The 141,782-nt window shown below is 45.1% G+C and overlaps 6 protein-coding genes across 7 annotated transcripts; 3 read left to right on the top strand and 3 right to left on the bottom strand.

The window, feature by feature from the left end:
* The first annotated feature begins 7,705 nt into the window (after positions 1-7,705).
* KIF18B (kinesin family member 18B) lies at positions 7,706-31,932 on the top strand. Its single transcript, XM_066628814.1, has 16 exons — positions 7,706-7,738; positions 10,720-11,056; positions 13,548-13,702; positions 15,081-15,185; positions 16,600-16,710; positions 18,592-18,789; positions 20,272-20,448; positions 22,225-22,299; positions 23,227-23,339; positions 24,410-24,533; positions 25,466-25,575; positions 26,732-26,958; positions 27,080-27,635; positions 28,754-28,852; positions 29,518-29,609; positions 31,718-31,932. The coding sequence occupies exons 2-16, from the start codon at positions 10,732-10,734 to the stop codon at positions 31,753-31,755; spliced, it is 2,505 nt and encodes an 834-aa protein (XP_066484911.1). The 5' UTR covers positions 7,706-7,738; positions 10,720-10,731; the 3' UTR covers positions 31,756-31,932.
* Positions 31,933-52,691: 20,759 nt separating this feature from the next.
* On the top strand, positions 52,692-74,462 carry GFAP (glial fibrillary acidic protein). Its single transcript, XM_066629241.1, has 9 exons — positions 52,692-53,194; positions 57,907-57,967; positions 60,961-61,056; positions 64,435-64,596; positions 66,205-66,330; positions 67,558-67,778; positions 69,282-69,325; positions 71,302-71,387; positions 74,421-74,462. Exons 1-9 carry the CDS (start codon positions 52,692-52,694, stop codon positions 74,460-74,462), a joined length of 1,341 nt encoding a protein of 446 aa, XP_066485338.1.
* An 8,610-nt stretch (positions 74,463-83,072) lies between these two features.
* On the bottom strand, positions 83,073-84,314 carry FAM187A (family with sequence similarity 187 member A). The gene has a single exon (XM_066626941.1). The coding sequence runs from the start codon at positions 84,312-84,314 to the stop codon at positions 83,073-83,075; it is 1,242 nt and encodes a 413-aa protein (XP_066483038.1).
* A 2,458-nt stretch (positions 84,315-86,772) lies between these two features.
* CCDC103 (coiled-coil domain containing 103) lies at positions 86,773-90,856 on the bottom strand. The gene is made up of 3 exons (XM_066629240.1): positions 90,720-90,856; positions 88,968-89,100; positions 86,773-87,237 (listed from the first exon to the last, which is right to left on the bottom strand). The coding sequence occupies exons 1-3, from the start codon at positions 90,854-90,856 to the stop codon at positions 86,773-86,775; spliced, it is 735 nt and encodes a 244-aa protein (XP_066485337.1).
* A 1,384-nt stretch (positions 90,857-92,240) lies between these two features.
* EFTUD2 (elongation factor Tu GTP binding domain containing 2) lies at positions 92,241-125,357 on the top strand. 2 transcript variants are annotated; one of them, XM_066626949.1, is made up of 28 exons: positions 92,241-92,302; positions 94,169-94,282; positions 94,767-94,932; positions 95,744-95,822; positions 96,626-96,701; positions 96,815-96,880; positions 97,752-97,787; positions 98,981-99,071; positions 102,630-102,712; positions 104,352-104,518; positions 105,086-105,210; positions 108,043-108,106; positions 109,955-110,045; positions 111,063-111,198; positions 112,438-112,565; positions 112,878-113,071; positions 113,481-113,592; positions 114,770-114,910; positions 115,949-116,050; positions 116,236-116,318; positions 117,147-117,233; positions 118,247-118,373; positions 119,024-119,111; positions 119,962-120,080; positions 120,373-120,467; positions 121,558-121,711; positions 124,264-124,371; positions 124,522-125,357. In XM_066626949.1, the coding sequence occupies exons 2-28, from the start codon at positions 94,178-94,180 to the stop codon at positions 124,615-124,617; spliced, it is 2,919 nt and encodes a 972-aa protein (XP_066483046.1). In that variant the 5' UTR covers positions 92,241-92,302; positions 94,169-94,177; the 3' UTR covers positions 124,618-125,357. The 2 variants fall into 2 exon arrangements, with proteins under 2 accessions (XP_066483046.1, XP_066483047.1); XM_066626950.1 differs by having other exon boundaries at positions 92,242-92,306.
* A 1,589-nt stretch (positions 125,358-126,946) lies between these two features.
* HIGD1B (HIG1 hypoxia inducible domain family member 1B) lies at positions 126,947-132,524 on the bottom strand. Its single transcript, XM_066628796.1, has 4 exons — positions 132,475-132,524; positions 131,446-131,548; positions 129,214-129,348; positions 126,947-127,564 (listed from the first exon to the last, which is right to left on the bottom strand). Exons 2-4 carry the CDS (start codon positions 131,540-131,542, stop codon positions 127,500-127,502), a joined length of 297 nt encoding a protein of 98 aa, XP_066484893.1. The 5' UTR covers positions 131,543-131,548; positions 132,475-132,524; the 3' UTR covers positions 126,947-127,499.
* Between the last annotated feature and the right edge of the window lie 9,258 nt (positions 132,525-141,782).

Here is a 141,782-nt window from a genome sequence, read left to right as displayed (position 1 = left end):
GTCATCTGGAAGGGAAGCCTGAGAGCTGCATGCCTTTGGGCTTGCCTACCTACCGGACTCTTCCCCGCTTTCTTTGGTGTTTTCCCTCCAAGGCCCCTTCCTCTCAGACTGCAGGAAAAGATAGCCTCAGAGATCTCTACAATACCCTCCCCTTTTGTGCTTCAGTGCTTCTTTTGACTGCTCACTACCTGTGTGTGGGTGGGGGGGGGGGGTCCTTTAGCTTAGAAAGAGGAGGGTCCTTTAGCTTAGGGAGAGGAGACACTCCCTGGTTAAAGTGCATGGATGGAAGGAGCACTGGCCAGAAAAGAAGGCTCCCAGCCACCACCAGGCTAAAGATATCTGTATTTTCCCCCATCAGAACAAACAGTAACTTTGGGACAACTTCGACTGGGAAAATGGTATACAAGCAAGGGGTAACACTTCTCCCTCAATAAGCCCCTTAAGGCAATTTAAATCCCAAACCTCAAGCCCAATCCTAAACTGTCACTGGCACAGTGGTCCCTGGGCCGGCAGAGGGTGTCGCAACAGATCATAAGGCACATCATGAAACCCAGAGAGTAAGATGGGAAGTCCTATGCCACTCCAGCAATGCTGCATCCAGTCTACCAGTCACCGGCGTAATTAAGGTTTAAGTGGGCTGTGGAGGGGTGTGGGGATGGTGGTGGGGAGGCAGGAAGTGGTGTTTCAGGATGGGGAGTTAGGAATAGGAGGCAGATCAGGCCCGGGAGGGGGTGGGATTGGCAAAGCAGGCCTCCTCCGTACTCTAACCTCCCTCCCGGGCCAGCAGACATTATACCAGACTTCCACCAGTTAAATAGCCCAAGTAGCTGTGTGGGCAGGTTGGAGAGTTACTCGGGGAAAGGAGAAAAGTATCTCCTTACTCTGAGGGGTCCTCCAGCCTGCTACAAAGCTGTTGGATGCAGCAGAAGCCATGCAGCCCTACTGCTCCAGCACAGTTTAGGAGTGGGCAGTCAGTTAACACTGACAACAGTGAGTGATCCAATGTCTTCCTTGCCACTTGTAGTTTGGTCCTCAAGCACCTTGTCTGTGGGCTGCCCTGTCCCTAAGCTTCCCTACCACCAGGCCCTTTCTCAGTCCTCAGCCAGTTCCTGTGAGGTTTTAATCCCATCCAGACTGACAAGTTTTCCTTTACTGCTAGAAGCTGGCCTGCAAGTATTCGCTGACATTTTGTTCCCTGAGCAGATGGAATGTTCAGCCAATCAGCACCGGAAGTTTTAGGGTGCAATCCTAACTGCGCCTTGGGCCGGCCTGGGAGGGTCGCAAACATGCCATAAGGCACGTTTGCACCTCCTCTGGAGGAAACCAGGCCGGCGCTCCCAGAAGCGCCGGCCTGCGGAGGCAGATGAAAGCCTCCATGCCGGCTTCCTCCCATCTCCTTGCGTCGGCTCAGATGAGCCGACACAAGGAGCAAAAGTAGGCCTGGGGGAGGTGGGGAGGAGGAGGGAGGGAGGCATTCCTGGGTGGGAGGAGGGCTGGCGATGGGCAACCCTGGGGGCAGGTGGGTGGGTAGGGAGAGGGACGTGGGGCTGGGATCCGGCAGTTATGCCAGATTCCAACCCCCATTCCCGGGGAGAACAGAGTGGCTTCAAGCAGCTCCGCTCTCCTCGGACTTGCGCCACCTCCAGAGGTGGCACAAGTCCAAGGAGACCCATTTGGGCCAGCAGCTGTTACCCAGGAGTAAGGGGGAAAGTTTCCCCTTGCATCTGGCTAAGCAGCTTATGGCCACAATCCTGTGCTGGATACAGCTCAAGCCTCCTGGCTTGCCTGTTCCAGCGCAGGATAGGAGTGCGCCCTTAATGTCACAAACACAATACAGTATTAGATTGTTGCTGTAGTCTATTTTTTTACTCCTAAACTCTATGGATGTATATTGTATTTTACTTTCCAACACCAGTTAACTTTCCACATGCATGCACGCACTATACGTAGGACACCATTATGCTGGATGTTCAGCTCAATGCAATTATGTTTTCATTGCTGATGGAAAGGTATGTCACAGTGCTCCTATAACCAAAGGTGTGGTGTTTCAGTGAGAGGTGTCACCTCCCCCCGCTATGCACATGCAGACACGATAGTGCAACTGAGGTGTTAGGAACACTTGGGATAAAATGCTTAAGAAAGCACTGCCATCATGAATAAGCCATCATGTACAGAGAGATACAACAAAGAACATTGGACAAAATTGCCTACTCCTCCGCAAAAATATGACTTATCTAAGTAGGATCTGCTATCAGCCTTGTTCCATTCTCACCTTTGTCCTTCTGCCATGCTGGATGCTACCCTCCCTATGTCTGGAAGAACTTGACTCAGATCTGATTAGTTTATAAACTATTCACACATCCTGCGCAACTGTGGGCTCAACTCTATCCAACTCTGATGCAGTCATTCCAGTTGGGTGTGCGCTGCATCCTGCAGCGGGGAGGAGAGTCATGAAGATCTCCTCAAAGTAAGGAAATGTTTGTTACCTTACCTCAGGGCAGCATTGCAACTACACCAGTGCTGGAAAGTTGGATAGAATTGGGCTCTGTGTGTCCAGAGCTTAATTTTTAAAACAAATGGTGGTGGAGTTCAAGCCTGCCTCAAAGTCCTGTCCTTTCATCTAGAAACCACCTCAGATCCCACAGATTGTGTGTGTGTGTGTGTGTGTGTGTGTGATATATCAATGATCATTCAGTACTAAGAAATGCATTATATTATTTATAAACTTTCACATTCCATCAGGTGTTTAGACGGACATTTTTTGGACTCTCACTAGTTCATTCTAGCCAAGAATTTAGGAGCTAGTGAGGTATTGTCACAATAAGTGGCATGTTCCCAGTAGTGTGGTTTTGCAGGTTTTGTCTGGTTGTTATCCTGTCTAAGGCAGCATTGCCTAGATGTTTCTTCAGGGTCCTCAGAACTGCGCCAAGTGCTTCAATCACTACTGAGATTGTTGTCACTTTCTTTCTCCCCGGACACTGAACTTCCAAATCTAAATCTTTGTATTTTGTAATCTTTTTGAGCTCTTTTTCTTCTGCTATCTCCAAGGATTACCACATCAATGAATTTTACCTTTCTTTTTCTAACCACAGTTATTATTGCTATTATAAGCTTAGGTTTTGCACTTGAGCCCTGATAAATCCTGGTTGAAATTATCCAGTGTATGAATTAAATTATTAATCAATGCATCCATTTGTACCCTAGATCTCCAGTAACACTGCCAGGGTAAACAGCATCTATGTCACTGGGGGAGGGGGGAATACTACCTTAAAGGAAAAGAGGCCTGTTAAAATGAGGCAGTGTGGACAAGTAAGTAGAGGATAATATTGCTCCACGGGAGAAATCCCAGCAGCGCCACTGGGTGGCTTTCTCTAGTAGAAGTGCATGTTCTGCCAGCTCTAATTTGAGGAATTGAGAGAGTTCATCCTGGTATGCAATTGAAGTGATGGAGAGAGCTTCCCCTACTTAATGTCTGCTTGTCCGTCACCTCTTAACAAACACCCAGCTGGAAAAGGTGGCAATTATACTATATCCATGTGTCTCTGTATACAGGGAGGTCACAAAGTCCCTGTGCAGAAGATTGTGTGGATTTGGGACTGAAGCCATTTCAGTCTGCATAGGGACTTTGTGGGCACTCTGTGGGTTGGTTCACCCGTGATGACTGCAACATTCAGTGATGACTGACATTGGTAAATGAATGGGCCCGTTCCAGAATGAAGCAGTTCACAAAAGATGAAGCAGTTAAATAACAGTTACAATAATGGTGTACAATAATGGTGTACAAATTACAATAATGGTGTGATTAACTAATAAACAAAGTTTTGTTGGCAGCCTAAAAAACTGGAACAAGAATGGGGGGCTGAGGTAAGTAGCAACAAGACCTTCGATGTGCCCAGCTCTGCCCCCCCCCGACAGTAGAAGTACCCATTGTACTTCCAACCATAGACTAATTAAAAAAACCCTAGTCTAATTCCAACGTATGAGACAAATTTTCTAGCTTTTTTGATTACTTTTTTTCTCTCTCTCCAAGGAATGGAAGTGGCAGTTGCCGATGAGAAAAAAGGAGATCTTATTTCTTGTGGGAAAAATCTGATTTTTAAAGAAGTGTTTAAACAATTTTTTTAAATGTTCTGCTAATTAAAACATAAATACAGTACAGTTCATTATTATTATCTCCAGGGCCTACAGTGACCCTGCAATCTATTTCAGTGCTCATTTGCAAGTGGTGCTGACTCGAGTATACAATGACCTTGTAGTGTAGGCCAGTGTTATTATCTAGTCTCCCAGCATTTTGTGCTTTTGTTTTATGGGAAAATGCAGGAGTAGGGGTGGGGAGTTGCAAAAATGACATTAAGGGTCCAGAACAGTTATTTCAATCTTTCATTGTGAGTTGCTTTTGTGATAAAATTCCCCTCCCCCCACATACTCATAGAGTTTGTTTGAGCTTTGGCATTCTTAAAGTGTGCTTTAATGGTATAATGCAGTAGGGAGCTCCCACAGTTTGCAAGCATAGGTAAATATAGGGATATAAATGTTTGAGGGTCATTTTTCAGGTTAATATTTATTTATAAGTGATAATATTTCTTTCTATATCTCCTTTTTCAAAGGTCTGGTAAACCTAGGTGGGTCCCGATAAGAATGTCATTTTTAAAAGTGGGTCTTAGTGGCAAAAAATTTGGGAACTACTGTTGTAATGGAAGTTATGATACCTTCTCAACATCAGTTACTTTATTCATTAAAAAAAAATACATTTCTCCTTTTTTGGAAGATTGAAGACAACTCACTACATGACAACTCACTACATGAATGTAAAAATATATTAAAATACCTGAACATAAAAATAACAGAAAACAATACAGCATATAATTAAAAACATCAACATCCTTAAGAGATAGATAAAAGAGAAAACCACAACAATTGAAAAAAAATAATTGGAGAAGGCCTGCTGAGACAAATGTCCTTTCAGCCTCCTCCCACAAAGTTTTGAATCTTTTGCTGAAGTGGGTTGCCAATTGTGACTGAAGCTATTCCATGTTTTTCCAACATGACATCATCTTGGACGTTCCTGGAGCCCCTGTGAAAATCTACTTTCGGTGGTCACTGGGAGATACATGCTGATTCCTGGGAACTCCAGGTCAATCCTGCAGGCGTAGTATCCTCCGTGGTATAGCTAGAGGGGGTGTAAAGCACTAAGTTTTGCAGGAAGCCTCACAGTGGCTTGCTAGCGGACCCTCCCCTTTTGAGCCATTCCTGGCAGTGGGTGCAAAATGGAGGCATACACACAGTTTGGAATGTTGGGCTTCATGGCTGCTTCATACATCTGAATGGGGGGGGGAGGGAGAGTAAGTTTTCAAAAAGGAGCCTGGAATATATATTTGTACTCTTGGAATGCACAAGCTGAATTTAAATGTTTATAATAACTTGACAGTTACAGATGGCTGAGTTAGATTCAAAGCAATGCACACTTTCTTGAGAGTTAGCCCCATTGAACACAATGGAACCAATTTCCGAATAGACAGGCACAATGTGCCTATTCAAAACTGTTTAACAGGGTTGGGAACTTGAGTCAGTGAAATCGGAGTCGCAAAAATGTGTGATTTTGGGTGACTCAGCACATGGAAGACTGAAAAAGACTTGAGTCAGGACCCCTGACGCGGCACTCATCCCCACGCATGCACGCGTCAAGTGCATCTGGGTAGCATCAAGTCTAATATATTGAAACCTTATGGGGCCAGCATTCTGACCGGGCCAGCAGCAGGGAGGTTCCAGGGAGGCAGGAAAGGTTTAATGTTGCAGTGAATGGGGGAGGGGGGACAGGTTCTCTTTACCTGTCTCTGATCATTGGAAGCAGAATGGTCAGTCTGGCATTTTTATTGGCTGAAGGAGAGCAGGAGGAGGAGCCAAAGGGGATTCTTGCCTTACAGTTGGCTGGAGGAGGATGGTGGGGAAGTGGGGGGAGGCAGTTCATAACGACCATGCTTTCTACCATGGTTGGTGGGGTGGGGGAAGCCTCACTGAAAGTCCAGCTAAAGTGGGACTACTTCTGAGTAGGGCTGCAAAGGATCAGGTTGTTATGGTAAGCCTCCCAGCTATTCACGTGACCTTCCTCCCTCTTGCCGCTTCTGTCCTGCTCTCTTGCTGTCCCACCCACCCTTCCCACCCTGTTTACAGATGGGTTGGGACAGCAGGGGAGTGAGTAAAGAGAACTCCAACACACACACACACACTCCTTAGCAACAGCCCCGTTTTTTCCACTGTGGGCTTTTCAAAGGGGTGGTGGTGGCTCGCATCGTGTCTTTTAGAGTCACAAGAGTGACTGGGTGACTTGGAAAGTGCCCCTGTTATGATTCATTTTCGAGTCGAATCACGGGGGGTGGTGACTCGACGTCTCAACTCGAGTCAAGCCGCGCTGGACTTGCCCATCCCTGCTATTTAATAATCTCACCTTTATGTTGTCAACAATTTTTTGGTCCTCAGAGAGCGCTGGATTCATTCCAACAACGATGTCTTCAAACCCACCATTGTTGAGCTTGATCGAAGTCCCTGACACCTCATGTAGCAATTGTAACACCACGAAGAGAAACCATCTATTGAACTTCATCGGTGCTTGTGCCTCTTACACCAGTCTCACTTGGGGGGAAAAATTGGTACACAAGGGTTATCTATACAGACATATTACATCCACATTCACGCACAAAACCCCTGTATATTTTCTGACAGAAGAACATGGTTCTATTAAGAACATGCAGTTGTTTGTTAGTGAGCTTCATAGTACTGTATGTTCAGAACTGTATGTATACATAGTACAGGTATCCACAGATTTGGTATCCATGGTTTCAGTTAGCCACAGATACCATGGATACCAGGGACACCTCTTAAAAAGTTAGGGGAACATTTTTTAAACTTTCCCCTATCTTTTTTAAGGTGTCCCCAGTATCCACGGTTTCAGGTATCCATGGGGGAGTCCGGAACAGAACCCCAGTGGATATCGGGGCACACCTTTACTGTGTACATAGTACTGTATATTCATATGAACTAAATGGGAACTTCTGACTGACTGTTAAGGATTCCACCCCTGAGACCCTCTATGATCCCTCTCCGAAGGGGAGGGTCCGCTTGCACGCTGTGGTAAGACTCCCTGCAAAACGTAGTGCTTTGCACCCCTCTAACTACACCACTGAGCAGCCTTATGTCGGAGGGAATTCTTCAAGGAGGGGGCCACCACTGAAAAGGCCCTCTTGCAAGTCCCCACAGGCGGTGAGGCCTATGCATAATGTCTGTGGCTGGTCTGTCTTTTGGGGGCGAACGCCATGAAAAGTCACCCCTCAATTTGCCTCACAGGTCACCCTGGTTAAGCCATTTCTGCCCACCGTACGCAACAGGGAACCAATGCGTACACCTGTGGACTGGGCAGAAATGGGTCAAACTGCCCCTCAGACAGGCAATCCCAGTGGAAATCCAGTCACAATCCAGCACTTTGCTCCATAAAGGCACCCCACACAAAGGCACACCCGACACTGCTTGTGAGTCTGCACTGAATAGATCTATGTTCCGAAAATAACGGACACTTGGAAGAGTCTCCTCACGCAGGAACTACAACTCCCAGCATGCGCGGTGAGGCGCCATCTTCCTTTCCTCTCTTGGATCCAAGAGACATAGACTGACTGGCCAATAGGAAGCGGGCGCATGAGATTTGAATTGAAACGTGGGAGACAGGAGAACTGCAGACTGGAGCACGGTAAGGGCATAGGGGTGGGCAGGGTTAGGCTCCTGACCCCCCCCCCCCGCAAGTGGGCAGAAGTGCCTCTGGGGTGTCCCCACTTTATTAGGTTGCTTAGCAGGCCAGGAAAATTTAACCCTAAATTGGTCTGCTGTTGTGCCTTGCTTGGACTGCCTGTGTGAAGCTTTCTCTGTCTGGACTTAGTTCTGATAGCCAGCCAGTGCATTAAAGGCTCTGCAGCAGGTATGGATCAGTGTCTCAACCAGTGGTACAGGTGCCACCAGTGGTACTTGATGAGGTGGTGTCCGGTGGAACTCCTGGCCACTTGCTGCCCAGCAGCGAGACCCAGAATGTGACACAACAAACAGCAGTAGGAGGCTCAGCTTAGTGGGCAGAGCTCTAAAGCATGCTTTTCCATGCTCAGAAAACCATCCCACCCACCCTGAGCCTCTCACTGGTGTTTGTCGCACTGGTGTTTCTTTGTTGGGAGGCATCTGGCCTCCCAACCCAGAAGTAACTGGTGACGATGCAATTGCCAGTTACTTCCAGTGGTAATACAAATAGGTGGACATGTGAAGTGGTACGGTGGACAACAGACTTTGAGAAACACTGGTATAAATAAAAGTTCTGATGGAGAAGAGCATGTTTGTGTCCCTGCAGCATCAGAGGTTGGGGTGGATGTGAGAAAGACTGTCTCTGTGTAGGTACCCAACATCCTTGCCCCTTCCACTATTATTATTATACTACTTCATCACAGCCTATGCTGGGCTGATTATGGTCTGCAATTCAGGATGTAGCCCAAATCCTGGGAATCCCAGAGATATCTGCATAGGATTCTCGCTGTACCTAGCAACTTTGTTTTCTGGAGCTGAGCTGGTGTGATTTGCTGAAGCCCTTGAATGTCGAGGTGTTTCTTCAGACTTCTAGGCACTACTTCAAGGGCTCCATTGACAATTGGCACAATATTTACCTTCTCCAAGAGATGCCTAAGTTCTGTTTGCAGGTCTTCGTATCTTGTCATCTTTTCATGCTTTTTGTCTTCAATTCTACTGTCACATGGGATTGCAATATCATTGAGCCAAACTTGATTTTCCTCCTTGTCAACTACTACTAAATCCGGTGTATTGTGTTCTAGATGTTTTTCAGTCTGCAATCTGAAACCTTTACCCCAAAATGTGCATTGGCTCTTGGCTGGATCTCTCAATTTCCATTTCAACCCCTGAGTCTGTCTTGCCCAAATATGCACTTGTTAGCCAAAATGCTGCTTTTTTTTCCTGACTGCTGGAGAGGGTGGAAAGATACGCCTTTTTCCTTCCCATCAGGTTGAATTCCTTAGACCCTCCTAGGGAGGATTTCCATCAAGAAAATATCCTTTGGTTCGTTTGCAGCTCTGTCTGTGACTTCCTGTCTGCTAGCCAGCCCTTTAATGTGAGAGAGCAACCAGTCAGAGATCAGCCAGACAGCCCATATTCATGGTCTTAACAAATCAGTTCATTAGCTAAGTTTCTATAATGGTAAATCCATCCTCTAATTTCATTATATATTAAATAATAATATAGCTTTCTGCAGAGGAACAAGAAAATGTCACAAGTCTTTAGATAACTAAAGGTGAAAGTTTCCTGCTTTCTTTATTCCTGTGCCCTACACCAGCTTTGTAAACAGCAACTTACCTGTTGTGAGTAAAGGAAATGCCACTAGGCAGGACATTTTGTATAAGAGAAAAAGGTCCCTTTTTCTTTCAAATAGAAATGTATTAGGGCAGGCGGATTTCTATACTGGGCAGGGGGGCTGCTACTACGTATTTAAAACACTTGCGTCTTGCTGGTCAGCTGAAGTGGCTACCAAAGTGGTTTACATAGAATCAAACTATAGGAAATCATAACAGAAAATGATTGTATGGGAAGGGGGCATATATGCCATCCCTTCTTTTTTGTCCTCTCAAAGGGGAGTTGGTGTTTCTGTGGCCATTATAGTTGGGGTGCAGTCAAGATTAAATAGTAGTTTTGGTGGACTTATACTGCTCTGTCCCCAATATTCTCTAGATTCTCCTCTAATGGCCCTCTCCATTCCTATCATTTATGTTATAATTTTCATATTTCACCACTCCCAGTTCTGGAAGCAAATGGATTGTGATATTTAAAAACCTGAAATGCAAAGATGAAATTTGGCAGATACAATTTAAAAGCGGGGATGCAAAGACTTTAGATTTATCTTTCCTTTGGGAAAGAATGTCCAATTTTGGTTGCCCAGCATTCAAAATTGCTGAATTCTCAATTTGTACAACATTTTCTTCCTACCAAATGTCGACCCATTAGAAATTTACCATTTCGCTTGACTTTAAGTCTCCTGATCTGTCCCTTAAGACATAGATTGGGGGGAAAATAATGTGTAATGGGACCCTTAGGACAGAGTCTTATGCACATGGTCTGAATCTTAACGTCAATGTGACTAGGCTACCTTACTACAAAGCCATCAGAAGTGATTGCTCTTTTCAGAGAGGACAGCTGTTATTAAAACCCACATTTATAATCTTGCAACAAATGAATGCATTGATTAGCCAGTACAATCAATCAATGAATGCCTTTGGCCCTTAATCCCTGGTGGTTGAACAGAGCTGTAAATTTGTTGCCTTCACAGCATTAAACGAAGACAAATTTATTGTCCTGCATTCAGTTCCAGGCTATGATCTTCAGGAAGGTTGTTGAGACATTGGAAAGGCTTTGGAGAACTATGTGGCTGGTTAACACAAAAGTGCTATTTGGTACTTCCACCAGGGTTACATTGCTCTTTGACAAGTAGATTGCTTATGAAAGGAGGGTTGCATTATCTCAGGATCAGCATTTTGTACTGATATATGTTGATTCTCACTTGCCATTCTGTTGGCTAGTATGCAATTTGGAGAGATGTTTCAAGAGCTCTTCACAGTCTGCTGGGGAACAAGGAGAATGCAGGTCTGGTGTGGCACATGTTGATGTTCTTCTGTCCTCTCTTTGACACAGTACTCTGGAACGATGGTACCTGGGCCACCTGTTGAAGAGGGCAGTGTGACAGTAGTGGTACGGGTGCGACCACAGACCCCAAGGGAGCAGGAAGGGAACCGACAAAATGTGGTGCAGGTAGTGGGTGAATGCATGCTGGTATTCGACCCAGAGGAGCCCAGCCTGCCAGGAATCTTTGCAGGCTTCCAAGCACCTGACCTTGCCCCAAAGCGGAAGGGCAAGGACCTGAAGTTTGTGTTTGATCGAGTGTTTGGTGAGAGTGCTACCCAAGCAGAGGTGTTTGAGAATACAACCAAACATATCCTTGACGGCGTGCTGAATGGCTACAACTGTTCCGGTAAGCAGGACAAGTAGTTGCTATATAGTGTTGTTCTGTTAAGGTGACATAGAGTTAAGAAAAAAGACTAGAGTAGCACACTACTTGGCACTTCCAGTACTGAATCTGAAGCTACTGTTGATTGTCTGGATGCCAATAGGATACCTACCATAGAGAAGGGGTACCGTAGATACTTGGGGTAGTGCAACATTCCTATTTGACTGGCATTGGCATTAGAATGGCATCTTCATTTGATTCCAGTTTGAATGGCATTGGCATCTTCAATGGAATACTGGAAGTACCAATCAAGACTATTGGAACTAGCACCATTTATGGAGCAATTTCAGAGTGTTTGTTGCAAACAAGGCATCACACTTGCTTTCCTTCTCTTCTCTCCACTGTCATGGTTTTGCCTATTTGATTTTGGGCAGAAGATGTTCATAGTCCAAAGGTTTCATTAACATGGGGTCTTCCCACTGAATCTCCCACTGGCTGCATACTTAGCATTGCCTTTGCAGTGATCCTCCAGGGCAGTGCTGAGAGGGACCATGTTCTTCTCCAGGAAATGTGGTGCTTCTTCACAACCTGAGATTACATCAGAACTATGCATATAGGCACGCCTCAGCCATACATGTGAAGTAGATGCCATCTGCCTCAAGCAGTGTGGGGTCAGGATTATGTTACCACTCCTTCAGCCAGAGGTCTGTCTGCCAACTGAAAGTCCTCATACTTAGTTACCAGAGGAGGGAGATCTTGACTGACTTCCTTGCTCCACTTCTCTCCCTCTCTCATACGTACATCCCCATAAACCATGTGCATGCACACTCAAGGCTGAGCAAGGTGTCAGAAATAGGAGTCCAGTTGCTTTTTGAGTTAAAGCACTAGGCAAGTTGGTTTTAATTAAAACAAAGAGGAAGATTTATTGGGAATATAAATGGAACAATACAAAAAAAATCAACTTCTGTACTGGAGAACAAGAGGCAAAGTTCAAGACAAAGTAAAAACAAATTCAAACTAAGATTTCCATGTCTTAACGAATGTACTTACAATTCGGCATCCTCCTGGCACTGGAGGAAAAGATTCTCCTAGAGTTAACTCTGTCCTTGTTGGAGAGTATCATGGTTTACACTTTGGCTGAGCTGGCATCTTGCTCTCTCAACCCAGCAGGGCATCCTCCTTTTATTTCATTTTTGGAAGCCTAGCATCCACAAGCACTGATAGGCTGGTTTGAAATTAACAGATACAGTGAGCCCTTGGTACCTGCAGGGGATCCATTCCAGGACAACCACCACCATGCCCAGGACCAATCTCCATGAATAATTAAATTCGCGACTAGAGGGCCTCAGAGGACCTTCCAAATGTGACCAAAAGTGACTTCCAGTTGCATCCTCAAGGCCTTCTGAGGCCCTCCAGCTGTGTGCACAGCATCCACAAATGCTAAAATCTGCAGATGCAGCACCTGTAGCTGAGGAGGGCCCACTGTATGAAAATTTCTCACTCCTAAACCAGCTAAGCGACTGGACCAATGATCAGGTATAAACTAGATTTCAGTTAAGGCTATTGTTCAAATGTGACAGGCTGCCTCTTAAGTCTCTGTATGCAAAGAGCCATCCTTTAGAGTCAAACAAAAAAGTTTTCTCAAGAGAAGTGCTTGCGCATGGCACTGTCCAATAGACCAGCCACAAGGTGGCAGCTTAGCTATTAAGATGGAGAGGCTGATTGGTTCAAGTAATGGAGCAGCTATTTAGGTAGTTATAAGCTTGCCTTAGTGCTCTCTCCAACTGCATAAATTGTATGCAGGCTGATGTAAGAAATGTAGAGAGGCTGGATTTCTAAGCCTGCCTTTCCCAGTTCTCTTCAGCAGCAGAATTAAATACTCATAATGGCAAAGACAAGGGAACCATCTGCATTATAGCAAACTCAAGTCAGACCTCTGGACAACCTTCAAACCATCTAGCCCAGAGGTTCCCAAACTGGGGCATCGTGATGCCCCATCCAGGGAAGCCCTGTCTCTGCCTTCTTAAGGGGCAGGGAAGAGCAAAGGCAGCAACACAATCACTGCAATTGCACTGCTGCTGGGGGTTAAAGAGGTTTTTCTTCCCTTACCTGAGACAGTGCTGACCTCCTGGGGGGACTGCCTTTGTGTTGCTGCCTTTGCCCCTCCCCTGCAGGAACTTACAGCAGTTTCCAAACTCCCAGAGAATTTGGGAATTCTAGCCGAAGGCCTTCACAAAACCCATGGTTTCTTGCATAAGTGTCTAAAACTCAGAGAGAAGAACAGAATGAAGTTATTCCACAACATAGGAGCAGAGCCTTTGCTGAGGTGGTTTCTAGCAGGTGTTGATTTCCCAAATTGAGGGAACCTGGACTAGAGCTCTCAAAGGTGGCCTCAATGGGCAAGTAGGTGAATACAGGGTGAAAAGGGCTTCAAATCTTTCTTGAGAAGGCACCCTTAATGGCTCATGTATATTAGGGCACTACAAAACATAGTTCTGTTCCTTCTCTTCCACAGTGTTTGCCTATGGTGCAACGGGTGCTGGAAAAACGCACACTATGCTGGGATCGAAGGAGGATCCAGGCATCATGTACCTCACCATGGAGGAGCTCTATAAGAAAATAGAGGCCAAGGAGGAGAAGCATTGCGAGGTGCTCATTTCCTATCAGGAGGTACTGGACTGTCCTGGCTCATTTCGTACCGCTTTCCCCCCCCCCAAAGCTTTGGGTGAAGACATCTTCACCCCCAGCATGAATTCTGCTTTGCAGTTTGCCTGAGAAGTCAAATATGCCAGCCAAACATTGGATCAGCTCCCAGTCGTGCTGTTCCACCTGTGCTTCAAATTGGCTGTCTGCCTTTTTTTTTTTTAATGTGGCATATCTGCATTTATGCATTTAACTTTCATCTCAAAACACCACCACCCACAAAGATTTTTAAAACAGTTGCAAAATTGCTGCAGGGATTGGGAGTGGGAGAGGAAGTGAAGTATGTTAGTGTAGTCACAGCTGCTAGCCAATTTACTTTCTCTGCCCATCCTGGAACCATGCAGAACCCATTTTTGTTCAAAGCTTGCTCCTGGAGAGGAGAACATGCATATATTTTTCCAGGTGGTGATGGGTTACCTCTCTTGTAGCATGGGTACCTATGCCACCTCAGCCACAGTCAAAATGTTACATCTTTTAAAAATTATTATTCTACATGGCATTCTAATGCAACTCAGATTTATTTATAGCTTGTTGGCAGAGCTTGCATTGTGAACACTCTTTATTTATAGAGATGCCTGTAGTACCATACTGTGAAGGCTACACCCTGAGTTCACCAATATAATTTTTTAAGAATCTCGAAAACTGCCCAGTTGGCTGTTGAGTTTGTTTGTCTGTACATTTATCGTGTTGCCTTTTGATTCAAAATAGTCAAGCAGACTTACAAACTATGAAAAGTGAGGAAAGAACCATTAAAACTCTAAATAGTAAAATGCCACTTGCGAAACCCTAGAACAGCAATAAGATAGCAGTACAACACTCCAGTTAAAACTGATTAGTGCCCCTTGCCTGCATAAGGGTGAAATTATTAAATAATGTCTTTAACTGCAAGGCTGCCCTGTTCAGAGTAGGGGCAGGGCAAGTCTCCCTGTGAAGGAAATCCCATGTTGGCAGCTGCAAAAGCCATGCATCTTAAGAGATTCATCAAACAGAGATTCATCAAAGTCTGAACGCTTACTGGAGGTGATGCGACCTTTTTATCTTTCCTAAAGAGCCAACCTCGGATCTTCAGGTGCCATAGCACCTGAATAGACATTTAAATGTTTTGGGTTCTCATGTCAAATCTCTCAGTGCCCCAAACACTGGTTACCCGGTACTTGACTTTTTCTGAGTTTAAGAAGCATGGTTAGCTATCCTTGCAATATAAGCAGATAAAACTTCATCACTCTTTGGAGCCAAAAGTGGAGGGCTGTGTTCTTCACCTTCAGACATAGCAGGCACTAGAGCAGTGATGGCTCCAGGAGGCCAATCTAATTAAGCTTCATTGGTGCTCGACTCTTGTTTCTAGGTTTACAATGAGCAGATCCATGATCTCTTGGAACCAAAGGGCCCACTGGCCATCCGAGAAGACCCAGAGAAAGGAGTCGTGGTGCACGGCCTCTCCTTTCATCAGGTGGGTACGAGGACTGCCTTTGCAAGGTGGTCAACACTGGGCAGGTTTCAAAAATGACTTAAGCTGGAACTGTACTCACTTATTTGAAAGTAAGTTCCATTAAATTCAATGGGGCTGACTTTTAAGTAGGCATGCTTAGGATTGTGCTGCTAGAGACTTGCCAGAACAAAATAACCCCTGTCCCAGGACTCCTCGGCATAGTCAGGTTACTGCTACTTAATATTTATGTAGACCCAGACATTTGCAACATACTGTACAGGACAGTTTCATGTTTTGTTGTAACCCACCCAGCAGTCCCTTTAATGGGACCAAATGAATCTTTTTAATAATAATGTTATTATTATTACATTTGTTAACATTTATATCCTGTCTGCCATCATGCAGCTTGGGGTGGCATATGTGGGGTTCACTGGCAGGCATCCATTCAGGCACTGGCTAGACCTAGTGCAGCTTAGTTACAACAAAGTGGCTGTATCATATGCCCACCAGCCATGCTTTGGGCTTCAATCTAGGATTGGGGTTGGGCAAGAGAGGGAAGTGAAGAAGGGAGGTTAGGGGATGTGAGAATAGGGTAGGGCAGGAGTTCCCAAGCTTGCTGTGGTGCTCCTCACACTCACAGACACACTGCACAGCCTCTTCTTGGTTCATCATGCCAAGATTGCACAAAATCTTGCACAGTCTTGGCTCAGCAAGTCAGGGGGAAGAAGCCATGCAGTGCCCCTGTGAGCGTGCGTGGCCAGGGTGACCAGCTACAATGGAGGCCACAGTGCCGATACCTTTAACCATTGTATAGAAGAAGGAATTTGGGCAGGTGCTGCTTTTTCCATGTTGAGCTGCACCTGCCAAAATTTGCTCTTCTATACAATGGTTAAAGGTATGGACACTGTGCTCTTCATTGTATCTGGTCCCCTGGCCACGGTGTCCAGTTTGAGAACCACTGGGGTAGGAGATGGAGAAAGAGAAGCTAATGAAGTGGATTGGGGACAGGGTGTGTAAAGTCGGGAAACATTTGAAATGGGTCATGATGGAGGTGAGGGGAACAGCTGGAGGAGAGCATGGGGCAATTCCTTGTATAAGGGGCACATAGGGGAAAACACAGTGATGGGCAGGCTATGTGCATATTGAGATTTCTCATTGCACCATGCACACATGGAATTTGGAGCTGGAGCTGGAATTCACCGTTCCATTTTCAATCTCCCTCCCCCCTCCCATTTCTTTAGCTATTAAGGTCTTCCCATCAGCAGGGCTGGGATGCTTCTGCTTACGCCCTATGACTATTTGTGGCAATGTATGAGGAACCCATTGTACAATAGATTTCCCCTGTGCCAGGGATGCTAACGGGGTAGCCATTCCCGATGGCTGTGCCTACAGAGCGTGTCTTATGGAATGACTCTTGATGCAATTCTCTTTTTAGCCCAAATCTGCAGAGCAACTTTTAGAGATGCTGGCACAAGGAAACAAGAACCGTACGCAACACCCCACTGACATTAATGCTACCTCTTCGCGCTCCCATGCGGTCTTCCAGGTAAGTGTAACAGGATTGTTTAGAAGCCGTTATCAGCCTGTTTGGAGGCCCTGCGGTTATTTATTTTTTCACATTTTTATACCGTCCTTGCTCCAAGGTGGTGTACTTGGCTCCTTTCTTCCTTGTGTCCTCACAGCAACCCTGTGAGGTAGGTGAGGCTGAGAGAGAGAGACTGGCCCAAAATCACCCAGGAAGCTTTGTGGCTGAGTGGACATTTGAATCTGGATCTTCCAGGGCTAAGTCCAACTTCAGAACCACTAACCTATCCTGGCTCTTAGGTTCTTTCTTCCCTCTTGCAACTCACCTTTAAATCAGCCACATTCCCTCCCCTGCAAGGGTTTCATAATCATTAGGTCTTGCTGCCTTCATTCTCTGCTTATGGAGCTTCCTGGAGGTAGCTGGCTAGCTGCTGATGGAAACAGGAGGCTGGACTAGACAGATCCTTGATCTGGTGCAGCATGGTTGTTCTTTATAGTCTGATGGGAGACCCAAATTCTGCATTTATGCACAGTATTCATTTATTTTGCTGAGCAGGGCACAGGGCCATCCATGAGGCCAACTGAGGCAGTTGCCTCAGCCAGCAGGTTGGTGGGTACTGCCACCTCCATCCACCCGCTTGCCTCCATTGTTTCTTTCCCCTTCCACTCTCTGGATTGGAAAAGGAAGAGGGGGACAGAGCAGAAATTGGGAGTGGTGGGATACAACATTCGTGACCTCTTCGTTTTGCAGTGTAGGGAGTGGGGTGGGGCAGTTGCTAGTACATTACCAAGTAAGGAGGGCAGCATTTGGCAGGCTGACTCGGACACAGGGAAGTCTTGCGTAGTCCCTGTGTTAGGCTCAGTGTTTAGCCTGCCAGATCTCTACTTGACAAGGCACAAAGCATATCTGCCTTTCCCCTTGACTGAATCTGACAAGATCAGTTTTGTTGATTAATGGCACTTAGACTATGGAGCAGCTCCTTGCTTTCTGTATAGAGACTTTTGTTCTGTATAGAGACTTTTGGCTTCCATTGAGGTAGGGGTGGGTGTGTGTGTGTGTGTGTGTGTGTGTGTGTGTGTGTGTGTGTGTGTGTGTGTGAGACCTTTCCCAGTCCCAGAGTGGTTTGAAACTCAAAACTGAGATTTCCTCTAAGCATCAATCTTTAAGAAGTGACTTGATGTTGCAGGGACTCCTTCCTCTCCCTGGCCTGTTCCGGGTAGGAAGGGCCTTGCATTGTGTTGGATGCTGTAGCAGCAGTCCTGGGCTAGTGCTTAACTGGTGTTCCCCAAATGTCTGATAGTCAAAGCCCAGTTTTTCCAAATTCAACTTGAAGTTGTATGTCGCTCTTACCCCACAAAAGGTTGGTCATTAAATTGTGTAAGCGTAAGAAACACCTGCCTTTGCAGGAGGCTCTCCATGCCATGGGTTGCTGACCTGAATGTGCCCCCTGACTGGAAGGATGAACTCTCAGAACAGTGACTCTAGGAGAAATGCAACAGTCAACCCCCTTTCAGGGCATTTCATTCTCTTGTATCTGCACCAGGAGTGAGTGCATGACAGAATCACACCTGATGTGACAAAGCAGCAGAATTAGCCACTCTCCACAGAGGTTGCCTGGAAGGGGCATTAGCTCTGTGGTAAGCACCTGCTTTGCCATGAGGAGGTCTCCATTTCAATCCGGGACTTCTTTAGTAAGGTTGGAAAGTCCTCTCTTGGAATACCTGGAGATCTGCTGCCAACTAGTGTACATGATCCTGATCTAGATTGACCCATGATCTTTGCTTTGGTATAAGGCAGCTTTGTTGTAGAGTATATCTTCTGCTATTTGCACAGCCCAAATATGCAATTTGGATAGCTCTGCTGTCCGCATCAATGGACTAATAAAGCCTTTTCCCCTTGCAGATTTATGTGAAGCAGCGGGATCGCGTGATGGGCATTTCTCAGGATGTGCGAGTGGCCAAGATGAGTTTGATAGATTTGGCAGGCTCAGAACGGGCTTCTGCTACAAACACCAAAGGAGAGAGGCTCCGTGAGGGTGCCAACATCAATCGCTCCTTGCTGGCCCTCATCAATGTCATCAATGCCCTGGCTGATGCCAAGGTAATGCCCTTGTTACCTCCCTCTGCCCCAAACACCTTGGGTTGGTGTGGCCTGCCCAGGATTTGATGTCCAGGGACATTTAGATAAGTGATGGAATTGTCACTTAATGGCATGATTATTTTTAATGTTTAAACATGCTGTCCTGTTCGTAAATGCTCCAGCCGGTTGAGAAAATACAAGAGTATAAAATATATGAATTTATATAGAGTATAAAGTAGAAGTATAAAATAATATAGTATTTTATTTACTAGTATATAAAATATACTATGAAGTATAAAATAATGTATAAAATAAAGTATACAATGAGTATAAAATAATGAATATTATGAATGATGAATGTATAAAATAATGAATAATGAGTATAAAATAATGAGTATTATTATTATTTTCATACAATTATGAGTATAAGTATAATAATGAGTATAAAATAATGAATAAATGCAACAGACAATAAATGTTCAAAATGAATCATGAATGAATCAAATCATGATTTGAATCATGATTCATGATCAAATCATGAACAAATCAAACATGATCAAATCATGATCATGAATGAATCAGAATGAATCATGAATATGAGTATTATAAGTATTATAAATATTATGAGTATAATAATGAGTATAAAATAATGAATAAATGCAACAGACAATAAATGTTCAAAATGAAGTGATAAAAATAGATAAAGATTAAAACACAACCTTGCAACCAAACAAGAAAGTTTTGTATCACTTCTGGACAATTTCAAAATGGGCCCAGGTCTGCCTGGAGGAAAGGAACCAACACAGACGAAAAAGTTTGCACCAGTTAGGGGGTGGATAGATGTTGAGAGAGGCGCTTGGCCATTGGGGTGGAACAATGCAGTGTGATGATATCACATCAGGCATTGTGCGTACCTAGACATGACAAGAAGAGGGAGTAGATACAGAGGCAGTGATGACATCTCTGTATGTGTCACTCTCATAGCATCTGGTTAAGCTCTTAACTTACCAGCTGATAGAATCTAAGATCTCATCAAGCAGTGCTGAGTAACACTGACTCAGCAACAATCCCTTCCTTGGATACATTTCATGTAAGAAAACATTGGTTGAAAGGTTTTTCCAGAACTTATCCCATGGCATTCTGAATTTTCCTACCTGTTCTGGTCAAATATGGATTTGAGAGAGCTAAATTCTCACATCACTTTGGGGGCACTGATACTATGAATGTTTATGTAAAAACATTGCCAGGATTTAACATGCCCAAAAATCTTCCACTTATCAATGACTCCCTAAGCATGGAAACCGAATGAGAGCCACAGAAAATGGAATGCCTGAAAACTAGCTTTGCAGTTGTAACACAGTTTTGTCACAATGGGGTGCATTTATAAGAATCGCCACTGAAGAATTACAGGAAAATATCCCTTCATTGTGACATTTCTCTGGTTTTTGTAGGAACTAGTTTTGTAAATGAACTCTCTCTCTCTCTATCTCTCTCTGCTTACAGAGCAAAAAACCTCACATTCCATACCGGGACAGCAAGCTCACACGCCTTCTGAAGGACTCTATTGGCGGAAACTGCCGGACTATCATGATTGCAGCCATTAGTCCCTCCGCACTATCGTATGAGGACACATACAACACCCTCAAATATGCCAACCGGGCCAAAGAAATCAAACTCTTAGTGGGTACCAAAGAGAGAATTTGGTGTTTGGTTGACCATTGGTCTGACCAAACATGGCAGTTCTTATTTTTATCTTAAGCCTGAACCTGGTGCCTGTCTTAACTTGTCCTTTGCTAGAACTATGTGTGCTCTGAATTTTAAAAAACAACCAAAATTCTGCATCAAGAAAAGCTGAATTCTGCAGTTTGCATAAATCATGGAACTGAGCAAACTTAATCAAAATAAGAAAATTGATAATTTTCCTATAGACAAAAAGCTACATGTGTCACTAAAACCCTATCTGTCTGGTTACTGGACATCTGGCTGAGGTTTCTACCCCTCTGATTTCAGACATTCTACTAGGCATTGCCCGTATACCTTTGCACTCTTCCTCACTCTCATGAGGGCTAGAAACTTGCTTGTTGGAAAATATGGAATCCGGGTTCTCAGAATCCTGACTATTTCAAGCATTTGCAGAATACCCACACCGAGTGGTTTCCAAAGAAAGATAGTCATGATCAGGCAGCATTCCTGTACAAACTTTCCAGCTAGTAAGCTCCACTGAACACAAAGGGACTTTTGAATAAATATGCATTGTTTTGCACAGTAAGTCCCATTGAAATTAATGGGGCTTTAGTTAAGTTAGTCACTAACTTATCTCACTGAATGGAGTTTGTCATTAATAATTTCCTTTGGATACAATCTGCCATTTTCTCTTAACGTCCCCTTTCTGTCTCATAAGAACAGACCTGCTTGATCAGTCCCATCTACTCCCACATTCTATTTTCACTATTGACCACCCTGATGGGCAGGGTGGTGTATTTTCTGTAATCACAGAAACTGGAAGTCACTCTAGACCAGGGGTGTCCAAAGTTTTTGGCAGGAGGGCCACATCATCTCTCTCACACTGTGAGGGGCTGGGGGGAAAAATTAATTTACATTTCAAATTTGAATAAATTTACATATGAATATATTAGCGATGGAACTTATATTAATGAATGAAGGTCTTGCAATAGCTCAAGTCCTATAAAAGGCCTTGAACAAAGCAAGGTCAGCCTTTCCTTTGCTGCTGCTGCATCACAGATGTGAAACAGCAAGCAGTGGATGGAGCCCTCGTCCCACAGCTCACATGAGAGGTCAAACAGTTGGCTGTTACGCTGAGAGCAGTTGCATCAGGCCAGTGTGGGCTCTAGCAAGTCTCCGGAGGGCCAGAGGCTCATTGGAGACTGGGGGCTCCCTGAGGGCCGGATTGGGAGGCCTCGAGGGCCACAAGTGGCCCCAGGGCCGTGGTTTGGGCACCCCTGCTCTAGACCAATGTCAGTGTATTGAAAAGCTCGGCATTCTTTTTTAAGAAAGCAAGTTTCTAGTCCCTATGATTGTGCCTTCCCTTTCCTCAACCAAAAAATGAGATGGAAGTTATTTTCCACCTACTGTGTAACTGAACTTTATTCCATTTTCCTTCATGTGCATCACACAACCTGCAGCATCTGTGGGAGCCTAGGAGATGGGGGGGGGGCTTCTCAGCAAGGGAGTTGCAGTGGATGATAGGGCTTATCTCTGTTCCCTGAAATTTGCTACATGAGCTGCTGTTGAATGTAGGCAGGAACAGACAAGAGCTGGATTGGTGATTTGGGCCTCTGGTCCACATTATAGACATATTCCCCCCCCCCCCCCGGATCACACCACAACTTTTTGAACCTTGGTGACACTTTAGGATGGAATTGCAACTTGTGCAAGATGGTTAAATCCTTTCTTCCTCTTCCTAAATGACTTTCTGTGTCCAATCCTAACCTTCAGATGAAAAGTAACGTGCTAAGCTTGGACTGCCACATCAGCCAATATGCAGCCGTTTGCGAGCAGCTGAAAGCCGAGGTGAGGAGTCCTAATATTGGTCTCTTGAAGGGATAGTGTTCCAGGGGCGGGGGTAGTCCTTGGGTCAAACCACAGGATGTTTCCTTTACATATGAGCCTGGCGATGGGTGGGCATTGCCCCACAACAAAGACCTTGCCTTCCTGTCTCTACCGTTTCTCACCCTGTCCTTATGTGAACAGGCACAGGCCTCTGCTCAGCCTTCTGGTTACACCAGCAAGAGTACATACAGCCACCTGCAGTTCTGGGCTGCATTGCTCATTCTATCTTCTTCTTGGAGGCACTTCTGGTTTTCAAGTTCAGAACCCACACGGAGTCAAATCTGCAGGTTCTGAACCCACAGATAGAAAGGGCCCAACTGTATTGTCCTTCAGTCTTGTTAGAGTTCTGTGACAGTGCCCTGCAGTCAAGGATACAATAGCTGCTTTTGCTATTTTGTCCCCCTCTCCCAAGTGCTTCAGAACTGCTTTCTTCCTCCTGCTCCCTTGGTGGTGTTTGCATTGGATATGCAAACCACCCTGCCCCAGTCTCCACCAAGAGAACTATAGGGAACTGGGAATGTTGCTATTTCAATCCTTCCATAGATCATGCCCAATCCCAGCATTTCATCTGAAGGCACCATGACAGCAAAACCTTTTGGTTTTTATTTTCCACATATTTACACTGCCCTTCCTCCAAGGAAGCTCAGTGTGGTGTACCTCGTTCCTTCACAACAACCCTCTGAGGCTGGTGAGGCTGAGAGATAGTCCAAAGTCAACCAGGAAGCTTCATGGCTGAGTGGGGATTTGAACCTGGATCTTCAAGGTCTGAGTCCACACTATATCATCCTGGCTCTCCAAATTTTTACAATCTGGAGTGTAGACAGTGCCCTTTGACCTTAGGATTTTCACCTATACCTGAAATCAATTATTGTTTTTTCTCCCTTTCAGGTGGCAGACCTAAGAGGGAGGCTCCGAGTTTATGAGGAAAATGCCCTGATGGTTAACTCCCATATGCCAGCACTTCTGGTTCATTCTAGCCTTGAGCAGGATGAGATTCTCAGGTAAGGCTGCTGGTTCTAAGGAAAGACAGGGAGAGGGGCAGTGGATATTGAAAGGCTGCATCCTGTTCTGTGCGAATGACTTGATGCCTTTTTAGTATGTGCTGATCTGTAAAAAGTCACCTATTTGAAATAAGGGCTTCTGAACTGAGCCAAAAAAAGGACCCTGAATTTGAAGGAGCTGTTTAGGCACTGGCCTCTGCAGCCATTTTTGCCCAGCCCACAGGTGAACACATTTGGTCCCTGTTGCATATATGCAATGTTGGGCAGAAAGGTTTAAACTGGAAACCAAGTCTTCTATTGTTTTGTAAGAAGCTTGGTTGACATGGTCCTTTTTTTCTGTCATAATCATGAGCGTTAGAAACTTGCTTTTCTTCAGAAAATAATACTCTTGGTAATTCCCAGTGTTGGGGAGTCCACTGTGAGAAGGATGTTGTCCAGACAATCCAGTGTTTGCTGATTGTACCCTCCAGTAAGAAGAAGGGTAGAGACAATCAGGTGCCTGCCCAGGGTGGGAGAAGTATGGGGCAGAGAATGAGAGCTAGTGTAGTGTCCAGGACTGAACTATGAAACTGGAATTTCTCAGTTTGGGTATCACCCCTGCCATGAATTGTGTAGGTGGCCTTTGGCAAGTCAGTCTCTCTCTCTCTCTCTCTCTCTCTCTCTCTCTCTCTCTCTCTCTCAGCACCCCCATCTGCAGCATGGGGATTATACCAGCTACATTACTAGGTTGTTGTAAAGTTTACAATAAGATGGTGCAAAGTGCTCTGAATACTCTAAACTGGTATATAAGTGCTAAGTATTACACTGATGATATGAGAGTCCAGGAGTAAATGTGAGGCCCAAATAGTGAGTAGAGTCATAAATGGAAGCAAGTCTCCTCGCACCATGTTATAGGTTGGACCCACGTGTCTCATCCTTCCCTGTTCAGTGAAAATTTCTAAGAAAGGCTCAAATGAAGTGTGGACCCAGTGATTCCTCTGCACAGAGGGTGGGCGGGGCCACCAACTTGGTATGAACAGTTGATTACTGGTAATCCTCTCAATTTACCTGTCCCCTTGTGCCTGCTACAGGTTAAAGGAGGCTGGTTTGGGCTGTGACATCCCAAATGTGAGTGATGCTGAGACAATGACACCCTTGCAGCTGTTGAAACCAAATTGCAGCCCTTCTCGCTCAAGAAAAAGCAAAATAGAACAGGTAAGGGCGTGTGGGGTTGTGTGGCGTGTCTTAAGTCAAGACGAGGTGTGTTGGTGGTCAGCTACTAGGCCTTCTTTTAGCCTTCCTAGTCCTTTTCTCCTTGAGTCTCTGTTTCCTCTGACTGTCCTTACTTTGAGCCCCATCCAAATACTTCCCCTGTCCTTTTCCATAGGTTACTGTGTTTCCTGTCTCCTAGCCTCCCCACCTCTTGGGCTCTCTCATTTATGTCCCCTTTCTCTGTCCTTTCTTCCTTCCAGTCTAACCAATCTCCTCCTGTAAGCTTTCCACTTGTGCAAATTTTGCTCTTAGTCAAAGCAGCCTATTTCCCTCACAGAACTATGTGTCAACATGAAGGTTCCCCAAACTCTGCTTACCACCAGGCAAACACTTCTCCCCATCCAAGTCCATTGGCATGTGCAGAGAAGCTTGAGGGGGAAAGGCAGGGATTTCTCTCATTTTGTGCTGGGCCACAGAGAAGATAAGAATTGGCTCTTTCTTCAAACCTCAGTGGAAATGAAAAGATGCACCCTGCCTCTCTCCCAAGCCTCCTGCATTTGCCAGAATCCTCAAAGGAGAGGTGAAGTTTCTTCCATTTGCATGGTGTTTTGGAGAAAATAAGAAATAGCACAAAGAGACTCTTGCTGTTCCTTACCTTCCCCACTCCACAGTGTCTCCGGATGTGTGCTGCTGGATACTCTTCTTGTCAGAGGGTGACTGGTGCATGGATTATGGATGCTTGGTTAACATGCATAGGGTGTCTCTTCCTCTCCAGAATGTCAGGGGAATGTTGAGTGTTCATGACATCACAGCAACTCAACCAATTGCTGGGTGGGAGCTCATGAGAAATGGGCATATTTTAGACTCTGCTAAGTAGTATAAATCCTACAGTTGCATACCCCCCTCTGCCTTTTGCTTGCACTGGATGAATTCAGGAATCGGAAAAGCAACCTGGATGTTCAAGCATAGAGTCTTCAAATCCGGCAAAAGAAGAGGAGAAGCTGAGAGCTTGGTTGCAGGAAATGGACAAACAGCAACTGGAGAGGTGAGGCAACATCTTCCCACCCCTTCTGTTCCGGGCAGAGAGTAAGCAAAGCCTGCAGCCTTGCGTACCACAATGAATGCGTTGCATCAGAAGATCCCTGCTGGGTCAGACGAGAGGACCCTCAGGCCCAGCATTTTGTCCTCCACAGCAGCCAACCAGATGACTCTGGAAAGCCTGCAACCAGGGCATGAAAGTGAATAGTTCACACCTCCCCACAGGAGCCATTACAGCAATACCTTCACTTTGCTTTTTTAGTCACTTACAATCAACCACATTTCAAATTTCATCCATGTGCTTTCCTCTTTTGTCCAGTTTCATCCAACCTCCCATGACGTTTGTCAATGTTATGTTTTAGTTTTGTTTCTGTTTGTTTCACACACATTCACATGTGTTATATAGTTGTTTACATTTTTCACCTGCCAAGATAAATTAACACGCTAAATAAGGCTATGCTTTGACATTCCTCCATTTTTTAACTTTCATCCAAGTTCTGGTCCCTAACCAGATGAAAGTGCAAGATATTGCTGTACTTGGAAGCATACCATCCTTGAACATGGGTAATGTCTCCCTAGCTATTGCCCTTGGCAGCTGCTGATGTGTCCGTATGTGGGAAAAGTTATTTTCCAGCCCTGTACGCTAGTGGCCATTGCCACATCATGTGACAACAAATTCCATTCATTAGTGATGGAGTCTTTGGGTAACAGCATTAAAAAGAGGAAGGATCACTAGAGAGCTGCCTGAGGCCGAACCATCGCATTGTGGTTAACATGTGCGTGGCCTTGGCATCCTTGCTTCTTATTCCCTAATTAGTTAGGGGTGGGCAGCATGATGAGACTAGGACTTTGAAGGGAGAAAGGGTTAAAATCCCTGTCACTCACACCACAGGCCTGATCTAGATGTCTCCTCCTTCAGCTGGTGCTTATGGAATGAAAAGAAGAGACCAGGGCAAGGCACATAGTGGTAGTTTGACCCTTAGAGGCAGTCACCTGGTGTGAAAGGACTGAGTATTCTCCTGAGCTGGAAACACAGGAACTTTCTTGATGGGGAAAGGGATGCGGAGGAGTCAATAGCCCACCCCCCAGTTTCTTTTTACTGCATGTACCACTGCCCAGGTATTCTCCAGTTGTGATTCTGTGGTCTTTTTGTTTAATTCCAGGCTAGCGGCCACCATCTTACGCGTGGCGCAAAGGCAGTATGCTCTACTGAAAGCCGCCAACCTCCTCACCTCAGATACGATAGCAGAGTTTGAAGAGGTGAACTGCTTGGTTCAGAGGGATTCTGGTGAGAGCTCCAAGGCTTCTCCTGCAGAGGGACAAGTTGAGAAGCTGGGCGTGGGGACCCAAGTTGACCTGGGTCCTGAAGTGCAAAATCTGGTGGATAATGGTGAGCAGCAGGGAGGCTGAGCATTGAATCAACAGGAATGGGGCTTTCTGATGGCAGGGTTTAGGCCATGTGCATGTGTGAGCACAGCAACTTTTTCTTGCTTTCTTTATCTCCACTGCAGCAATGCTCCCGGCTCCCCATCCCACATCAGAGTGTGCCAATCTGGTGTGCAGTTCTGGAACTCTGCTTGCTCCTCCAGAGGCCATGCACGTCCAAAGCACAGTCTTCAAGACCCCTCGCCTCCCAACAAAGAAGAGGAGGAAGTCGACAGAGAGCACAACACCGTCTCAAAGGAGTCCCCCTTCTGCCCAAAAGGGGCGGGCAAAGCGCAGGAGGAAAGCCTGCCCATCTCCCCAGGAACTGGCCCCCCTGAAGGAATGGGCAGCCTTTGCACACGTGGATTGCACCAGCACTCCTGTTAAAGTGAAATCTCCCAGTCCAACCAACCTCCATACCCCACAGGTCTGCCCACAGACTGTCACTAAGTGCCGGGTACCCCTGGCCACGTCAGAGGCCCAGAATTGCTCAACACCAGCTCCTCCCCGAGGCCTGAACACCACCTTTGACCTCGGTGAAGATCCCTGTCCTCCCCAGTCGAAGCTCTGTGCTCCTGAATTTCCCGCTTGGGAGAATGTCCAGCACTTCTCTAACCACCAAGGGGCACCTCTCATACCCAGGTGGGTGCCACTGAGCTATTTATAACCATACACTGGGTCCCTGACTTATGGACATCCCAGTGTACAATGGCTGCACCTACATTTTCGCACAGGCCCAGTCTTGTGTTCTTGTGCAAGTGCAGTAGTGCTGTTCCAACTCATGTCCACTCCGACTTCCATACAAACCACTGGAAAGGAACCAAGGTGCAAGTTGGGCAGGTCTCCAATTCAATCCCTGGGATCTCCAAAGAAAGACCCCTATGAAAGCCTGGAAAGCTGAAACCAGTCAGTGTTAACCTCACTGAGCTGGATGAACTAGTGGTCTGACTTGCCATAAGGTAACTTCCTAGGTGCTAAAAAGACATTTAACAAAATTAGGCATGACGGCTTGTCGAGTTTTAGTTCTATGGCATGACCCTGTTAGCAGGCTGAATGTTGAAAGTTAGAGCACATGCTTTGTAGTATACAGGTTAGGTTATGACTGGGGAAACCTAGGTTCAAATCTCCACTAAGCTATGGAGCTTATTGGATGATTGGGGCCAGTCACCTTGCAGGGTGGCTGTTGGGATAAAATGGAGGGAGAATTATGTATGTTGCCCTAAAATCCTTGGAGGAAAACCCAGATAAAAATATCATAGCAGCTTTTTATATGGCCCTAGATTTGATCCTTGACATCTCCAGATTAGGGAACTAGGACCACAAAATCAACAAATCTGGTTTTTGTTGGTAAATCCTTCAAATTCAGTACGCTTCACCATTGGCTAGTGATCAGATGCAAAAATGTCATCCTGAAAAAAGTACAGTAATACTTTAAGAATGATAATAAAATCTACCACTCTTTTGGAAGACCATTTTTCATATTTCTCCTTAAATTTGGGAACAGCTTCAACATTGATAGGCCAAACAGAGCCAAAGTGGCCTCAGAAAAGCTGTGTGACTCAGCTTTCACATTGTGTGACAGGTTCAGGTCGTCAAGATTTGTTGACCTTGATTTTTTGACAAAATCCTGCCTTTGTTCTGCACCTCCTTGAGTGCCACTGATAACCAGAGCTTTCTCTCATGGTGGGGGGGGGGAACACAACATCCAGATTCAGTTAATGTGTGGTCTTGCATTATTTGTCCAATCTGATTTGTTTCAGAGCTTCCATGCCAGTGTTCAGCATGAAGGGCTCCTCCATCCCGCGTTCATCATCCTTGGCCTCCAAAGCCTCAATGCAGAAGAGGAGGCGCGCCACAAGGTATGTCATTCCCAGCTTTGAGCTAAGTTTCAATGGGGCCACATATGCAAGGGAGAAAGGGAGGAATTCTGAAACAAAGACTAGGCTTCAGACTACAGCCAGGGATACCACTCTTGATTGCTTCCCTGCGTGAAAAAAGAATGCCCTGCAAGCAGAAAACTAACACAGCAAGAGCCTTTTTTCCCCTGATGTGCTAATTGTTTTACCTGCAGGGAATTTACATGGTGGAGCATTCAAAAAATTACCAGTATGTAATAAATTCTGTCTCCTGAGATCCTAGTCACCCCATTCTCCATCATGTATCCTCTAGACCATTTGTTCCCTACAGTGGAGGCCCGGGAGGCTACTGCCTGGTTTATAAATGCCCAGGGGTGTGGCTATAATGGTGATTGGGCAGCAGTGTTTCCCCCCCCCCCAGCAGCTTGTTTAACCCTTGATGCGCACAGTCTAATCTGCCCTGTCAGTCTTGCAAATCAACCAAAATTGGATCGACCTACTGGTGGGTCCCAGACTCGCTGTTTGAGAACGACTGCTCTAGCCTCTGTTTTTAGTTTAGGGGGTTTTCAGAGAATTTACACAGTACTGTCCCTGCCCCCAGTCTTCACTTTCTGTACTACATCTATAACTAGACATGGTTCCATGCCTCTCCTTTTGCCTCTTTCCAGTTCGGCCTCTCACTCGCTAGGCGCCCCACGCAGCCGCATCGCCAGGCTACAAGGCAGCTCGGTGAAGCCTTCGCAGTCCGGGAGTGTGCCAGGTAATCTGGGTCTGGAAAGTAACGGGCAAGACCTCTGTGATAACATGACCAGAGACACAATGTCAGTGACAGCACACATTTTGCAGGCAGAAGTTCTTGGGTTTAATCTCCAGTATCTCTAGGTAGGGCAGAGAAAGTTTCCTGCCTGGAACTTTCAGCAGCCAGCATCAACAAACCTGATCTCGATGCACCCACAGGCTGACTCAGTATAAAGTAGCTTCCAATGTTCCAAGCAATTAAGTCCAGTTGAAGCTCAACCTAAGAGTACTTAAACTCCTCTTTTTCCAAGGGAAGACTTAAGGCAGGGATGTCATTTCATCCACAGGTCCAAGAGTGTTCATGGCATTTGCTGGGGGCCAGAAGTGACCAGAAATAAGCACTTTTTTCTCATTTTGGAACTCATTAGCTCCAAATGACTGAAGAGAAGATACTCAAATCCTGATCATATCTTCAAGATACGAGAGAGCCCAATTATCACACAGGCCACCCTTTTCAGCATTGCCACTTCTGCCAAGACATCACTTCGCAGCTCAGCAGCTGTTGTGGTGCTGGGAGAGCCCAATTATCACACAGGCTAGATAAAGAGCTTCCACTGGCCATATTCAATCTTATTATTGGCATCTCTGACTTAAGGTGATACTCAGTCAGGAGGTCAGACCCCTTTTTAAAACACTGCACAACCCTACCCATGAGTAGGTTTTCTCCTGCTGGCTCTGCCTACTGCAGAGTCAATAAATGCTTCCTCTCTACAAGGCAAGGCTATTGTCCCATTTTGTTTGTAGTGCTGCTATGGTACTAGTTGCTACCCAGAACAGTAGAAGCAACAAGGTCCTTGCCCCAGAGAGCTTGCGTACCACATTTGACAAAGCTGGATAAGGAGCTCTGTGATTGGCAAGCAAACTGTGTGTAGCAGTTGCTTCCAGCCACTTCAGTGGTGGCATACCTGAGGGGAAACAGGTGCCCTGGATGCCAGGCTAGGAGGGGCAGTGCTGCGCCACTGTCCACCCCCCAAGGCCTTGTAAAGTCCTCAGAGGGCCAAAAACATGGGACCTTGGATGGGACCTTCTAAGCGCATTAAAACATCACTTCCAGTTTCCTCCGATGTCTTTACAAGGCCTTCAGAGGGTTGGGAAGGGTGTGTGCTGCCACCCCACCTCCAGAACGGAGGTGGGGCGGCAACTCTGCTAGTGGGGGGGTGGCAGCCTTCGGTCTTGGGCAGTGCTGGGGCCAGGATTGCCACTGTGTGGAAGGAATTCTGGGGAAGAAACAACCAGGTGGAATTCTGGGGGAACTCAAAAGTGCCTTCACAGAATTTGGCTGTCCTTCTGGGAATGTTTTGTCTTGGTTTACAAAAACATATCCATAACATGGGCAAACAACTGGGCAGTTTCAGTGGTGCCCCAGCATCTTCTATCCTGTCCTATCCTTTTTTTCATGTGGTTGGAGGGAAGGGACTGAACCAAAAGTCACAAAATTTAGAATCAAGGACTTAATATGTAAAGAGCAGTTATAGCAGGTTCTCCATCCATGGTGTGAGCCCAACTTTGCACAACAGGCATAAATACCAGCTAACTGAAAGCTGCTTAGCTGTCAGAACTCCCCCAGCCCTGATGCTTCAGGCAGGCTAATCACCAACTTTATGTTAAAGGAGCAATTAGATTTAAGATTCCTTTATTTCCCCCCCTCCAAAAAAAAAAAGCACACCATTTAATACTTGTAGCAAAACTGCTCCAGGTTCTGGAAGGATGTGTGACATCACAGACACTGGTCAATTGGTGCTTTCCCATCCTGCAACCTGGCAGAACCATTTTGTCAGAACACAGGAATGGAGTGAAAAAGGTATGCCTATGTTGAACGTGGTAAGGGCACTTCAATCTGGCCCTACTACTTTCCAACTGGTACAACTTCACCCCTAAGTCTTGCTTGCAGCAGCTTGGCTCCTTGAAACTATGTGTGCTATCAGGTGCTAGGCAGGCACTCCCAAATCAGCACATTCTGATTTTATTGGCTAGAACTGAGTTGGAGACCATCAGAGATGTTTCCATGTGTCCTTGGATAGGTCACTATTGGTAGACTTGCCCTCCTTCTACGCTTTGTTTTCTCTGCAGGAGCTGCCTCTTACAACCTCATGTGGAAATGGCGTTAGAAAGATTCTGTCGTCCTGGAGGCTCCGCACCATCTTCAGCTGTGTCTTGCTCCATGATGGTTCTGTACTAATGCTGCCTTGAAAATTATCACTCAAAACTCTCCCTCTCTATCCTATCATCTCTGTCTGTCATACGAATAACTGACAAACTGTCTCTGTGCCTTCTGACTTTAGCTTTCGTGTAAACCTGGCTTGCATAGCTACTATTAATTAATGGAGGCCAAAGAAACAATATATATTTTTAAATAAACTGTTAGGGAACAACAAGAATCAAGGATGTTCTTTGTCCTACGAGGTCCTAGATCTTGTGTTGACTGCACCCTGCTACTGATTCTGGGTCTGGCAAGTGAGGGAGGCACTGGAGCAGAAATTTTCAACCATTGTGCCACAGCACAGTGGGGTACCATGAATGATCCAAAGGTGTACCATGGGAGTTTGGGCGAGGATCATATATAGAGATGTCTGAAAATGGAGTTTTTACCTTACTCAGAAGTAAGCCCATTGTGTTCAGTAAGCCTTAGGCCAGTGGTTCCAAAACCTTTTTGACTGGTGGCTCCCTTGACCTACTGGGCTATTGGCTGTGGCTTCCCATTGGGGCTACAATCCGAAACATTGTATAGGATGGTGGGTTTTGTTTTTTGTTTTTTTTGCAAGGATTCTGCAGCTCTCCTGACTGGTTTCCATGGCTCCCCAGGGAGCCCCAGCTCGGGAACCACTGACTTAAGCTGTAATCCTATCTTACTTACCAGAAATAAACACTTCTAGTCATATATTAAGGTGACCATTGGAGGATGTGAGTCCCTAACTAGCAGCACGGTGTACCTTGTCAGTTGTCAAAATATTGGTGGTGTGTCTTATCGCTGCACTGACAATTTTAGCACCTTGTCACTGCACTGGAGCTTTGGGACTTGCAAATGTTGCATCAAATTGGATGCCACCTAGCACTGTATCTCTCCCCCCATTTTTTTAAATGAAAAGCAGCCTTGAAAGTCTGAGGTTGTGGGGGGGGGGCTGCTTGACAAGTCCTCCTTTTGCTCCTTGCCCACTAAAAATGTATCTGTGCCAACCTGTTTTCCTGTTTCCAGATGAAGAAATATACAGGCCTTATACTTCTTCCCTCCTAGGGGACTATTTTGTAACAGACAAATGGCATGGCAGGGAAGGGTCAAGAAGTTCCCTCCCCCCAAATCACAGCTTTCCAAAGCATCTTTTTATTTAAAAAAATTCCAGGGAAAAGAGAATGTTTGGTCTTCACAGACATGATGGCAACATGGTTCTGTTCTGGGTTCTTGTGAGAAAATTGTACATCACTTCTCTTTAGAACAGAGCAAAGGAGGGATGTGCAAGGTGCTGTCTCTCATTGTTGCCAAAATAAAAGAGCTATGTAGGTACCTGATAAAGCCAGAGCCATTTATGCAGCCTTGAAACCACATGTGCCTCGGTTCTGTATTCAAATTGGTAGTAGTAGTAGTAACTTTATTGTCATTGTGCTACAGCACAACAAAATTTATGCACCTTTGAGATACAAGCATAAATATATACTACAATTCCAACAATCACATTCTACACACTCACCCACACATTCTATACAACATGCATCATAATATAAAAAAAGTATAACAGACCATAATGCCCAGGAGCATGGTAACAACTATATCACCTTATTCAACGTAATTATGGCTGTGGGATAAAAACTGTTCAGGAATGGTGTGGTGCTTGCTCTAATAGTTCTGTATCGTCTACCCGAAGGCAACAGTTCAAAAAACTTATGAGCCGGATGGAAGGGGTCTCAGAATACTATGTGACTTCTGCAGACAGAAAGATATATAGATGTCCTCCAAAGCTGGTAGATGAAGGTTGATGATGTGCTGCACAATCTTCTCTGCAGAGCTTTTTTTGTCCCCTGTAGAGCAATTTCCGTACCACATCAAGATATCATAGATTAGGACACTCTCAATGGTGCAACAATAGTAAGACACAAGCAGCTGCTGTGACAAATTTAACCTCCCAAGCTTCCTCAGAAAGTATAACCGCTTTTGTGCCTTTTTTATCAACATACTGGTGTTAATAGTCCATGAGAGGGCCTCTGTGATGTAAATTATGATCCAAAGGCATGTTTTTACAGTCCAAACTTGCAATGGTTTTTTTACGCTCACCACTCCTTTTCCAGGGATCTCTAACAGAATTGTCAGCATGCTGGCAAACTAGAATTCCTTGACTGCTTTGTGAGAAAGCTGAACATGACTGTGGTTGTAGTGTAGATGTGATGGATGAGTGAGAGAAAGGTGCAAGGCAAAGCACGGGGATGGAATTAGCAAGTGAGCTGGTATAACAACCTGGAACCAGTTTAAATGGCCTGATTTAAATGGCCATTCTACCACCCAGATAAATAGCAAACTTTCCTTCTCTGCTTCTCCAACATCACAGCAGTTTGGGAAATATTTTTCCCTCTCTCCTTTGGGAGTGAAACACCCACCATTCCTTGTGGCGGCAAACAACCCAAAAATAACCTTGATGCGTGCTTGATATAATGGCAATGGTTGTGAAGAAAGCTTCATTCATTGATTTGTGACAGTTGCACTGTTGGAATACCCAGCAACCAAGAATAAATACAAAGTATCAACAATAAAGAACAGAAAACCTTGCTTGAAACTGCAACAGGATGGGACCAGAGGCCTTGCCAAATTCAGCCTAGGGAAGAAGGCTTATATGAGCCCTGTACTTCTGAGCCGAGTCCTAGGGCAGTGTCTTGCTGTGCATTCCAATAGACCAGGGGGTCTCCAAACCCCAGTCCAGGGGTCAGATGCGGCCCATGGTGAGCCTCTATCTGGCCCGTGGCAAACCTCTGATCCCCTGCAAGCCTCTGGTCTATTGGAAGTCATGTCTGGAGAGTGTTGTGAGGGCTGGGGAGGCCATACACCTACCCTCAGAATGCCTTCTAAAGGTCTAGCATCACTTCCTGGTTTTCCTGAAAAACCTGATTTTGGGGGCTATTTGAAAGCCTTAGGCTTTCTAATGTATATGCTTAAATTTTATATTCAAAATGTTTTTATTTTTCCAATCCTCAACACTATGCCAGATATTTGATGTAGCCCTCTGGCCAAAAAGTTCAGAGACCCCTGCAACAGACATTATAGGACAAGGGAGAAAAAAAGGTGTGCTTGAGCACCTCACAGGGCAGTGGCACCTTTCAAAGGAGTTCAGTGGGGAGGCTCTGCCTCACCTGCCTCCCTACCCATCACATGTCCCTGGTGTGTGGAGGTGGAAAGGAACATTCCTCTCCCCCCCCCCCAGAAGTCTCCAGTTATCAATCAGAGCAAACCTCAGCCACCCTCCCTCCAATTTGTCCTTTCTTTGTGTAAATGGGAGCCTGTTTATGCCATCTTTTCTGAGCAGGCCAAATCTGCTGCTGGCAGGTGTATTAAAAAAGAAGGGATACAGTGGAAGGGGGGAGGAAAGGAGGGCAGCCTATTAAACTCGCATGCTGTCCTAAGTGCATTAAGCAGTCTCATTTCCTTGGGTCCTGGTTGGTGGTGATGGAACTTCTTCTGACAGCCAGTCCTTGGTGAGCTCCGGGGATCAGTCAGTCTGTCTCTGGGGAGATGTCTCCCCCCATAGAAGTGTGTGTGTGAGAGAGAGAACTCTCCCTCCCCACCCACCCCCTGCTTCCCGACCTAGTTTCTTGGAGGGCTTGCCTTGTGGCCGCAGATGGGCCCAGATTTGCATTGTTCCAGGCAGAGGAGATGGTAATTAGAACTTCCACCTCCCTCCCAGGCTGGAACGCTCATTAGAAGGGGGGGGGAAGAGGAGGACACTTCGATCGGGTCTCTGCCCTGACCAGGAGTGACTGGCATGTTGGGGGGGGCACGTGGGGGGTTCTCCTTGCTCCGTCCCCCTGGGAGATCACAAGCCCGCCTCGGTGCAGCCCTCTCTCCTCCATCTGGGAAGAGGAAGAGGAAGAAGGGAGGCAATTAAGCAGCTGCACCTGACAGGGCAGAGAGAGATGCTCTGGAATCGGAATGACTGGCTTGCAGAAGGTGGACAGGATCCAGCCAGGTCCTGTTGAGCTGCAGTTCGGTTCAATGCTTCATTCCACCCCTGAAACAGAATGAATAGGATCAACAGAATGGAGAGAGAATCAATAGGATCAAGAGAGAGAGAGAGAGCTTGCACAACAGCAGCCAGTATGGCCAGTGGATCCAAGTTTATCTTTCCACTTGGATTCACCTTCCTCCAAGGAGATCGGAACGGTGGATATAGTTAACCCTCTCCTTTTGTCCTCACAACAACCCTGTGAGGTAGGCGAGGCTGAAATAGTGACTGGCTCAGCGTCACCCAGGAAGCTTCATGGCTGAGAAGAGGCTTGGATCTGGATCTTTCAGGTCTAAGTTCAACTCCTGAACCACTGCACTACACCATACAGGCTCCATCTCTCCCAACCAGGCCTGAGGAGAGAGGAGGCGGTGGTGGCGGCCAGGGTGGGGGTGGGAGAGGGAATCCCCATGACAGAACAAACTATACAGTACAAATCGAATTTCTTACAAAATAAACGTGGGGACATCCATCTCAGTCTACAGCCATGCTAACTTAAAATGATTGCACTTGTTTTAAAAATATTGTTACATCTGGTTTATAGGAAAATTTAGGAAGGGGGCCCCAGTCAGGCATCTTGACTTGCTGGGATCGAGTGTTCTTGTCACATGACTGAGGATAAAATGGGATTTATAAGTCTCATCCAGATGCAGTATGCTGAGCCACTTGGATGACAGATGAGATGGGTGATGAAGATGAGTTTATCTTGGCTGGATCATGCCTGATGGGTTTGAGGCAATAGCTCCAAACTGACTGAACTGGAAGACAACAGCCAAAATCCAAGCCTCAGCCATGTCAAGATATCCGTTCCCCATCCAAACAGGGCCAAGAGTTTCCAAGTGACATCCAAGAATACACTTGTGAATGTGGCCTTGCTCACAGATGTTCTAATTGCCTCTGAGTTACAGAGGGCTACTTTTCAGCCCTTACAGTTGCTGTAGGACTAATGAATTACCTTCCCCTTAACTGTGATGATAACACCTTGATAATAACAACACCTTGACCGTGTTAGAGAAACACAGTTCTTCAGATCAGAGGTTCTTGACCTTCACTGAATTGAGAACTGCTATTTTCCTGGCATGCTTATTCTTTGTGCACTACCCCAAAAGAGAAGGCCTCTGCATCAATACATAACTACAGTGTTTATGTTTTTGTGGCAGCCTGGCTGGGAGAGGACCAAGGCCAGCCCATCCATGAAGCCAACCTAGGCAGTCATCTCAAGCAGCAGAGTGGGTGGGGGTACCCACCTCCATCAGCTCACTCTCCTCCACTGCTTCTCCTCTTCCCACCCCCTTAACTGAAAAAGGAAGAGAGAAGAGCAGTAGTGGAACTAGGGGCACAGAGCTGTAAGTGCCACATGGCTCCCCACTGCTCTAGGAGCCTTCTGGGGGGAGGTGAAAGCAATGCGGAGGAGTCGCCTCTGTGTTGCTTTTGCTCCTCAGAATGGCCCCAAGAATGAAGGGGAGGGGCCGCTTACTCAGTGAGTTTTGGAGCCAGGCAGGATTTACAGTTCTGCCCCCCCCCCAGGCTCCTCTACTGCAGAAGAGGAAGCGTTGAGGAGCAACAGGCTAGAGGGGCAGTGCTCCAGCCCACCACTCTCCTCCACACTTCCTCTTCTGCTTCATCTTGCTCTTTTCTAAACCAGGGAGTGAGAGGAGCAGACATTGGCACATCACGAAGGGCAGTATTTGGCATGACACTACAGGTGTTGGAAGATCTTGTGCATATGGCTGAGGGCTTCCTTGAAGTTTCCACTAGAGCCATTTGAACCCTTGATGAACAGGCAAGCCACTTTTCTGGTGAAACAAAAAGTGGGTTACCACTTTGGCTGAAAATACAATTCTACATTTTTTTTCTATTCCTGGATATAAGTCTAATTGAAGTAAGTGGGACTTACTTTTAGGTAGACGATCATGGAATTACATTGCACAGGTGCTTCTGGATCTTCAGTATTTTCTTCCTTTTTTTCATTTGTTCTCTCTGGGACTGCCTGAAAAAGTGTACCAGGGTGTACTGGTTACTGTGGAGCACAATGTAAGAACCACTGCTCTCAAGTGTATTCTTTCAAGCATACTAAGTCTAAAGATGATTCTGCACCTTGCCATCATTACTTACTTTATTTTTTTCAAGATATTCATAGGCCACGTTTGTATTTTAAAATATGCAAGCAACACGCAATAAAAAATGGAGAATATTTAAGAATAAAGAAGAATGAGAATGACCAATGCAACAAAATTGTCCAGCAGATTTAGAGCCCAATTGTATGCCTGTCTACTCAGAAGTAAGTCCCATTATAGTCAATGGAGCTTACTCCCAGGAAAGTGTGGATAAGATTGCAGCCTAAAATAGCAGTAAAACAATTGATTAAGGTTGAGGCTTTCCACTATGCTCTGTTAGTACATTCTGAGATGATGCCTCATGCTTAGCCAGCCCTCTGGCAAGTCTCTACCTGGCAGCTCAGGTTTAGCAGAGGGTTTGAGCCATTGCAAGAGTGCTCTTCTCTGGTCTAGCAGCTCATTTTGCAGCTGTGCATTTTAACCTACAAAATGGTTTGCTTTGGGCCAGGAAACAAAAAATATATAAAGAGACTTTTCCTTTTGCATCTATTCCCCCTGCATCAGAGGTTAGCTAGCAACAAACAAACTCTCTTGCTGATCAAGTGATCCCTAGCAGGAGCTCTGATTCGAGTCAGGCCTCTGGGAACAGGCACTTTCATTTGAAGCAGGGCAGGTGAATTGTTCAATTGTGGTGAGTGTTCGGTGCCACCTAGTGGTCATTTTACGGCATTGCTGTCTGATAATTTGTCTAGTTATTCCATGGCCTTTCAATTCAATCTTGGCATTTTCAACCAAGCAGAAAAAGAAATGGGCCAGCTGGTATTTTTGCTTTTGGGCCAATTGCCAGAAAAGGACAGAGCCCACATCTCTCTCCACTTTTTAAAAATTTGTTGGCAATTTGTTGATATCTAGATTGTTCCTTCTGAGTATGGAATGTACAGTACATAAGTTGTATGTACTCTCCTAGCCTCCACTACTACCAAGTACAGGGAACCCATATTTTTCCCCAACACTAACCCCCCTGCAGTATTACGTTTCTGTGAATTTGAAGTTTGTTTTCCCCTTATGCAACTTTTGTATGCAAAGCACGGTGCGTACTGCTTTACACTAATGTCACAGGCAGCTATTGGCTTGTGCCCATGCTGTCAGCTCAGCCATCACTACCACCACCCCATGAGTCCCAACCACTTCTGCCAGCATAATTTTGGTGCCCTGCCCTTCCAGCAAAATATCTGGAATGCCTCTCCCCACTCTTCTATCACCCATTTTTCCTTTTGAAGGCTTTGTGGATCTCTCATTCACAGCACTGAAGTGCACACTTCTCTCCATATTTAAAAAAAAATACATAGAGAAACCTTCACTATCACATAGGACAAGTTGTCCTGCCATTTCACTATATGGTGGATTGGACTATAGCGTTGCAAATGCCTGTTTGGGTTCCATTCTTTTTCTCTTCTGTCTTTCTGTAATTTCAAATGGCAACAATCAGAGTATTCCCTTGCTATGACCCAAAAGCATATGATGTAGCTGCTTTGCTGAAACTCAGCTGGCCTATGTCTAGCCAGTGTCTGGATAGGTGACTGCTTAGGTAAGTCCAACATTTAAAAAAAAAAAAAAGTGAGATATCACCTAGTGATACCTGAAAATTGAGGTATCACCTGAAGTGATACCTAATATGCAACAGACAATTTCATGTACCTTAGTATCCACTAGGTTTATGCTTGCGATATACATAGTGGAAAATGAGTGATTGGTTGGTGAAATGATAGAAGCAAGCATTTGCCAAATTAACTCAAGATGACTTGATGCAAGTCCCTTTCCTAGCATTTGCGGTATCCCTCCCCATTTCCACAAATCAATCACCTGCTTGAATTGACTGGTTCAATTGTAGGGGTTTTTGAAAATGGTTTTCTTTTTTTCTCTGAATTAGTGATTTGAAAACAATGAAAGAAGCAGAAAGTGGTGTTACGTGTTTTTATTCTACGTTCTCATTCCAAGTTCTCATTTTTATTAATTTTAAATGCTTTTAAAGTATACTAGGTAGGTGATGTAGGTGACAGAGTGTCAGCTGATGCAGCCACAGTATTATTTCTAAATGGAAAAGTGATCTATTTTAATTTTTGGAAAATGTCGGGCAGCCCAATCCTGAGCTACCCGGAGCTGCGGGACCCGGCGGCTCCAAAAAGGGCTCCCACCGGATCCAGAGCCTCCCGTGCTACTGCGGGAGGCTCCTTGGGAGAAGGGGAAGTTTGTCCCCTTCCCCCGAGTAAGGGAAGCAGTCCCGCAATGGGACTACTCACTTTAGCGGTGACTGTTTGGTCACCGCTAAAGTGAAGGTGCTCGTGTAGGGCGAGCAGCCCTGCCCGAGCACCCTGGATCCTGTGGAGTTCGGCTCCACAGACCTGCCTCTCCCCCGCCCCTGGAAACGCCCCCAACCACGCCTCCCCCCTCCCTGAAATGCCTCCTCCATACCCCCAGGAACACCCCCATTTCCCGTTACGCAGCCTGGCGGTCGCAGTCACCGCCGAGCTGCGGAATGTGGGCGCCCGCCGGGAGTGGCCCAGCACTGGCCTAAGCTGAGCCACCTCTGGCGGGAGCCCAGCAGTAAGCCCCGCAAACGTGTCTTACGGCACGTTTGCGACTGTGGTCCACGCCGCGGAGGCGTGGTGTGGACCATTGGATTGGGCCCTTAAACACCATTATGCAGTGTTTTATGTTTTTATGTGTTTTTAACAAAAGCACCTCTATGTATAAGTTATTCAATTACTTGGATTCATCGTGTATTAAGATGCGGTTCACACTCCATTATTGGAAATGGTTGTTGTTTTCTGCTTTTCTGAACTAAAAAGTGGCTTATAAAAGTAATAAATAAACAAAGGCAGTAAATGAAAAGAGCTTTACCCATTAGCGGGGACAAAACTGAATCAGCATGGCTGAGAGTTAAGAGGAAACATGTTCATTTTTGAGGCCTGGTGTATTATCGTCATAAGCAATGGAAAAAGAACTATTAAAAGATAACCTACCCATGAGTGGTCATTTTTGTTTGTTTATTAAATAGTAAGTCCTCTGAGTTTCCATTAATAAATCAAATAACACTTGTTCTGAACTACTGGTAATATTCCATGCATTTAAATTTCACTGAGTGATCATGTAAAAGGCACTCAGCTGATCAACACAAAATATTCTTAATTGGTTGACAGGCCTATATAAAGTCCTCCTAGGTTACCAGATGTCCTTAGCTGGCTGTTGTTTTACAAACCACATGGACTGGAGTCTGTTTGTCTGCCAGAAAGATGCCTGCCCCTCCCCATCTTTACAACCCCACCATGTTTTCTGGCACCTTCTCTGAACTCCCATCAATTATGCCACCCAAGAGAGAACACAAAAGTGGCCGTCCCCCTACGTCATTTGGCTGGGAACAAATAAAGCCTTGTGAGTTCTCGGCAGCCTCATTAGTGTTTCGGATTCCCCTCAGCCGATCCTGATGTCATGGCTACCTCCAGAATCCCTGGCTGGATTGGCACTACTAACCAGGAGGATGGGGGGGGGGGGACAGAGACGACGGACAAGGCCTCTGTGAGACTTGGAAGCAGGGACGACCAATCCCAGAGAGAGCTCCTTGAAAGTCTTTCTTTCAAAATCCATCTGAAGTCAATTCTGAAGGAGGGCCATCCTCCAAGCCCAGTCTTTTTGCCCAGTGCTGAGTTCAGGAGATTTTCAGGCCAACAGTTCAAATCCAGCCCCAGGAAGCCGGGAGTGAAAGCTGTCCTTCGTTGTAGCAGGAAGCAACAGTGAAGCTTTTGCTAATTGGTCCCAGAGTGGCTGTGGCTACAGTGAAACTGTGAGAATAAAACACCGAAAATAAGACACTGCAGAGAGGGGGGAGATGGAGGGAGGGTGGGGGGATGGATAGATTACTATAGATGCTTACTCCAGGATTTGGTTATTTTCATAACAGCAATATACAAACAACAGGTCCTCTTCAGACTTTGTGTGACTTTTACCTCTTAGCCAAGCTTCTTTCTGACCCCCTTGCCACAGACGCTCTGCTTCCACCATTCGAGAAGCTGGATTCTTGAATGTCCTAAGAAAGGAGGCATAGCTGTTTCCTGAACTTAATCTGCAACAGGTCCGTGAGGGCTAGAGCAGTGTTTCTCAAACTGTGGATCACAAACCACTAGGTGGGTCACAAGTCAATTTCAGGTGGGTCCCCATTCATTTCAGTGGGCTTCTGGTCCCCATTCATTTCAATATTTTATTTTGAATATATTAGACTTGATGCTACCCTGGTATGTGACTGAATTTGGGGAAGTGTTTCAGACCTGTGCTTTTAACAAGCTACTATGTATATTCTTTTAACAATGATAGTCAATGGGACTTAATCCTGGGTAAGTAATCCTGGGTATTATTATTATTATTATTATTATTATTATTATTATTATGAAGAAGAAGAAGAAGAAGAAGAAGAAGAAGAAGAAGAAGAAGAAATGTGGGTAGGATTGCAACCTAGGATCGTTAAAAAAATTTTCCTGTTTGATGATGTCACTTCCAGTCATGACATCACTTCTGGTGGGTCATGACAGATTCTCATTCTAAAAAGTGGGTTCAGGTGCTAAATGTGTGAGAACCACTGGGCTAGAGGATATCATCTTCAGGGCACCTTTAGTCCTGTGGTGGGGCTTTTTTGCATTTAGTCAGGGCTGGCCCAAGACTTCCTCACCCCTGAGAAGGTATATCAAATGCTGAGCTGGCACCAGGGTTGGGCCAGTCCTGCACCCAAGGTTAATAATCCAGGATTGTTTGCCTGGCAGTGGTGTCAAAAGGCGGGGAGTAGAGGGGGCGGGCTGCACTGGGTGTCGCCCTCAGGAGAGGTGACACCTCACCACCTGAGCCTTCATTTGATTATCTTTGGCCTGCTCTGGGCCCAGCTGCCTCATGCTTTCACCAATGATTGTGTTTTCACCACTCGCTAGTAAGAACATTAAGCAACTGGGCCTGGAACAGGCCAAAGATTGCTGAATGGAGGTGATCCAGAGGCAGGCTTTTCTCATTTAAAGCTATATGATCGCCCAGAAGGTCAGAGGCAATGTGATTATGTCATTACGTCACCCCTGAACTTCCAGAATCCTGGCTTTCCCAGGTAACTACCATACCAGGTGGCATCCACCCCAGGGATACCTCTGTTGCCCAGGGATGTTCTGGAAAACCTCCATGATTTCAGTATCTTCTGTCCCCACATGGAGACAGAGAAGGAGCCACTTGGCACCTTTTCTTCCTATATAGTAGTCACATCCTTAGTTCACCTTCTCTTCCCCACAGCATAGGTTCTAGTTCATTTCCCATCAAATTGCTTCAGAGTTTCTTAACTTTGTCTCTACCCCATTTGGATCATAGCAAACATCACCAGCCAAATTAGTTTACTGGACTTTCCCAGTGCCCTGCTCAACCTTTGTCCTCCACACGCACACCCCGACACAAACAACTACCCTCTATTCCACTTCTGGGATCTCTAGCGTACCCCACCCCTGTGCTTATAGCCAGTGCCCCCTGCATACAAATCAGGACAACACAATAAGGCCTTCTCTGACATTCCCTCACCTTAAGCCAGGCTGTGTAATGTTCCCGGAATATTCAATGTTCTGTGAATAGACTTTGTGTTGGAGAAACTGAGGGGGTCATAAAGACATGGCCTTGCCCAAGGGAACTCTTGCTGGTGAAAGAGCTGGTCAAGGCTTTAATGAGTCCTGTAGCCTAGGCCGGTTATAAATCACTCTCCTATTCTCCCCACCACCGTGCAGTCTCCCTGGGTTACAAGCAGATCATGGGCAGGGCAAGCTACAGATGTGGGTGCCTGCTATCTACTCTGTGCAGGGTAGTTGGGGTATATAAGGGGCTGCCTTACACCGAATCAGACCACTGGGTCATCTAGACCAGTATTATTTGCTCTGGACAGTGGCTGTCCAAGATCCCAGCAGGAAAGGAGACATTCTCCCGCCCAAAAAAGAAAGGCAATTATTCATAATGGCAATCCCAGTGAGGTAGTGATAAACTTTGAAGTGTAGGTGCTCATCATGACAGACACACTTACCCATTAAGACCATGAAAACAAAAATTCAATTTTACATGTCTCCATTAAAGTGTTGTTTTTCCTCCTGCCAGTCATTTCTACTTTGAAACTTATTATACTGTACTTCATTTAAAGATCTAGCTCATTTCATCTCAAACACCTGGAGAGGGTTGCAATAGTTTTAAAACAAATGTATAGACATTAAAAAATTGGATTAAAAAATCCAAAATACATAGAAAAGGTATATTTCAGGACTAGCCGCTGTATGCTGTAAGAAATGCAAAAGTAAGTACTATTGTATTCAATATGACTTACTCGCTTTCCACCTGTGCTGCCTCCGATGCATTCTCGGCATCACCTGGCAGGACAAAGTTCCAAACAACACAGTCCTGGAATGTGCTGGAATCCCTAGCATGTATGCACTGCTGAAACAGAGACGCCTGTGTTGGCTCGGTCATGTCGTAAGAATGGATGATGGCCGGATCCCAAAGGATCTCCTCTATGGAGAACTCGTGCAAGGAAAGCGCCCTACAGGTTGACCACAGCTGCGATACAAGGACATCTGCAAGAGGGATCTGAAGGCCTTAGGAGTGGACCTCAACAGGTGGGAAACCCTGGCCTCTGAGCGGCCCGCTTGGAGGCAGGCTGTGCAGCATGGCCTTTCCCAGTTTGAAGAGACACTTGGCCAACAGTCTGAGTCTAAGAGGCAAAGAAGGAAGGCCCATAGCCAGGGAGACAGACCAGGGACAGACTGCACTTGCTCCCAGTGTGGAAGGGATTATCACTCCCGAATCGGCCTTTTCAGCCACACTAGACGCTGTGCCAGAACCACTTTTCAGAGCGCGATACCATAGTCTTTCGAGACTAAAGGTTGCCAACACATGACTTACTCACAGGTAAATTAGGATAGGATTGTAGCCTTAATGTATAATGAGTGACATCTTTCAGACTGCACTTAGGAAAGATGATGACCTAGAAATTAACATACAACCCTAGACAAATTCTCAGTTTGCCTGCAGTTGAGCCTGATCCATCCTCTCAGCTCAGATACTTTGGGGGGGGGGGAGTTACAAAGGCAGCATCTGAGTACTCCTGCTGATATTATCACCACTCCTGTTGTAGGAGAAGCCCTGAAGCTCTGCTTGTCTCTGTTCCCCCCTTAGTTACACCCCTGGAAAGTCTTTTCAACCCACAGGTGTACATATGTCTCTCTGCTTATGTTCTACAACCTCCTTTTTAGGGTTGACAAGGAAATTAGCTTCTTTTATTCACATCTAGCAATCTTTGAACACTACTCATTGTAGGCAGGTGCTAACCAGTGCTCTCAGAAGTGGTTCCACAGTGAAATGTTGATGTCATCACACTCACTGCCAGTTGCTTCCAGGGGGTGCTATATGTGGCCATTCTGAGCCAAGTGGGAGGGCCCATCCATCACCAAACACAGCATAGAGCTTCTCTTGGCGGGGGCCTGGGCAGCGCACTTGTCACCCCTCCTCCCTGCCCCAGTGCATGGCACCTGGGGCAGTCTGCCCAAACTGCCCCCACTTAGTGAGACCACTGTTGAGGTGACCTTCATAGTTGACCTTATAAGTGAGCTAACCCTGGAGGAGGGGCCTTCAGTTCTTTGCATACTTCCTTTCTCCTCCCCATAGTTTATAGGAGGCAAATCATTTATGCATAATAATACATCAGAAGGCATCATATTTGCAGACTAAACAAATACTGTACATGCTGCATTTGCATAACTGATTTGGTTCACAGAAACTTGCTGTTTCTGATAAAGAATATACAATATATTAGCATAGAATTCAATGCCGTGGTCTGGGTTGTTGTTGTTTTCATATTTAATATAGTATAGTACAAATGATTACAATTCCAGCTACACCCAAATGGTGGTGGCTTTGCTCCTTGGGAGTTTAACTGATTTAGGGCGCAATCCCATCTAACTTTCCTGTACTGATTCAGCTGTGCCAACAGGGCATATATCCTGCAGTGGTGGTGGGGCAGTCATGAAGTCCTCCTTAAGATAAAGGAATGTTTCTTCCCTTACCTTGGAGCTGCATTGCGGCTGCATCAGAGCTAGAAAGTTGGATAGGATTGGGCCCAGGATTATGAGTGCTTTGGAGACAGGGAACCATTTGATTTATTTTACTATATAAACTACTTTGTGAAAATATTATTATTATTTGAGAAAATCACCAAATATAAAAACCTGTAGAAATTGAAAGACAGAGGCAAAAGAAAGCAAGAGTAATACCAATAGTCATAGGGGCCTTGGGTGCTATCCCAAACCAGCTGGAAAAGCACTTGAATACCATCAGGATGAGCACAAGTACCATCAGCCAATTACAAAAGGCCGCCTTGCTAGGAACAGTGCATATACTCCAGCGATATTTGTAACGCAGCATCAAGATTAAAAAATGGCTACCTATCCTAGGTCCTTGGGAAGGACTCAATAGGTGGATATAAACAAAATCCATCAAATAATCATAATATTTCCCCATTGCGGGTCCTCACCTCTCTTGTCTGCCCCATTGCACCTGATGAAAAAGAGCAACTGCAGGGGCATGTCAGTGTTCCCCCTCAAAACTGGCCTCTTTCCCTGTTGCTGACGCCCTCTTGTTTCCCAGAACTAAGCAAAGATGATCTGAAGCACCAGGCTGGGTCCTATGTGCTTTCTCTGCGGTGTGCCAGCTCCCCAGACATGTGGGAAAAAGAAGGCTTCATTGCTATGCATAAACAGCTCGTTCCCCTCCTGCCACCCCATTCACAGAACCAAACTCTTGCCCAGCAGCCCAACAACAGGCTTTTCATTCTGTTCCAATAGACAACAGGGCTTAAGAGACTCAGGAGCTGGCAAGCAACTCACTTGCCTCCTGAGTGCAAGGCAGGGGGGAGTGGTTGGACAGGGATGGAATTAGGGCTGGAGGTGATCCAGGGACAAGGGGGATCCCACTCATCCCCCAGAGTTGTAAAATCCTCATGAATAGTGAGTCAGTCACCGTAGAGCTTGGGATGGGGCGTAATTATGTGAGCATAGAGCGCCATGCTCTGTGATTGCAGAGCATGGTGGAGTCGCATAAGGGAACAAATGTTTATTCCACAGCAAGACTCTGTGTGTGTGAAGGCGTGAAGACCAACTGGGGTGGAGGAAGGTGTTTTTCTAGGTCATTGTCTGGAAGGGCAACTTGGGCCAAAGACTCCATTCAGGGATGCGTTCAGACCAGCTGGAGAGCACTTCTATTGTCAACCCAGATTTGAGAATCATCCATCCAGAGAATGGAATGCCAGCCATGTCTTAGTTCAATGGTTGTTCTAACTGTGTCCCTAGGAGCCCTGGGGCAGGCAGTCAAACCAGTAAGTAGAGACAGACAGACCAGCTCACTCTGAATCAGCATTACAGAATAAGGAGCTTGGTCAAAATCAGCAGCTTTATAGAACCAGCTAGAATCCCATTGGCCTCTTGTGTCACCTGACGCTTGTCCCATTGGTAGCTACAACATCACCCACTGACCATCTTCAGTGATGATGTCTCAGTGTAACAGAGAGCAGGCCGGTAGTCCTTTCTGTCAGTCCCTGTAATGCCAGAATCTCCTGTTTGAGAGCTTTTCATTTTCCCCCACACAAACTGAGAGTCCACCATGACAAGATTAAAAGATCAGGAAAAGTCTTTCTAAATCATAAAATTGCCCGGTATCTTCTAAGGTGGACTTCTAGTTTGTATGGGAAACAGTTGAAGAGCTGCAAGACCCCCTTACTGGAAGCTAAGGAGGAGAATGGCACATATTTCAATCATCATAGAGTGGAATATTTTAGATTTGCTTTTTAGCCTTTAATCATCCCAGTGTGAAGCATGCATCTGAAACAGTTTACTTGTTGCATGGTCTTGTGAATATGATCTGAACCTATGAATATCTCATATGAAATGTCTGCCTTTGTTCCCTTTTCATTTCATTGGCTTCCATGGCCAGGTCGAGGAGGCAATGGGTGAGTCCTAAGTTAGAAAAAGGAGCCTCTCTCTCCCTTCTTAGACTGCAATTCTATACACACTTTCCTGGGAGTAAGCTCCATTAAACACAATGGGACTTACTTCTGAGGACACATGCATAGGACTGTGCCGTTAGATTTATAAAAGTGTGCACACATGCGGACAGTGGACAGACAATAGTTTGGGGGGGAGAGTGGTTCCAAAGAGTTGAAGGTGGTTTGAAAGAGGAATCAGTGCACTTGATATGCACACTCATTCTTGCCCATGGTCAAACAGGTTTTGCAAGTGTTTGTATTATTTCAAAAACCTGCACACCTTGCTTGAGTAGAGGCCACAGTGGAGGGGGAAAAAGTTTGTGGTTACAAAAAGCAAGTCTTTCTCAAACGACTTCAGATTTCTTCAAACTGTGTCTGTAGCTAGAATTTCTTTTCTTCTTCCTAAAGCCTCTTCCCTCTTTTATACGCGCATGAGGAGAAAGTTTCGGCAGTTTTTCCACCTGGGCTGCAGCAAGGTGTTTTTGTTTAGGAGGCTGAAAGGGCTTCATTGCATCAGTTGGCCAGATTGCTTATTGGTATTACAAATGCCCTCTGTTTTTTCTGTTCCACATAAGCACTGCTCAGATGTCTGTGTAAACAGCAAGAGAAAGCCTGAAAGGCTATTTAAGTTTCACACAGGAAGATGATGCTGGGATGAAATGCTCTCGCCATGCACTAGCATTGGCAGACGATATGCAAAGTTGCACAGGCTACCAGAAGGAGAGGGTGCAACTCCCAGCTGAAATGCATCTCCTATCCATGAAGCAATGCGCAAGGGTAAACATCACCACTCCCCAAATCCCCTTTACAGGAGTACAACTGTTGAATCGTGGGCCATGTAACACTGCAAAATGTCTTGGGACAGTTCTGCTTCTTAAAGTGGATAGTTGTAATACAGGGTTTTTTTTCTTGTTAACTTTGCTTTCTTTGTATTGCTGATTCTATCTCAGGCTGGAGTTTTTGAGGACGGTGTGTTCCTGCAGCAGACTTCAGTCCTTGTGGCAAAGCCAGTGGGGGGTATCAATCTTGCCATGATGAGCATGAAACTGGATGACACCTTGAGACGGGCCATGGAGCACAGAGCCCCTTCTGTTCCAGGAAGGGGACTCGTGCCGTGGCCTCAGGCCCATTAATAAGGCCTTTGTGGGGCTGTCGGCTCCTGGCTCCAAGGGGACGCGGGGCCTGGTTAGAAGGGACTGTTTCATAAAGGGGGGCCAAAGTGAGTGCCTGGATTGAGAAGGAGGGGTCCTGGGAACACGGCTGTGGGCCAGAGGTGTGTCAGGCAGAACAGTCTGTAAATCCATGCAAGACAGCTTGCCCACAACTACTGATTCCCCCCCGCCCGCGTAGCGCAGCTGCAGGGAAGTTTAGGGTGTGTTCTAGAGCCCCTTCTCAGTTCACATTGTGAGAACTGGCAAAAGGACCAGCCAGTATGCCAGATGAATTTGTGCTACAATTGTTCTGCAAGACGTAGGAGTTCTGTGGCAGATACACACACGTCCTTCCTAGGCAAGGTAGAAAGTTTGAAAAACCACCCTTTGCCCCAGGAGCACTTATCAGTGATTCCACCTGCTCTTTGCTTTGGGGCTAGATCATGTGTATCAAACATGGGGCCTGTGGGCCAGATAAGTCTGTGGAAGCTTTTTATCCAGCCCACATTAATTGGGCTTTCCCAGCAGAACCACCAGCTGCTCTCAGATACAGAGCTTAGAAGTAACGCATTGGCAGAAGCAGCACTGCTGAAAGAGTGGCCCTATGTGATAATTGGACTCTCCCACTTTTTAAAAATGTGATCAAGATTTGCATGTCAGTCATTTGCTCAAATGAGTTCCTAAATGAGAAAAAAATGCTTATTTCTGGCAATCACCTACTTAATGATGTCACTTCCTGCTTAATAACGTCACTTCTGGCCCTCAGCAGATGCCACAAATGCTACTCAGCTTGCTGTATGAAATGAATTTGACATCCTCCTTGGGCTAGATGGTGTGGGTTACTCCGGAATGAATGGAAATTCCCATGAATGGGGGGATGGGCTGAACTGCGAAAGGTTCACTAGCACAGTGTCACATCTGTGGATGTAACTGTTGACTGGATGAGGTCTACATCTGGCTTCATGCTCTGCTTTGTTCAGGATGAGGAATCACAAATATTATTTCAGCAGCAGCCGTCATTATGAGGTACGAGTGGTGTGACCACTCTATTCTATACAGATTGGGCATCCCTTATCCAAAGTGCTTGGAACTAGAAGTGTTTTGGATTTTGGATTTATTTAGGAATACAGTACTTGCATATACATAATGAGAGATCTTGGGATGAAGTCCATGGCACATTCTTAGTGGCACCTAGAGACCACTGGCCTGGTTTTGTTCTGTGGTCCTGTTTGGCCTCCTCACCTGCTTTTCACTACTCCGTACACACGTTCCCACCATTGCTCAGTTACAATGTTCAAACCCCAACCCTGCCAACTGAATGCTACAGGAATTAATGCCTGACAAAGGAACCTCAGCCTTGATCTCCAATTTGTTGTTCTTCATTCTTCCTACTGGAAGCTCCCCTACCCCTGCCACCAAAAATTCAGCCCATTTCACCACCCTAATGATAAGATAATAAGTTCAGCCAACTCAGAAGTGGAGAGCAGCACATGTTTCTGAGAGCAGAACATCCTGTGTTTCTTAAAGGGCTGGCTCCAGGTTTCGGAGGATCCTTGGGAAAATGCCCCCCACCTGGATAGCCCCCAAAGGGAGTCACTCAACACCCATCACAAGAAGGCTTTGGGCTCAGAGGTGGGCTTGTAGAGTAGCAGTGGGAGGGCCCTCAGCAGCTGCTCACAAATGCTAGCCTTGCTAGCCTTGATTTCTCAGATGCAAGTTGAGAATCCAGGCACATATTTGCATATTTGTAACGATCACACTAATCATTCTACTCTACAGCCCTCCAGGGTTACTTTTTCCCTTTCCTGACCTTGAGCTGCTACCTTTCTAATGTTCAGAATTCTCGACTTTGTTGTAATTCTATAGATTTCTCCTCTCCATTCTGAGCTGGGAATTTAACAGGATTTAAATTCTAGAATTTAACAGGGGATCACTGATGCCTAAAACATCTTCTTTAAATAACTAGATAGCAGGGGGCCAAATTGGTTCCAGGTCTTCCCAGTCTTAGCCCTGCGTCCTCCTTTGAATGAGAGAGTGAGTCTGAGCTTATACAGAGTTGTCTCTCATAGTCAGATCTTCTGCCACTGGGCTTAGTGATGAGGGCTATGGGGTCAAAGACTGCATCTTCCATGCAAGCTGAAGCTGAAATCCTGCACCTCTCCTTTTATAGAATGATGTTAACCCATCACCCATTACCTCCCTTCTTCACCCCTATCCATTGCTGACCTTTTCTCCTCTCACCACAAAAGCACCAGATGTGCTTCCTGCTGAAGTTTCAGTTGGAAAGAAATCCAGAAGTTTGTGGGACAGGATTTTTTTTTAATTTGCTGTCTTTAGAGAACCACTGGAGTGGAAAACCAGTCAGGGGGTTTGAAAAGACATTTAAGTGAAGTCTTCCTTAATTAGCTTCTCAGTTGCTTGGCTCAACCTGCCTCTGAGATGAATCAAAGACCTGTCATCTGGGCCCTTTTAGTAAGAACAGGCAGGAGATTTCTGGGGGGAAAGGCAGTTGTGTGCACTACTTAATTTTTAAAAAGAGAAGTGTCAAGGCTCAGGCTTGGATGGAAGCTATACTTTCTGACCTGAAAGCCCTTTCCCCCAATGCCAGACAGCTAGATGTTGGCTGCAGTTAACCTAATGGGGAAGAGAATCTGCACAAGCACGGAAGCATGTCCATTTTAAAAAACTCTTTCCCCAGAGCATGTGCAAAGTGCTTTTTCTTCACCACAGAGTAACCGTGGCTCAGGCTCACACCCAAATCTTTGGTATGAGGGGACAGGAGATTTGGCTGTCAGGTAGAGTTGAGCTGAAACACCTCTGATGTGAGCAGAGCAGCCTCTTTCATGATGCATAGTTGGGTACAGAATTCACACCTCTAGTCATTTTTGCAGATTGCTTTGGGCTTTGCCTTTCTAGAATGAAGCCGTTTGAATGAACGTCTGATCACTGAGTCTATGGAAGCAAAAGCAGAGGAATTATATTCGTCACACAAGTGAGCATTTCAAGAAATTATTGTAACAGTTTTCTAGCACGCTTAAAAAGCATGTTTACGAAGGTGATGGAAGCAAGAGCCACTCTTAAGCCTCCAGCATAGAAAAGGAAGACTCTGGATCCATAGTTGAACAGCTGAGCTGGCTGTATATTTGGAACAAGCCCATCTGGGATTCTGGGGCAATGATGTCCCTGTTCTTGTAGGAACTTTGATGTGCAGTGGTACAAAGATGGTGGCCATCACAGTTGGCCAAAGGCCCCAACTGCAGAGCTCGTCCAAGTGCATTCTCTCACTCCTCCATCAAGGGTGCTCAAGGCTTCTGTCTAACGTCTTTCTTTTGTGCCTTTGCCAGGGCAGAGGGCACTTGGCATGGTGTAAGTGAGGATCTGGCATGCAACCATTCCCCCACCTTCCTCCAGCCCTTTGCACGCACATGGAAGGGTGGGCCCTCCTGTATAAAACTCATTGCAGCACAGAGAGAGAGAAAGAGAGAGGGACAGAGAGAAAGAAAGAGAGGGAGGTCTGACTGCAGAGCCTGGAGCAGAAACCCGACCATGGAAGGGCAGAGACTGTCATCGTATGGAAGGCGCTTCGGCGCTCAATCAGCCTCCGTCCATCAGGCCCTGAGGTTCTCGCCAGGCCGCAGGTACGTGCCTTCAAGTCCCACCACCCGCGTATCCGTCACCAAGCTGAAGACTGCCAGCCTCAGCTTTCGTGCTGGCCCCAAATTCTCCCCAGACAAGGTGGATTTCTCCTTGGCGGATGCCCTCAACACTGAATTCAGGGAGACCCGCACCAACGAGAAGGTGGAGATGATGGAGCTGAATGACCGCTTTGCCAGCTACATTGAGAAAGTCCGCTTCCTTGAGCAGCAGAACAAAGTACTGGTGGCTGAGCTCAACCAAATCAGGGACAAGGAACCCACTAAGCTGGCTGACATCTACCAGGAGGAGCTGAGGGAGTTACGCCGGCAGGTCGACCAGCTCTCCAACTCCAAGGCCCGGATGGAGATTGAGAGGGACAACCTGCTGGAGGATCTCAACAATCTCCGGCAAAAGTAAGAGAGCTCCCAGGCTGTCATGGGGTGACCTGCACATGGGCAGAGATTGAGCAAGGTAGCCATACGTAAAGGCCATGGAACTGTGGAATTGGGGGGGGGGGGGACTTATTTGGACTTATTCAAAGTTATACTGATTGCTCTGTTTGAGGTTGGGGCAGAATTTTCCAACACAGCAGATTGACCAAAGAGGGGAGGAATGAAGTTTACCTTTTCTTCTAACGTGTGGCTTGGCTCACTTGCTTGAGTTACCTAGTGCAAATACTTTCAAATTGTGTTCTGGGGAATTCTGTGGTTGTTTTGAAGCTTCTTTGGGTTTCTTCAGTAATAAGATCAGTAATGATGGACAAGCTTCCTTTGGTGACAACTTGCCCACCAGTGACAATTTAACCCATTTTTTCCTGCAACACAGAGTTGGCAGGGTGGGGTGTGTTCTAAGGCAGGGCTAGGCAGACTTCAGGCTTGTGGGAGAATTTCATATTTTTACTACAATCTTGAAGAAGTCCACCAACTGGAGCCAAATGCAAAATAGTGACTCTGGAGTAGGCTAGTGGGTAATGGGTAATGGATAATAGGTAATTATGGCTAGTGGGTAATGGAGATGCTGCTGCTGCTGCTGATGATGATGATGATGAATACTTATATACTGCTTTTCAACAAAGTAGTTCGCAAAGTGGATTACATATTGAAATAAAACAATAAATGGTTCTCTGTCCCCAAAGGGCTCACGATCTAAAAAAAAAAAATACAGAAGAGACAGCAGTAACAGCCACTGGAAAAGGCACCATGCTGGGATGAAGAGACAGAGTTGCTCTCCCCCTGCTAAATATAAGAAGAGCACCAATTTAAAAGGTGCCTCTTTGCCCAGTTTGCAGTGGTAATTACCTGCTGCACTCCAAGAGTCATGCACTGGGATAACCTATAAATACAAGTTCAAATCTACATCAGAATCACAGTACTACAGATTAAAGAATCTAATGGAAAACACAAAAACTGGACAGCAGACAAAGGCAACTAATTCTTATTCATATTTTGCAGGTGTATAACACTGGAGCTTAGAGATAAGCTTAGCTCAAGGCCAGCTGTGGCAGGTTCTTTGCTTTCTTAGCTGTGACTTTCCTTGCTGTTTTAAAACTACTGGGAGTCAGAAACTTTTGCTGATCTGCTACAAACAAATCACCCAGAGATCTGCTAGTAGATCCCAACCTACCTTCTGTCTGCCCCAGCTCTAGGGAGACAGCAAAGCTCAATTAGCCTGGCCAGCATACCATGTGAATTAAGTGAATTATACCTATCCATAAAGTACACCCCAGAAACATCTGCAATGCACCGGAGTTCTGTGGCAGATATGTGGGAGTTCCTAGGCAGACCAGTCAACAAGAAAGGGTCCCAACAAGTAGGAAGTGTGAAAATAACTGATTCAGAGCGATTTGCTCTATAAAAGACCTTTCATTGATTTCCCTTTTTGTTCTGGACTTCTTTGCTGTTGGGCTAGGTTGCGTGGGTACCTGCAGCTCATTCAACTGGTTCCTGCAAACGGGGCTAAGAGGAACTTTTAAAGTGGCAGTTGTTTTATATTTAGCGGCTGTACCTATTCACCCCAGCATGGCCCCTTGTTCAGTGGCCATTTTGTTGTGTCACTTCTGCATCTTTTTTTCAAGATTGTGAGCGCTTTGTGAATGGAGAACCAGCTTTACTTTTCTTTTGCCCTGTGCAGCGCTTTGCAAACTCTTTTGCTGAAACTGCTGGAGAATAATAATGATCCATTGTTCTGTTGATCTCGATGGTCCCATCCAAAGCTCTTCTTCTGCAGCAAATCCTTCTGTCACTTTCTAACTTTCAAGAAATGGAGTTTAAGCACCAGAACTACATATATCCATTTGTAGAAGCAGTAAAATGTGGATCCATCAGCTCAGTCAAATTTAATAGCCACTTTCCCAGGGACATTGGCTTAAATCTGAAAGCATTTGTTCCTTGCATTACAGACTGGGTTAACTATATGCAAATGCTCAAAGGAAAGCAGCATGTTAGTTACTTACAAGTAATACTGAGAAGACCCTTTTGTCTCTAAAAGCATTCCTTGTGCCAGCCTGGAAGTGCTGTTAATGTAACTTCAAACAGAGGGGTTTTCTTTTTTTATAAAAAAAACAACCAAACCCACTGAATGTTTAGGGATGTTAAAGACTGTTCATAAGCCCTTCCAAGTGCTTTGAGAGTTCAAGGAAGAAGGCAGCCTGCTTCAGTGACAGAGTGTTGTTGGTGTGAAGAGTTGAGCAGGCCTGGCTTTCAAGGACTGATTTAAAATATCTTCTCGGACCCTTCCCCAAGATCCACCTGTTTGTAGCACTCCGTGATGTGCTTGGTTAGGCTTTCCACTTTTGAGGCAAGTGGGGGAAAAGGTGGTGGTTCCTGCTGATTGCATTAGGTCCTGAGAGTAGTCAGACAGACAGCGTCAGCCACTGGCTCCTTCTTCCCCCATCTGTTTTGCAAGAAAGATGAAATCCTCATCAGGACTCCCAGCAGAAGGCCAGATGAATTGATCCTGTGCTATGATCCAAGTACAGGGGTTGTTGTGGCTTTATGAGTGAGGCAGGTGTTGAATATGTAGAAGTGAGCAGGAATTTCTTCTCCCCGTGAGTCTTGTGCAGGAAGAGCCAGTCCATCCATGAGACCAACTGAAGATGTTGCCTCAGGTAGCAGGTTGGTGGGGATGCCCGTCTCTGCCCACCTTCACTGGTCCTCCTTCTCTTTCCTAGATTGAAAAAGAGAAGAGGGTGACAAAAAGGAAGAGGAAATGTGGAGGGTTGGGGAGTACCGAACTGAAATATTGCAGAGTAGGAGGAGCAGAGGGTGGCACATCAATGGATAAAGGGAACAGCATTTGGTAGGAGTCAGGAGGTCTTGAACTGACCTTGGGTGCAGGGCTGGCAATATGACAGAGACCAGCATTCTAGGCCAGTTACTGATGGTCATAGGCCCTCTGAAAAGCTCACTACCAGTCCCACTCACTTCCTCTGCAGTGCAGAGAGAGTCATTCCATCATCACCTCTTCCCTTCTGTCTCATACGCAACTGGGAACTATCCCTCATGGGCCCCTACACAGAGGGAAAGCTCTCATTTGTGTAGGAGAAGAGTTCTTGGAAGCAGTGGAGTTCCTTTGTTTCCTCCTCCAAACATACCAACTTCCTGACAATGCCAGAATAATGCCCCCATGAGTCTTGAGGGCAGTCTGTTAGGTGGAAGCCCACAGAGGGCCCTTTGTCAGAGCCACCCTCAAACATGGAGGTTCTCATTCTCCAAGATTATAATTGGTTTTTGGTGCTGCTTTACAGATGTTGAAATTTGCTCTTGCTTTTAGTTTTTATTTGTTCTGTTAACCATTGGTGGTGTTCTCTTCACATTATATGCTGCTCTGCCTATTTGTTTTAACTAGAAAAGCTACCAAACATTTTTTCTGAATCCATAAATTTGCAAGGCAAACGAGTCCTAACAGTCGGGAAGGCCCTGAGTGCAGAAGGGGAATGGAACAGCTGCATTTGCACAAGGCATTGGCTCTGGAGTACCCTAGTTGCAGCACTGTAAAGTGCTCAGGGACTGGGCTGGCTGAACAACAAGCCCCCCAAAGATGAACATTAGTGCAATAGTTCTCCTGCTCCGGAGCACTGCTGGAACCCACAAGAGGAGCACTGAAGTAACTGTGTGATTGTGCTGGGTTCAGGCTAGTTCTGTTCCGAGCCCCAAACAGGAGTGCTACGAATTATCAGCAGAGGGTTTAGGATACAGCATGCCATTCTGTTGCAGGTTGTCCCCACATGTTCACTCTAATAGCTAAGCTGGTGACCCCATGCTAACCAGGAGGCCCATGAAATGAGGCCGCTCACTGACAATCATAGAATCATAGAGTTTGGAAGGTGCCCACAAGGCCATCTAGATCTAGTCCAGCTCCCTGCCTGTAGCAGAAAATTCTCCTGTAACTTCTCCAGCCTGTCAAGCCTCTGCTTGAAGATGTCCAGTGATGGAGAAGTGGGTGTTTCTGCATGCTCAGGATATTGCCCATTTATGCCAAAACAAGTAAGCAAGCAAGCAACTCTACATTGTTAAATAAGGAGGCAACTACCCACCCACCTGCACCCCCAGAAAAAACTGCTGAAAAGAACTGTGCATGAACAAAGACAGAAAGAAAATATTGACAGAAGCTTTGAAAAAGACAGGATTCCTCCCCCCAAAGCAACAAGGATGATGATGATCAGTGTTTCCCCCTCCCTTCTGTCCCTCCCCTTCAAGAAGGAAAGAAAGGAACCTTTCCAGACAGCATGGGGCAGGGAGCTGCACTGCCCAGGTTGGGCCCCCACCTTCCCCCCAAACCTCCCAATGGTTACTAAAGGGGAGAAGAAGGCGCTTCCTCCCACAACTCTTTAAGGGCTCCAACATGTATTATTGTCATTAACATTCTACACAGAATCTTAAAGGAGGGAGCAGTAACCTTGTGAGGTTGAATGTGCAGGGACATGAACAAAAGGGGATTAGCAAAGGTCCAAATGCTTTGCAGAGGTTTTGACCTTGATGTGTTTTTCCTTGGCCTTGTGTTTTTTTCCTTGATGTGTTTTTCCTTGGTCACTTGTGGAAGCGAAGAACAGATCTCTCAACAAGAAGCACAAACACATATACACGCATCCTGACTTTTCTACCCCTCTCTCCTCCTTTCATTTAAGGTTACAGGATGAGATTAATCTGCGCCTTGAAGCCGAAAACAATTTGTCTTCCTACCGACAGGTGAGGTGGGGGGGGGGGTGAGATGATGAATTCCATCTAAGGGGCCTACAAGACATCCTCCCAACCTGTAGCTGCTTTGGGGTGGTTATTCCTACAACATCATTCAGGTGCTCTGTATGGAGGGAGGGATCGTATGCAAAGCGTTAGGCCATTTGGACTGTTAGAGAAGCCCAGCACTTAATTACTTTTTAAAAAGCGGTTGGAGATAGGTCTCCCTTCTGATGGAGAAAGGGAACTGTGACTGTCACTAAGTAAAGCAGGAAATGTACAAAGGACCAGATTGGGATGCTATGGGCCTCTGATCAAGAACTCTGCAGCTCCAGCACTGATTCTCTGTGCCATTCAGACTGTTGAGTTACTTAATAGAAAGATGTAAGAAGAGCCCTACTGGATCAGGCCAAAGGCCCATCTAGTCCAGCTTTCTATATCACACACTGACCCACCAGATGCCTCTGGGAGCACATAAGGCAACAAGACACCAGTATCCTGTTGCCACTCTCTTGCTTCTGCTTTCATATTAGCTATTTTCTCTAGAATGCAGATCCCACTTTCACTTACTTTTACAAAAAATCCAGACCACATTGTTGCCAATCTGATACATAACAATGTGTTTCCACGTTGCCATCCCATCTTTTTTTCAGACCTGATCTGTGGAAATGTCCTCGTTTTAAGACACAGTTACAGCACCAGCCTGTCTAGTGCTGTCTGCCAAAGCACGACGGAGACTTTTCAAGCCTGCTGTGGTTTTAATGGGCAGATTCTTTGCTGTTTTCTTTTAATGCAGCTAATTCCTGTTCACTCCCCATGGTCCTCACATTCTGAATAGCCGTTAATTAGTCAATGCTTGTTTTCTGCCAAAGGAGAGGGAAGAATTTGAATTACTGCTTTCCTCTTTGCAGCCAGAAAATTTTTCGTTAAAATTTCTGATACAAAACATTATGTAATACAAAGCAGCCATACAATCATGATAATTACAAAAATTAATGAGCAATTCTTCTTGCTGCAAAAATGAAACCCATAATTGCACCACTACCCTGCCTCAGGAAGAGTCTGGAGAATCTGAGGTTCCAGTCTTGAGATCAGTATTACAGGATGTGTCTTCAGCCTCTCTAAGATATGATGCTTCTAGACAGGCGGTTTCTGGTTTTAACCAATCATTGCTCCTCTACAATAAGCTACCAGATGATCTGCAATAGACTGGTCACCCTTTCTGTGTATGCATACATCTGCTCTGCAGTGGTAGACCTCCCCTTGAGGCACCCTGGGGCAAAGCTCCATGAAGCCGCCTCCTCCTGCGTGAAGCTCCCCTCCCCCACTCAGCTGGACCGACACGGAGCCTCACACGACTTCAGGACCAACAGGAGAAGCCATCTGAGGCTTCCCATGACCTTCAGGAGCCTTAGTAAAGCTTTCTGCATGGTCCTGAAGTCACACTGAGTTCTGCCCCTGGGGCATTTGCCCCGTTCAGCTAATGGGAGGTCCGCTACTGCTGCTCTGCTACTTTGTCCACTCTGCTCTAGTAAGTGTACGAGCCCTTAGAGGGGAACAGTAACAGTAACCCTATTAATCAATTTTTTAGATAAGGTTTTTTATTTGTATCAAAGCACTTTTTGGATTAGGTGCTATTGTGCAATTATTGTGATTGGTTTTTTTTTTAGGAAGCTATATTTATTTGGTTTTCTTTTTTGTGCTAATTAAAAAATCTGGGGGAAAACTGAAAAAAAAAAACACTGCTAAAATCAGGCCAACCACAAATTCAACATTTTTTTTCATTTTTTTTTAAATTTTGTAGTAAAATGCCTTTCCATTTAAGTGCTTTCATGTGAGAATTAAAAGCTTTGTTTGAAAAACACACAGATAAAATGGCATCAATGCAAAGTGTAATGATGGGGGTGTTCCAAAGTGTGGATGTGTAGGGATACAAACACCTGATACATCACCGCACACATCAAAACCACACCACTTAAAAAGGCAGAAGAGTCACACTAAGCGATCTGCTAAACCAGTGGAAGTTGTACTTATTGTTCCATGCTTTAAAAAAAAAAAGGATTTTCTGTGGTCTGAAAAGAGATGAGTGAAGCATGGGGGAAACACAAGAGTACAATTGTTTGATGATTATGTCTTGTAGACGCCCCATAAAGAAGGGAATGAACAAAGTATGAAATTCCAAAATAAATACCTAGTGTGATAACATTGTTTGGGAGCAAACCGATGTCATTGATTGACAGAATTTGATGACCCTATTAAAAATTCTTATCCAGAAAGAAGTTTTTTTTTTAAACTCAGAGTGATATCATTATGACTCATGTGGAGAAGAGTATCTCTAGAATTCATTCTGAAATTTCAGTCTTAAGCAACTAATTGATAAGACTTAATCTTGTGGTTTAATCAACAAAATAAATTCAAGAAGGGACATGACAAATGCTGATAAAATTAACAAGGAAACTCAAATGCCCCTGATACAACTGAGTTCAAAGATCAAAGTAAAGGACAAGGCACGCATTTATGCACAAAGGGTAGTGTGGTCTGTAACATGCAGCTAAGATTGTCTCTTTTTTCTTGCCAGAGGCTCTGTACCATTAAGCAGCTTCAGGGCTAGCACAATTTTAACAAGTTGCGTCCCTGTTTCTCCGTGCTGAGAAAAGCACTGAAGATTAATGTCCGCATTTTGTGCAACTTTTAAAGGCTTGGAAATTCTGCCAGCAAATTGCAAGCAATGACTTCCAGGGGAGTGTGAGTTCTGGCGTCTCTTGATTTTCCGATTTAACACTGAAGCCAGTGGAGTCAGGGTCTGCCCTGTGATTAGTGCATCACTGGATAGCCAGTCAGACACAGCAAAGGCATGGTTCAAGGTTCGGTGCATGGCACAGTGCAAGTCTTCCTCTCTAAGTTAGCATGTGACAATTATGATTGAGCAGGTGACATTCTGGGGACAAAAGAGGCTGAATGGCACTCATTTCCCCTCTCATCTCTTGAATCTTCTGTCCCCAAAGGATGTCGATGATGCCGCATTAGCCCGGATAGACCTGGAACGCAAAGTCGAATCACTACAGGAGGAGATCAACTTCCTAAAGAAAGTCCATGATGAGGTACAGAATACAGCAGGGGTCAGCAACATTCTTTCACATAGGAGCCAGACACTGGGTCATCAATAGAAAGAACATATGTCCATTCAATATACATGTGCAAACCTCTCAATTAGGCCATAGAGCTAAGAAAAAAGAGATGGGCACAGCATGGAGAGGTGAATGCCCAAGCAGGGCATGACACTCAGAGGAAGCTTCTGCCCTTAGTCTGCTTACACTGTAGGCTAGGGATGTCAAACTCATTTCATGGAGAGGACTGAAGTTAGCGTTCATGGCGTCTGTTGAGGGTTGGAAGTGATGTCATTAAGCAGAAAGTGACATCATTAAGCAGATGATGGCCAGAAATAAGCACTTTGTTCTCCCATAGAAACTTATTAGCTGAAAATGACAGAAGAGAAAATGTGCAAATCTTATTCACGTTTTCAAGATATGAGACAGCCCAATCATCAAACTGGGAGAGCCCAATTATAATGGGAGGAGGGTGGATAAATTGCTCCCAGGGCCCCATTTGGCCCACAGGCCTTATGTTTGACACCCCTGCTATGGACTTTATAGAGACAGAATTAAAACTTGAATTCTTTTTCAGGACCACTGCAGACCAGGTAAATATACTGTATCTTTTTGAGATTATGGACTGGCTTATTTTGGGTAATGGTCAAAATCCAGCCTGTGGCCTGTCAGTTTCCTATCCCTGGAATAGAGTCTAAAGCTATCTTGGGAACCAGGATGTAGAGGGGCACCTTGAAAGCCCATAATCACTACCTTGCTTGGCTTCTCTTCTAATTTGTTGCCTACATTTGACCAGTTACCAATGAGGGGGGCACTTTCAGCATGCTCTTTCCTCAGTGACATTGCCAAGAAACTAACCTAACCCCTTGACTCCCATTGCTGTCCTGAAGATGTAGTTTTTCTCATGTATTCCAAAAGGCTTTCAGGTTTCCTAATACTACCAACCCACCTGCAGGCCTGCACAAAGAAAGCAAGCATAAACAGCAGCATCACAGGTAGGAAAGGGAAAGAAGAAAACGTTGATGTTTGGAAAGCTAGTTAGAAAGTTTTGGTTTTGGCTGCAGGGCATCTCCAGATGGAAAGTATTGCTCCTTCTCTGTGGCGGTTCCTCTCTTCATTTTTCTCCAGAGAAAAACATTATGGCCACTTGTACCTCCTTTTCACCATAGAGGACAAGAGTGTCAAGTACTGATGCATTTAGTAGTAGTAGTAACTTTATTGTCATTGTGCTACAGCACAACGAAATTTATGCACCTTTGAGATACAAGCATAAATATATACTACAATTCCAACAATCGCACTCTACACACTCACCCACACATTCTATACAACATGCATCATAATATAAAAACAGCATAACAGACCATAATGCCCAGGAGCATGGTAACAACTATATCGCCTTATTCAACATAATTATGATTGTGGAATAAAAACTGTTCAGCAATGGTTTGGTGCATGCTCTAATAGTTCTGTATCGTCTACCCAAAGGCAACGGTTCAAAAAACTTATGAGCCGGATGGAAGGGGTCTCTCAGAATACTATGTGACTTCTGCAGACAGCAAGATGTATAGATGTCATCCAAAGCTGGTAGATGAAGGTTGATGATGTGCTGCACAATCTTAATAATTCTCTGCAGAATATTTTTGTCCCCTGTAGAGCAATTTCCGAACCACACCAAGATATCATAGGTTAGGACACTCTCAATGGTGCAATGATAGTAAGACACAAACAACTACTGTGACGAATTTAACCTCCCAAGCTTCCTCAGAAAATATAACAGCTTCTGTGCCTTTTTTTATCAACATGCTGGTGTTAATAGTCCATGAGAGGTCCTCTGTGATGTAAATACCTAGGAATTTGAAACTAGCAACCCTCTCCACCTCCTCACCATTTATGTATACTGGTGTGTGTACATCCCTCTTATCAGCACCACAGGAGAAATATATTCACTGGCAAGCAACCAGTGGCCTGGCAGGGAGTCAATGGCAGCCCTTGGAGAACTGTCAGTCCCCTCACCCCAGTAGCAACTTGCCATCCCTTCTAAGCAGCTAACTAGGAACCTTTAAAGGGTGAAAGTAGATGAGTACTCAAATGTGGGTGTTTGACCCTTTTTGTTTTCTTTTTTAACCAATAGCATGTGAAATGAGTGAAAACAGTGGTGGGAATAGGGGGGAGGGCTTTAGCATCACCCCTGCCATGGTTTCCAGCCCAGTTTCTCACCTCATGTTTCCCTATAAAACAAGTCAGACAGAATTGCCAGTAAGAAAGCAGCCTCAGCCATTAAGCCAGCAAAGATAACCAGGATGGTGTAGTGGTTCAGCAGCTGGAATTGTTCAAATCCTTGTTCAGCCATGAAACTCCCTGGGTGACTTTGGGCCAGTCACTATCTCAGCCTTACCTATCTCACAGGATTGTTGTGAGGACAAAAGGAGTGAGGGAACTATGTACACCACCCCTGATCTCCTTGGGAGAAGCCCATTTGTGGAGGCAGAAGAGAAAGCTGGTGGTCACTTCTCCCCTCGCCAGCACCACAGACATGGAATGTCCAGAACACTCCCCTCTCCTTCCCTGACCAAGACACCTGAGAAAGGAAAGGGGAGCAATCTCTGGCCACTCCTCTCCTCACTCAGCATCCTCAACCCTCAGAGAGGAGCAAACCCAGAGTGGTTTGAACACTCCTCCCTCAGGGCCCCTAGGATGCCAAGACAATAGCATCTAGAAATTGTTTAGCTCTTCTTTCTCAGCCAACTGAGAAACTGAGGCTGGGAAATGAGAGAGGGAGCAATCACTGGAGTCTTCTTTCTCATAATCCAGCAGCACTGAGGGAGGAACATCCTAACCTCTCCATGGGAGGAACAGTATGCATGCTTGCATGTAAGTGCCACTGAGGACAGCACAGGACTTTCCTCAAGGGCCCCCAAGAACCTGATGATGGCACAAGGAAGTAGATACATGAGTTGAATCAAATATATATCCCCAAATATATATCCCCAAAGTCATACTTCTAGGTCAAAGGTCTCTGAAAGAGCCACCCAGGGTCAGTACATAAACCCACTCTAAGACATACCTCCATCATCCAAAAAGTGGAGGAAATTATAATACTGTTTCTCAACTGTGTCTTCAATATTGCAAGTGGGATAATTAGATCAGCCTTTTTTTTTCTTTTTTTTTTTGCTTCCTTTAGGAGCTCTTCTCAAGTTCCAGGGCACCCCACCCCCCATAAAACAAGAATCCAACATGAACAGATAAACATAAAATCATTTATTATTCTCAGTTTTCAGTCTGTGGCCACCTTCAAATGTACTAGTGCACCCCAGGTGGTCATATGGCTCCCATTCTCAATTTTGTCACATTTGCTTCTCTGCTTCTCAGGAGATGCGGGAGTTGCAGGAGCACCTGCAGCAGCAGCAGGTCCACATCGAGATGGACATGGCCAAACCAGACTTGACATCTGCCCTGCGTGAGATCCGCATCCAGTATGAGTCCATGGCCACAAACAATATGCATGAGACTGAGGAATGGTACAAGTCTAAGGTACTGTATAGGAACAGCCCTGGAATGGGGATGGGGTGAGGGGGAGGAAGAAGAAAATGTCAAAGGGACAGTGGCAAGACTTGGGGGTCCCAAGTCCTGACTGGCATTTCTCTGACTGGTCCTGATTGGCATTTCTTTGGTATTAATTCACATGAGGTCACCACTAATTGCTAGTGCCAGGCAAGCAAGGCATGCAAAGGTAAAGCGACACTGGGATTTGCACCCATACAGTACAGCTTTCAGTTCAGCACTGGAAGAAAGTTTAGGATGTGAGTCACTTCAGTCTCTCCCTTAGCCATGTGTGTGAGATTTCTTGGGGGGGGGGGGAATTGATGGCATGCCCTACCTCAAACCTCACTTGACAGGACTGTGTGAGCAGGGTTTATTCTAGATCAGAAACATACAATTAGCAACCCAGTTGCCCTAGTCAGGCTAGACATTAGTTATTTGATTTTTCTCTGTAAACCGCTTTGTGAACTTTTAGTTGAAAAGCGGTATATAAATACTGTTAATATAAATACTGTTAGTATATAAATACTGTTAATAATAATAATAATAGACCTGTTCTCTCTATTGCTCATGTGAAGAAAAAATAAGCAAATACAAAACTGTAATTAAATCTGAAAAAAAAACACGCTTCTAGCAGGATCAGTCCAGGACAGGGAAACAGCAACCGTCTTACACAAGCAGCAATGGTAGTGCCAAACCTTGGTGATAAGAGGTGTTCAGAAAGAAGTATTTCCTCTTTCACTTCTGGATTTGACAGTACGGTTGATGGAGATGCTAAAGCCTAGGAGCACTGAAAGAAGTTTGGGTGTGGTCAAGAGAGTAGGGTAGCTGGGGGAAGCGGTGAGTACTGCAGGCCCCACAACACGTTGTGTAAGTGGACCCTTCCACTCGCTGTCAGAGCCATTCTGGGCAGCGATGGCAATGCACAGGTGCATGCTGAACCAAACAGCAACTCCTGCGGGGGGGCAACTTACACGGCACATTTCCCTCCTCCTCTTGCTATGCTTCTGGGTCAGGAATCAGGAAATGAAGCACAGGAAATTCATGTTGAAGAGCAAAACCTCCAGACATCTTCATCATCATCATCATCATCATCATCATCATCTTCTTCTTCTTCTTCTTCTTCTTCTTCTAATACATACATACATACATACATACATACATACATATACCAACTTTCTCTGTTTTTTAGACAGCAGTCAAGGTGGTTTACATAGGCAGGTTTGTCTAAACCATGTGGAAGACTCACAAAATCCTTAGTCACCAGACGTTGCCTTCACAGTGTGGTTTGTCTCTTCTGGCTGCCTGCCATCAGGCTTCAGCAGGCATCCTAAGTCAAGCCCAGTCAGGGCCTCAAAGTTTTTTCTTTTCTTCCTGGCACTTTCACTGCGGTGGCTAATCAGCTCATCAGTGACTCTGTTCTGGCACAGCAGCTGGTCACAGCCTGGCATCCTGTCTCCCCTCCTGAAATGAGGCAATGTCTCTCGTTTAGCTCTTCAGGCAGTCCGGGCAGCTCAACCATCAGTCCACGCAACCTCCTTTAATTTAATATAAATTAGCCAGTGGTAAACTTTTAACTAAACAAACTTCTCTCTGTAGTTTGCAGACCTGACTGATGCAGCTGCACGAAACATTGAGGCGCTGAGGCAGGCGAAGCAAGAAGCCAATGAGTACCGCCGGCAGCTACAGGCCCTCACCTGTGACTTGGAGTCCCTGAAAGGATCGGTAGGTGGAGTGGACGCTAGGAATGGCAGAGGACTTAGCTGTGTGTCGTTTCTGTGGGCAGGTCTCAGCCGCAAGGTAAGGGAGAAGAACCAGCGACTATTCTGCCTGGCTGCATCAATGGGAGACAGCAAGAGCCCCTCCATTGGCCTGGGTGAAACCAGTTGCTGCTCAGCTCCTCCCCTCCCAGAACGGTCTCCTGAAGTGACCATTCCACCTGGTTGTTGCATAACTTCATGATGTAAGGTAGCGGTTCCCAAACTTACCCTGGTTACAGCATCTTTAGTGTCACAGGAATTCTATCATGGCACCCTGTTGCAGCGGCACCACGCCTTGGGAGGGCAAAACAACCAACAGCACTTCCCTGAGATTGCACGATATTGGCCTGGCCAAGATGGCGGTGCCCAGGAGAGCTGGCACCCTGTGAGTTCACTGCAGCACCCAGGGGTGCCACGGTGCAGTTTGGGAACCACATGAAGGTATAAAATAGTTGATGCCATGTGCTAAGTTTTTTTATTTCTTTCCCATTCCTTTTCCTTTTTGAACCCTGTTGTACCAAGCTACATGCAGCATTAAATCTGTTTTTAGAAAACAAACTTAAGGGCCCAATTGTATCCAATTTTCCAGGGCCAGTGCAGCAATGCGCTGCATCCTTTGGTGGGGAGGCAGTCACAGAGGCCTTCTCAAGGTAAGGTAACCTTTGTTCCCTTACCTCTGGGCTGCATTGCAGCTGCACCGGTACTGGAAAGTTGGATAGGATTGGGCCCTTAATGCAGAAGTGACTTGTTATAGGAACTTTGGAGGCCAATTGTTCAATTTGCCTGGATAATAGCACAGCAAAAAGTGTTCATCTCCCCTCACTACATGCCAAACCCCCTGGGTCAGTTTGCCCCTCCCCCATTTCTCATGTTGAAAGAAAAAGACCACATCTAGCCAACTTCCAATTAAGCTCATCTTTTATGCACAGATATCAAATTCTGTATAGTTTGGCTCTCAGATTGTAGGCAATTATTATAAAATGTAGTCACCTTGTGTGCTTTGGCAGAAAGGCAGTATATGAAATGATAAGTAAAGACATAATACAGAATATACTGCACGTTTTTCAATGTGTGTCAATTTCAGTCTCCAAGCTGTTGTCAACATGAGTGTTGTGGACATTGTTGATGATGGTATTGGTAACTTCCCTTCATCATCACTTTGGTAACAGCAGTTCCATTTTCTTCTTTACAGAATGAATCTCTGGAGAGGCAGTTGAGGGAGATGGAAGACCGCTATGCTCTTGAGACGGCCAGCTATCAGGACACAGTGATCCGGTTGGAGGAAGATACCCAGAGCCTCAAGGAGGAAATGGCTAGGCACCTGCAGGAATATCAGAACCTCCTCAATGTCAAATTGGCATTGGACATTGAGATTGCCACCTACCGCAAACTCTTAGAGGGAGAGGAAAGCAGGTGAGATCCAAACACCCCTTCCATGTCTTGTATCTTCAGTATTGTAACAGCTTTTATTTATTGTTTGTTTGTTTGGTCATTTGTTTGTTTATGGCATTTATCTCCCACCTTTCTCCCTGAGGGGACCAGGGCAGCTTACAAAGGGGCAGGCACAGAAAAAGTAAGAAATCACAGTTAAAAACAATTGTACTCTGCCCTAAAAATTCATAAAACATTAAAATAAACTTTAAAACAACCACAAATCATAATTGCAACAGAAGAGCAACAGCAACACCTGAAAAGGACAAGCCTGTAAAGCTGATGTTAGTGAAAAAGGCCAAGACTCAGAAGGCTTGTCTGAATGAAAAAGGCTTCAGGCCTCATCAGAAGGTCTCCAAGGAGGGAGCAAGTTGTAATTCAAGAGGGATGGAATTCTGAGGGGTTGGTGCCACTACTGTGAAGGCCCTATTTCTTCCCACCACCCCACAATGTAAATTTCTACATTGAAGTTACTGAGTAGGCTCAGAGGCCAGCCCTGTCAGAGAAGAACTACAAATCTCACATTTCCTTCAGATATGTTCATGTTGGGCCTGGTCTATACATGCAGCAGAATAAAGTGGTAAAATTCTAAAATAATAGAACAGACTGCTCCACTTCAGACTGCAATCAGGAATATTGTTTCTAATCAAATGTTGATTCTAAAAATATGTTTCTAATATTTCTCTATGTAAAAACAAAATAGAGTATCCCTGCAAACCAAAAATTAGCACATCAGCAAATGGGCTAGGCAAGAACTTTTTTCACTGATATGCTCAGGTTCAGCTTGTAAATAAGTACAAGTAAATGGGGGAGCATTTAAAAGTGATAACCCCCTGCCCCAATCTGAAGTGGTAGAGTCTACCACCGCAGGATTATTCCACCAGACCTTATTCCAAAGCTGGGCAACTCAGTCATTGAACTGAGGCAAGTGAAAAGTTGCTGGTTTGTTGCCAGCTGGGCTCGATGGTTTAGTAGACATTTAACACAGAGTTGTCAAGCTGTGTCAGGTTTGAAGCTTGTCTTCAAGGCTCTCTCTTGGTCCATTGTGCCGATACCTGAGGACAGTAGTCCTAAAATCCTCCATTCTATCCCGGGAATGACTTTGGGCACAATCCTATGCAAGACTACTTAGAAGTAAGTCCTATTGTGTTCAATGGAGCTTCCTCCTAGGCAAGTGTGTATAGGATTGCAGCCTATGTCAAATAACGTGTTGAATATCGCCAGGTGATTTCCACCAAGCTTTTAAGTGATCCTTGGTATTGAAAAACCGTTCTTACCAAATCATTTCTGTCTGAACGACTCCTTTGTGGGATTCTTCTTTCCCACCTGAGCTCTGTTGACTTTACACTTTGTCCAGAACAAAGCTTTGTCCAAAACAAAGCTTGGAATGAATTAATTGAAGTGTGGAACATAAAGAAGAAAAAATAGGACTGAATCCCCAAATTCACACTCATCTTCTCCCTTTCTTCTTTGTTTTCTCCACAGGATCACCATCCCAGTGCAGACCTTCTCCAATCTTCAGATCCGAGGTGGGGAACTCATTCTGTCCACTTGGTCCTCACTTTGGGTCATGGGACAACTTTACATTATGCACAGTTAAATACTTTGCTCCATTTTCCCAAGTAGTGGAATGTTGAAGGAAGGTCTGAGTTCTCTCAGCCCGTTTTCCTTGGAGGAGGAAGTCTGACAAGTAGATAGTGTCTTTGTGAAAATCAGAGTCAGTTATACTCATTTTACAGTGTCAAAAGGAAATGGGAATATGGAAGCAGCAACCAAATCAGACATTTTTAGAAAAATATGTACATATTTATTATCTGGAGTCCTTAAACTCTTATGCATTTTTATCCTGCTTGATCTCAAAGACTTGGAATGGCTTTCACAAATATTGAGAATTTTACTGTTTAAAGAACAAAAAGATTCCTAAATAGTCTTTCCTTTATTGGCATTCATGCTGAAAGGGAGGAAGGTAACGTTGCACTAGCATCCTTCCCTCTTGCTAGTGAGATTCTACAGTCACAAGGCAACTTATGTCCTCTGAGATGGAGTTCCCAATGGTCTCCTATTCAAGAGACAGATGAGCTTTATACTTGCGTACTTGCAGCAATGCCACAGCTTCCGATGCCCCAGACTATGCCCTGGGCCCCAGAATGGGCACTGGGGCAGCCCAATCCTAAATTCTTGTGCAGAGATGCAGCAGAGCTAGCGCAGACTATGCTGCATCCCACAGGGGAATTTTGGCTGGAGGCCTCTTTGGGGTAAGGGGACCGCAGTCCCTTACCCAGCAGCCTCAATGGGTCAACTCAGACCTGTGTCAGTGATATCACTTGTGCAAGCCCAAGATGATCTGTGCAGGCAAATTGGACCTGGGTAGGGGGATGGGATAAAGCACGTGCTGGCACCACCGATCCTGACCCCAGCCTGCGCCCGCTCTGTCTGCCCTGTCACCACCTTTTCCCTGATCCACCAACTTCCTGCCATCCCTCTGCCCTCTCCCTCCCCCTGTCCTAAACTTACCTGGTCTGGTTGGCATCCCTGCGACCACCAGTGCCAGCGGGAAGAATTTGGCTTCCTACCAATGTGCCTACTGGAGGCACTGGTACAAAGCACTTTATAGCACTTTAGCCACAGCATGCACCAGCAGAATGTGTCTTCCACCAGTGCTACTAGTGAATAGGATTCAGCCATAAATTAAGCCGGATCATTGCAGGTCCTCATGTCCAGCAAACTGAAGCATACCAGGCTGCACCTAACAAGCCTCAGCTCCCAGCATCCAGCAGAGTCAGTTTTTTTTACAAAAGAGTCACATTTTCTCCAGGCCACTTCTCAGCTCTTCTTTAACTAACCCTATGAATTCCATACAGTTATCTATCCAATCAGTTTAAAGGTTTCTTTGCTCCTTAAAAATGGCCACTTAATCACACTGAAAGTGATAAGGCTAGTACTGACAGACCGCAATTTTCTTTTACAACCTGTTTCATCCCAGTCTTTCTCTTCCACCTCCACCACCATCATAATTGTGTCCCATATGTAACAAGCCTGATGGATTAGACCAAAAGTTCTAATTCAACATTTGGTTTCAGATCATAGCCAGCCAAATGCACCTGGGAAGCCCCCAAGCAAGCTGGAAAACTGTTGCAAGTGCCACAGTCCTGATCAGGGTCTGTCACCACCTCCACTCCCACCCCCACAGCTACTATTTAAATGAAAACACTTTCAGAGGGCCATATGGTGTGTTTAGTGTAATATGTTGTTTGACCCTGAGTTTTCTCCTTCTCTTCACCATTTGTGTCCTGTTCAGGGCATCAGAATACAAGAGGAGTTTTCAGTTCAGGATTTGTCACTGTGCCTCAGAAAAAAAGCTTTTAGCATTCTCCTCTGTTATTTTTGTTTGGTCTCATGCTAGACTGCCTGAAAGTGCACCACAGACCCCCAGTGGTCACCAGATCACTATTTAGTAGTTGCTGCTCTTGGACAATGACCAGGGTGTTCTTTCCCTCTTCACCAGAAACCAGCCTGGATACAAAGTCTGTTTCTGAGGCCCATCTGAAGAGGAGCGTTGTGGTCAAAACAGTGGAGACAAGAGATGGAGAGGTAGGCAAAAACTACCCATGTCTTCCATTTCTGATCACAAAATTACAAAGCATCCAGTGGAATATTTAATTCAGACACCTGAAGCATCCATGAAGATGCTTGTCCCACCCACTTTCTTTCCACCCCTCCCCAGACAAATTGTTCTATTAGTGGCCTAATCTTATAGTTCAGAAGTTCTTCCTAACCTTCAACCTGCTTCTGTCTCCTTGTAGTTAAAATTGGTTAAGTCTTATTTTACTATCAGCGTGTGGATGACTGTACCCCTTCTTTCTGCCAAGATTCTTTGTTAAGTGTTAGAATATCTTAAATTAGATGTCATACCATATATGTACCAACCTCCTTCCATCTTTCCTCTTAGGATTTGCCTTCTAGAACCTTTATCAGCTTCATAGCTCTCCTCCACATCCGTTTTCAGTTTGTCAGAATTCAAACTTGACTTGAGGTATTCAGAGTTCCAAAGGAGTTCTTAACCCATTTTTGCCCAGCCCACAGGTGTACCCATTTGGTCCCTGTTGTGTATATGGAACATTTGGCAGAAATGGCTTTTAACAACATTTTGCTGAACCTTACTGTAACTTGCAAAGGCTTGGAACCAATGTTGGTATTCTGAAAAGTGAACGGCGCAGGGCTTTTTGAACTCTGTTGGTTGTCTGCTAGAACCTCTCCATTTTCTCTCCAGCAGGCTGCTGCCTGACTAGTTGTCCTTGTTTTGTTGTACCCTGAGATTCTCCTTTTCTTTGTGTAACACTTGACATATATTCTTGTTGGCATTCATTCTGTTGCACTCTACCTGTTCTGTAGTTTATGGTGATGGAAACACTAGTGATATTTGTGGCTTGCAACTTTCATTTCTTCCAATAGCTGGAGATGGCAGTGAGGAGGGCTGAGACATAGTCCGAAAAGATGGGAAAATGAATTATCTAACATTGTCATAGTGAGTCTTTCGAAGTAGGGGGAAAATCCCTAAACTCTTATCAGTCACTAGGGAGGGAATAATGAATCTTAAACACAGTATGGGACTACCTTTCTGCACCACTTCATGGTTCTTATAATTTTGGGTGCTATCATTCTCAGCATACAGAAGCTGTTCAACTAGATTGGAGCGCAAGACCTAATTTCCTCTGCATACATGTTGCTGAACCTGAGTTGCTATTCAGGTTCATATCAATAACTCAGACTGAAAGACTTCCAAGAAGAACTTGATAGGAAATACTTAGCTTGGACTCAAGCAGAGCAGAATAACAAACCTGATAAGCAAAGGGTCCTAGCTTCTCGCGACGCATCCAGAACATGCATGTGAATGATAGACATTTGGGATTATCTTACAATAATTATTCGTACTCACACAGCGCTTTAGACTGTTCAGATGACTTCGGCTGTGTTGAGTCTAATATTTTATAACAATACTGTAAGGTAAGCCATATAGCAGCTTGGGGGGGGAGGGGCTCAAGCTAAGAGTGAAGGGTAGCTAGTGAGTTCCTAGCAAAGCTCAGATTCCAGCTGAGACTTCTTGTTTCACAGTTCAATATCTTAGCCATTATGACCAAACATTTTGCTCTTTTACATGCAGTGGAATATACATGTGTAAGTTATATTGGACAATATATGTTGCTTGTCTGAAGGGCCAAGCTAGACAGGACATTTGGGAGGGCTATCATCGGAACTTGCATGGCTTTTTGCAAAAGTAAATGACAGAGGGTGATTTGGATTGGGGCTACAGCACTATGGGAGGAGTTTTTAACATTTTCTCCTTGCCATTTTAAATTACCCCCTTCAAAACTGCTTTTTCTCCTTGGAGCAAAACACACAGCTTTCTTTTTAAGATAAGATACCTTTCTGTTTTGCTTTGCTGAGCAGCTTCGGGGAATTGAAAATTAGGAGAACATAGTAAGAGAAGGGTTAAAAATACTTCTCCCAAGTGCATTGCCTCTTATCCAAATCCCCACCCCTCAGCACAGAATTAGCCGATTCTGAAAACTGCAGGAGGTTCCATGATGGATCTTCCAATGTCATGTCAAATTTTGTGCTAAATTAAGCCCTTCCAGAGGTGCTTAATTTGAGTGAAGTCCTCTGGCTCCCTCTGGTGTTCGACAGAACTGACCACAGGTGAATAGACACCTGCTGTATGGCTTCCTTCTTTTTTTCTTTTGGAAAATATCCGTGATAATTAAAATTCTTTGCTTGGGGCTGAAATCGTCCATTTTACATTTTTCAGGTCCGTCCCACCATTTAAACTTCCATTCAGGGTGAACAAACCCTCTAGCTACATTTTTTTTTAAATTTACTACACATTTACCCAGTTTTTTTCCTTGTAAGGGGACTCAAAGCAGTTTACAGAAAATCAAACCATAAAATCAAACTAAAAATACAAAAAATCATAAAATCACAATTAAAACAATTACAATATACCATAAAAAATTCCTAAGAACAATTAAGACAACCTTAAAACAAGTTACAATAAACACAGATGAATAGTAGGTATAACAGACCAATAAAACACAGAGCAACAGCAGGGCAGAGCCTGTAAAAACTGGATGTCTTTGTTAAAATGGCTGGGATCTCAGAAAGCTTGTCTATAAAGAAACATCTTCAGGCCCTGGCAGAAGGCCTCTAAGGAGGGAGAAGTTCGTAGAGGTTGGTGCCATAAGGTTGGTACCAATATTTTGAAGGCCCCATTTCTTGCTGCTGCCCCTCTCACCTATATAGGCAATAGCACTTGTAAAATTTATATAGCTCTTGGAACTGTAAGAGGAACTATTTCATTGCTTAGGTTTCAGTTCAGTCTTACCAACACTAGACCCAAAAAACTGATGAAAACTCCAGTTTCAAGCTCTGTGCCTGGCACCTGTGTAGACTGACCTTGAATTTTTCTTTAAAAAGCAATAGGAACTTGAATGTTCCAAAAAAGAGCCTACAAATCAAACTGAGTAGGAGCATTTCATCACTGCAGTCACATTCTTCGTGTTCCATAGCTAAGGGCTAAGTTCATAACCAAGCAAGGGGATGAACTTTCCTCTTTTTCTTCTCACTCAGGTGATCAAGGAGTCCACCCAGGAGCACAAGGAAGTGGCGTGAAGCAGGCAACAACGAAGTAAAAGCCACATTAGTGGTGCAGCAGAGGACGCTTGTAGCTGTAGGATGCTAGGAGAGCTTGACTTCTTCCTCATGCTTCCATGCCACAGCCAAAAAGGAGCTCCCAGACATGCAGCAACCACAGCAAACATGCAACTGTTGGAGAACCTGCAAGAGGTTGAAAACATTTGCAAATCTAATAATTCACGAGTAAGCATAACCAGCCGCTAATTATGTCTCAGTAGCTTGGCACTTCGGCCTGCCATAGGCATGTTTTGGGCCTACTCCTGTCTCTCATCCTACCTATTCCAGTGATGTGCATTTTCACCTGTTCAAACAGGCAAGGTGTTTAAGTCAGGCCACAGCTTGCCTTACCTAGGTATCATCACAGTCGTGGCACCAAAATCTGATGCTTTTCAATAAACCTACCTACTAATGAATAGGATCCATTGTTATTGATGACGGGAAGGTGGTATGTTTGGAGTATGTGTATGTTAATCTGTGGAGGAGAAAGAGACAGAACTAGAGGCCCAGAAGTGTTTCAAGGGGAACTGTCATTGCAAAGCAACTCTCATCATAATCCAAACAGATGCATGAGCCAGCGCAGTTGCCCCTGCACCAGCTCAGAGTGCTATAAAGTACTGTAAGCATGCTATAAAGCACGTTTGCAACTACTTGTGAGCCAGCAACACTGGCACAAAGGTCTGTGCCAGCTTGCTGGTGATGCATTCAGGAGCAGGATGGAGCAGGTAGGTTCACTCCAGACTGTGCAGGGTTGTGGGGAGGGTGGTGGGGAGGCAGAAAGGGAGAATTTCAGGGAGGGCAGAACAGGAGTGGATTGGGCCTGGGAGGGGGCAGGATCGGCAGAGCCCTCCTCTGCCTTATCTTAACCCCCCTCTCAGCGTTATACCAGGAGGTGCAGATCCAAATAAATAGCTGGGGCAGATCCAAGAAGCTCCATAAGGCAGGCTGCAGCTCAACATGGGGTAAGTGGACAAATATCCCCTTACCCTGAGGAGACCTCTATTTCCTGCAGGCTGTGCCAGTGCAGGTCGCCCATCTCACCAATGCTGTAGATTGATTTCTATCATATTCTAACTAGTTCAGATCAAGACTGAGGCATACACATTGTAATTGAACAGATCATGTTCTTGCAGCTGCAGGTCAAAAATCCACTGCTTGAATATATTTTCATCACAATTTCCCTGACTTTCCCTGACTTCAGACCAATTTCCCTGACCAATTTCCATTTCCCTGACTTTCCAGAAAGTGGCAACCCTGATGCAGGTCATGTCTTGTGTGATCCCCGAGGCATTTGGTGGGCCACTGTGAGATACAGGAAACTGGACTAGATGGGCCTGTGGCCTGAACTAGCAGGGCTGTTCTTATAATGTGGGAAGGGGCTGGTTGTCTACTGTCTCTTCCCCCCCCCCCCAGCCTTTTAGGCTAGAGTTGCCCATTTTCTGGCAGGACATTTGTGCCTTTAAGAAGTGCAGAACAGGCAGAAATTCCCTAGCATAGAACTCTAATAGTGAAAACTGCCTCTGTTTAAATTTTACCTGTGAACAGCTCTTTAAAGGCACAGGCCCTCTGTAAGAAATGAAATGCTGGGAGCTCCATATGGCACTATTTTGTTCAGTACAAAGATAGGATCAGGACACATTTTCCCCTGCATGTTTGAGACAGCCTTCAAAAACTGTATCTGCCTTGTGGCTTTGAATTTCAATACCCAGTTCCGGACCACCTCACTGCACACATAATCTTGTTTCACATTCCCTGGGAGCATTAAGGACCTAACGCAAGCAGCAAGCAAGCATCCAGCGGTCCTTGTTCATCCCCTATCCGCAGATTTCCTTTTGGAAGACTCAGCAGATAGGTTATGTTCAAATAGGCCATAGAGCTGAAAAGGAAGTATCACTCAACCCCTGTAAAATTTCACTTGTAAAGCTGGGGTCCATCTCCCCCTTGCCTTCCGCTGTAGTGTGTGAGTTAGCTGGCTATCTTGAATCACTGAGCTATTCATTTTTCTACCATGTCCTGCTTCCCATTGTATTCTTGTTGTCCACTGTGATCAAGGTTGATCAGTGGCAGAGTGCGGCTAGTTTTGCCTCATTGCACTATTTTGGACTCTAAAGCCTTTAGGCACCTTCCTAAAAGATGGTTGTATTATGCTCCATTAAAACAGCAAAATTTATGCATTGTGGTTCACATAAATGGGTGAGGCAGTGGTGTTCTAACAAGTGCTGGCAGCCATTCTAGCAACTTACAGAACCACCATGGGTCTTGCCATGATGAATCAATACATGATGTGTACAATGCAAAATAAAGAGTGCTGATGGGAATGACACTGAAGGACAGAGGAGTGGCAGAAGATGGAGAAGTAGTGGACATTGGGATGTTTCAATAGTGACATTTTGCAAAAGATCCAGGGGAGTTTGGTTTGGAAGCACGTTGCAGTACAAAGAAAAAAGAGTGACAGAATTTGGTATAAGTTTAGACCAGGGGTGTCCAAAGTTTTTGGCAGGAGGGCCACATCAGTTCTCTGACACTGTGTCGGGGGCTGGGGGGGAAAGAATTAATTTACATTTAAAATTTGAATAAATTTACATAACTTTACATAAATGAATATATTAAAGATGAACCTATATGAATGAATGAGGGTCTTGCAATAGCTCAATGCCTATAAAAGGCCTTGCACAAAGCAAGGCTGGCCTTTCCTATGCTGCCACTGCTGCATCACAGATGTGAAAGAGCAAGCAGTGGAGGGAGCTGTCATCCCACAGCTCACACGAGAGGTCAAACAGTCGCCCTCACGCTGAGAGAAGTTGTGTTGGGCCAGTGTGGGCTTCAATAAATCTCCGGAGGGCCAGAGGCTCATTGGAGACTGTGGGCTCCCTGAGGGCCGCATTGAGAGGCCTCAAGGGCCACAAGTGGCCCCCGGGCCGGGGTTTGGGCACCCCTGGTTTAGACTAATAAAAAAAGAATAGGACAAGGATACATGCTAGTCTTACAGTTTAAAAAAAAAAACTACCCTAAAGGCTATTCATTCCATTCTGGGGCTTCAAGACACTTTAAAAGTCTCCTGGAGGGGAGGGTGAGGTCAGGGCACTCATCAGCTTCAGTTTGAAGCAAAGCAGAATTCTCCTGCTTGTCAGAGAAGGCACGAAAGTGAGCTAACAACAGAAAGTGTGTCTTTCTTAGCAGAGCTTTCCATTAAGACATTGTGAGTACAGCACAGGAGGCAGATCAGGCTGGGTTGGGGGGCAGGCTCAGCCCACACCAAATTCTAACACCCGCCCCTGGCCTGAGCAGCCTTACACAGGCAGCTCAGATTTACACCATCAAATTAATTGGTATGGATCTGAGTAGCCCCATAGGGGTGGCTGGGGCTGCTCAGGGTAAGGGGGGAAAAAACCCTTACCCCAGCTTGCCTCCAGTCTGTGCTAATCTGTGCTGGATAAAGTGCAGGCAGATTGGGCTACCCAGCGTGGGCTGCCTGGATATTCTGGGATATAGTGCTGAAGTTATGGAATTACAGGATGGCCATTACAGGATGGCCTTGAGAGTCTAGAAATGGCCTAGATTAGAAAATGAGAGTTACAGAGGAGAACCAAAGGTCATCCAACCCAATACCTCCTCTCTCCCACCCCCTGCTACTGATTAACATGCAGATGATCCATTCTATGGACAGGTAAAGCAAAAGATAACTTCCCTTGTTCAATGCACGGCCTGGAATGCATGACAGGATATGGCATCTGGAAAGTTCCATTTTTAAAAGTCCAGCAAGCTTTCAGTTGTCATGTCAAGGGAGAAGATAGCAGACCTGTGCAGGTTCAAAGCTTGAGAAAGTGACTGCTTCACCTTCCCCACCAGCCTTTTTATTGGAATTGCATCCTTTTGTTCACTTACTTTTTAATGAGCCCACCTGACAAAGCTAACTAACCATTGCAATCCAGCCTCTAGATGACTTTTTGAAAACAGGGGGCATGGGGATTGTTCTGCCTTTGCACAGAATGGCAGCACCAAGCTTCCGCACTTAGGCGGGCACAGCACAATCAGTCTGGCTTGCTTTCCCTTACAACTTTGCATTTGCAGCTTGCCTTGGTGTTTTGTTTTTTTTAAGAAATATTGTAAATGTCCATAACTTCTTGTACTGAAGACCAAACTGCAGCAATAAAAATACGTTTGTTCTTCCCACAGTACGGGTGGCTCCTTGCAAATGTCATACAATTTATTTTCCCCAAAAAAGCGCTATGTACAAAGGAGGTGTATGCAGTCCAATGTGCAACTGTGCATGATACAAGAGGGGCAAGTGAGAAAGAGCATTGAGACAACATGTTTAGAATGACAAGGACATGCAGATACAGTTGGTCTTCTGAGAAAGGAAGGTGATGTTCCCAATGCAGATACATACTATTATTAACTGTATTTATATACCGCTTTTCAACTAAAAGTTCACAAAGCGGTTTACAGAGAAAAATCCAATAAATAATGGCTCCCTGTCCCAAAAGGGCTCACAATCTAAAAAGATGCAAAAAGAACACCAGCAGACAGCCACTAAAAAAGACACTGCTGGGGTGAGGTGGGCCAGTTACTCTCCCCCTGCTAAAAAGAGGAACACCCACTTGAAAGAGTGCCTCTTACCCAATTAGCAGGGGTTACCTTCATGAGTGCAAATCCTGGAAACAGAGAATGACATGACATGGTGATGCAAAACATCAGTTGCCCAGTCTCCCCAAACAATGGGTACCGTCAACTGGGTTGCTGAAAAGGGCTGAAAGCAAGTTTCTTCTCCACCTTCCAGGAGTGTTTGGGGGGGGGGATGTACAATCCTATACACACTTACCTGGAATTAAGTCTCCTTGCACTCAGTGGAGCTTACTTCTGATTAGGCATATATAGGCTTATGGTGTTAGGGACCTGGTTGCCTCTTTCACCTTTTAGTTCTTTTAATCCCAACCAACAACTGCTCACTGGAAGAAGAAGGGCTCTCAAATCAGAAGCTATGAATTTGAATGGGGGTCCTGCAGACAAGTGAGCAAAGCCAGTTTATACCTTATTAAGATGGTTAGGATGGCTCTATGTACACAAAAACTGATCTTTGTTGAAAACTGACATTGATCACACACATTGGCTGTTCAGGGTGCAATCCTAACCAACTTCCCAGCAGCAAGGTAAAGGCAATCCAACTCCAAGGTAAGGGTCTCCAAAGGGTACAAACATTCTCTTACCTTGATGAGGCCTCTGTGGCTGCCACCCAACTGCAGGATGCAGCACATGCCCCAATGACACAGCTAAGTCAGTGCTGGAAAATTAGTTAGGATTTGGGCTAGTTTCCCAGTACTAATGCTACTCTTAAAAGAGGTAATGCAGTATTTCAAGAAATGCAATCGCATTAGAGAAAGAAACAAAGTTCTTTTATGTTGAGTAATTTATCAAGAAAAAATATATGTTTTTAGGCAATAAGTACTTTTATGTTTTGATCAGCTTAACTATTGATGCAGATCTTGACTGTACTATTTTGGGCTCAAACTTACCATGATATTGCTATGCAAGTGCAAAAGGAACTCGGTCTTGTAAAGAAGCATGGGAAACTTATACAGTATATTCAATATATCCAAAATCTTGTTATAATACGAACAGACCACCTTTTTAACATCTTACCCATTGGTGCAATCATTGTAGACACAACTGGGCATTTTCAATATCAAAATCAATGTCACAGTTACTGTTACAGTTTTTATTAAATAAATGTTAAATCAGACTTTTGTGGTTGTGATAATTGTAACTTAAATATCCTGCAACTTTTATGCTGTTCTTTCTCTACTATTGAAGATTTGTATGTTAACAGGATATTGCTTGCTAGATGTTGGGCAAATTCCTATTAAGAACATAAGAAATGCCCTGCTAGATCCATCTAGCAGGTCCATCTAGTCGAGCATCCTGTATCTCACAGTGGCCCCACCTGATGCCTCAGGGAGCACACTAGGTAACAAGGTATATGTACCTGTACTCCCATCCATCTAGCATTCAGATATAGCCTACTTCTAGAACCAGGAAGTTGCATATACCCATCTTGGCTTGAATACCGTTGGCTATGAACAGAGACTTGTATTTAAACAATTTACAAAAATTAAAACAATCACAAAGAATGCACAATGGTATTCTTTAAAATCACACTCACGCTTATTTTCAGTTTTCTTTCAAAATTATTTCAGAATGTATATCTTTCTTAAGTCATGAGCAGTGGCGTCACTTGGGTTCACATCACCCGGCATGGGATGCCAGTGTGTCACCCCCCATGCAGTGGGTGGGGCAACACCCCAGGTGGTGGGCATGGTGATGTACCATCACTCCGTCCCCATTGGTATTTTGGCCGTACCTTTTGATAGAACAAAGAGAACACATTCTGCATGAAATTACGCATTGATTGATGATATATAACATGATGGTATTATTCTTCCAAACTGTGATTTTAGTGATTTTGGTGTCACCCCAGGGTGTCAACTTACCAACACCTTATTGCAGCAGTTCTCAAACTTTTAGCACTGGGACCCACTTTTTAGAATAGCAATCTGTCCAAGACCCACCAGAAGTGATGTCATGGTGGAAGTGACATCATCAAGCAAATTAAAATAAGTATAAATAAAGTAAAACAAATAATTAAATAAGCAGAAGCCAGCCCTTGTCCACCAAGTGAATTTCCTCTGTAGCCTGCTTGCAATAACATCCCCCCCTCCAAAATCAGTAAGGTTTTCAGCCCTACCCAGTGCCCAGTTCAATTTAAGAACTTCTGCTTAAACCAGATCACTGTCAGGATCCACCTGGCTTTGCAAGTCTCGAAAAGGTTCACCTTATCAGCTGAAGCCTCTGTTTTGATCCATTTTAGTGGGGGGGGGGGGGAGCTGCCTTCTGGAGTACATGTTTAGCTGCAGGTGCATAGGATCAGGACCATTCTGGTAGCCTTGCACTCTCCTTCACCTGATCTTCCACACCAACCAAAGCATGTTTAGGCACTCGTGCATAAACACAACTGTGAGGTTTAGTTTCGATTTCCATAGGGCTCAATACATTCATCTGCTTGGAGGGAGGGTCTTCCTTCTCAGGTGGTTTTGGGGGCTGCATTCATTGGATCAGGACCATTCTGGTGTTGTTGGATTCCTCTCAGCCTGCCCTTTCAGATGGACTAAAGGAAGTTCGCCTACTGGTGAGTAAACATGCAATATGGCTCACTTTCACTTTCCATAGGGATCCATGCATTTTTTGTTCTCCCGTTTTTTGGCCATAACTTTTGATAGAAAGGAGATATTTCACTCTGGTTTTTGCATTGCATTCCGCTCGAAATTCTGCATCCAATGGTATATATATGATGGGGTTACTCCTAACCACCCTGTGCATGTCACCTGGTGCGGCCTGCACCCCCCTAGTGATGCCACTGGTCATGAGCAGCAGCAGATGTGGGCACCAGAACCAGGATGCCCACTCCAGTGAACTACTGAAGGTTGCAGAATGAAAGATCACACTTATGGAAGCAGGTGGTGTGATCTGGATCAGGACCAAAGTGGGGGGGGGGGAGTATTAAAGCCAACTTGATTCCCTGCTGTTTTGCTCCAGATTCCCTACATCCACACATGCTGTGTTTCACAAAACCAAAAAATTTAAAGGGCATGCATATACATTAACTGTATGAATCTTTGGCCTTTAGGATATTCCCCTCCACCTCCAAGTCCTGGGGATTCATCATGCAACAAGCTGAACAGAGATTTTATGAATCACAGGGAGGAGTGGAGTACTGATGTTGCTTTGGGACTTGCACAATCCACCCTCTGTGTATGTTTCTGCAACAATGTAGTATCCACTCAACCAGCATATTTGCAGATACACTTTCCTTTCTTCCACACCTCATCTTCCACCCTATCTCCTTAGTCGTCATATCGTTGGCTCTCCTGCCAACCACCAGAGTAGGTTAGTCAGTGGGAGAGGTGGGAAGGTGGGGGAGAACTGAATAGGGCTGGCAGGAGGCAAAACTGGGCAGGGGGCATAATAGGGGTGGGGAGGTGTCTGGAGGGGATGGAGCTAGTGGTGATGACATATAGCAGCTCTTATCACCCTTTCATGCCACCTTCCTGCCCCCTTTCTCTCCTCGGACCTATGCTAGCGAAATTGCTAGCACAGGTCTGAGGAGACCCACTGCAGCTCAGGAGGCTCATACAGAGGAGTAAGGGGATTTAAATCCCCTTTTGCCTCTAAGCCTTCCTATCCACCCCCCCCCCCTTTGCTGGATACAACATGCCCATTTTTAGCACAGTTGCACCAGTGGGGGGAGAGGATAGGATTGGGCTCTGTGTCTTTGTGTAAAAATAATATAGCCTTTCCTTCTAAGTAAAATGAGTGGGTAACTATTGTTTATTAAATTGTATGTGTTTAAGAGTACTGATTTAAGAGTACTGATTTAAGATTACTGATCCTCCAAGAAGCACTTTAACTTAAATAAATGTATATATCACTGAAACCATGCAGTTGCTAAATGGTTAAGAGCTAGAGAGTCGAGCAATTTGCTTTTTACTCAGTTACCAGATTTCTCATATATATTGGCCATTCTCCTTGGATATGCTATTCTGCCGCTGTGCACCTGAAGAAATAGAAGCAGCAGCGGACAAAGTGGATGGCGACAAAGAGGATGGTGATGAGAACATAGCTTGTGAGGATGACCTTGATGGCATACTGCGTCTCAGGATCATCCAGGGTTCGTTTGTAACGGCTGTTATAGATGACGGATAGACGAAAACCAGCCACCACTTTCCCTTCTCGCCAGCAGTAGTAGGTGCCCCGGTCATCAAGCTGGGCAAAGCGAATGTGCAGGTGGTTTCCATGGTCAATGAAGACTCTCATGCTCTTGTTGACTCCAGTTAAGAAGCTGGTAAGGTACAACCTTGTCGAGTCTTTGTCCCAAGCCACAGAATGCTCTGGTCTGGCCCCAGGGCAACTGATAATCAACCCCCTGCCAAGAGACTGCTTGTGGAATTGAATTGGGACATTGGAAAGCCAAGGTTTTTCTCCAAGCTTTGAGATGGCATTAGAGAGGGATGACTCTCCTTTTGAGGCCTTCGCTTTACAGGGTATCATGCAACTTCGGATAACAATCTCAGGTTTCCTTTTCTGGGCAAACCTCCGAAATTGCTTTGGGACTGAGCTTGAGCCACAGGATGCCACATCAGCTGGGGTGGTATGGTACCGCCTGAACAGATTGGTGCTATTTACATAGCAAAGTCCAATTCTCCGTTGCTCACCTCGAACATCACAGCGGTTGCACATGGTCCAGTCCCAGAATATGGTGAAGACTATGAAGCGTATTTCATCCTGATCCTTCTGTGGGTGCTGATCCTTGTCTACAAAGGCAACACTTATGCCCTTGGAAGGCTGTACGTCTACATCATAGCCATAAAAGTAATCCCCTTTCTTTGTACCACAAATATAGTGCCCTGAATCTTCAACTTGAACCCGGAAGACAATGAGACTGAACATCCTAATGCTGAAGCGCCGAAGCATGTCACTGCCCACCTTGATGTGGCTGGAGTCCACCATCAGTATGCCATCGAAGTCTGTCAAGACTTTAGTCTGTTGACTGCCCATGCCCTTCTGAAAGTACCACACCACCGAACGGACATCTTCTGGCTTGCAGTGGCAAGGTAATTCAAAGCTCATGTCAGCCAGATAAGCGGCATTCTCAAACATCAAAAAGGCTGGGCAAACCATCTTCTTGAACAAGTCCTCCTTCTCCATAATAGCAAAGCCATGAAGAACATCAGCAGTGCCAAGGACTATCGCAATTCCAGCTAATGCTGTTGAAACCATCACTATTTGTTGGTTGTGTACTACCCTTTGCACCACAGCTTCCACAGTCTGGAAGAGAGGTTGTTTACAAGTTTTGAAGTTCAACTCTGATGCCTCACTTCTGAAGGATGTACTAATGTTCTAGACCAGGGGGACACTTATCCTAATCTTGGTCAATTTTTTTCCCCAAATTGCTAGCCTATTAAACTATGTGCACGTGACCATAGTCTATCCTTTTGTAAAGAACAAAGACTCTAGAACCATTTTCATTTTTGTTCACATGAGTTCTAGAATGCAAGCTCAGCTCTGGGATGAAAAGAGCATAAGAACAGACCAGCTGGATCAGGCCAAAGGGCCATCCAGCATCCTATTTTCCACAGCAGCCATCCAGATATCTCTGGGAAGCCCACAAATGAGATAAAGGCATACATTTCTTCTGTTGTTCCCCCTGCACCTGGTATTCAGAGGCAAATTGTGGCCTGAACATGGAGATATAGTCAGTCCCTGATTGAAGCCATCTATACTAATGGCCATTACCATACCTTGTGACAAAGGATTCCATAGGCTAATTACATACTTTGGGAAAAAACTTCCCCCTTTGGCCAATGCTGAATCTCTTACCAGTCAGTGTCATTGAATAACCACTGGTTTTAAGAACTCTTTCTCCACTCCAAGCATAATTTACAGGTCTCAATCATGTTTCCTTCAACTGCCTGTAATAGCAAAAAAGCCCTAAACTTTGCCAGCTTTCCTCATAAGGAAGGTACTCCATCCCTCTGATCATCTGGCTGCCTGCTTCTGCCTGGCTGCCTGCTTCCAGCTCTTCAGGATCATTTCTAAGTGTGGTAACCAGAACTATAAACAGTATTCTATAAACTATAAACTATAAACATGTGGCTACACCATAGTTTTGAATAGGCGCATTATAATATTAGCATTCTCTATCCCTCTCCTTAGGAACCCTAGCATTGAATTTGCCTATTTCACTATTGCCACACAGGTGTTTGTCATTTTCCTTGAGCTATCCACCACAAGATCTCTTTCCTGATTTGTCACATAGAAGCTCAGACTCCATTAGTGTGTACATAAAGTTAGGATTTTTTTTTCCATAAACAAATAGCTCCCAGCTCAAATTATCTATCAAACATCTGCGTTCTCTTCAGCTAATTTACTCATCAGCATGAAATACTTTTAGTTCTTGTATATATGAAGCTGCCTCATACAGTCAGGCCATTGGTCCATCTAAGAGCCCAGTTCTATCCTCTCCCCCCCCCCCCCCGCAGACATGCCAAAAAAAGTCTGACCATTTTTGACCCCATACCCCTCCACAAGCCTCCCATTCCCCAGTGAGTCTTCTCAGACCTACACCAGCTCTCTAGCTGGCATAAGTCTGAGAAGAAAGGGGTGAGGAAGCTTGAGAAAGAGTTCCTGCCCCCTGCCCAGTTTTGCCCACCACCCCCTCCACCATCTTACCTTCTCCAGCAGGCATGGCAAGATCTGGCAATGCAAACATGACCTTTGCCACCTCTTGCGTCAATGCTCCCAAAATGGCCACCAACAGAGTACTTCATGCTCCGTTGGCAGCCATTTTATGACAGCAGAAAGCTCTTCCATTGTCATAAAGCCCTGCCCCCAACAGCTCAAAATGGAATTGGACTGGTCTGTGTGAGTCTGCTCAGAATGACAGCCATGCCTTATGTCTCTCAAGTAGGGTTTTTCCCAGTCATGCTACCTAAGATTCCTTTAACTGGAGTTGCCAAATGAAGGATTGAACTTGAGACTTTATAGAAGCAAAGTCCATGCTGCGTTGCTGAAATATAGGTCCTCCCAAAATGACATACAAATGTCCAAAAATTTAATGCAGAATCCTGAACTAGCTTTTTAAACAGAGAACTCACATTCCAAGGTTGCTGCACTGAATGGATAATATTGCAACTCCTTCACATTACCCCTCACATAATTACTTGTGATTATTGTACAGTAATCTTCAGATAACTAATTTGCTGCATTGTAATACACACATTTCTGACATAGTTCATGATCCACTGCTGCTAAGCAGAAAAACAAGTAGAAAGCTCAAGTTAGCAAGTTCTAGCCAGACCAGAAGTCCAACAGCACATGTAAGTGTAAGATGAATCAAACCAAAAGAAATCTGTAAAGCAGATGTGCCTTAAATTAATCACTTGACAAATATTATTTATTAACAACAGACTATCCACCTGGTTGGAGAAGGCAAAAGCTTTTATGTTGCTTTCCACGTAAGAAAGCAAATAGTGGAACAGAGAAGGTAAGTATTAAGGGTCCATCCACTAGATATTTGTCCTGCACAGGCCCTACTGAAATTAATGGACAATGTGCTGGAGCTCATGTGTGTCCTTGAGGATCTCCCATTCACCTGAATGAGGTTTAAAAGAAGTCATTTCTAACGGATGTTTCTATATTCAGCTACATTTCCTTATATGGCATGAAACAGGCTCCTTCAGAAGATTTGGTAAAGGTGCATCAGTTCCATCAATTTTCTTTCCTCTGGTCCATCTTCTTGGCAATACATTTGGGTATCAGTGGTATCTTCTTTATGTGACACACATGAAACTTCAAGCAGACTTCTGGAATTGGTCCACATTATTTGCAGTTTCTCAAATAAGTGCCTGCAGTTGACTTTTTCTTGATCACTCAGGAGTTCTACATTCAGGCCGAAGCGTTTAGTGCCTGAAAGACTCTCCAAAATCTGCAAGATACAGTCCCAATGGTTGATGCAGGCATTTTCAGCAAGCACTCCTAGGAATTCACCCAGGAGACCAAAACCAAGGTCAGCTTGGAAAATTGAGCCCAAATTCTTAGGTCCGAGTTGAAGCAAAAGTTGGTAGCGCTCTTGGCTGGTTTTCATGCATCTACGCCAGTCTCGATAGAACTCCACAGAGGTCTGAGGCAGCCGCTCCAATTCCTGGAAGATAAGCACAATGTTGCAAGCCCAATCCATGTACTATACATGCTGCCTCACTCTCCATGTCTTGGATCAGAATTCAAGCTTCATAACTGAAAAAATGGGTTTTAGGATAGGTATTTTTGTGGCAACTGAGGCCATCATAGAAATTTTTCTTAAAATTATATTTTATTATTATTATTTTATTGTATTAATATTATATATATATATAATTCTATAATACAATGTTTCTCAAACTGAGGGTCAGGACCCACTAGGTGGGTCACGAGCCAATTTCAGGTGGGTTCCCATTGAGCATCTGGCCCTCCAGAGACTTGCTAGAGCCCGCACTGGCCCGACACAACTGCTTTCAGCGTGAGGACTGACTGTTCGACCTTTTGCATGAGCTGCGGGACAAGGGCTCCCTTCACTGCTTGTTGTTTCATGTCTGTGATGCAGAACTGGCAGTGAAGGAAAAGCTGGCCTTGCTTTGTGCAAGGTCTTTTATCATGTTGGCATCCTTCAGTCTCGGAAGACCATGGTGTCACGCTCTGAATGGTGGCTCTGGAACAGAGTGTCCTCTCCAGTGCGCGAAGCCTGGGTAAAGTAGGTATGGAGGATAGGCTGTTACCCATGCAGCAAATCCCCCCTCTCCACGTCGCTGAAATGGTCCAATGGAAAGGCAGAAGCCAATACGGTTGGTTCCAGCGGCGTCGCAGGAGTTGCCAGAACGTGACTGTGTTCAGCCATGAACTGCCTCAGGGACTCCGGCTCCGGATTTTGCCTCGAGGTTGACTCCTGAAGCCTTTTCCACAACTGGATGTAGCCACAAGGCAGTGGAGGTTTGGGATAAGAGTTTTCCTTCTCTCAGATGAGCTGCCTTCCCAGGCTGACGAGTCCCATCTACCCGGTGGCTGTTTAGTCGCCTCTTACGACAAGTACAGCCAAACTGAGGGCCTATTCTTATCCCCAGCCCCCAGGGGAAAAGGTCTTTTATAGGCCTTGATGTATTGCAAGACCGTCATGCATTCATATAAATTCTATCTCCAATATATTCATTTCTGTAAATTTATGTAAATCTATTAAAATTTGAGATACAAATTAATTCTTTTTTTCCCTGGCCCCCGACAGAGATGATGTGGCCCTCCTGCCAAAAACTTTGGACATCCCTGCTCTATAAGAATGACAGCCCAAGCCTATGCAGGTCTACTCAGAAGCAAGCTCCATTATAGTTCATATAATGTGGGAGTCTAGTTCATTTATGTGGGAGTATAATATATACTCCCACATAAATGAGGATAGGATTGCAGCTCCAGTGAGGATGGGGCAGTGGCTAGATGGAGGAAGTGGTGATGGGCACAGAGTGCCTCCCAACAATTCATTGCCTCCTCCACTCAAAGTGAGCATTACAGCCTATCTCCTGGCAATGGGCATTAGGGAATATATATAACTGAGAGATAGAGAAGAGAGGCAATGAAGGAGAGGCAAGGAGGCATACCATCACACATGGCACAGAAATTTCATCTCTGTATCCTAGAAAGCTTTTCGCTACACGACAAGCTTTATTTGAAAGCAGGTAAACTGTACAATAAAGGCTAAAACCATTGTTTACTGACTCCAAACTCTTCAAACAGTTTCACACATGCAGTAAACTACCAGCTCTTTGGCCTGGGAGTGGGCTCTATGTGTGGAGAAACAGATCCTCAAAAGGGATCAAGGATTTCAAAACCCCTTGAGAAAAGTACTCTTACCTGAGACAGCTCAACTTCACTCTCTTGCTTGCAACTTCCTTTGATTGCGTAAGAATTCCACAGTGCATTCCTTTTACTCCCCATCTTATCCTTTTTCTCCAGAGGCTTCAGGTGTGATGCTTGAACAATATCCCTGCAGACAACAAAGAAGGAGTCTCCATCAACAGAAAGTGGAAGGTTGTTATTGAAATTCCAGGGGAAATTTCCATAGAGGCAACTTGGACTACCATACTGTTGCAAAGACAAGAAGACCTGCATTTGTTGAAATTCCATTCTTTCTATCACTATTAAAGATCTCTATCATTATTAAATTCTATCATTCTATCATTATTAAAGATTTCCCTGGGTTCTGCCCCTGGTTTAGTCTGTCGAAAGGGTGGGCCAGTTCTCTCCATTTGAAATACTGAATGGCTAATGACAACCATTAATCACTTTCTTGCTACATGTAGTTTACTGCAGTAAACAAGAGAAGGCTTTTGCTTCCCTACTATTCTGAGAGTGCAAGAACATGGTGAAATTCTCTTTGCAATGTTGCATGCTTCAACTGTCCTTGTTTACCAGAACAGTCCCTATTGGTAGCTGTCCCCCATTAATCATGGTCTCTTCTTTACCTTTGGGAGTATTTTCAAGGATGCATTTTTACCCTTCAGTACCTCAGATTTCCAGAGTTGAAATCTTGAGGTGGAGGAAACTGCATTTTATTGTTAGTTTACATGCAAGTAATACACAGATATGAGCATTAAGGCACCATCTGATATATAACCTGCTGTCTAATACAAGATGCTTGGGAGAAGTTTATTTTGAAGTACCAATAATGTTACAGAACAATTATCACACTCCATTTTTAATTCATGGTACTGAAAAAAACAAAACAAAACAAATAGCATGTACAGAACAGCATGCATAGAATAAAATGTATAATTCTTGGCTCTCAGGCAATGATCCATGGTGTCAAAATAGGGCCTTCAAGTTCATTCTTGTTCTCAGCGATCAAATCTTGAAAGGTCTGTCATGTCTTGAAAGGTCTGTAATTTCAGGCCCTGAAAATAACCAAACTCCCACATGCACACTGGTAAATTCACAAGAATCTAAACGTCCCTGCACTGGATCTGGATTAGTGGAGGCTAACTTTGCACCAAATGATGGAGGCCAACGCAGGGGGGTGGAGATGGTGGTGGGAGGGCAAATCAGAGGTGGGGAGGGGGTGTTTGGGGCTTGGGAAAGGACAAACACTGGGCAGATTGGGCCCAGAAGGGGGGATCAGCTGCAGGACAGCAGGCCATATCCTAATTCCCCGCCAGGCCAGCCTGGCGTTACACTGGGCTGCTCGGATTTGTGTGAGTGATTTCACTGACGCAGATCCGGGTAGCCCCATAGAAGTGGCTGGCACATAACATGGGTAAGGGGAAACATATCCCCTTACTCCGAGTTGCACTCCAGCCACCTCCTAACCTGGGCTAATATAGTGCAGGCCACTTGGCCTGGCTGCTCCAGAGCAAGTTAGGATTGGGCTGTTAAAAGTGTACTAGGTAGATAACAAAGGTGATATAGTGTTGGCAGATGCAGCCACAGTACTACAGTATTTCTAGCTGGAAAAGGAGTCTTAATTTCTGGAAAATAAATACCAAAATGTGGTGTTTTCTGTTTTTATGCATTATCAACAAAAACAAACACTTCTACCTATAGTTAAACTGCTAACAGTATCAACTGTTTGTGTTATATCAACAAAGGACTCCATGGAATTCAAGAAACCTGAATTCTTCGTAAGATGCCACTTTCTGGTGCACTGCTCGGAACTTGGCCTGGTTTTCTCTCTGGTACTTCTCATCAGCGGCAACAGCTGCTTCCAACTCCTTCTCCAAAGCACGGAAATCTATAATGCCTGCCATTTGAGGAAACTAAGAGCAACACAAATAAGCAACATTTCATTTCAAACAACAATTTTTATGCCAAAGAATCAGTTGAACATAATCTCACTGCAGTAAAAAAACAAAAACACTAATTTGGAGCCGGGGAGGGGCCGAGTACAAAGAAACCAAGTACAATACTGCGAAGTTCCAGGAGGAGGGGCGCACTATCGGGTTTTGGCCGCAATCCTAACCAACTTTCCAGCACTGACATAAGGACTATGCAACTCCTAGGTCAGGGAACAAACATTGCCTTACCTTGAGGAGGCCTCCATGACTGCCACGCAACTGCAGGATGCAGCACATGCCCCACTGGCACAGCTATGCCAGTGCTGGAAAGTTGTTTAGGATTGCACCCTTTCTTTCTTTGCAATGAGAGAGCGGTGGAGACGCACAGCCTAATCCTGTGCTCCCATGGCACACGGCTGCGGTGGCACCGAAAACTTTCATCCCCTTTTCCAGGGTAAGGGAAGTAGCCCCGCAAAGGTCGACGGTGAGGGAAGAGCATTCGTGTAGGGCGCCGAGCCCCGCACGAATTGAGAAGTGGAGGCCAGGCACCCGGCCAGTGCTAGCACAGGTACTCACCCGGCGGTAAGCCTCACAAACGTGCCATAAGGTAAGACAGTAAGGTGCTGTCAGTGCACGCCGGCGGTAAGCCCAGCATTGGCCTCTAAGGGCGGTCAAGCCCAGCATTGGGCTCTAAGGCTGCAATCCTATGCACACTTACCAAGAGTAAGCCCCACTGACTATAATGGCACTTACTTCTGAGGAGGCATGCATAGGATTGGGCTCTAAACAGCAGCCCAAGACTCTTCAACAGCAGGCCCATCAGCAGCCACAAGAGGCCCTGCACTCTCAGCACTGCTTCCAGCCAGCACCACATCTAGTGGCAAGGAGTTCCTCGGTTCCATCGTTGTATCCTTCCCCCGCTATCCCCGTGGGGTTCTTTCACCCTGGAGATCCCAGTCCCCTCACCCCATATACCCCGGGGGAACACTAGGGAAGGGCAGCGGCGCGGCGCCTCTCTCCAACCTCAGCAGTTGTGAGGCTCGCAGCCAGGCTGCCCTCGTGCTGGGCCGCGCTTGGGCTTCCAGTTGCCATAGCAACGAAGTCTTGCCTCAACAGAACGGCCGCAGCCGAGGGAAGGACCCTTGTCAGTTGGGCTGTACTCGCCAGGCGCCTGATTCCAACCCGCTCTTTAGTGATTTGTTTTTTTTCTCGGGACAGGCACATCGATAGGGCTCGAGATGACATCTTTGGACATCTCCCCAACCCCGAAATAGGAGGCAGACACTAGTCAGGCAAGCGGATAGACAGCCCCGAAGAGAGCGGTGGGCCCTTTCACGTCAGCGTCGCGGAGGGCGCCGCGAGGGTGGAACGTAGCTAGTGGCGCGCGCTGGCTTGAGAAAGGACCGTCGGCGAGGAACGGTGGGTGCGTTTTAATGCTAACGGTCGGAATGATTGACAGTTCAGGGCAAGAGGCCCACCCTCATTCGTTCCTAGGGGGACCAGATACAAAGGGGGGGCAGGCAGAGTGGCTTATAGGAGGGGACGTTGGGGCAGCTCAGCGTGGAAGGGCTGCCCAGGCCAGAGCTCCCCCTTCTAGGCAGTGGTTAAGGGCTGAGGCTGCCCCCCTTTGTGTCTGGCAGCTCTGCCTGGGGACCAGGGGAGGGGAGGAAAGGGAACTATGGCTGTGGGGGAGGGGAAGGTGCAGGCACTGTGGCAAAGTGGGAGTCTTGAGCAGCCTGGGGGGAAGAGGCTGCATTCTGGAGAAGAAGGGGCTGCAGTGCAGGTGGACGGCTAAGGCAGAGGTTGCCAGCCTGGGGCACACACACACCCCAGGGTCCCTGCCAGGACCTTTAGGCAGTGGTGTAGCTGGAGGGGGGACTGTAGCGCTCAGGCTGGCAGGAAGCCTCAGCAGGGCGGGCAAGCGGCCCCTCCCTTCGGAGCCATTCCCAGCGGGAATTCCCATAGGGCTCCATTTTGCTCCCCCTGCTGGGAATGGCTCCAAAGGGAAGGGCCGCTTGCCCGCCCCGCTGAGGCTTCCTGCCAGCCTGAGCGCTACAGTCCCCCCTCCAGCTACACCACTGCCTTTAGGGGTCCTTGAATAATTGAATAGTAGCAGAAGAGGGCAGGTCTGTACCAGCCTTGGGGGGCTGGCAGGGCAGGAAGGAAGGCAGCTAGCTGGCTGCAAAAGCCCCACCAGCTGGGCTGTCAATCTCTTTATTATCAGATATGGGTCAGCAATTGAAAAGATATACATTTGAAATATGTTGGCATCCTTCAGTCTTGGAAGACTATGGTATTGCACTCTGAGCAGTGGTTCTGGGACAGCATATAGTGTGGCTGAAAAGGCTTGATTTGGGAGTGACAGTCCCTTCCCCACTGACATTTGAAATAACAGCAGCTATTTTAAGTAATTTCTGCACACCATTGCATATACCAGGGGTCTCTAAACTTTTCAGCCGAAGGGCTGCATCAAATATCCGGTACAGTGTCGAGGGCCGGGAAAAAAAAATTAAATTTAAATAAATAAATTAGAGATGGAGCTTAGATGAATGAATAAATTAATGGGCTCAAATGTCCAGGATTTCTCCAAGCACCAAAACAGCCCAAGAAATAAAACACAAACTTAAATGGACCCCCATTCTCCCACCCCACAAGCATAACACTGGTTATGTTTGATCAACTGGGCCAGAGGCTCGCAGGGTATCAGAGGCTGGCCACAGGCCAGAGAGAGGCTGGCTATAGGCTGCATCTGGCCCCTGGGCCAGGGTTTGGAGACCCTTAGCATATACGCACCAGGGATCAAATGTGTACGCCTGTGGGCTGGGCAGAAAGGGGTTAATTACAAACATTTGCTAATATGAGGGGTGCAGTTTATGGGAATGGGCTGCCAAGGGTTGCTTAAGTGAAAAAAACATTGGGAACTGCTGGGCTAAGGGGAATGGTTATAATCAAACTATAAAGCAGGTCCGGTGAATGGATTGAGAGCTAACAGAGAGGGAGAGGATGAAATCAACTGAGAAATAACGAACCTGAGGTGCAGTGATGGACGACGGTGAAAGTTGTGTAGGGTGACGTCTGAATGAAATTTGCTATAAAGGTATGCAGTAAAAAAAAAAATAGCAGGAAATGGGAAACAGCCTTAAATACAACAGCAGGATTGTGGTGTTATTCATTAGCAAAACTCAACAGTACATTCCAGGAGTGATGCTTGCAGTGCAAACTGTGTTGCAGGCTACAACCTGGCCTTGGTGTATTTAACTCTGGAGCTTCCTTTCTTTCCCAAAGCCCAGCAACATGGATGCAGACCTCTATGATGAGTTCGGGAATTACATTGGCCCAGAGCTGGATTCAGATGACGATGATGATGAGATGGGTCGGGATTCAAAGGATCTTGATGAGGTATGATGTTGATTGGTTGATGATGAGGTTGCCAAGAATACATAGACCACCCAGTAATTTTGTGGTTTTCATGAGGCTGTCAACTGATCTAATATTTACTTATTTAAGCAATTACTTAAGCCGTTTCTGCCCAATGTTGCATATATACAACAGGAACCAAATGTGTAGGCCAGTCAGAAATGGGTTAAATACTTTTTTTTATATTGCAGTACTTCAAAGGTACTTTTTTTTGAAGATCCGAATAAAAATGACAGTTTACATTGACTTTTGAAAGAGTAATCTCTTACACTGTCATTTCAAAGAGCACTAGGTGTGCTATGGTCCTTTAAAGATGAAAAGTTTATTGAATTCTGAGCTTTCTAAGACTTGATATTGCAATCATTAAGTGATGAATATGCATACATGACCCAGGCCCAAGTTCTTTAGTTTGGACTGTCCTGGAAATAGGAGAGACCTGTTGAGAGCTCTTTCTTCCTGTCTTTAGCTCGATGATGATGACGACGATGATGAGATGGGGGATCATGATGAAGACCACCCTGGGATGGATGTAGTACTACATGAAGATAAGAAATATTATCCAACTGCTGAGGAAGTATATGGTCCAGAGGTGGAGACCATAGTACAGGAAGAAGACACACAGCCTCTGACAGGTAAGAAACTGGAGAGGGGGACATCTTCACTTTTAAAGTACTTTAGCATGGTGACAGAGCAGGTGAAGATGTGTGTGTAAAGACCCAGGTCAGGAAGATTTTGCCAGATCCTGCAGGTGAACAAAATGTAGATCTAGGGAACTCTTTCAAATTCCATTGAACTATTGGCAGATGTTTAAGCTTCATTCACTTGCAAGGACAGTGAAAAAAAAAATTTAGGCACTTGGTCGTTTTTTAGACTATTTTATTAGTTACTTGTCTCTAGATACAATGTACCAGGTACTGCCTTCTATTTGGATCTTGTTCTAATTGAAATTGTAACTTCCTGCACTAGTATGTACCACTTCAGACTGTCAGTGGGGGCTCACATGAGTCAGTGCTCCTTCATACAAAACTTCCTCTTTCTATAGAAAATTAGATGCCTTGGAAAAGGGTTCTTGGTACGGTCTTCTCTCTGACATAGCAATGCTATATATGTGCAGAGAATTCATTTTTATATAGCAGAGCATCAAATAACATGAGTTCCCACTTTCAGTATGAACTGTTGCAGGCTGGGCACAGGTTTATTACTTTAGTGAGAACCAGACAAGTGGCCCATCTAACCCAATATTGTCTATATTCAGTGACTAACAGCAACTGTTACATCTCTGCTTCTTGATGTACTTCAGGTAAAGATTCCAGGAATTTTAATGTGGGACCTGCTACACCCAAAGCAGTACTCTCCCCCTCGTTTTTTGTTCCCCCAGCCCACTGACCACAGAAGTGAGAGTAAATTGCTTTTCTCATTAAATGGTCATCTGTTTCCTTTCAGAACCTATTATTAAACCAGTGAAGACCAAAAAATTCTCTCTTATGGAGCAGACATTGCCAGTCACTGTTTATGAGATGGAGTGAGTATGGCGTGCAGTTTGTTCTTCCTTCCTCGCGTAAAGTCCCCTTTGTTTTGGTCAGATGTTCTCAAATTTCTAGACTAAAGTAGTGGGATAGCCAGGATTTCTCTTACTGGTCTTTTGGAAGTAATGAACTGTAAATCCTATCTGTACTTTCCTGTAAGTCACTCTGAACACAGTGAGACATTTGAGTAACTTCAGGACCTTTATTAATTTGCTTGCTTGTCTTCTCTAGCAAGATGAGCAGTTGGGGAGCAGCTGACATGGCTGTTGTATCAGTATCATTTCTAGGCAAAATTGCTGCTAATTTTGAAAAGCAAGAAGTAGAAAGTCTTTTACACTCTCACTTCATTCCCCTAAAGCACCTCTTTCCACCTGGCAGAACAAGCAGTGTGTATATATTTAAAACTCTTTTTGTGGTGTGAGTGAGAGAAAGCGTACAGTGATCAAGAAAGGAAGAAGTGAAGGCCAAACTAGAAGTTAAACATGTTACCAGAAACACAGCAAGTGTACGTTTTTGGTTTTTTTGAGTTTTTATACTAGCCTTCCTCCAAGGAACTCATGGTAATGTACATAATTCCTCCCCTCCTCTTGCCTTCACAACAACCCTGTGAAGTAATGAGGCTGAGAGAAGGTGACTGGCCCGGGGTCACCCAGGAAGCTTCATGGCTGAGCAGGAATGTGAACCTGGATAACATTTAGCGGAACTTGTCTTAAACTGAGACTTTTGATGTTTTGTATTTCCTTGCCATTTTCCACCACAGCTCTGTGCTGTAAAGCTCTTTTCTTTGGTCATCTTTTAGCTTCCTAGCAGACTTGATGGACAACTCAGAGTTGATCCGGAATGTTACACTTTGTGGACACCTTCACCATGGCAAGGTAGAGTAAATTCTGTCTTAGTGCAAAGTGGGGCTTTTGCCTCCCAGATGCATTTCATTTGGTGATGCATATGCTGTGCCACTCATTCCTTCATGCATTTTGGTACCTTTTAGACATGCTTTGTGGATTGCCTGGTTGAACAGACTCATCCTGAGATCCGGAAGCGATATGACCAGGATGTAAGTTACCTTCGTACCTTCTTATAATTCTTTGGTAGGTAGATATATGATGTGGTGCTAACCTCTGCTAACTGCTTAAGAGGCGCTTTTTTCAAGTGGTTACTCCTCTTTTATTTAGCAAGGGGAGAGTAACTGGCCCACCTCACCCCGGCAATGTCTTTTCTAGTGGCTGTCTGCTGGTGTTGCATCTTTTTAGGTTGTGAGCCCTTTTGGGACAGGGAGCCATTAGATATTTGATTGTCTCTGTAAACCGCTTTGTGAACTTTTTGTTGAAAAGCGGTATATAAATACTGTTGGTGGTGGTGGTGGTGTGGTGGTCCCAGATAACCCCATCTAAATATCAGCCAATTAACGAAGTCTTTGTTGGTTAATCATTGTTCCTTGTTCCTCATACCTGGCCGTTCCTTTTAGAAAATCTACACCATGCCGCTTCGTTGTTCATTAAAACTGATGTTTCTTGTGGAACTTTTAGCTTAAATTTTGTATTCTTTCCACAGGGTGAAGACTTGTAACTGCATTTTGTTACATTCTTTCCCTGCTATCCTTGCCTGCCCTTTCCTTTCTACCTGCTTTTCTTTTGTTGTGTTCCTCATTATCAAAATTTAGACTGTAAACAACTTTGAGTCAGGGACCTGTCTCTTGCTTATGTTACTCTGTTAAGTGCAGTGTACATGGAAGGTGCTATAGAAATGAACTGTTTCATGCACCCCACTTTCCATTTTTCTGTCAGCCTCCACTAGGCTCATTTCTTAACTTACTCTATTCTTTCTCTGGCAACCTAAAGGAGCACAACTTTAAAATGAGCTAGGTGACAATATGTTAGCATTGGTGATTTCAGCCTTTCTGAATGATCTGTTTTGTTTTTTTTTAGTTGTGCTATACGGATATACTGTTCACTGAGCAAGAGGTAATTATGTCTGCTTTGTCAAAGTCACATACAGGCTTAAAATGTGGTCCTTCATTTTTTTTTCTGCATTTTGCTCCGAGTTGTTTGTTTATAATTTTATATTCACAAAATGGACTCCTGTTTTGCTAATGGCGTGTAAATTTATCAACAGGAAAACCACAGTAAAATTGATAATCAATTAAAACAATCAGAGAACAAGCCAATGCATAAAACCATAATAAGAATGCAGTAGAGCCTGTATCATTTTGTCTACAGTAGCAGAATACAGGCGAATGTTGCCTAGCGACATTCCGACCAGTGATGGCTCGCATATGCGATGGTCCCCTCCCTCCCAAGCCTCTGAGGCCAAGGGGTGCTCTGCTTCCCTCACCTCTGGAGGCTTTTCTGAGCCCCACGGAGACAGCACACATCTGTGTGCTGCCTCTGCGAGGCTCAGAATGGCTGAAACAACTGTAAAGACATGACCTTCAGTTTCCGGAGGGCTTCCCTAGACCTCTGAATACCTTATAAGGAAAAAAAGTTCACTTCCGTTTCCCAGAAGTCTCATCTTTTCAGCCATTCTGAGCTGAAAAGCCTCAGCAAAGTACTCAGAAAAGCCTCTGGAGACAAGGGAAGTGCAGCTCCCCTTGACTTCGGAAGCTATGTTTAACATCAAGCTTCATTTGATGACAAGGGTGCTGGTTTGCATCTCTATTGTTCAGTGACACATGATTATACAAGAAAAATCTCTCTATTAGTTAAGACCTAGAGCCCACCTAATCCTGCATTTTCCCCTTTGTGACCAATCAGATGGTTCTGGAAAGCTGTCAAGAAGTGTGTGAAGGCAACAATCCTCCACTATTTGTCCCCAGCACTTGGTAGTCAGAGATATACTGCCTCTGGACTTGGAGGGTTCACTTAGCTATTGTGTCTATTAGCTGTTAATAGAAACTCCTCAATGCATTTTATTTCAGTGATGATTACTGGAAAAAAAGGCTTGAGCCCTCCATTGTTCATGATGTCAAATTCCATATCAGGCAACAAATTTCCATGGTTATGTGTCCGTGTTGTCATCCCAGGATGCACATAACTCTCAGTTATGCCATTGTTGTTTGATATCCCCTCTTTTGTCCTTTTGTCTCATTTGCATTTTCAAGTCAAATAGTGATTTTTAACCCCTTTTACTCTTTTTTTCTTGATTTATTTACTTTCAGAGGGGAGTTGGGATCAAGAGCACACCTGTAACTATCGTTCTTCCAGACACCAAGGGCAAATCTTTTCTCTTCAACATAATGGACACACCAGGTGGGTGGAGCTTGGCAGGAAATCCATGTCAGAAGATGGGAAACTTGGGCCAAGGCTGTGTTCCAAAAAGTGAACCTTCTAAGATAGTTGATTTAAAACCATTCATATTGTGCACCTCATGGAGCAGTCCCAGCTGATGCCTGTGACCGCACACCATTGTTTTGTCATCTGCCTCCTTAAGTCCAAGCTGAGGGATAAAGTGATTCATTCCAAAGTCTGACTAGAATCAGAGTAATTTATGTGTGTTTCTTTATGGCCTAAATTGTAGACAACACCTAAATCAGCTTCAAATCATACCATTTCCAAATTTCACCAACCTGGGGAGTCGTTCTGTTTTGTGCATGAATGTGTTTGCTGTTCTTTTTAAATTAAAACTGTCTTGTATAGTAAGCAAAGGGATGTTTTTCCCTTTTGATATAGATTGCCCTGTACATGCCCAGTCTCGTCTGATCTCAGAAGCTAAGCAGGGTCAGGCCTGGTTAGCACTTGGATGGGAGACTGCCTGCGAAGATTGGGTGCTGTAGGCTTATACCATAGTCTTTCGAGACTGAAGGTTGCCAACCAACCAGTTGGGCTGTAAATAAGATGGATGTGGAGACCAGACAATCACAGCTGACTCAGGTCTCAGTCAAATGGATAATTATTGCTGCCAACTTTACTTAAGATAAAAAATAACCTACAACAGTGTTTATCCAATTGTGGGTCAACCCACTAGCTGGGTCGCAAGACAATTTCAGGTGGCTCCCCATTCATTTCAATATTTTATTTTTAATATATTAGACTTGATGCTACCATGATATGTGACTGCATTGGGGGAAATGTTATGGACCTGTACTTTGAACAAGCTACCTTGTATATTCTTTTAACAATGATAGTAAAGGAAACTTACTCCTGGGTAAGTGTGGGTAGGATTGCAGCCTAGGATAGTTAAAAATTTCCCTGCTTGATGTTGTCTCTTCCTGTCATGACATCACTTCTGGTGGGTCCCGACAGATTCTCATTCTGTCCCAGTGGGTCCCGGTGCTAAATGTGTGAGAACCACTGACCTGCAAAACTGTGTGGTGCTTTTAAAATGGTCTGAAAGGATGCTATACTGAGTTTGTAATTCAGATACTGTGATCGAAGATTTAACATGGTTGTTCAAATATAACTTCCTACTTGCATTTTCCTAGCAGTGTTATCCCTTCCCTTCCTTGCAACCTGGATTGCCTTCATTCACTTGGAGTCGGGCAGTTCGCTCTGTGAATGGAATTTGTATGTCAGAGTCTTTCCTCTCCCCTGGCTGTTGTCCCTGATTCTGAAGAGGCTGTTGGGTCATACCCACATGCTTCTGTTTCTCCTTTTCGTACCAGGCCTTTCACAAGGGTCCCAGGCCCTGGAGGATTTGCACTAAGAGGTTTAACTCAGCTGTGCATACATGTAGCAAGCTTTTGCCTGTGAGTTTGTGTCTTACATTGACTTTCTGAATTCAAGTCAACTCTTCTGCATCCTCCTTAACCCCATTTTGTGCCAAACCATCTCCTGCTAAAAAGTTCCACCCACCCTCCCACTTCTTATTTTCTTTTCTTCCTGCCTTGGTCTCAGACCTGGATCCTTTGCCTTATTCTAAAGAAATGGTGCTTTTAAGCATCTACAGAATGTACCTACCATCTCTATCAAATACTAAGGAACTATAGATAGTCCACAAACCCTTGAAATGACCTGAGTAGGCTTGAGACCTAAGCACCTTAGAAAAGTTGACCCTTTCAGATTTTCTGAGCCTTGATGGTTGTCATTTCAATCTGAACTCTATTATTTAAGAAAATACTTGGTGAATAGAGTACACATTACTATTGCTGTAAAGCAGTGGTTCTCGAACTTTTCCAGCTCGCGCCTCTCCTGATCCTTGTAGTCATTGGCCATGGCTCCCCATTACAACACCTCACCCCAGTTACCACCAAAATGGGGATGAAGGTGTTTTATAATTATACACTAGAAACAAGGCTACCAGCACTCTGAGACTGCAATCCTAACCACACTTACCTGACAGTAAGCTCCATTGAACAAAATAGGACTTACTTCTGAGTAGACCTGGGTAGAATTGTGAACCTGGAGGGTTTTGGAAAGGGAGGCGGGAAGTGATGAATTTGCAGGAGGGGAAGACTTTGTTTAGTGTGTATCTGCTAATTGCAAACTGAGATCTAGAGACTCTTTGGCTGGAATCCTAACCTCACTTTCTTGGGAGTAAGTCCAATTGAACACAATAGGACTTACTTCTGAGTGACCTAGCGAGGATTGTGCCTTTTGTCTTACAATTGCAGCCAAAAGAGTACCCCACCCCACCCCAAAAAGGAGGCAGGAGGAAAAAGGAGAATGGCTAAAAAGGAATGGGGATTTTTATTTTTAATCCATTTTTGGAGACAAAGCCATCAAGAGTGGCTTTTTTTCTTTTTTTAAGGGGGAGGAAAAAGAGAAAGGTGAGGATCCTGGGTTAAGCTGACACAGATCCCAAGCCTATGTATGTCTACTCAGAAGTAAGCCCCATTTGAATCAATGGGGCTTACTCCCAGGAAAGTATGGAAAGGATTGCAGCTAAACCCAGCAAGATTACAACTCACCCCAAAGTAGATGGGGGCTGCTCACACACATACACCCAACATGCAGGTGCCACCCCTGTTCCCCCCAGGCAAGACGGAGGGATGCAGGCTGGGGCATTTGGACACCACTACACCCCCAGGAGCAGGCTAGCTCCTTCCTTCCCAAGCAGCCTTGACCAATCCCAGGATGCCCAGGGCGAGGGGCACACTGGGAAATGTAGTCCTTGGGGCAAGGTTGCACATGGAGAGAACTCCATGATGAGATGCAGCACTTCTGCCTGCCCAGCCAGCCTTCTCTCCCACCTCCCCCCAACATGTTTCACACGCCCTCCCAGCCTCACGCTGCCCCACCCACCTCGTTCACAGCTGCAGAAAAGCAGCAAGTCAGCAGGCAGCACATGTAGCAGAGCAGAGCAGCCTCTGTCCCCGAGATGCCTGGCAACGCCCCTGGAGGCTAGCCACGCCTCATTAGGGAGTCAGGACGCACAGCTTGAATACCTCAGCTGTAAAGGAATGCCATTTTCAGCTAGACAAATTGTGGCACAAACCCAACCAAATTTCCAGCACCAAGGTAAGGGCAACAAACATTCTCATACATTGTTGTACGAGATAAGGGAACAAACATTCTCTTACCTTGAAGAGGGCCCCGTGATTACCATCAAGTGCAGGATACAGCACATTCTCTATTGGCACAGCTGCATCAGTGCAGGAAAGTTGGTTAGGGTTTGGGCCTGTGTTGAATAATTTTCCAATGAAGTGTTGAAAGCCAGCAAATTATACACAGGGGCATTTCAGTGCTGGCAGCATTTCCTTTCTCTTCTGGGATGTGATGAGTCCTTTGGGTCACAACATTGGAAACTGGTGAACCACAACAGGTTAAGAGAGATCAGGAAGTGTCTTGCGCTCCAGTAAACCCACTTCTCTACGAGATATTTGCAGTGACTTTTCACTTCTGGTTGGTTGTCTTTTTTTAACTCTGAAGGTCACGTTAACTTCTCCGATGAGGTCACAGCAGGTCTTCGCATTTCTGATGGCGTGGTGCTCTTTATTGATGCTGCCGAAGGGGTGAGTGTGTGTGCTTTCCTTAAGCTAGGGTTTTCTTTCTGTTGAGAGCTACTGTAGTATAGTGGTTAATGTGTTGGGCTAGGACTGGGGAACTCATGATTCAAATCCTGATCAGCCATGGAGCTTACCCACACACACACACACCCCTTGCACAAAAACACCACAGCTTTTTTCCTTAAAACTTGGTTGTTGCTGCTTTCATATTCCATGCTTGGGATCATTAAGAAAGGCATTGAGAATAAGACAGCTAATATTGTAATGCTGTTGTACAAATCGATGGTAAGGGCACACCTGGAGTATTTTGTCCAGTTCTGGTCGCCACATCTCAAAAAGAATATAGTGGAGATGGAAAAGGTGCAGAAGAGAGCAACCAAAATGATTACTGGGCTGGGGTACCTTCCCTTTGAGGAAAGGCTACAGCATTTGGGCCTCTTCAGTCTAGAAAAGAGGCATCTGAAGGGGGACATGATTGAGACATACAAAATCATGCAGGGGATGGGCAGAGTGGATAGAGAGATGCTCTTTTCCCTCTCACATAACACCAGAACCAGGGGACATCCATGAAAGTTGAATGTTGGGAGGACAGACAGAAGAAAATATTTCTTTACACAGCATGTAACACAGGCCAGTACACATTTTGCTTCCTTAACTGTTACATCAATTTCTGGGTATATTTGGGGTGCTGATTCCAAAAATGGCATCCGTTTTGCCCTATCATGTCTACTTTTGGAGACACGGCATAGCCTCTTTAGTGAATGGTTCAAGCAGCTTCCTCATGAGGAAGGCTACACCACGGCTTCCTCATGAAGAAGCTACTTGAACTATTCACTAATGAGGCTATACTATATCTCCAAAACTAGACATTATAGGGCAAAATGGATACCATTTTTTGAATTGGTACTCCAAATTCATATCAAACCACCATAAAGTTTGGGGGAAACTTTTCTGACCTGTAGGCCTGTGTAATTAGTTTGTGGAGCTCTTTGCCACAGGAAGTAGTGATGGCATCTTGCCTGGATGCCTTTAAGAGGGGAATGGACAAATTTCTGGAGGAAAAGTTCATTACAGGTTACAAGTCATAGTAGTTATGTGCAAGCTCTTGGTTTTAGAGGCAGGCTGCCACTGATTGCCAGATGCAGTGGAGGGCACTGGGACACAGGTTGTGTCTGTTGTCTTGTGTGCTTCCTGGGGCATTTGGTGGGCCACTGTGAGATATCGGAAGCTGGACTAGATGGGCCCTTGACCTGATCCAGCAGGGCTCTTCTTATGTTTCTATACAAATAAAAGTGGACAGCTTTCCATTGCACTGCCATCAGCTTTTAATTAGGTTCTTTCTAACCCTGCTTCCTGAGGGCTTTTGCACTGCTCTATATGTCATTGTTTCATAAAACTAACCTACCTACCACTTCGCACCTTTTTTCCCTGTGTGTTAATAAAGAATTTTATTTTTGTGAGGGGTCATTGCACAGGGCAGGCTTTAAGGGAGACAATCTTCCATTAAACACATTTTTCTAAAACTGATCTTGTTGCCAGTGGTTGAACATAGATGCTCCTGCAGGCCACTCTCCCAGCGGGAAGGGTCAATGCTTGATTTTTCACGCCCTGCCTGCTATGTTGTTCTCTTTTGTGTTCCCCGTAGGTCATGCTCAACACCGAGCGGTTGATCAAGCATGCAGTGCAGGAGAGGTTGGCAGTGACCGTATGTATCAACAAGATTGACCGGCTGATCCTGGAACTGAAGCTACCCCCTACTGATGCCTATTACAAGCTGCGACACATCGTGGATGAAGTCAATGGCTTAATCAGGTATAGAAATGCCTGCTTTCCTTAATGTGTTTTTGGAGAGTTATCATAGATAGAGCATTGGGTGTTGCTGTGTCCTCAAAGATGTACTCTGCTCACTCAACCAGTTTTTAAAAAAATTTACCCAAATTTGGGAAACCTGATTTTGATTTTAACTTAAAAAAAAAAAAACAATTTTCACTCCTCCTCACTAGTTACGTTTGTCAGAGTTGTCTATATATAAGTAAAAATCTTGCTCGGGATAACCACTTGGCCCTTTTTATTAACTTAAAATACAATAAACAAAAAATGTACTGCTCATTGTTGAAAGGGAAAGGGCATCTTAAATATTCCATATTACAGTAACATAGCAAAGTCAAAATAGTTTCAGAAAATAAGTGTACCTTTTCAACTGTTTCACTGAATAAAATCCGCCCTCACAGATGAAAATTGATTCATACCCTTGCATTTTAGAGCTTACAACCTTAGTTAGAACTCAGTTCTCTCTTATCTCTCTTTCCTCTTTGTACTGTGTTAAGTAAGAAACATGGACATATGAGTACTTAAAGAGAAAATCCTTCTTATTTACAGCATGTATTCTACAGATGAAAATCTGATCCTCTCACCACTCCTAGGCAATGTCTGCTTTGCCAGTTCCCAGTACAGTATCTGTTTCACGTTGGGTTCCTTTGCCAAGATTTATGCTGACATGTATGGTAAGGGACTACTAAATTGTGTCTGCATTTCAGTATTGGCTCTTGGTTTCTTTTCTGCAAGGCTGTCTCGTATTGTGAAACCAACCCCCCCCCTTTGCACAAATATACATGTAGTATGTATGTTCATATATATATGCATTTAAGCCTTTCTGCATGTGTGTGTGTATGTCAGTCTCTGTGTATGTATGCCAGTTGTGAAGGGCCCATCACATTGTAGAAGCCCAGCAGTGAGGGGAAATCCCCCTCTCATGAAGGAGGAGGGCTATGCCATTGAGAACAGCTTTGATTCTCAGTGGCTGGAGTCATCGGAGACAAGGATTCAGTTTGGCTCCTATTCCAGTTCTATCCTTGAGTTCACACCTTTTGCTTCAGTGTAAATACATAGTTAGCTGTTTGTTCTTCTTTAGTCATAAGGGCTAGAAGAGGTAGCAATAGAAAATAAAAAGAGGAGATGCTTGTCTACTGTGACATGCTTCGCCTACAGCTTCTGAAGGCACAGTGCAGTTTAGTGAAGGAAAGAGCTGAGAATCTGTCCTCTTTCTGAGAGGTCTATTCGTGGGAGTTGGAGGCTCAGCTGTTTCTGTGCTGAAGGTTATGAGGAAGGTCTTGCTTTTTTCGTTGCTCATGAATCTTTTAACGGAACTGTGTTGGCTGTCTTTTGATTTGTGGCCTTTAGGAGGCAATCTGTTCATTTTTTTATATTTTTTGTGTTGTTTCTCCAAGGTAAAATCAGTCCTTCAAAAACAGATTTCCACCTGCTGCAGCAAGCTTCTCAGACTAGGTTTAGCAAGCTTTTCATGTTGGTATCCAGCAGTTTGTAGGAACAGCAGTGCACTGAGCGGCTTTAGATGCTCACGAGTTGCTATTTTGGAAATTGTCCACTTTCCTGCCTTCTTCCCTTGTCTGTTTTGCTTCTTCCAATCCCCATTGGGAAACTAGCTTAGCCTAATGTCTAAGAGAGTGAGTTATGGGCCAGGAAGTCCCCAGTTCAAATGTTGCCCCTCTCATGAGCTCACTATGTAGTCTTGGACTCTGTTCTCTAAGGCTAAAATTTGGGGATAGTAACATTAGACTACCATATGTGGCTCTTGCCTTCCCCTGCTCTGTTTCACCACTTAATAATAATAATAATATTATAATAATAAAAGTATTTCTATACCGCCTTTCTTGCTCCTCAGATTTCTCCCTAGACTTTATTCAAGGCGGTTTACATAGGCAGGCAATTTAAATCCCCGTAGGAATTTTTACAATTTGAATGAAGGTTTCTATCTTTCAAGAAACCACAACATTCAGGTGTTTCTTTCTTGATCTGGTTGCACATTCTGGCCTCCATCCTCCCACGCTCAGAGCAGGTGGAATAGCTAGGCTCAGCTTGTCAGCTGCTTGAAGGTCGCAAGGTGCCAGTGGCCTCGAACTGGCAAACTTCGGATGTTATCTTCAGGCAAATGGAGGCTCAACCTTCTAGACTAGACCTCCTGCCCTTCCCCATTCCCCTTTCCACCCACATCCTTTACTACCCCATTTCACCCCTCCCCTCCTCACTGAGTGACACCAACCATAGTGATACCCCTGCTCAGTCTGCTCCTCTACTCTTATCATATCCCCATTGTTCGTTTGTCAGTCTCTTGCCTTTTTTCCCCAAATTCCTGACTTCTCTATTCTTAACTATTGGGTATTCAAGCTCTGTGAGCAGGGGCTGCATCAGATAAGCATTAGATGCAATAGCTGGGTTGCCTGTTTGGAGTTTAAGATAATCTAGCAAAATTCCAGTTGTCACAATGTACAGGTATGTGGCTAGGTGAGCAGAAGAGGAAAACAAAAACAAAGGGTTGGTTCAAGAGTGCACAGATTTTTTTGGACCTCCATCTAGTCAGAGGCAGTGGAGGCTGTTTCCTAGAGCCGCATTTCTCAAAGGGTGCTTCTAGGAGCCCTGGGGCTCCCTGAGGCCCCTTCAGGGGCTCCACAAGTACACCATAAATTGCCACCATCTGCTCTCTGCCTGGTTTGCTCATCTGTCCCTTCCGCCTTCCCTGTCCGTGGCTTTCTTTCCTCATTCCACTTCTGTTCCTGCTTTTTGCTGGTATTTTATGTTGGGCCCAAAACTGTGCCACTCTTCTCATGAACTGGCACTGTGGGGCTCCATAAGACTCCTTTTGAAGTGTAAAGGGCTCCAGAGATTAAAGAATTTAAGATTAGCTATCTTAGAGCATTATGAGTCTAGCTTGATTTTTTTTCTACAGGAAAGTATGTAACCATTTGTTTACATCGGATAAAGCAGAAGTATGTGCTCAGTATCCAACAGGGAAAGGGGTAATGTGATCCTGTCCTTAGTGACTGCGGTGTCTAGAGAAAGGGGTGGGGAGGAACTTTTTGTTTCTTCTCCCCCAGCCTTGTCAATTGAAGCTCAGTTACATTATCCTTTGGAACCAAGTGGGGACAGTCAACAACTGAGCCAACTTTTTTTTCCAAAACCCCATTGAGTCCTTTGTTCGATTCCATTTCATTTTCTTGGTCATGCCAGAGTGAGATGAGAGAGATTATTGGGAACTACTGTTTGTGTAAATATTTAGTATGCTTGTTATCTGTTGTTCTGGCTTCTGTGATGTGGTCTCCTCATGGTTTTTGTTAACATTTTCATAAACTACTGTACTTCAGTTTACAATATTAGTATATCCAGAGAAGGTCCAAAGTTGGATAGGTAAAGACCACGGTGAAAGGGATTGTGTCAGCGAAGCCCTTGGATTTCACTGCCTGAATAGAAGTGGGAGATGTTAGCCCTGCAAAAAGACCAGCTGCATAGCTAAGACTTCCACTTTCTTTCCTTTATTCTAGGAGACATCAATTATCAAGAGTTTGCCAAGAGGCTCTGGGGAGACATCTACTTCAACCCCAAGACGTAAGCAGTGGCTGTCTTTGATTATATTTAGATTTTAGAAAACCTTTATTAGCATTAAATAAATAAATAAACAGCAGCAACATCAATAGCAATAGCCAGCATAATGGCTGCCGAAAATGGAAATCAAAACATGGGACTGATAAAGGAAAAAGGGAGGGGAGCAAAGGGGGAATGGGATCAGGGTGGAGGTTTGAGCCTGGAAACTACAGAAAGAAAATCAGTTACTACATCAGTAATGGCCACAGAGTTGTCACTCAGGAGAACAGATAAGGGGTCGGTAAAAGTGCCCGAAGAAGAAAACAGGGGATTCAGGTGCATGACTTGAAGAGATTGATGGGCCGGGCAACGGAGTAGCATGTGGTCCAGTGTCCGGTTCTAAAGAACAGAAGAGACATAATCTGCGATCACGCGGCAAATTGGAGAATCTGCCAGAGTGGACAGCTGAAGGGAAGATATTAAGTCTCGCAAGCATGAACGCTCTCCTCTTAGTAGGATTAGTCAGTTTACTGAAATAATTGGAAGGGCGGGCAAGTGAGGGGAGGGAGGCCAAAGAATTGAGGAGAACAGGTGGGGTTAAGATTGGAAAAAAGCTGGTTAAATTCAGATTCCCAAAGTTTAGACTTGATAATTGAGTGGGCCTTATAGAGATTGATATCTGTGAGAGATTCCGGGGAGAGACCTAGTGATAGAAGCTTAGAGTCAATAAACTTAAACCACTTAGAAAGATAGGAGTCTTTAGTAGGTCTTTCAAAAGAGAGTGAGTGCTTAAATGAAGGCGGAGCCAAAACTTGAAAGTAAGGGACCACGCGATGGTGGAAGGGAGGTGGATCCCTAGTTCAAGCACAAGGGTGGATAGTCTAATTAAATTGGGAACCCCCAGAATTCGTCTTAAGGAAAGAGGCTGCCATTTGATCCAGATCTCAGTTTGCAGCCTCAATCCAAATAGGTACACCATACAACAATTTGGAAAGAATTTTGGCTTTAAATATGTGGAGGGCAGCAGGAACATACTGGTTGCCACTGGAAAAGTGGAATCGGGCAATTGCATTTAGATGAAGTAAAGCTGAAGAGATGGCAGATTTCCTGTGAGGGAGCCAACTGTGAAGGAAATAAAAAGTAATCCCCAGATATTTGAAAGTTTGAACTTGTTGAAAAGAAAGGTAACCTATCTTCCAAGGGAACGGGGCCCAAGATTTAGCAAAAACCAAAATTTTGGTTTACTTTGATTATATCTTGATCCTTGTTCGTCATCAGGGGATGTCTTCCATTTCAACTTGACCCAGGGCTATGTAAATTTAACCCCTGTGGAATTGCTGGCATTATATTTAAGATTCCAAATTTCTGTGCTTAGAAATTGAAAAGCAGCCAGTGATTTCTCTCCTTAGGCTGTTTGACTGGTATAAGCATGGTCATGTTGGGTCAATCCCCTTTTCCAATGCAAACCATTCTCTTGCATACAATCCAGGATGCTGGTGATATTTACCACTGTTTGCTAAATAACTTCTCATAGCTGTTCATGTACTCAGTGTATATATCCTGTACACTGAGACATCTCAAGGGAAAAAGATGTAATAGGTGCAATTGCATACTACCCAGCACCTGGTCCCAGTGGTTGTGCTAGAGAGGAAAAATGGGGCACTTTCAGCAGTAATTATTCTCATACTTCTCATGATCATGTGGTTGGGAGAAGAAAAGGATGTGCATGTTTGCATTTTTCTGTGTCAGGTAAACTCTCTTGGTGCGAGGCTAGAAGTTTTCTTAAGCATTCATATGCAGCCACTGTGTAGAATAACTAAGCCTGGAAAACTCTTATTCAGACCTAGTTGTATATCCCCTTGTGTTTTCCAGGAGAAAGTTCACTAAAAAAGCCCCAACCAGCAGTTCCCAGAGGAGCTTTGTGGAATTCATCCTGGAGCCTCTTTACAAAATCCTCGCTCAGGTATGTTCTTCACTCTCTTTAGATCCTAGCTGCAAACATTGACAGTGTGGGCTACTTTTGCAAGAGGTGAGATTTGGTCACTTCAAGGAGAGTGAGCAGGGGAGGTCTGCATTATTACTTCATTAAAGTACTGCATTCCTTTTCTTAAGACTTGAACACAGCGTGGTTTACAGAGTACACTAAGACACAACAACAAACAGTACAGTATCATGGTTAATAACGGTTTCAGGTTGGGAGCACTGGGGTTCTTATGCTGCTGTTTTGTCTGTTTTGATTCTAACTATAGTGGTTTCTTACGTTTAAATGTTATGTTTTGTGAACCACTTTGTTAAACAAATTCTGTCAAAAAGTGGTATATAAATGTACTATAGTCATATATACCGGAAAAGCAATACACAATTTACAAATAGTTAAGAACTAAAGACTTTAATACGCCTAGATATATTACAGAAAGTTTGTGAAAAATAATTTCTGAAAGAAAGGGATTTTTATGTGCCTTGTAAACACTGACAGCAGCAAAAGCAATGCAGGTATGCATCGCATAGTGATGTTCTGGCATGTGAGCGACTGCATATACGACAGTGGTTCTGCTAAATGCACCAGGCTAGCTTCCTTCCCAGTTCAACCAGCTAACTGGTGCTTCACGTGTTTCCATGCATGCTTTTGCCAACTAGCCATCTTCCTGGTTTCCCAGCCCCACAAAGCATTCTGGGGTACAACCTGACTGCTATTAGTGGTTGTCCGGACAATGATGGACATGCCTAATGATGGTTTGCAGAACATATGCCTATCGTTATGTGGCACTTGCAAAGTAGTTGAACTTGCAAAGTAGTTGAACTCTGTTTGAGAGACAAGATGGAGAGAAATGTAACCAAAATAAATGTAAGAGAATATGTACAGAACTCAAATTCCAGGTTTTTTTTAAGTGTTCCTCCACCGAGACTTTGTCCTAAAGGCTGGATTCTTTTCTGCAATACTTCAGACTTTTGCTCATGTTCCTCTCTCCCTCTTGCACAGGTGGTTGGGGACGTAGACACCACTCTTCCCAGGACTCTGGATGAACTGGGGATCCACCTAACCAAAGAGGAGCTGAAACTCAACATCCGCCCTCTCCTGAGGCTCGTCTGCAAGAAATTTTTTGGGGAGTTCACAGGTAAGCCTCCCTATCCATCTCTTCACTGATATTTGAGCAATCTCCTTGCAAGGCTTAAACACTTTTAGCTACGTTCACAGGTAAGCTACCTAAGAGTAAAGGCTTTTGAGAAACCTCTTTACCATCACTGTACTTTACACTGCTTCACTGGCTGTCAGTCCGTATTTTTGCTCCAGTGACTTTCCAGCATGTGTTTCAGTTGCTTTTCATTCCTGTCCTGCTGAATATTGTTAAACTGTCATGTCCTGCTGCTTTCTGCAATTTTTAACACTGGGAAAATTCAGTTCTGCTTGTTATACAGTTTCAGTACGTGAGCTGCCCTGAGAGTTTTACACTGAAGAATGGCAAATAAATGTACTAAAAAGGAATGCTGATGGTGGCCTGTGTTGTAGGTTAGAATTGGGGAGTGGCCTTTATCCCATGCAGATTAATTCATAATAGTGTGGTACAGTGGTTAGACTAGGCCTGGGTTCAAATTCCTACTCGGCGATGAAATTTACTGGGTTACCTTGTTGAGTCAGCCACATGCTCTCAACCTTCTTCACAGTGATATTGTGATAAAATGGGAGGAAACCACAGGAGAAAACCAGCTCTTTGGAGAAAAGACAGGATACAGAAGTAGTAGATAAATACAATAAGACTGATTTTGGGGCTGCTGTTGTATTTCCTTCATGGAATCATAAAGGCAGGAAAAGGTTTGAAAAGTGCAGGAGTTGGCAGCCAGGATGATGACTGCACTGTGAAGGGAAACATCTGGAGAAATGAAGATTTTTATGGGATTTCTCATGGAATAATGTTTGTAAAAATCTCATTGAAAAATGAATTTAGGTTCAACCTGCCTGTGTAAACAACCTTGAGTTTATTGAGAGAGGTGGTACATAAAATAAATAAATTTATACTGGTGATGATATAAATTGATGTGTGCTTTGTGTGAATTAGTATGCCTCTCTTATCGGTCTTTAAATCTGCTGTTTCTTGGTTGTGGATTTCTCTAAGTTTGTATTTTTAGGGTGAACAACTAACTTCACATAACTAATTATAAGTCTTCTTTCTTATCTCCAATTATGTGGTGTGAACAGACAGCACACCCTGGAACAAATCTCCAGTGTGCAGGGTTTCAAACAATTGAATGAGGAAAATGTTCCTTTGTGTAAAGCTGGAAATCAGCCCAAGTATTCACCCTTCCTCCTGACAACGTTTTAATCTCAATTGTCTTCTCATTCTGCTTTGCTCTTCTAGGCTTTGTGGATATGTGTGTGCAGCATATCCCCTCCCCAAAAGCAGGAGCAAAGACCAAGATCGAGCACACCTACACAGGTGGAGTCGACTCAGACCTTGGGGAGGCCATGAGTGAATGTGACCCTGACGTAAGGGATGCTGCTAACTCCTCCTTATTTGTAAATGGAAGTTGCCTGGGTCACAGACCGGGGGGGGGGGGGAAGCTTCATTGGACAGGGAAAATGGAGATGCAGGCATTAAATTGTAAAGTTGCTTCACCTGGGAGAAGCTTTACTGTTTGATTTGGCAGTTATCTTCATCGCGGTGATTGATAAAAAAAATAAAGTTGAAGTTGAACAGGACAAACCTCACCTAATCCATATGGCAAGCTGTTGCATGTGAATATACTAAGGCTGTTCTTGCATGAAAACTGACTTTAGCCAAACTGTTTGCTCTGAAAGGGCCCACTCATGTGCCACACCACAAAGATGTACAGCACAGATGACGGGGTCCAGTTCCACGCTTTTGGCAGGGTGCTCAGCGGGACCATTCATGCAGGGCAGCCCGTCAAGGTCCTGGGAGAGAACTATACACTTGAAGATGAGGAGGACTCGCAGATCTGCAATGTGGGACGCCTTTGGATCTCCGTGGCAAGGTAGGAGCTTCTGGGAAAGGCTTCACCCAGGTTAGCTGTTTGCATGATGCATGTGGGAGGTTGCAGGTGCAATGTGTAATCTTGCTTATTATCTGAGATCTCTGCAGAGGTTTCAGGAGTGCATGTGTGCTAAGCAGGACTGTCACTGACCAGGACCTGTGGGGCATTAGTCACCAGGACAATTTGGGTCCCGTTAATGCTTTTCCTTGGCTCTTGCCACTCAATGCTCATGTATTCCTAATGCTTGTGCATTCCTAATGCCCACATCTGTGTTGCCTCCCAGTATCTGGCACATGCTTCTGAGAACTAGATTTGGGAAGATGAGTATATCTGATCACTCAAAAAGCAGTTATTCTTGTTTTCCATGTGACTGTGTATTACTTGAATGGAGATTGTATCTTATTTTCAGGTACCACATAGAGGTCAACAGGGTCCCTGCTGGCAACTGGGTGCTCATCGAGGGAGTGGACCAGCCTATCGTGAAGACGGCCACTATCACTGAGCCCAGAGGCAATGAGGAGGTATTGCAACTAGTGTCACCATTTCCTTTTCGTTGGTGGCCGCTGGTGCTGGGAGGGCACTGTGCATGTCCTTGGTTGTAAACCCAGGGAACTTCCTGTGGAATGATACTCTTTCCCCCATCAAGTCTGTTTTTAGCTTAATTTATGTCAGTCTCCCCTTCTGCAGGCCAACTTGGTCTCTCTCTCTCTCTCTCTCTGTCTCTGGGTGTGTGTGGATTGAACCAAGAGGGTGAGACTCTGTAGATCATTTGCTCTTCCACATTCTTATGCTGACAGAGGACTAGGGGGTGCAATGCGACAGTGTCCCCTTTTATATTCCCAAAGACCTTTGAATTAATGGGTGCCTTCTAAGATGGATTGAGGTGATTGAGAGAAGAGCTCCAAGAAGTTTAGAATTCACGATACCTAAGGATGGGTGCAGCCCAGCATAAACATCCCTGCATATTGTGTCATGTTGAGGGTCAAGGGAAGTATGTTGCTGAAATTGAATTTGGATTGACCCCACTCAGTCATAAGGTTCACACAATGAGGCGTTATGTCAATTTCTCTTGACCTACGGTAACTTGTTTGTCAAACTTCTTAACCTGTTGTCTCTCCCACCTTCTGAGCATACTTTACTTTTGATCTTCATAGGAGCCAGGATCATCTGTTGTATCTGAAGATATCCTTTTGCACTGGGATATGTGTGCACATGTAATGGCCTGCTGCTGTATGTGAGGATCTGCCTGTGGCACTAATCCCTACATCAGCATTAGAATAGGCATTCAAAGAACCACCCTGGCCCCTTCATATTCAAAAACATCACTAGTATAAAACAAAAATTTTTTTTTTCTAGCTCTTTCCAAATAATGTTGAGATGAGGAGACAGTGAGGGTGCTATCTTTTCTCACCCAAAGGAGAGAGGGTCCTTTGCTAGGGTCATTCAGTCCACCTAGCTCTTGACTGAAGGGAGAAAGAAGATACCACCTGCTTTAGAATTCTCTCTCTCTCTCTCTCTCTCTCTCTGAAAGTTTATATCTTTTCCCAAAAGGGGCCTACCTCACTGTTTGAGCACCCCTGTCATAGACTAGCATACCTCAGATCTGTGATACCCCCCATGCCTGCTGCAGAGAGCTCCCTGAAGGAATGGTGGGAATGTAAACATTAGCAAGACAAATACATTTCTGTTTGGTTTCAGGCTCAGATATTTCGTCCTTTGAAGTTCAACACCACGTCTGTCATCAAAATAGCTGTGGAGCCTGTAAATCCCTCTGAACTCCCCAAGATGTTGGATGGACTGCGGAAGGTCAACAAGAGCTACCCCTCTCTCACTACCAAGGTTTGTGGTCATATCCGAAGATGAGAGGGTAGGGTTGAGGGAGTCATGAGGAAGTAGCTGAAGAGAATGGCAGCAGATTTTAACTTGGCCACATTGCCTGGCCACACTTCTACCCTGGTGATTTTTGCCAAGTGAAAGTATCATACCCATTCATATAAATATAGATAAATTCTCCCTCAGAAGTGGAAAATGATAGAACCAGAAAACCTTATGTCTATGACAAAATTAAAAAGCTATGCAGTTTTGGGGATGCTTCAGTGATAAATAAGCCTGGGAGGTGGCCTGAATCAAGTTGTCTATTATCAGTTGCTGGTGACTGTTTTTTTGGCCAAGGAGAAATGTGGAATCCCAGGCTTTGCTCCTTACCTGGCTTTTCCTACATGAGAAAATGAGTGTCCTATTTCAAAAAGCACCAAAGAATAAACTTCTGACAACTTTTGCATTAACTGGGTTATATAGCTATCATTGCAGAGATCCAGGAAATCCATAATTTATGTAAGCTGTTAAAAAAATTGCCCTTCTGAATCAGACCAGGGTTCATCTAGGACAGCATTCTATTTTCTATAGCAGCCAACCAGATACTTCTCAATGCTGACCTGCAGGGCCAGCCTTAGGAGCTACGGGACCCAGTGCAAAACCTTTTTGCAGGAGGCCCTACCCTTGCGAGAATCTCCCTACTCACCAGGGTGAGTGGCAGTGGTGAGGCACCCAGCAGCAGCAGCACCTCCAGGTACTTCCAAGGGAGGGTTGATTTCATGCCAAGCATACCCACGGGCAGGCCCATCCAGCAGCAATGCTCCACTCACCACAGTCTCCTTGCAGCACCTCGGCATGGAAGATTCCATGCCGGAGTATCAGCTACAAAGTGAAGTGCTAGCTGTGCCTGCAGGTGCTCCACTCACTGTCCCAGTGCATACCAGGGAAGTTCAGTTTACTTCTAGAGGGTCTCCGTATTCTGCAGTAAAATTCCTACCACAGCTCTTGCAAAGTTCAGAATGGTATCTGTTTGCTAAGTTTATTTTGTGCTTGTTACTGTAGGTGGAAGAATCTGGGGAACATGTGATCTTGGGCACAGGCGAGCTCTATCTTGACTGTGTGATGCATGACCTACGGAAAATGTACTCAGAGATTGACATCAAGGTATGAAAGAGTTCAGCTTTCTAATCTTGCCTGTGCTTTTGTCTTAGTGAGGGCATCATCTCGCTGTTTGGCTTTACTTTGGTTTGTCATCTGTACGGTACAAGGAGCAGGGGATTCAGCATTGGTCTGCCTGAATCCTGGAAACTCTTTAAGACTCTACCCATTCCTCTGTTTGCTTTTCAAAGGTAGCTGATCCTGTTGTCACATTCTGTGAGACGGTTGTGGAAACCTCTTCCCTGAAGTGTTTTGCTGAGACACCCAATAAGAAGTAAGACCTGTGCTCAGAATCTTAAATGCAAGCTAGGAACCTGATGCTGTTGCAAAAAAGCCAAATGCCAGCTTGGGCTGGATCCGCACCAGAACTGTATACAAGGGGCGAGATGTCTGTTAGCTAACCTTCAGGCGCAATAGTTTATCCAGTTGTAGTAACAAAGCAGTTAAAAGGTTGCAGGTAAACTGAGAGGATTATGGTCTGTTGCATGCAGTGTACCTTGGAAGCCACTTGAAAAATTCTGCCATGTAGCAGTTGTCTTCATGCAGTGAGCTGTCATGCCCCTCCCCAAAACTTGCCCCTCAGGGTCAGGGTATTTTCTTCATACTGCCATAGGGGTTTTTTTCCCCCAGAAGCTAAAGAAGATGTGTTATACTGCATAAAACAGAGACAAAAGCTAGCCATGCAGACATTGCTTTCTGCCCACAGGCCCCTTTTGCTCACAATTGCTATTTTTAAATGACTTGACTCCTTTCAAATGGAGCTTCAGAAGCAGCAGCTGCAATAGGACATGATGAGAATGGTTGGGTAGAACCTCTTTAGAAAATAAACTGAACTCTCTGGAAAGGGCATTAAGGGAGAATCTTCTGACAGTACTCAAAGAAAAGGGGGGTAAGAATTGTTTGCCCTTAGCCACCAAGAGTAGAATGAGACGAGTGTTACAGACTACCAGGGGATTTGCGCTCTTAATTTTAATTTGCTTAAATGAATAGCAGCAAAACAAGTTTTGGAAGGAGGCTGCAGAAATTGCTCTTTGTTCTGAAAATTATTCCTCCTCCACCTTACTCTCCTCCTCAGCTAATTGACATTTGTCTTTCTGTTCAGGAACAAGATCACAATGATTGCTGAGCCTCTGGAAAAAGGTCTTGCTGAAGACATTGAGAATGAAGTGGTACAGATAACATGGAATAGGTACGGAGGATGCTAAACAGTTGGTGGCAGGGAGAAGGCATGGGGCATCTGTCCTGTCCTGTTATCAGTGGAGCTGATTTTGGGGGAATTTGCACACACCAATTGGAACAGGGATCTAAGACTGGGTAACAAACCAGCATATTGCAGAAAATCCCTCTCCCTTCAGAAATAGAGACTCAGAGAGGAGGCTTCACTCAAAGATCAGTTTTATTATAAAAGAAATGTTTCTTTGCCCTAAAATTATGGTGGTAGTTGCTTATAATGCAGGGTGTGTTCGGTGCATCTGAAGAAATCAGGGTAAAGGGCCACTTTAAGGGAGGTGGACAGTGTGTGCACATCTGTTGTCTGTTTTAAAAGCATAAGGAAGAGGCAGAGGGATTGTTTTCCATGGCTGGTGATGGATGGACAGGAAGCTTTGGAGTCAAGTTGCAGCAAAGGGAATTCCTGGTGTTTGTTACAAAACAGAGGGCTCTCCCTCAATTAAAGAAATCTTAGTCAATCATATGAATTTTAATTCTCAGTCAGTTGAATCAGTTAAACTTGTATACATTTTCACATGAATTAAACAATCATTCTCCAACAAAAAGACTTTCTTTGGTTTTCAACCATTGCACACTTGTGCTGTAGCAAGTATCATCTCAGAAGAGGCATTTGTTCCTGTGTGAGAAGGGGGGGCAGTGCTCTTCTGAGGTGGTGCCTGCTTCCTGCAGTTTTTGTAAGTACTTATACTAATTTATTTTAATTTGGTGCTTGATTAATGAAGACCATCTTCTGAAGTGATTGATCTAACAGATCAATCAGCTCAGCTCAATACTGCAACTAGAGAACCTTTGCATGTGGGAGTAAGAAAGTTGCCAAAGGAAGTAATGCAGTCTTCCCTAAGAAGCATTTAAGAAAATAATAGACTAGCACCCTTTGGAGACAGACTAAGCTGGGATTCAGAGTTCAGCAGCAAGGTTGACAACTGAGCTCCCTCTGGTCTTCCCTCCTAATTACTGCATGTCTCTCATTAGGAAAAAGTTGGGTGAGTTTTTCCAGACCAAGTATGACTGGGATTTGCTGGCTGCCCGTTCCATCTGGGCCTTTGGACCAGACGCTACTGGGCCAAACATTCTGGTGGATGACACTCTGCCTTCTGAGGTAAGGAACCAACAGGATTGAGGCAGGAAGGATTTGGATTGGGTTTGAGCCTGCAATGATCAAAGTCCTCTTATCCAGGGCTACCTTATCTTTGTAACCAAGTTCCACATCCAGGGAAGTCTTTGAACATGCAAACAATTTTCACAGAGTATGGAACAAAAATCGGATAACTCCTGAAAAGTTGTCTACCATTTGATTCCAGCTGTTGTAGAAGAACCAGTTAGAACGGAGCGGAAGGCACTGTTGTGTAGAGGCCTAAAATCTGGTGCACAGGAAAGAAGTAAACTCAGTACTTGGAGGGAAGGATGACTGTTAGTCTTGAATATGTTTCTTGTCCTTGACAGTACTGTGTCAAAGCTTTACAATCATTTAGACATGCATCTTTGATCCTGTTTCTCAACATGCAGACTAGTGGTTTGTGTTGAAACCCCCCTCAGACCTGTGCCCCTCCTCTTCCAATTGTTTTCCACCCCAGTCTGAGTAGCAACAACTTTTGGCTGTACATATTCCTTCCAGCCCTGACCTTTATTTTTCCCATAAAATGTCTGAATAAGATCTGTATGGGGGCAGCTCTGGTGCCAAGTATTCCAGTTTGTGCATGCACAAGACTCCCTTCTGCTGCACTGATGTTTTGTGTTTTTTTTTTGCAGGTTGACAAGACCCTGTTGGGCTCTGTGAAGGACAGCATCGTGCAGGGCTTCCAGTGGGGGACCAGGGAAGGGCCCCTCTGTGATGAATGTATGTAAAAGACCATGCAAAATAACCCTGTTGTGAGCATTTTCAAACCCTTTCCATCCTAGGCACATTTTCAGTACAAACTACAGTGAACTCATGATTTACAAGTTTTTTTGCTTCAATAAAAGCTAGTCATATATGTTTTGTGCATGTCCATTGACTTAATTTAACAGACACCCCGCATTAGTCTGTTAAATCAAGGGTTCACTGTATGTTGCATCTTAATTGATCTGAAATAACAAAAGTCTAGCCACAGCCCTTTGGCACATTCTGAGGTTACTAGGTTTCTCTAGGGAACCGTAAACTCTGCTTAGCAAAATGGATTACCCCAATTAATGTGTACATGAGAACTTTTTCCAGGAAAAATGAATCAGAAGTCCTTTATCTTGCTAGTAATTGTTGTCTCTACCTATTTGTTTCACCCTCTGATTTACTAGCACTACCACCACTCTTGAATGTTTAAAGATATCAGAGGCTTAAGTAAGTACAGGTGCTATGAAACAACTCATTGCTCAAAATAGGTCTTTACACACTTGATTTTCTTCCATGTTTAAAAAAAATGAAGATGAAAATGAGTTAAAATTAAGGAAAATAGATCCTGAATATTGGGGGGAGGGTCTTTTGGCCCTTCTATTAGATATCGGAATAAGTGACTGTGTACAGTATAGAGTATACATGTTGAAGAATTTAGGATATAGGTGCTGGAAAGAGTAAGGAAAAGGTACATGGTTAAGATCTACTCTTGTTCCCTGTCTCCATAAAGTTTTGGCTTAGCAGGCTGTCCCAAAACAACAATAGTGTCCTTCGTTTATAAACAAACTCTCATTGTATTCTTTGCTTCATATTATCCCAGTGATCCGTAATGTAAAGTTCAAGATTCTAGATGCTGTGATTGCTCAGGAGCCACTTCATCGAGGAGGTGGACAGATCATTCCAACAGCCAGGCGGGTGGTGTATTCTGCCTTCCTCATGGTAAGAGCTGTCTTGTAACACTAGCATGGCACCAAGGATCAACAGCTCTTGGCCAGTGTTCTTGAATGTGGGGGTGGAGCAACACTGAGTCCCTGAGTTCATTCATGTCTGACCTATGAATGTCCTGACTTACAAATGGCTGCATCTGTGGTTTCATGCAGACACAGTCCATCTAGTCTTTCACAAAGAGGCAAAGGGATGTTAAAAGTGAAAATTTAAAGCTGTTGTGGAACACAATAGGAATACTTACCCCAGAGTGACTTCTTCCCTGATTGTTTTCTACTTTCCTCAGGCCACACCACGGTTAATGGAGCCATATTATTTTGTGGAGGTCCAGGCCCCTGCCGACTGCGTATCTGCAGTATACACTGTCCTAGCCAGACGTAGGTGAGTGGTAGTCATGATCATTAAACCTTTCATTGCTATTCTAATTTAAATTGAGGTTAGAAGAAATCCCATTTGGGATGTTGTTGGAGGCCTGCCATCTAACTGTCAGCACTTGGTAGAAACTTCAGTTAAAATGTATGGTCCAAAAGCTAAATACTGCAAAGAAGTCAAGGCTGTCTTAGCCTCTTTTGCAAAAGAACAAGTTGTGTGCCCTTGAGTGTCTGTATGAGGAATAGGTGACAGGCAACAACTTTTATCTCTACCTCATTTACTATTGTCTGTCATAACCACTAACTAAAAAGTGAATCAGGAAATACCAAGGACAACAAAACATCTCTCACCAAACTCACTTCTTTTGCTGATTTGCATTCGCTTCACCCATCGGGTTCACCCACTAGCATGAGATGCTAGTTATGAGTGTAGGTCACTTTTAAGAAAGGTGTTTGCCCACTGTGAAGTGACTGCTGCCCCACTGTGTCACCATTTTCTCACTTGGAACAGAGCACCAAAGAAGATAGAAGTTGCACATAAGGATTCTTGGTCCTTCCGTCCCTTCCTTATAGGCTAAGGTTGCCCATGGAGGGTGCATAGTCCAAGGATCCACAAAATCCTGCAACCAATTCTGCTAGGCATTATCAAGAAAGAGAGAGGAAGAGAAGATTGAGCTGTTTTTGGCAGTAGCTGGTCATTCTCTGAAATGTTTAGTTATGGCCTATATCAGATGCTGGGAACAAAACGGGATGATTGTCTCCGTCATGTCTCATTTGTGATCTTGCCAATTAGGCCAAAATGTCCCTGGGAACAGAGTGTTGAACTTGTCTATCAAGGCAAACTTTTACTTCCTTGGTGTTTTCCCTCTCAGAAACGTCAGAGGTTCCACTTGTATTGTTCCGTGCTTTTCACAACACTTTACAGCTGTATTTGCATGTGACTCCAGTTCACTCTTTCCTGTATATTAAACACTTGTCATCTAACTTTTGATCCTCTAATGTGATCACAGATGCTGTTCTATATTGACACTAGGAAGAGGCATTGAGAAGAAACATTCTAGCAAACACAGAAGAAAATAACAGCTTTTGTTCTTTTGCAGAGGTCATGTGACTCAAGATGCTCCAATCCCAGGGTCCCCTTTGTACACCATCAAAGCCTTCATCCCAGCTATTGACTCTTTTGGATTTGAGACAGACCTCAGGACACATACACAGGGACAAGCATTCTCACTCTCTGTCTTCCACCACTGGCAGGTAAGTGTCTAGGGACACTAATTAGCAGGTATTGGAGGTAGAGGCCAGTACTCTAGGTAACTCAAGCTTGCATTAAGAACATAAGAACATAAGAACAGCCCCACTGGATCAGGCCATAGGCCCATCTAGTCCAGCTTCCTGTATCTCACAGCGGCCCACCAAATGCCCCAGGGAGCACACCAGATAACAAGAGACCTCATCCTGGTGCTCTCCCCTACATCTGGCATTCTGACTTAACCCATTCCTAAAATCAGGAGGTTGCGCATACACATCATGGCTTGTACCCCATAATGGATTTTTCCTCCAGAAACTCATCCAATCCCCTTTTAAAGGCGTCTAGGCTAGACGCCAGCACCACATCCTGTGGCAAGGAGTTCCACAGACCGACCACGCGCTGAGTAAAGAAATATTTTCTTTTGTCTGTCCTAACCCGCCCAACACTCAATTTTAGTGGATGTCCCCTGGTTCTGGTATTATGTGAGAGTGTAAAGAGCATCTCCCTATCCACTCTGTCCATCCCCTGCATAATTTTGTATGTCTCAATCATGTCCCCCCTCAAGCGTCTCTTTTCTAGGCTGAAGAGGCCCAAACGCCGTAGCCTTTCCTCATAAGGAAGGTGCCCCAGCCCCGTAATCATCTTAGTTGCTCTCTTTTGCACCTTTTCCATTTCCACTATGTCTTTTTTGAGATGCAGCGACCAGAACTGGACACAATACTCCAGGTGTGGCCTTACCATAGATTTGTACAACAGCATTATAATACTAACCGTTTTGTTCTCAATACCCTTCCTAATGATCCCAAGCATAGAATTGGCCTTCTTCACTGCTGCCGCACATTGGGTCGACACTTTCATCGACCTGTCCACCACCACCCCAAGATCTCTCTCCTGATCTGTCACAGACAGCTCAGAACCCATCAGCCTATATCTAAAGTTTTGATTTTTTGCCCCAATGTGCATGACTTTACACTTACTGACATTGAAGCGCATCTGCCATTTTGCTGCCCATTCTGCCAGTCTGGAGAGATCCTTCTGGAGCTCCTCACAATCACTTCTGGTCTTTACCACTTGGAAAAGTTTGGTGTCATCTGCAAACTTAGCCACTTCACTGCTCAACCCTGTCTCCAGGTCATTTATGAAGAGGTTGAAAAGCACCGGTCCCAGGACAGATCCTTGGGGCACACCGCTTTTCACCTCTCTCCATTGTGAAAATTGCCCATTGACACCCACTCTCTGCTTCCTGGCCTCCAACCAGTTCTCAATCCACGAGAGGACCTGTCCTCTAATTCCCTGACTGTGGAGTTTTTTCAGTAGCCTTTGGTGAGGGACCGTGTCAAACGCCTTCTGAAAGTCCAGATATATAATGTCCACGGGTTCTCCCGCATCCACATGCCTGTTGACCTTTTCAAGTCTCCGCCCTGCTATACCTGATTATTCAAAGGCAGCCTCTGTTTGTCCCAGCTGCAGGACATGCAGGCAATGTGCCATAAGTAAGAACATTCTTTCCAAAATGTGGCCCATATTCTATGTCAGGAAAAGCCAATTCTGTATCATGAGATATGCAGGTCAAGCAACATAGTGGCTTCCTTGGCATAAATTCTGCTCTTTTTTTTGGCAGAAATTGGGTACACTTTTGCTAGGCAAGTGCTGAAGCTCTTACTTCTCTGACCACTCAACGTCCTGCTCTGCCTACTCGGTCCCTTTTTGTCCTGATTGTTGTCCAGCAGTTCAAAGCAGTTGGTAGTATGGACTGCCTTCAGCATCCCAGACAAGAAACATTTGCGACCACGTTGTATCAGAGCCCCATTCAGCAGGCTTTTCCTGCTCCCTTCCCTTTCCTCCATTCTCCTGCTCCCATAGATGCTCCTTAATTGATCACTACTATAGGTTCAGCAGTAAATCCATAAGAGTCAGTGAGGCTTTGAGATGATGTGTGGAGGATGTTGCTGGGGGTGGAGAGGGCAACACTCTACTACATGACATTACACTTTCTAGGTCTATAACACAGGCCAACACATATTTTGCTTCCTTAAACCTTACACCAATTCCTGGATATATTTGGGGTGCTGATTCAAAAAATGGCATCCGTTTTGCCCTATCACGTCTAGTTTTGGAGATATAGTATAGCCTCATTAGTGAATGGTGCAAGCAGCTTCCTCATGAGGAAGCCTACGCCATGGCTTCCTCATGAAGAAGCTGCTTGAACCATTCACTAATGAGGCTATACTATGTCTCCAAAACTAGGCGTGATAGGGCAAAACGGTTGCCATTTTTTGAATCAGCACCCCAAATTCGTATCAAACCACCACAAAGTTTGGGAAAAACTTTTCTGACCCTCAATTTTGTAGGCCTGTATAATTGAATGAGGATTAGTTTGGCGATGCTCCAGAAAGTTTCTAAGGTTTCACTTCTCAGTTTTTGTCTCTGGTAATGATCAACCTTCCCCAGGTGTCCCTGTAATGGCTATTCTTGAATTCTCCCTGTGCGCAGGCTCATTCGCAGATCTAAGAGACTTAAGACTATGTAACAAATCCAGTGTTTTTTTAAATTCTAGATTGTGCCTGGTGACCCCTTGGACAAGAGCATTGTGATCCGACCTCTTGAACCACAGCCAGCCCCCCATCTGGCTAGAGAGTTTATGATCAAGACCAGGCGCAGGAAGGTAAGGCTTAGGTGAGAGGCCAGTTACTTCCAGATGGCCTCTGCAGTTCCCACCTTACAGTGGTTGGTTCTTATACTGTAAATTCCAGGGAACTACACATCCTCCCCTTTCTCAGATCTAATGTTCGTTGTTCTGTTGTTTCTCCTTCAGGGGCTAAGTGAGGACGTGAGCATCAGCAAGTTCTTTGATGACCCTATGTTGCTAGAGCTGGCCAAACAGGATGTGGTGCTGAACTACCCCATGTGATGATTGTGCTGGCACAGACCCCTTGGCCAGCAGCACTTTCCCAGGAAAGACTGTGCCCTCCTCCTCCCTTGCTTTACAAACTTCCTATGTGGAGGCATTGTCTGCATCTTTCACTCTTGTTGCCGCTGCCACCCTGTGGCCAAGGCAACCTTTTTGCCATAGAAGTTTTTTATGTAAGGGCAGACCCCAACCCTGTTGTGGACAGACGTGACTGTGAACAGACTTGACTGTGATGTTTCCCATTTTGGTCAGGCTTCAAATTGCCAAGCATTTCTTGAACTGCCCTAGAATCTGCCTCTGTGAGTAGTCTATCAAGAAAGACGATTCCTTGTGATCTCTTAGCTTCCCATAATGAAGTACTTTTTTACCCATACAAACAGCTACTCATTTATTTCTTTGAATACAGTTGTACAGCCTGTCTTTGGTCATCCAGTTTTGGCAAAGGCTTTTCAAAGGGTCTTGATGACATGAGGTGGTGGTTCCTTGCTGCCAGGGCTGAGCAGTGCCTGTTGAAACAATGGGAAGGGAAATCCACCCCAAATATGCAACTCTTTTTTTTCTTCCATATGCTGCTCTTCAAGCAAAGTTTGGCAGAGGTCTGTATGTCGTCCCCCCCATACCTTTGCAGCTGCCAGCATTCTGAAGTTCAAAAGTGCATTTGACTGGGTTTTTAGCAGCAGTAGGGTGTGTGGAGTGGTGTAAAGAAAATAAATATTTTTACATCTTGTAATAAAACAAAACTATTTGGATCTCATTCTTGTTTTCAGCACTGTGTGTGTATCAGAGAGACATCTACAAACTGAACATGTCTGCTTCTTGTCAGAGTTTTTTGCAGCTGCCTGCAAAATGCTTTCCACCCACTCCTAAAAAAAAAGTTATTCTAGAAATTGCACATGTACATTTCAAAGAGTTGTCCCTATTGAGTTTTGCCAGTGACGTGCCTCACAGGAAGACAAGTCAGTCCAGCTATTTTCAGCCACTGTGCCATGGCACATTTGTGTGCCACAAATAGTCCACAGGTGTGCCGCGGGAGTTTGGGGGAGGGCCATTTATTAGTAGGGCCAATAAGGGATATGAACCCCCCAGCAGCAGCATGTATGCCTTGTCAATAGTCAAACTGATGGTGTGCCTATTTTAGCACCTTGTTAGTGTGCCAGAGATGGAAAAAGTTTGCAGTTGCAGAGTCAGACCATCGGTTGGTCTATCTAGCCTGACAACTCTTCAGAGTTTAAAGCCAGGGATCTTTCTCAGCCCTGCTATGTAAAATCCTAGTTAGAACTGAAGATGCCAGGGATTGACTCTGGAACATCATGCGCATGCAAAACTAGGTATCTAGCGCTGAGTTGCATTTTTGTTTACACCTTTATAGCAAAAGAAAATTTCCAGCCCTTTCAGTGGTATTCCAGTATGGACCTATATTTCTGAATATCACCTGGCTGCTCCCAGATTTATACAGTACTTGTGATTTGTCCTTTCCTATTGTACCAGTTTCCTCTATTGCAGTGGTTCTCAAACTCTTTGGGAGTTTAGGAACTTCTGGTAAGTTTTGGTGGGGGCAGGAACTGGGAGGGGGGTGTGCCCCAATGGTGCCACAGTGAGCATGGCGCCACAGTGACCCAGGGATATGTAGACATATCTGGGAGAGGGTCAGGAAGCCGCCCAGAGGTCCTGGAGGCTCGCAGCCAACTCTGTGAGCCTCCCCTCTGCAGCAGTGAGCTCTGATTTGCAATTGCAGCTCACTTCCAGTTTTCAGTTGGAGTTCTGATCAAAAACCGAAGTTTTTAAAATTGGAGCTCTGATCAAAAACCGTGCTGCAGTGGAGAGGCTCGCAGAGGGGACTGCGAGCCTCCAGGAGGCTTCCCAACCCAACCCCCCAGTATGTCTACATAACCCTGAGTTCCCGCGGCACTGCGATCATTGCGGTGCGGTGTCATCGGGCCACTTCCCTTAAGAGGAATGGCCCCTTTTCTCTTCCTGTGGTGATTCGTGACCCACCACTTTGAGAAGTGCTGCTCTATTGTCTTACCCCTGAATATTACAGCCCCAGAAGGCCTATCTGGCAGTTGTCATTCTGATAGTAATACAGTAACATAACATACCCAAACCCAGAAAAGTGATTCAAATGAACAATGCTAATGTAAGCCATCTTACCAAATGAATGCATGTTTAATATTTTCTCAATACATTGGGTATTAATACTGACTTTAAAGCATCATGTACATGATCTAGCATTTAGAACAAGTGCTTAGATACAAAGCAGTTGAAATGGGAAGTCACTAGAGAAAAGCCCTGACATGGACATCTTGCTTCTTGTTGAAGCAGGGGACATTTTCTGTGGTCAAAATTAGGCAAATCAACATTCTTTTGTGCTCCTATTTGTATACATTATTGCTAACTAGGTTTAACAATTAGTGGTGGGTTTTTCCCCCCTTTTTCCAAACAAGGTAGTGGTTACTGAATTCTTGACTAGATTAAGCTATGGTGTGGTTGAGGAAGGCAATTATCTTCCTATGCAAGATGCTGAAAGGAAAAATGGTTTACGGAAAATTTGGCTTTGCATTTGTTAGGGGTGCTTTGGAAGAGCCTTTGCGTGGTGCTCAAGCAAATGATTAGCTATTTGATCCCTTAAGAGTCTTTCCCAGCCCTCTGGTTCTACAAGTTTCTCCCTATACTTTGCAATACAACTTTTTTTAAAAAGTGAGCATTTGAGGGTGGCCAGCTCAGAAAATATATAAGATGAATCAAAGTGAGCAGTTGAGGCTGTAGGGGGTGTTTCTTCTGCAGGAGCGAATCAAATGCTCTCTCAAGCCTGCTAGGGTTGCTACAGGCATCTTCAAATCCACTCAGGGAGAAGGGACAAACCAGTGCTATCCATGTCCCATCTATTTCTGGGTTTTGTTGGAAGACTCTTTCAGGAAGTGGTCTTTGTACATGCTGTAAATGGCACCTGCAAAAAAGAAAGCGGCACTGAAGCAAGAAGGAAGTTATAGAAAATGGCACCCTTTTGAACTCCCCATAAGGGGTTTTATGTAATGCTTCTGTTAGCCACAAAAGCCAATGAACTATACAAAGCACAGAAATCCTGTGGGCTACAACGTGGCTTCTTAAATCTCAACAAGTATTTCCTACTCCCCTTCCAATTTATCTTCTAAGCCTTGAAGATTATAAATATAATCAGCGTTAACATTCTCAAAATTCTGTACCAAGTGCAGCTGTGGGTCTGATTGCAGAATTAGTTGCTTGCGTAGCCAGAACCAAACCTGTCTCCTGACTCTCTGACACAAAGAGTAAGGAAGCCTGCAGTTCTTGGTTCTGTAACCATGTCAGAACTATGTTCTGCTGTTTCACAGATTTCCTAACCCAACAGATTGCCATCTCCGCTGTGTTATGGCTTGTGATTGATTTCTTAAAACAAGGAAAAAGCTTGTGGTTCTGGATGCCAGGCAGCCACTCAGGTCAACTGACTTCTCTCAAATTCAGTGTTTGGTTACCAAATCTAAATGTGAGACACTTCATTGTCTTGATCATAGGGGAGAGGGAACAATAATCTGAATTTGCCCATATGGTCACTCTGTTGGTTATAGAGGCCAAGAACAGTTCAGAACAGAAATGGCAACATGAGCAATGAGGACTGGCTGGTTCACACATATGCGAGAACAGTTCGATTTCTCCTCCTGCCATTTTTACCCACTACTTGATAACTCTCAGCTGTGTATGTGAATTATTCCACTGAAATAATCACCTTGGAGTTCAAGATGACTGATAGGAAAGCTCTGTTAAGTGATGATGAATCTGCAATGAGCTAGTCACACATGCAAGTTGGCCCTTTGAAGCTATGGTTGCCAAGGGATGAAGGTGTACATGTGAACTAGCCCAAAGGGCTTTAAGCAGGGCTGACTTGAGGTCAACTGAAGCAGCCACTTCAGATTGGTGGAGGGTGTCCATTTCTGACCACCTATTTGCTTTTGCTGCTCCTCCACCTGGAAGGAGATGGAGGAGCAGTGGATTGGAAAAGGAGGAAGACAGAGAGGAAGATGGAAGGAAAGTACTTGGCTAGAAAATTTAGAAAGTGGGAGGAGCTGAGACTTGCACATTGCTGAGTAAGGGGGGCAACATTTAGTGTGCCACCTCAAGCATCAGGAAGTCTTGGGCATGCCCTAGCTTTCAGGCCTCAAGCCCACCACTTGAATAATGTTTCCAGGAGTCCTTGCTCCTGCTTGGAACTTTTCCTCTAAAGGGCTACCCTCCCTGGCACATGGGGTGGCTTCTAGTAAAGCTGCTGTGCCTACACTCAGGGCTAACGCATCTATGAAACCACCTGAAGCAGCCAACTCAGAGAGCAGATTGGTGGGGGGGGGGCTAATCTTTGCCCCAATTGCGGCTCCACATAGTCCCTGAATTGGAAAAGGAAGAAGGAGACAGAGAGGAAAATGAAATGTGGAGAGGAGGGGAATGCTAAGCTAGAATATAAGAGTGGGAGGAACTCGGGTAAGGGAAATGCTGCTACCTCAGACATCAAGAGCTCCTGGGCCAGCCCTGCCTAAATCTGTCTCATTTCCAGTCATCCGGCTTCCCTTCTCTTGGTCTCTGCCTTACCAAGAGTTACAGCTCCAACCACACAGGCCTGGGCAGCTACCCGAGTGTGAATCAAGTGGACAGACATCTTCATGCTCCCCCTTTCCTTCAGTCGGTAAAGTCCGTAGGCTGCCACAACCACAAACCCCACCATGCCTGGAGGGGAGGAGAAGCCATGAAATAATACATTTCTGAAGGAGTCCCATATCATCATCAAGTTCATCCCTCCCCGGCACCCAAGACAGGGCCTCTTACCCCATATAACCTGAACCAAAGTCTGTACTACCTCTGTTTCAAACAAACCGCTGTAACCCCCCTAAGCAGTTTGTTGCATTGTAGAAGTGCTTTTACATATAGGAGACACTTCCCAATTTCTATTTCTTTACTGGCTTCATTTGTATACAATTAAAAAAAAAAACTTTGGATATAATTGACTGTAGATTTTGATCTTTGGTTATTGCCCATTCATGCATTTTATGGATTGCTTCTTCTTTGTCAATAATTAAACAAGAGCCCATCAAACCCAACACCCTGCGTCATGCAATGGCCAGCCAAATGAGTCTCAGAGGTCTGCAAGCAGGTCTTGAAGAAATAGCCTCTCTACTCTTGCGCCCCCTCCTCCCCACCGTAAATGGTATTAAAAGGAATATTCAAGACTGGCCTAAGGGCCCGATCTTATGGAATCAGTGTCGCCCCTCCACCAGTGCTGAGTGTTGCAAACATACTGTATGGCATGCCTGCAACACTCACTGCTGGCTCAACATGGTGTTGGCTCTGCACCAGCCCACACTGAGTCAGCTGCCCCACAAGCTGCTGCCTCCAGCGACAGCTCTGGGGGGGGGGGGGTGGCACAGAAGAGGAAGGATGGAGGAGAGGGATGGATTAGTGTATCAGAGATGCTCTAACCCACAACATCCTCTACACTTTCCTTTCTGTCCTCCCCCATTTTTTCCAACCCAGAGAGCAGAAGCAGAAGAGGCTGGTGCATCACCAGGTGTGAGGAGCACACTGCCTCAGGCACCAAGTGGTCTTGCAAGGCAGGAATTTCCAACTCCGGAAATGGGTTCAAAAGTCATAGGCCAGTAGAAGAACATAACAATTTGCATGTAAAAGATCCCCAATCCAGTCCCCAGAATCTCCACTTAAATGCTCTAACACAGCAAGTGTGGAAAAGACATCTGCATGAAGAACTTGTAGAGCTAGTGCCTGTTGTGCTAGAGACAATGCTGGTCCAGTATTGGGCTGGATCCTGGACAAACAGGCTGCTTCCTACATTCAGAAGCAGTAGCATCACAACAGGGGTGCAGTGGGTGTAGGCTGCACCAGGTGTCACCCTCAGGAGGGGTGACACCACACTTCCTGAGCCTCTGTTTGGTGGGTCCACTCCAGGCCCAGCTGTCTGCTCTCTCATCAATAAACGTGCTTTCACTTCTTGACGGCAAGAACATGAAATGACTGGGTCCAGAGCAGGCCAAAGATCACCAAATGGAGGCAGCCTGGAGACAGCATTTAAAGCAATGTGATAGCCCAGAAGGTCAGGGGTGATGTGATTGTGTTGTGATGTCACCCCTGAACTTCATGAACACTGCACCGATTGTTATCCACCCCAGGGATGCATCTGTTCAGAAGCCCAGATTTCCCACCCTGCTCAGGGTGACCAGGCATCCTTTTTTTCCCAGGACATGTCCTTTTTAGCCTCGTGTCCAGGAGAAGAACTTAAATGCCCTCCTTTTCCCTGTGAGCAGGCCGCTGCAGGCAGCGTATTTTGTAATTAATTATACATAATAAATTATTTGCAATATAGTTTTAAATTTAAGAATAAGTAATATAGTGTTTTAATTAACCACATGAAATCAATATACAAGTGCTTTTAGCTTTTATTTTGTCATGTCCTACATTTTTCTTGGATGCCCTACATTTTGGGGGGTGCCTTGTCCTCTTTTGCGGTTACGTCATCTGGTCACCCTGACCCTGAGGCCCCCAGGCCTATACTATTTTGCACTCAGACCCTCTTGGGTCTCCACCAAAGACATGAACATATGTTTTCAGGAGCCCTGGCTGTCTTGAGTAGCAAGAGCAGCCTGGCTTGAACGTCCTCTGTAATTGTTGTGGCACTTCTTCTTCCCCACCACAATACAGCCTCTTTTTCAAAGACTTCTTTCAGACATTTAGTGTGACATGAAAATGCTGAGCTGGGAGAAGGTCACATATAACATTTTTAGAGAGGGGCAGAAAGGGCTTTCCCAAACTCACCAACTGGCACCAAGGGACTCTTCCGTGCCTTTTGTAGAAATTTCGAACCAACTGTGCTTTCGTGCTCTGGGACCCAACTGCCTTTGTCAGCTGACATTGGGAGCTGCAGAAATGGATGTCCAAATTATGTACCAGAAGGAAAACTGCAGTCTAATCTGAAACATTTCTTTTTCTTCATAAAGAGGCCTGGGTCTGGCCAGTTTTAACAAGTCTAGCACTTGTATCAACACCACTGAAAGCAAGGTGGTGTTTGGTCCAAACCTAGCACATGACATCCTACTAGCTAAAAATATTTTATTGATTTATTATTCACATTTTTTTATACCGCCCTTCCTCCAAGGAGCTCAGTGTACATAATTCCTCCCCTACTTTTATCCACACAACAAACCTGTGACGTAGGTGAGACTGAGAGATAGAGACTGACCCAAGGCCACCCACGAAGCTTCATGGCTGGGCAGGGATTTGAACCTGGATCTTCTAGGTCTAACTCCCAAACCACCATACCATCCTAGATCTCTATCCAAAGAATTAGACATTTCTACCTCTAGAAGCCTTGGCGCTTGGAGCTATGCAGCCTGCCTCTGTATTTCTGCCAGAACCCTGGCATTGCCTGAACTAACCAAAGCACTAATACAGTGGTTCCCAAACTTTTTCAGCTGGGGGCTTCCTTGACCTACTGGGCCACTGGCCACAGCTCCCCATTAAGGTTACAATCCTATACATTGTATAGGTTGGTGGATTTTTTGCGAGGATTCTGCAACTCTCCTAACTGGTTTCCATGGCTCCTCGTGGAGCCATGGCTCACTTTGGGAACCACTGCACTGGGTTGGAAATGCTGGGATCAGACACAGCCTGACTGTAGGGAAAGGAGGGCTGCCAGTGGCAGCCAGGAATGTACTGTATCTATGCTTGAAGAATGAAAACTGCTTACTAGAGCCACCCAAAGCAGATATAAAGAAGCAACTCTAATCAGAGAATATACACAAGTATTACCAGGCCTATTAAAATTCTTCCTTCTCTCAGACTCACCTGCTGCTTTAAAGTCACCGGCACTATTTGATGCTTTGCTCTTTGGTTTTTTTCCCCCCAGAAGGCGACTTCTGATGGTAGCTCGAGAGAGATCTCCCTGAAGTCTTCCTGAGCAGGGCTGTTTTTACCAAGGATGCTTGGGTCTTTTCCCATCTCGTCACTTTAAGGTTACAATAAAGTCCCCACACTAGCTTTTTCCTTGATGTTCAAGTGAGAATATGGAGATATGGCTGATAGCGGAGTCTGTGCTTATTTGCTTTCTTAACCCTTACTCTGCTCCAATTCCCTCCACTGCAGAGGACTAAGGAGCAAAAACAACAGATAGTAAATCCAGCCAACAGAATGAATGGACAGTAGGAAACTAGGAGTGACGATTAACATTGAGAGGATAGGCCAAAGAATACAAAATAATCTTGGCTCACAGAGAGTTGGCCAGGGAATAGCAAAAAGAAAATGAACAGGATAAATATAAAAACATTACATACAGGAAATCAATTCTCAGAATAGCAGCCATGGTGCAACACACAAGAAGGCAAGACAGGAAGTAGAGTGTCACCTTAGGGTTAACCTACTAGTTAAGTTAAAAATGTAGGTTGCCTACACGTGTGCATGTTTTTTAATTTAAATTGCAGCTGCAGGTGTGTGTGGAAGATTAGGATTGCAACCAAGAGATACTTCCCTCCAGAGGCAAACAGCAATAAGGAGGGGTCAGTTTTTACGGGATTGGGGCACCAGTGGAAAAGATTCAATATTTCCCCACAGGACCAAACAGTATGTTTCATGTGGAGAATGACTTATGACAAACTGTGTCTTCGTAAGAATGAACTTGCTTTCTCAATACTAAGCTGGGTATGATCAGGGACAGCCGAAACCTCCTGATGCTTGAGGCAATGTGCCAAAAGCCGCCCTCCCCTTACTCAATGATGTGCCGGCAGCGGTGTTCCTAGAGTGGCAAGGGAGGCAAATGCTCCAGGGCACCACGCCTCCAGGGGTAGTGCCACCTTCCTTGCCCCCTGCTCCCACCTGGGGGCCTTTGGAGAGCCAGGGAGGCCATGCGTCACCTCCCCAACCCTCCGAAGGCCTTCTGAGGCCTCTGTTCAGCCAAAAACCAGAAGTAGCAATTTTTGGCCTTCTGGAGGCCTCAGAAGGCATTGAGAGGTTGGGGAGGCAGTGTGTGACCTGTGGGCTGGGCAAAAGTAAGTTGGAGGGGGGAGAATATTATGCTGACAGTTTTTATGTGTTCACAGTTCAATCCCACCAGCTCCACCTGTGTTGTTTACCAGGGAGCATCCCTATTTTCTGCTACTTGTCCTTGGAAAACCACAGTGGAGAGGAGCATAGTTCAGTGGTTCACATGCTTTTCAATTCCTGGCCTCCCCAGATAGGACTAGTGTGATGAATAAGGGTCCTTTCACCCACCACCTGTTATTGCTCCGTAAAACAGCACTGGTTAGGGTGAATCATCTTGTTCCTATGTGCCATCATCATTCCATCACCCTGGCAGTAACTTAGAATGAGCACCAGTGCCTTGACCTGACCCAAGGGAAAACAAAGAAGCCATAAAGTTTGGCATCCTCCTTCCCATTGGTGAAGACCATACAGCTGTCCATGGCAGAGTGGAGGTCCAGGAAGCTGACTGAGGGTGACCCCATCTCTGTGCAACCAATCAGAATGTAAAGATCTGAATTGCCCTTAACAGAAAGTGACCAGTTTGAATTTCTCCATCACTGCTTTCCCCTCCAGTTTCCTCTGGAGATGAATAAGCAACCAAGTTAGTTCTTTTCTAGGCAAGACATGTGTTGTTAGTCCACAAGCTTTATTGTGTTCATTAAGTCATTTCTGCCCAACACTGCATATATGCAACAGGGACCAAAGGTGTACACCTGTGGGCCGGGCAAAAGTTGGTTAACTCAAAAGATATGCTTGATTTTGGGCGCAATCCTACCCTGCACTGGAACATGCAAGCCAGGAGGCTTGCGCTGTATCCAGCGCAGGATAGGGGCCCAAGGCGGCTCAGCCAGAGATGAGGAAACTCTTCCCCTTATCTCTCGGCAAGGCACCCTTGCCCCTATGGGTCTCCTTGGACTTGCGCCACCTCAAATGCCGGATCCCAGCCCCGCCTCCCGCTCCCCGCCTGCCTCCCCACCTCCAGGGCCATCCACCAGCTACCCTTCCCCCACCCAGGAACGCCTCCTTCCACCTCCTCCCCGCCCCCACCCCACCTACCTCAGAGTCTGGCACTGGCCCAGCCGGGCCGATGCAATGCTTGGTGCCTCCGTCAGTGCAGAGGCTTGTTCCAGCCTCCGCAGACCCGTGCACCTCTTCATGCCAGCCTAACCGACTCCTGAGGAGGCGCAAAACATGGCGTGTTTGCAACCCTCCTGGGCCAGCACAAGGGAATTGCCCCGGCCCAAGTGAAGGGCAGTATTGCGCCCTCAATCTGTTTTTAAACTCTATCTTTTCTTTTACCTTTTCTTAATAAACTCTTATTATTTTTACATGTTACTTGCCCAGTCTTTCTGTCCAGAGCAACAAACTATCTCCCCTAACTCTGACTGCCTTTCAGGCATAGCACTAGCCAGGGCAAATGTGGATTGTCCAGGGCAATTGGTGTCCTGGATTGCTCCTCTAGAAATCAGTTCCTTGGAGGAGTCAGAGCACTGTGCACTCAATTTTAAATAGAGAAGTGGAGGGAATAAATGGCAGAGGTGTCAGGCACCCAGAGACCAAGTTCTGTAGTTTATGGTCTCGTTTCAGTGAGTTGCTCTGTTTATTGCTCTGTTGCATAGTTACCGAAATGGCTAAGAGTTGGTTTTATCAGGTGGTTCAATGGCATTTTTTAAACCTGCTTGCTATTTTTGGTTGCTGTTTTTGTTTTTTACCAATACGACTGCATTTCTGATGTGTTCCTTTCATGATCTCTGTCAATTCTACTTTATGGTGGAAACACAGCACTTTTGAAGTCATAGCTTGACAGGCTGGAAGGAACAGGTTCTGGGACTGAGCCCTGGCTCACATATGCTGCTTGCTTTTGAATGAACACCTCGGCATGCGCCACCATGTGCAAGTCAGAGGTGGCAGGAAGAGCAGGCCACAGGAATCTGGATTAAAGGGAATTCATTCATTCTGCTATGGAAAAAAAGGACTGGCCCTTATCTCCCTCTAATTCTTTTCTCCTCTGGCTGGCTGGCTGCCTCCCTCTTCTTTGTGATCTCTGTGTTCCCACCAGATCAGAGCTGGGATGGCTTTCTCCCACAGGATGTTTACAACAAAGGCCAGTTCAGGAACCACAGCTGGAACCACCAGCAGCTGCTTGAATCCAGGCCCCACGCTTATGGGGTGGTGGTGGTGGAATGCAGTGGAAAATACTGACCCGCTTTCAAATTCCAGGTCTGATGGATGAAGTCAAGATGTCAAAATATAAGGGGGAGGGAGATTCCAAATGTACCGAGTACAAAAAAATGTTTCTTGGGAAATTGATCAGACAGAGAATCAGTAGTTCATAAATTTAAACAATGCTCTTCTTCTGGTGAAAGCTATAAAAGATTTGTATAAGGGCCAAAACAACATGCTATGCACAATTGTGCGTGCAGATAAAACAAACCCTGACAGCCCATTTCTTTGCAGAAAATCAGCACTGGTTGATTTTCAGCAGATAAACTCCCTCAAACTATTTCCCAACCCCTGGGATAGGTTGGAGGGGGTTGGACCAATGAGGGAAAAAGTGATTTGGAGAGCCCTTTGAAACAGAGGAAGCAATGCGTAGGGACAGGGTTAAGTACCTCCTATGCACTGCTTCTCCAAGTTGCCCCCTCCAATGCTGCTTTTCAGCAAAGAAATGTTCTTACACACTTACGTTTAGCATATCATTTGAGTATAATGTACAAGGAAGCCAAGCCTCACCTTTCAGTTAATCCACCCTTGTGCCTACGATGTGGCGATGAGGATAATGTGCCAATCTGGGAGCAGGGGCTTGGTCTCTAGCTCACTGCACTGCTACCTGCAAGCCCTTCTCTCAGTGAGGTGCTACTCAGTCTGTGGGCAGGGCTTACCAGAGTGGACTGGGGTGGGGGGAAGCTGGACTGCTCCTGGTCCATACCAGAGAGCCCTGAGCTGGTCTTCACATCTCTCTCTCTCTCTCTCTCTCTCTCTCTCTCTCTCACACACACACACACACACACACACACACAAAAGACCTGTTTCTTAATTTTTCTACTAATGTCTTGGATCGGATCGTGACTGTACCAAATTTCAACTGACTAGCTGTTGGGGAAAGAGCCTAACTTTTTTTTACACCGCTGTGACAGCAAGTGTCAGCCCAATCCTAGACTAGGTTACTAAGAAGGAACTTCCTTCCTCCTAGGTAAGTATGGCTAGGATTGCAGCCTGATTCAGTCAGTCCCAAGCATCTTTGAGGAGCGAACAATGATGATGACTAGAACTCAACAATAAAACATTACAGCAAAAAAATTATATTACAATCTCTCACACAGCTCAGTAGGCAAGCATGCTCACTAGTAAGTGTGCTTAGGATTGCAGGCATATTTCTGTGTATATTTCCTCAGGAGTACATCCCACTGAATCCAGTGGCACTTCCTTCGCCTTAAGCAAACATGGAAGACAGCTGCACATCACACATAACACATCCAGACAGTTAGAGGGTGAAAATGAGGGGAAGCTAATGGCAGGCAGCGTAACACTGAGGGAAGCGACATCAGTCAGAGGAAGCATGTGGAGAGCCAAGTTAACTTGTATGTTTTAAATTGTACATTTTTATGGAGTTATTTGCAAGCTGCTGTGAGCAGATTTGGTACAAGCAGCATTTGAACAAATATTAAACCTAAAACCCAAACAAACACGAAGGCCACAACCCCGAGGCAGCCTCTATATGCACACACCTGGGCTTAGGAAGTGCCATGAAGGGGTGGTTTCCTGCAGCCTTTGAGCCCCAGCACCTCTCCTTTTGTAAATTAACTATTGCTGGTAGAGACCCAGGGTGGGTCCCGTCCATTTCCTGTTCTGCACATCCGTGCTGGTCCAGAGTGGGCTGGAAACACCCTGCCCCCCCACCCCCCACACGCTGAGCATCCTTCCTTCCAGTTTCTGTAATGTTTCCTGTCTCTGTTTCCCATCAAGTTCATCACACTGGGGGGCAGCATGAAAAAAATTTATAACTGCTGTCATCACTCCTGGGTGTGACCCTAGCTTGATCTTGAAGCCCAGCTAGGAAAGCTTTCACATGGCCACTGTTGCATCATAATGACTTGGTGTTAATGACTCCCATTGGAAAAAGTGCTCAGCATAACATCCTGTAGTAGCAAATTCCACCACTCTATTATGTGCAGGGTAATGAAGTGGCTCTTTAGTTGTTTTAATTTGTTCTGATCCACCCACTTCCAGTCTGCATCATTGAATGAGTGACTGTATTTTGGGAGAGAATGAATCAATGGCTATCCGCTTCTTTGGTCAGTAGAATCCAGCCAGAGCTTGAAATGTTTGTCGGCTGTCCCATTCTTCAAGACTCCTAGTCCCATTTTGCAGGAAACTTAGAGCAAAAACCGACATGCAGAAGTGATTCAGGATTTACACAACGTAAAGCCTCAAAACCAGGGCCAACACCAAGTATTACAAGGAAAGAGAGACATACACAATGATAGAGCTGAAACTTCCAGCAAAGGAAATTGTAAGAGCCCAATCCTAGCCTATCCTCTCCCCCGCCAATGTAGTGGCATCAAAATGGCCACTGCTGCATCCTGTTGGGGGGGGGGAGTTGTGGAGGTCTCCTCTGGGTAAGGGAAAAGTTGTCTAACCCAGGGTTAAGATTCTGTGGTGCGCAGGGAAGGAGTCTACTTGGAGTTGCACTTGATAAACAGTTGGCACAGATCCACATGGACCCACACCATAGGATTGGATCCAGGAAGGGGGCCAAACCCACCTATCCCCCTATCCCCCACCCAGTTCTGCCCCATCCCCACCCGCATTCTGCTTTCCCACCCATCCCTTCCTACTTCTCCTGCTGAATTACCTGCTCTACTTTACTCTTTGGCAGTTAGCACCAGCCAAAAAGAAGTGCCACCAGTGGGCCACTAGTATAGGATTGGGCCATACATTTCTCATCTTCAGCACCATCTGACCTTGCCTGACCTTCATCCTTGGCACTTTTCTCTCTCATTGCCCTCATCATGTTGTTCTCCAAGCCTTCCTCACTTGCCACAGTGCTGCTGTTCCCTACCCAAACTATGTGCCATTTTCAGGACATGCAGCTCATTATCTTTGCCCTTGTTCCTGAAGTGGTGTCTGATGCCCTACTATTTTGTGCTGAGCATGTCAAGGACAGAGTGTCTGAGGGCTGTGGGAATTAAGTGGATGTCAAGAGTCCTTACTCTTATCTGCCACATTTGGTTAGGGTGCAAGCACTGGAAGGTGAGGGGGGGAATGGGAAAGCAGGGAGGAAGAACCCTGGGACATCTGTCACCAATGCTGGAGTCAAAGGAAGTGAAGTTGGAGTCATGCCTCTAACTAGCGGTGAGGGCACATCCACTCCAAATAATGCATTTATTATTGCTAATAATCCACTCAAGATGACACCATGCCATGGCTGCCTACCCTTGAGATATGTCCTGAAAGTCCTCAGGTAAAGAATGCTCAGATGGCTTGTGTGTGCGGGCGCATGTGTTTTTCTGGTACTCGTTTTAATCTCACTCATAATTTGGAAGCCTTGACCTTGCAGTCATCTTGGCCTGCACTTTGAAGAACTCCTGGGAGTCCATGTTTGGGTCTGTTTGCACCAACCGATGTCCATGTGCTTGGTGATCAGCAAACACTGCAGCACCTTGTGCAAAAAGCATCGGATTCAGTTCAGGTGGACACTTGCTTTCCCGGCTTAGTAGCATGGCAGTCAGGATACAGCTAGATGTGACGGCAGCAGGACCCAACTTGGGCAGCTGCTAATTCCCAATGACGTGGGAGTGTGGGACACAGTCTGAAGTGTAGCATGAGCAAAAGAAGCAGAACCATTATAATGCTAAATGCATAGCTGCAAGGATACAACAGTGTTTGCAGTGTGTAACGCCAGAACACAAAGTTTGAAGTCATAGTTACCCAGAAGTGCAATTCTGACATTTCCCTTAAAATTGTACTTTGAATCAGGTTTCAAGTAAAAGTAAGCTCATGTTTGCTGTGTGTGCCTATATCACATATCACTCAGATCTAGTTATCCCCTCCCAGCCATGCTCTTTGTTGTTTTCTGCTCTCCTGCAAAGTGTTCATCTACCACCATCAGGCCTGGGCCTTCCATGAGACCAACTGAAGGGGTTGCCTTAGGCCACTGGTTGCTGGTGGGTGTCCATCTTACTTGCTTACATGCTTCCACTGCTCCTCCTTCTCCTTTTATTCCCTGGAATGGAAAAGGAAGAAGGGGATAAAGAAGAAAAAGAAATGTGGAGGTTAGGAGAGTGCTGAGCTGGACCATTGGAGAATGGAAGGAAAAGAAGCTGCCACATCTTCTGGTACGGGAGCAGCATTTGGCAGGAAGTTTTGGGCCAGCCCCGACTGCCATCTTTAGAGTCCCTAAACAAGTAGATGAGGGAAGAGAGTGCTTCTCAATGCCCTCCTTTCATTCCCCACCCCAAAATCAGGACTGAAATATTTCACTCTCAAAAGGCCAACTGTGTCAAGAAAGGAAATTTGAAGCCAACATAGTCATAGCAAATTGATCAGCAAAGGCAGCAGCAGACACAGGAAGTGCCCTGCCCAGGAGCTGGAGGAACAGAGCCCCCATTTTTCTCCCACCTAACCTAAAATACAGCAACTTCATCCCCTTAAAGGCCTGATACGATCTGGGCTCTGAAGGATGACAACACAGTTATTCAAAAATAAAAAAGGAACAGAGGATGTGAAAACTCAGCCCCAAAACTGTAGATGCTTTCAGTGGTACTTGCAGCCTGGTAGAACTGAAAAATGACATCATAATCCTGTTAGCCAATGGGAAGTTGTCTCAGTCTTTGCTGAGACAATGGGCAAACTTTAAAGTGTATTTAACTACACAAGCTCCCCATGCTACGGAAGTCCAAGTTACAGATGGCTATGACAGCATTTCCATGCAGGCGCAGTACCACCTTCAGTGGTGGCTTTTGCACAGGCACAATAGTACTGGGCCTGCAAAAACTGGATGTGTTGACCTATGTACTTTTCAGCTTACGTACACACCCCTGGAACCTAACCTGTACGTACATAGGGGACTTTGTGTATAACAATTACAGAGATAATTCTTGTGCTTCGCCTTTTGAGCGCATAATTTACAACAATGGGCCTGACTGTATCATGAGTAACAGAACTATATGCTCAAGGCACAGAACCCAAGTCCCGAGTCGAGTCCTGAGTCAGTGCCCCCACAACTTGACTCGTGAGTCATAGCACATGGCTGTTGTAACTCAAACCACAAGAAATTTAGTGTCATTTTGAGCTGTCATGAGTCATTTCAACAAAATGATGGCAAAAAAGGAGAAGGATGTCGAGAAAAGGAAAAAGGACATCAAGAAAGATGGCAAAAAAAAAAGAACTTAAGCCTTCCTCCTCCCCCTCAACTCCCCCAGCCCCTACCTCTTGGAACCTATCCTCCCACCATGTCTGCAGCCATCCTTCAGAATGCCTGCTCCTGGATCACCCATGAGGTCTTTGGCGTGATGTGGAAGCAGCAAAAAAAGTAAGCAAAGGAACACTCACATAAAAAAGAGACTCGGGACGCAAGTCATTTCAAGTCCTGACTCTTTTTTAGTTACTGGCTCTGAGTCACAAGTTGAATTAGGTGACATTCATGACTCAAGTCAAAAACACCATTTTTACGCAACTCAGGTCAAGTCATCCCAAGTTTCCTGCTATATGGAAAGATTCTGGAGGGAAGAGCAGTTAGAAAAGTCAACCAGAATAGAAAGTCTCAGGGGTGGAGACAGTCCCTCACTGCAGTTTGAGAAGAGCAGACTTGCCACTGAATGTTCTTACCTCCAGTTTTTATGCTGATGGAAAAATGGAGCCAACACCCAAGAATTAGGAAAAAGTCCCCCTTCTTCTGTGGCACTCCCACAAAGTGGTAAGGGCAGGATAGATATGTCAACATGTTGGCAAACAGTCAGTTGCTGTAGGAGGACCAAACAGGAGCACACTGCCTAGGCCGATTCCCCATACTATGCACTTGATAAACACACATGGTTCTCAATGCTGGTCAGTGTTTGTATGCAGAGAAATAGCACTGAAAACAGTGAGAATTCCCCCTTTCAGTGTGGAACTCTGCCTTCTGTAACCTAGCACTG

Source organism: Tiliqua scincoides, chromosome 5, assembly GCF_035046505.1.
Source record: "Tiliqua scincoides isolate rTilSci1 chromosome 5, rTilSci1.hap2, whole genome shotgun sequence".
Classification (NCBI taxonomy): Eukaryota; Metazoa; Chordata; class Lepidosauria; order Squamata; family Scincidae; genus Tiliqua; species Tiliqua scincoides.
This window is presented reverse-complemented; position numbering and strand designations above follow the sequence as displayed.

Coding starts and splice junctions, on each gene's coding strand:
- KIF18B (XM_066628814.1), top strand. CDS start 10,732: ATGGTACCTGGGCCACCTGTTGAAGAGGGCAGTGTGACAGTAGTGGTA. Junction 15,186..16,599: donor ACGGCCTCTCCTTTCATCAG/GTGGGTACGAGG, acceptor TTCTCTTTTTAG/CCCAAATCTGCAGAGCAACT. Junction 26,959..27,079: donor GCAAAATCTGGTGGATAATG/GTGAGCAGCAGG, acceptor TCTCCACTGCAG/CAATGCTCCCGGCTCCCCAT.
- GFAP (XM_066629241.1), top strand. CDS start 52,692: ATGGAAGGGCAGAGACTGTCATCGTATGGAAGGCGCTTCGGCGCTCAA. Junction 67,779..69,281: donor TTAGAGGGAGAGGAAAGCAG/GTGAGATCCAAA, acceptor TTTTCTCCACAG/GATCACCATCCCAGTGCAGA. Junction 71,388..74,420: donor TGGAGACAAGAGATGGAGAG/GTAGGCAAAAAC, acceptor CTTCTCACTCAG/GTGATCAAGGAGTCCACCCA.
- FAM187A (XM_066626941.1), bottom strand. CDS start 84,314: ATGGTTTCAACAGCATTAGCTGGAATTGCGATAGTCCTTGGCACTGCT.
- CCDC103 (XM_066629240.1), bottom strand. CDS start 90,856: ATGGCAGGCATTATAGATTTCCGTGCTTTGGAGAAGGAGTTGGAAGCA. Junction 89,101..90,719: donor GCATCTTACGAAGAATTCAG/GTTTCTTGAATT, acceptor TGTTGTCTGCAG/GGATATTGTTCAAGCATCAC. Junction 87,238..88,967: donor GTGAAGTTGAGCTGTCTCAG/GTAAGAGTACTT, acceptor CTTATCTTCCAG/GAATTGGAGCGGCTGCCTCA.
- EFTUD2 (XM_066626949.1), top strand. CDS start 94,178: ATGGATGCAGACCTCTATGATGAGTTCGGGAATTACATTGGCCCAGAG. Junction 96,702..96,814: donor GACACCTTCACCATGGCAAG/GTAGAGTAAATT, acceptor GGTACCTTTTAG/ACATGCTTTGTGGATTGCCT. Junction 116,051..116,235: donor ACTCAGAGATTGACATCAAG/GTATGAAAGAGT, acceptor TGCTTTTCAAAG/GTAGCTGATCCTGTTGTCAC.
- HIGD1B (XM_066628796.1), bottom strand. CDS start 131,542: ATGTCAGCTGACAAAGGCAGTTGGGTCCCAGAGCACGAAAGCACAGTT. Junction 129,349..131,445: donor GAGTCCCTTGGTGCCAGTTG/GTGAGTTTGGGA, acceptor CCTCCCCTCCAG/GCATGGTGGGGTTTGTGGTT. Junction 127,565..129,213: donor GGTTGGAGCTGTAACTCTTG/GTAAGGCAGAGA, acceptor TCTTTTTTGCAG/GTGCCATTTACAGCATGTAC.